The following is a 144,179-nucleotide window of genomic DNA, read 5'->3' on the forward strand; positions in this document are numbered from 1 at the left end:
TTCTCCCGGGCTGTGTGGCCTGTGCAGGGCCATTTTATAAAGAAAGCTTTTTGCTCTGCGAACTCCGACTCCCTCTACAGTAACATAGTTTTTGAGAAAGAGGTAATTTCTCACTCAAATATGATTTAAATCTGAGAAAGACTTCAGGCTTGAAGCCTTGCTCAATTCTCAGCCATCCGAGTGTTTTTTTTCTTTTTTTTCTTCCTTATTTTCTTGCCACTTCAATGACCAATTGAGTCTCAATTTTCACAGATTTCTTATTTTATGCATGTTGGAATGTTGACCTTCTTATTAGAAGTATTTCTTACCTGCGAAATCGATGTCCAAACCACTGAACTCCAGTTCGACACCCTGGAGAGCTTCTCCCAATGTCTCGTGATAATGACTGATCTCTACCTTGGGTCCTCGGCAGAATGGAAGCGAGAAGAACCCGTAGGTCTCTTGGCGATTGTGATATGGACCAACTGTGTTCATCCATAGTACCACCTCTTCCTTCAAGGAGTACTGTGAGAAGGTCAAAAGAGAAAGTAAGTTTTACAGGCCTTATATCTAAACTGCAATTTTGTTTGTGTTATTTTATGAAGGAAAGCCAAAAACAATCACATCTTTTGAACAAAGAACTGCCAACATTTGTATCACATCCAGTGAGATAAGTATTGTTTGAAGTTGTGCATGGTTAGGAAAAATAGGAAAAAAATATAAATAAATACTAAACTCGCGGGTACAACCATGTGCAAGAGCGGTGTGTAAAAGTATTCAACATCATGGAAGAAAACGTTAGTCGTCGGCGGTGATTTCTTATTTTAGCTTCGTTTTTCTTGCGGGAAAATTGATTAAATATGAGTGGTTTTAAATAAAAAATCAATATTTTTGTATCAAGCATAAATAATGCAATATATGCATCGCAAATTGGATCGCAAAATTTGCGATGCACTTTTTGAAATCGCATAGCAAATCATCCAAATTGCATCGCAAATTGCGATGCGATACAGGCGAAATCATTCCCTGTATAGATGATAACCCAAAGCTGGAATTTGTTGTGTAAAATATCCCACACACTTTTTGGAAAATCAAATGCTTTTGGTTCGGATAACTTTCCGTATGGCGCCACCACTTTTTCACTCATTTTTACAAAAAGGGATATCTCATTGTCTTTTGAGGTAAAATTAAGATACTTTATTATTTCATGTCGAATGAAAAAGTGGTGGCGCCATAGGGAAACTTTTCCTTAGCTTTTCCCAACTTCATTATATTATAGCAAGGACGGTAGACTGGTAGTGCTACATTTTGAATGGAGACCAGATTGTTTTACTGTGCGAGCCAAGCGCAACCAAGATTTTGTGAAACTATTTACATGTATATACATTTATTAAACAATACAGCAGTGCGCAGGTGAGGCAGCACATCTCACACCCCTCTTCGCTAAGTCAGTTGGTTGTTGTCATGGTTAACAAGCTTTGCCAGCTTTTTTTATTTATTTTGACTCTTGAGTGTGAACCTTGTCACTTGTGAGAGGTTTTACACTACAGCAAATTGCTCCATGAGCAAACACAACCTAGCAACAGACACCAATTAATTAGCAATAGACATGATAGATGATTGTTGTTATACAGACTGAGCAAAAGCCACTGAAAAACTAGTTGCGATAATCGTAACCCTCCATCCTCCCGACGGTCGGAGACCGGAGGGTTACGACACAAGACTGATATTATCGGTGTAACTAGCAGTTTTGACCAGTTTTTGCCAGACTCGTGATCAGATTCGTCCTTTTTTTCCACTTTCCAAAATCATGACAGACATTCTAAACACATGGAGTTGATCTTTATTGTATGACAACGTCATCTGGAACCCTTAAAACAACATCATGAAAATATTTGGCAGAAAAAACGACAAAAACTTACCAAAAGACTGACCGAATATATCCATAATCCATAGCGGGACCAACTAGTGATTTTGAACGTCGCACTTGCTTGGCAACAACCAATCAGCGTGACCCAACCATCGATGTCGTATGCGTATCGGCCATTCCAGCTTGCAAACTCACCGCCTGTGTGTGTAAGCACCGATCCCCCCCACCGAGTGCGCAGCATGCAGGCATGTACATGTACATGTACATGTACTGTATGAACATCGTGCGTGCACAAACTATACAGCTCGTAAGTACCGTGTGCTGCTCCATACCCCCACATGGCCAAACACACCCTGACGTTGTGTGTGTGTGTGCAAGTGTACACAATACATGTACATGTACATGCCTGCATGCTGCGCACTCGGTGCGGGGGATCGGTGCTTACACACACAGTGCGGTGAGTTTGCAAGCTGGAATGGCCGATACGCATACGACATCGATGGTTGGGTCACGCTGATTGGTTGTTGCCAAGCAAGCGCGACATCAAAATCACTAGTTGGTCCCGCTATGGATTATGGATATATTCGGTCAGTCTTTTGGTAAGTTTTTGTCGTTTTTTCTGCCAAATATTTTCATGATCTAGTTTTAAGGGTTCCAGATGACGTTGTCATACAATAAAGATCAACTCCATGTGTTTAGAATGTCTGTCATGATTTTGGAAAGTGGAAAAAAAGGACGAATCTGATCACGAGTCTGGCAAAAACTGGTCAAAACTGCTAGTTACACCGATAATATCAGTCTTGTGTCGTAACCCTCCGGTCTCCGACCGTCGGGAGGATGGAGGGTTACGATTATCGCAACTACTGAAAAACAACACTGAATTTAAAATATTGTTAAGTTATTTTGAGCATGCCCGACCACCACACTGGTTACACATTTTTTAAACAAAAATAATCAGAAATTTTTGAGAAAGATAGGCCCTAATCATATTCATAAAAAACGATGATCATCATGTTCAATAAAATCTTCTTTCTTCCTTCCTTTTCCCGACATGTTTAATTTGTTTGTTGGACTGCAGTTTTCGTTGATAAAGCTAAACTCTTAGTTCAACTATAAGAACGTACTTCCACAAAGGAACAAATGGCTATCATTTAAAATAAGCAGTTGTAAAATGAAAATATAAAACATCAAAATACCATTATCATCATCACAGACCTAAAAACAAAATGTCAGGACGTAGAAAATACAAAATTAATCACTTACTGTGTGGGTGTGTTCATCAGCTTTCACCGTCAAAAACACAGCAGAAAGTACACATGATAATCTTAAAATTCCCCTCCACATTCTGCATGTATTTGGCTCTCAAATACCACAGGACATAGACGATGGTGAATGATTTAATAAACCTAATTTCAACCTTCCTACGTGAAGAAGAACGTTAAGAATGAACACACAGAAAAATGGCTGCGCCACGTCATAAACGACCGGTTGGCATAAATAACATATTGGTGGCGCTCCATAACAAATTCATTCACACGCGTCAATATTTATTAATAAGTGGGCGTTTCCAAGGTGCCATCTGCTGTTGATTTAAGCACCCTCCCTCTTTGCATTATTTTCGCTCTATTTGTTCTGTTTGGACAAAACACATAATTACTGGAGCAATCTTATAAGGAAATTATACCTTTTAAAACAGTTCAACTGATGTATAGGCCCTTAATGTTATACACGCTCTATGAAAAAAACGAGCCCATGGAAAAAAAATCCTTTCCAGAAGTGTTTTTGAGAATTGGAATACACAATCTTAGATAGTTTCTGACAGAAACGCTTCTCAAATTTATTTACTCCTAACTGAAATGATTTCTTAATTATCGAAAGCTACCGTGGTACGATCTATCAAACTTGGATTCCAACTAATAATATGCTACTGATGCATGTAAATAATTTAAACATTGGGAAAACAAAAACAAAATCATAAAAACTAATTTAACAATTCTTTTTTACAAGAAAAAACGAAAAAAAACCCATTTTTTAATGCAGACGACCAGATAATTCAGTAATGACCATTAGAAAAATAAATTATACGTTACGTTCAAGGAACATTTGTAAAATAATAGCTTTTATTCTGTAAAATGGGTAACATCTGTGGCTGCCAACCATTTTAATTTACAGCATAATAAGTACTGATACGTAATGGGCCACACTCTAAAGTCCTTATATAGGTTCACTATTTTTTTACACCTGCAGCAGTATAAACAATAATAATAATTGTAAGGTTTTTTTTGCTTATTATTTTGTTTTTTAATTAATAAATAGTTGGGTTCAATCATGTTTAGGTAGAAAATCTACCTCCATGATTCAATTGTCTTTAATTATTTGCATTTGTATTTTCGGAGGATTGTGTTATTTTTTCCCCCATCTAGAGAGCTGGACAAAACTCCACTTGCTACCAACTTCTTATCTCTCTCATAAAACCGTTGTTCTAGAGGGCTAATGTCTCAAATTGTTAGCTGAATTGTTAAAATCAAGAATTTAACACTGTGTTCCATTAAAGTAGTATGTCAGATTTTTGGCCGATTTGACCAAAAAATTTTGATTTAAAATTCAGTAGGTATTTTGATAGGGGTCGAGAAAATTACAAGCTTTCATTTGAGCCATTGCTCGAAAAAAATCCGCCAATTATTAGTAGCAGTGAAATAAAGTGCTCAAAATTAGTTTTTGTCGGAATCCCGACAAATTCTTATGTATTTTATAAGAAACGTTTTAAATTTTTGTCATGGTTCCTGACCATTAAAAGTAAAGGTTAAACTGTTTTTTCGTCAGAGCGAGTGATACTCTTTGAAATACCATTCACACAAAAAAAATCATTTTTTTTTTATGTTTGGGACCAAAAATCTGACATAGCATCTTTAATGGCAATGGGCACTATTGGTAATTACTCAAAATAATTGTTAGCATAAAACCTTACTTGGTAACGAGTAATGGGGAGCTGTTGATAGTATAAAACATTGTGCGAAACGGCTCCCTCTGAAGTGGAGTAGTTACAAACGGTTCCAAACGCTTTTTATAGACCAACTCGTCCGATCCAAGGCAACGTGTTCCTTTAACTAGACGACAATACTTGTTCTAGACATTGTGATTTCAGCAGTTAGCATGGCTGGGTTCAAACCAATCACGTTTAATGACATGTACCTCGTAGGGGAAATGTAGATTGGGTAAAAATACATGTAGTTGTACAGTGTTTCACGGTTTTATGGCAACAGAACCAAACAAAATAGAGCTGACCCAGCAAGAAAAAAAATCAAAAACAAAATCAAAAGTTCCAATATTTTTCAGCAACTTTATTCCCCCACACCCCCATAAGAACATCATGACACAAAGAATACTATTTTAACGCGATACAATTGATATTATTTGTAAACCTTTGGGAAATTCAATGCTTGATTGACGAAGGACAACCATCGCAGGAATTGTTAATGTTTCTAAATTCTAAAAGTTTGCTTGCAGTTGTCACAGTGTGTTTCATTGGTAAATACTCTGAACGAGAAATTATTTGACCGTAAGAGCTTACTTGGTAAGTAGCACGGCAGCTAGTGATCTTATAACATTTTGAGAAACAATTCCCTTGAAAGGAATGTGGTTTTAGAGAGATGGAGTAAAAAACAATTCAATCTGAGAAACTTTTCTGCATGAAACGTTTCTCAGATTGCGTATTCTTATTCTTTCTGCAGGGACATAACCACCTCAGATTTCGGCAATATCTAAAAGAAAAAAAACGATACCACCATTTGAAAATAAATTTCACAGGTTAGTTTCATGGTTTTATTCTATACATCTACATTTGCATTATAGGATTTGAGGCATTGCATGGTGAGGTATCAATGTATATTTGGTTTGCGGTAACACCATGTGTGTATCTACTTGCCAGGTAGAGTTTGTTCTTAGAGAACTGTCTTGCTTTATTCTACTGCCGCGGGGTAGATAATCGGAGGTTCGGGAGACTTCTCAGTTCTGAAAAGAACTGTCCTGCTTTTTACCAGGGCGGATGGTATAGAAAATAGACTGGACTACTACTTTAGCTTATAGGATCGTAATAGAAAATAGACTGGACTACTACTTTAGCTTATAGGATCGTAATTGACTGTACTGCCGCGGAGTCAGTTCTGAATTGGTCTCAACGTTTCGACTAGCTTGCTTTAGTCAATGACAGGAGACTGAAGAGGTAAGAGAAGAGTGGGCTTATCTATAGGGGTTCAGTGGATCCACTGCAGGTCAATCAATGCTCTGATTGGTTGTGTGGTTACATTTGCATTGTATAGGATTAAAACTGATTCCCAAAACCAAATGTAACTTTGTACAAACTAATGAAGGAAAGATAATTGCACATGAAGCTCAACTAAAATTAATTTAAAACTCTAAAGACATGTTTTTGCTGTCATATTCTTCAAAAACAAATTTTCTTCGAGCACATTTTTGTTACAGATAGATAATATCAGGAAACGGCTCACTACAAAAATACATTTCTTTTCACACAACGATTTTTACTGTCAATATTTCTCTGAATGCCCCCTTCCCACCAAAAACAACTTATCAATTTTGGTTGTAGTGTTCCTAAAGCACAGTACGTGACCTTTCAGATGTAGTAGACTTATTATACCAGAATTTTGTCACAAGTTCGGGGCACATTATCTTACACATTTGACATGTTCTTAAAAATTGAAATTGGATCTTTCCTTGCGGTTCATACAGCATTCCTTAAAGGCAGTGGACACTATTGGTAATTACTCAAAATAATTATTAGCATAAAACCTTTCTTGATAACGAGTAATGGGGAGAGGTTGATAGTATAAAACGTTGTGAGAAACGGCTCCCTCTGAAGTGACGTAATTTTTGACAAAGAAGTAATTTTCCACGAATTTGATTTCGAGACCTCAGAATTAGATTTTGATGTCTCGAAATCAAGCATCTGAAAGCACACAACTTCGTGTGACAAGGGTGTTTTTTCTTTCATTACTATCTCGCAACTTCGACGACCGATTTAGCTCAAATGTCCACAGGTTTGTTACTACTATGCATGTTGAGATACACCAACTGTGAAGGCTAGTCTTTGACAATTACCAAGAGTGTCCGATGTCTTAAAAGATTTCCTCAAAAAATGTTTAGTTTTTTTTGTCCTCATAGACTTGCTCTAGGAAAGATAAAGTTTGAGGCCTTCTGAGAGATAATGGTGGTAAAGTGCCTTTTGGTGAGCGATAGACAAACAAAAGTAACACGAACCTTGAAGATAATTGATTACTTAGCAGCATTAGATGATCCTGTCAAATAATTTCAAAATCTTTCCAAGTTTCTGAAGCTGACTACCCCAATATAAGCCCCACCGCTAAAACTACTTCAATCACTCCATGAGTTACAAGAAATACAAAGAAGTAAAGGGCTAAATCCGCCATTGCATCATTGAGGACAGACATGATAAGTTGAAGCTTGGTGATGGATGCTACGGGAATGTTGCTAAACATGGCGGCCATTCTCAGGAGGTTGGGTAACATCCCGCCGGAAGGTTGCTAAAAAAAAAATCAAAAAGACGAAGTTACCTCCTACATGTACAATTCAGAAAATGGATCCAGATGTAGCAAGCTGCTTACCAATGACCGACATATTGTATAAAAAATGCAAAAAACATTCTTAAATGCCTGACGTTTCGACACTAACAGAGTCTTTCTCAAAGGCTACATGACAATTAAATGCTCATTATTCTGAGCCATTGTTCATGAAGAAAACTCACCTTTGACCCTTTATTCAAGGAGAAGAACAGAGCCTGCATCGCTACAAATGGAATGAGGATCGACTGGCAAGAGGAGAAGGAAAAAACAGATATGATAATATTATTTAAAACATAAACAAATTCAGATAAAGACAACAAAGACACTGAAAAAAACCTTTGGTAAATGTCAAAGACCAGTAATCTCACTGCATCAAATAACAAATCTGGGAAAATATGTATCAATTTGAGTCAGAAATTATAACCTCCTTCTAAAAAAAAGAACGTTACTTCAGAGGGAGCCCTTTCACTGATGTGTTAAACTATCAACAGCTCTCCATAACTCGTTACCGAGGAAGTTTTTATGCTAATAATTATTTTGAGTAATTACCAATAGTGTCCAGTGCCTTAAAAGAGACGGTACAAGTTTGGCAATCCCTCTTGAAATTAATAAACATGTAATTACATGTCCTTGGCTAAAAGTATAAACCCTTTTATAGAATCGTTTAACTTTGAAGTTATGTGGTTATGGAAAAACATAATTATTTACCACAAAAAAATTTGAATATGAGAAGTGTTACCGACAGTATTACTGCTCTCAGATTGTGTATTAATAATAACAATATTATCAAAGTCTTATATAGCGCACGTCAATCTACCAAACAAGGTACTCAAGGCGCTGAGTATGTACAAACTTTCAGAAAGATAGGTTATTGAAGTGACGAATTCTGAGACCCAATTATTTAGCACCTTGTAAGGGTTTAAATACAGCAGCCACAGCCAGGAACACCGGGGCGGACCCCTTCTCTTTTTCGATAAGTGCACTGGGTTCTTTTACATACATTACGCAACACATCATATGGGGCCAACAGTTTTACGTCCCATCCGAAGGACGAAACAATGGTAAAGTGTCTTGCTTAAGGACACAAGTGTCACGGCTGGGGATTCGAACCCACACTCTGCTGATCAGAAATCGATTATTCTTCGTGCGTGGACATAATTGCTCTGGATATTTGGCAATAATCAAAAAAACATAATCACCTTTGAAATAAAATTTTCACAGTTTAGTTCATTGTTTGTATCCATATTTGTATAGGATTAGAACAACCAATTAGTGCCCCAAAACAAAGGTGCACTTTCCCTTTAAAGGCACCGGACACTATTTGTAATTAATCAAAATAATTATGAACATAAAACCTCACTTGGTAACGAGTAATGGGGAGAGTTTAATTGTATAAAACATTGTGAGAAACGGCTCCCTCTGAAGTAACATAGTTTTTAAGAAAGAAGTAATTTTCCACGAATTTGATTTGAGACTTCAGGTTTAGAACTTGAGGTATCGAAACCAAGCATCTGAAAGCACACAACTTCCTGTGACAAGGGTGTTTTTCTGTTTGAATGATTAAAAAATATCAAAGTATGCTCTAATTCAACACATTTGACAATCTCACCTGCGTGCCGAAGTGGGTCAACCAATCAGTAGCTAGCATTACACGCATCAGAAGTGCCACAAAAGCAACAAACACCTCCCTCGTTGTCAAGATTCTGTCAGTTGGGGCAGGTAGGGCGACTCTGCTAGTGTCTTGGACAGTGTTTGTCTGTGGTAGTGTTGTCGATGATGATGTTGCCGAGGGCAGTAAAGAAGATGGAACATTTTGAGATGGTGGTGGTCTAGATGGAATGTGGTAAAGAGGTTTGGTCGGAAGATGACTATGCGGAGTCTGGTTGCTAGGAAACGGGGAATGTAGGGACGGACTACAGCTGCTCAGGATGGGATTGTCTTGTTCGCTACTGGTTACCGTTTCTCGTTGTTCATCAGAATTTCTGTCTTGAGTCGGACAGGATGTTTCCCTGATGTCTGTTACTGATGATGAGGGAGACTCAGATTTTGACTCAAGATTTGGATTTCGTTCTTCAGTGGCTTCTTCACAATGATCCGTTTCCGCCGTCTCATTTCTCTGAGATGATATCTTCGTCTGGATGTTCTCTATTGGAGCAGACCTTGAGATCTCCTCCTTCGTTGTCTCCGTTGATAAGAAGGACTGCCTCTCCCCTTCTTCAGCATTCTCAGACTGTACGGGTGGAGCTGACGCTGTTACAGCTACTGCTACTGGCTGTGTCTTAGTTTCAACCACACCCTTTTCTTCCTCTGTGTCTCCTGACAAAAAATAAGTACAGTGTAAGTCTTTTTACATCCTACAACACTATTACAAATATATATTTGGTTTGCGGGAACACCATGTGTGTATCTACTTGCCAGGTAGAGTTGTCCTAGAGAACTGTCTTGCTTTTTAAACTATTACCCGGGCGGATGGTCTAGAAAATAGGCTGGGACTACTACTTTAGCTTAAAGGATCGTGATTAACTGTACTACCGCGGAGTCAGTTCTTAAATTGGTCTATTGCAAATCTTTGTGAACCAACCGACTCAGAGAGGCTTTGAACCCACAAGCCATCACACAACATTAAAGGAGCATTACAGAATTGTTTTTCGCTAACCAAACAGTTGCTGGTAGTGTAAGTACTTTATGTAATCCACCATATACATAAACTGACAAACCTGTTGAAGTTTGAGATCGATCGGCCATCTAGGTCAAGAGAAAATAGTGAAAAACCGACAACAATTTTTTGCACGGCATCGATGCAAAAAGAAAAATTAACAAAGCACTCACTGAGCGATAAACTTCACACACGAAACAATATCATTTTTTGCTCAACAAATATGACATTTCAGACAATAATATGTTAATGGGATGTTTTCTTCTATCATCATCATTAGACCGTGTAAGTTTTATGTTAATCTCTGATCTTCACGATTTTGGTTTCTTACCAATTCTGTAACGTTCCTTTAAGCTATCAGGTACGTGTAGAGGGGGTCCTACCTGCTATTGTTGTATTCCCTTTTCTAAACAATTGGAGACTTTCTGGGACGATAGAGGGCAGCAGACTTACCGGGTAAATCCATTGTTCTCAGAATTATGCGCATGTTCAGAACTACGTAAACAATGGAAATTTACCCGGTATGTCTGCTGCCGCCTAGCGTTGGAAAGTCTCCTATTGCCTCGTGGGGTTCAAGTTGAATGAAGAAATACCTTGTGGGATGGGGTCCATAGCTTCAACCATTTGTCATAAACAATGGTTGATGTGTGGTGGGAAGCCTTCTTTAAGCTTTTATTTTTGCAAGTGTATGTAGTTTTTAAGGCTCAGAATTAATTCCTTGTAGAGAGCAAGAACATTCTGAAGTCCTTAATTTCAACCCTGCTACGAGTAAAATCGCTAGAGACAAACTCCGGACTCTTAATCAAAACACAATCAAACATTGATTCAACTGCATAGTTTTTTAGTAGTTTGGCGACAACCACCCCTGGTTTTTAATTGTTGGCGAGGGAGCTGTTTTCAGCCATCATTATGTACATTGTAAATAATAATAATAAAAATAGATAAATCTTATATAAAGCACGAAACAAAACAGTAAGAAATATCAATGTTCTTTACAAAAACTTAAAATTACAGAGAAGTAGAGAATGCTAGTTGAAATAGTTGTGTTTTTCTGGTTGTATTTCAAATTGTCCAGGGTAGCAGCTTTTCTAAGAGAAGATGGTCGGGCATTTCACAACTTGGGTGAGGTGTATAAAAATGCCTTGGAGCCCTAAGATTTAGTCCTTGGTGTGGTGGTGGTCAGGAAGTTTTAGGAAGAGGGGCTGAGAGATCTAGGAGGAGGATATCGGCAGAGCCGCTCAATCATGTAACTTAGAGCTGTCTGGATCTGGGTACTTTTTGTTGGACACACACAAAACACAATGTCCACAGGTTTAGATTAAACTTACACAGTTTGAAGATAATGATAGTAGAAAGCTTCCCCTAAAATATTACTTGCTGAGGTGCTGTAGTTTTTGAGAAATGAGTAAAACAAGTCACAGAAATTATTTTAGCAAATACAGCACCCAACCTTTCTGCTACCATTATCTTCGATATAGTGAAAGTCTAGTGTAAATCTGTGGACAGTGTGTTTTGTGCTACAAAAAGTACCCAAAAGTACCCAAATCCTTTAAATGCGAACGGAAGGATTTTGTAATCAATGCGCTGCTGGGAGCAAGTTCGGGTGAGCTACTAGACTTGTCTACACCGACTAGACTAACCAGAAACCATAGAGTAAGCTTGGGCGATATCACGATATTATCGAATATCGCGATACTAATTTGGAAACGATTTCGATATCGGATCGATTTGGTTTTAATCGAAATATCGCGATATCGATTAAGTATCGCAATATCGCGATGTATTTCTTAGCTGAGACATCTTGCACCCCATAGGTTTGGAGTAAAACCAGGTCATTAGAACACCTCTCTTATGCTATGACTGTCTCTTCTACAACTTTCACTGGGAGTTTGAAGACTGATGATGTCAAATTTAATTAATCACGATTATATCGAATATCGCGATATATTGTCGGCGATATATTGTGAATAAAATAAATCGATATCGCCCAAGCTTACCATAGAGCACAGGGAGATTGACTATATCGAACCATGCACTGGTGCATGGTCGATATGGTCAACTCGAGGGGTACATGTATGTCACAGTCAGTCTAGACACTCACCCAAGCTTGCTCATTGTTGACATCCAGTTAACATTTATTAATTTGAAAGGAATTTTCTCCTTTTAATTTCTTCAAGTAATTTTAAAATAGGAAACTACTTTCTCTACACAAATTATTTACAATTATAATCACACACAGTCTGCGGTTCTTTCCTCTGAAGACGTTCTTATAAAGAAGGGCCCACACTAAGTTAAAAAAAAACTGATTTGTAAGAAAAACAGTTTTGGATCAAATTCAGATGTCTGTGGGTTCTTGTTTTATGGGAAGAACTTTCTTTAATTGGTAGCGAGCTCGCTTACAACATTCGTTCATTGCCTCAACTGTCTTGCAATTTGTATCGGTGTACCAATCCGTGAAATCGGGAAATTGCGTTTGTGCTTGTATGAAAATGCTTTGAATAATGTTTCTGTCGAGTTGTGGGATTTTACATCTTTTGTTGTTATCGTCTCTAGAATTTCCAGTCAAGTTCTTTAGGGCAAGTTCATGTCTGGGAAACTCACACTTTAGCAGGTGTATGCACAGAAATCTTGCTTTTTGCTTGTTCGTTGCCAAGCGACGTTGTGTCTGTACTTTATACAGAGCTGTATTGTAGTCTGCTACAGAACGGACGAGAGTTTCTGAACCACCGAGAAGAAAAGTTCCAGACTCGGGCCCAGCGACGAACCTCGCTGGTAGAGGGAGGGATGTGGAATAGCTCGATACCACAGATTGAGTGCCTGCGGTTGCTGGAAATAACGTGGTGGTTGAAGTTGATGGGGATGATTGGGCGGTTGAGGTTGAAGGCTGGGATGGAACTGGTGTTTCTGCGATAGATGCCTCGGAGTGCAGATCTGGAGCAGCCTTCAAACCCACGATCATTTCATGGAGCTGATCTTGTTTGTGGTCCATGACTCCTTGCATGGTTTCCATCGCACTCTGCTTTTGGTCGATTCTGTCAACTTTGTCTTGGATGGTCACCAGCCTTGACTGGATGTCACTGAGGAGATTAATGATGAGCGTGGAAGACTGCACCTGATGACTCGTCTGCTCCTCGCAGTGAATCATGCGCTTGACGCTGTCTGTACAAATCTGCTTTCTTGGACCATCAACAGATACGTCACTGTCAGAGCCAACAACTGCAACAGAAGTAAAACAGAAAAAAATTGTACATTTATTTATACAGCCTCAAAACATTTGTAATATCTTTACTGATGATAGTCAGATGTTTTCATGGCCCCCATACATGTAATAAAACATAATGATAGATTTTATGTCTGAATTGTTGGGAAGTGAATTTGCATCAATGAATTTTGCAATTTTGGGAATACGATTTTGGCAACAGAAACAAAGTCAGAAAATTAATTTGTGAACTTACATTTGCGTTTATTGAAGGCTGGGTCACTGCTACCACAATCCATATTGGTCACTCCGACGACTGTAGACAAATCCAGACCTAGTAAATGTAAAATATCTCTGAAGTATATCTATCTTGACAAGTTCCTCTGAGCTCTGCGAATGATTTCTTGCAATAATTTAGGCTGGTTTTCCTAGAGTAAACCATCCACACTTGGTCAGTTTTCAATGGTATTTTTTTTTATAGGTTACCTTTTGTAATTGTATAGACCTTGAGATGTTGATACGCCTTGATGCACAACATCTATTGGGTATCACTGATACTGAGATGTGGTAGCATCCTTTCCCCCCCCCCCCCTTTTGTCTCCCTATTCATTGTTTACCCTCTTGCTTTTTTTCAGTGTGCTTTGACTCTCTCTCTTTATTTATGTACATTGTATATCCACTCGCACTACACTCTACTTACCTGGGCCCAATTTCATAAAGCATGTAAGCACACAAATTTGCTAAGCATGAAGTCTCTCCCTTGATAAAAACAAGATTACCGACCAAATTTTAATTTGTTGTATATTGCTTATTACTGGCATTCAGCTATTGTTTGCTTATCCTGAAAATCAAGTGGAAATTTGGTTGATAATCCTGTTTTTATTAAGGAAGAAATTTCATGCTAAGCAAACGTTTGTGCCTACTACATGCTTTATTTATGAAATTGGGCCCTGTTCATGTTTATAGTTAGCCTTCGTCTTTGAGAAAGACGTCTATTATAACTATGCTAGGTCGAAACGTCAGACCATTAACTGTTTTGTTTGCACAACAATATTGATTGAGTCTTGAGTTGAGATTTATTTTAATAATGTAAATAAGGGATAAGCAACCCAACCAAACTGAAACTGAATTTCATGACAGTTGACACCAACGCGGAAACAACTTTATATAAAATGAAAACTGTACAAAAGATGTGTGATGCCAACATGTGGCCAAGCATGCCAAGATGGGTCCCGAATCCAGGATGGAAAAGTTTCCGTTATGGCGCCACCACTGTTGCATTCGATATGAAAAATATCATAATCATTCAAATTCAATCAACTGATCAATGAATAAGAACGCTTTTTGAAAAAATGAGGGAATGAAAAGTGGTAACGCCATACGGAAAGTTATCCATATCCAAATGAAATAGACTTAGTTAGGTAGAGACAGAGAGTTTGACACAACATCGTGGCTACGTCCGTCAGTACGTCAGACGTTGTAGCGTGCGTGTGAACTTGTTCATCTGCGTGTCATATGAACACTAGTACAAAGTAGGCCGAGTCTAAATCCAAGTCCAACAAGATGTATCCTGGTGTCATGTGTTTTCAGTAGGATAACAGGAAAATTGTTCACAATCACAAATTAAATGTTTTTTTTTTCAAATCATCTATCCATTTTTTTTAACAATAACCATTTCACTTCATGGTGTGTTGAAATTTTTAAAGTTTTGGTTTTACATTGCTATAGACAGTCCGCCATTAACAGTGCTTATGCATGCACGACATTGGAGCAACGTCATATGTTTTCACACCTTTCATTGGTTGGTATTTTATTGAGTCTTCAGAAGCTAGTATGGCGTGCAAAATAAATCAAAAATATTATTCAATTACTACTTAACAAATTTAATTACATTTTTGTCCTAAGGCATTATGGCTACTGTATTAAAATCTAGAGATATCATAAGGCATGAAAGTAAAACACCCCACCCTTCCTTGATGCACTCACACTTCATTAACAATCCCTTTTCCCCCATTTCAGACCAGTAATGTCTGGTTTCAGGAGATAAGAAACCAATCTATGATGATTTCTCTTTAATGTAGACTTAATATTTATTACGCTGATCAGAATTTATTACAGTATGCAGTAAATCAACAACAAAAAATTGTTGTCATTTTCACTTAAAATATTTTAATATTTTCCCCACATTTGCATACCATAGAATCCCAAATAGTAACCACCTCACGTGATCCATCTAGTGACTAAAGCAGAATGAAACTCAATCTAGCAGATAGTAATTTTGTTTTGAACTTTCGAGGTTGGATGATGTTTCTTTGACTCATTTGAATGTTGGCATAATAATGCACTAGTGATTAGTACCAAAAATCAATCATTTTTTAAATGTTTGAGATAACCAACGACAGGAAACTTTATTCTCAGCATGATTAAGCCTGATGAAAATACAGACCGTGAGTAAACTGCATACACACTGTAGCTTCTGTCACCGGTGCAGCTTGCACAATTTTGCGGTAAACGGGAATCAAAGTTGGGGACCGAAAACATCTGAGGGTCGATAATGTATGACGCTACGATATTTCATTTAGAATTCACAGAGAATTGCTCACTTTTCATCACCTAAAACCTAGGACGGATGCTTATAAATTTTCTACCCTTGTTCGCTTTCCTAAAATGTTCTCAGAGCTCACATTGGATACTAGGAATGTTTTGATTTTGGAGGGGTACAAGTCATTTCGTATGAAGCTGAGGGGGGAATTTTTAGTATGTTAATAATAATAGTGCTAGTGGTTTTAATTGTTGTTTTCTTTAATAATTGTCTAAGGGGTCTTTGTGCTTTTTTGGGTGGTGTTTGGGGAGGCTCTCTGCTATCATTGTCCTCAGGCCCAGTGGGTTGGCATGAATCTGTGAGGGTGCACTCTGTGCCAATTTTATTTTTTATTTTATTTTTCTGAGGGTTTTTAGTCCATTCTTTTTTTTTTTTTTTTCAATTGTTGTCCCTTCCTCTTATCGCTGCAGTGTTTTGTTGTGGGTGTAGTTTTTTGTTTTCAATAGTCTGGTTTTGCTTGTGTTTTAATGATTTCTATTGTGTGATTCTAAAAATATGTATCACTCAGTGTAATCTCCTTTTATATGGTATATAATTATATTTTTATCGTTGGCAGGGGTCTGGTTTTACACATCTTTTGATGACAGTTTTATACTTTTGTTTTAACCTTGACAGCCCCTGTACAACTTGTAACTATTATGTATGTCTAAAGATTTAAAATTAAAAAAAATTAAATTAAATTAAATTAGATTTGCCCGCGCGGTGGCTCGATGTCATAAAAAAACATTCGCAAAACATTAACTTATATCATTACATAAATTTCTCTGAGTACGACAAAATAAAAGAAATCCAGAGCTGCCCATGATTCTTACCTTTTGCGTTTTCATTCAGCTGAATGATTTTCTTTAACCTTTCCTCCGAACTCAGTAAAAGTCTTCGCTTTCTCGCCTCTCTTCTTGCGGAAGCCGAATCGGCCATTTTGATTAGTTTTATCCTTTCGCTTGAGGGCGCTGTTTAAGATTACGCGTTTCACAAACCGAAAGACCCCGCCCACCCAGTTGATACTCGTACGTAAAACCATGAATGAAGAAGATTAGAAACACATGTCTTCTTAAAAAGAATGACAATTATTAAAGGTTGTATGGAGAGGAAGTTTTCCCTGCTTTGTTTGAGCGGGAAAAAAAGGGGAAAAAACGCCAAGTCGCCCTCTTTGTGTATGAGGGGAAGCGAAGAGAACTCTGTGATTTGAATATCAGTTTCTATGCTGATGAGCGAATGTTTTTTTATAATAATTTTCAAACAATAATCTTCACGCACGCGGTGCGTTGTAACCAATAAATTACGAGGCTGACATTGTTGCAACTGGGCCACGCTTTTTACTCAAAATAGTTATTAGCATAAAACCTTACTGGTAACGATGGGGAGAGACATTGTGAGAAACGGCTCCCTCTGAAGTGACTTCGAGAAAGAAGTAATTTTCCACGAATTTGATTTCGAGACATCGTAGATTTAGAATTTGAGGTCTCGAAATCTGAAAGCAAACAACTTTATGTGACAGGGGTGTTTTTGTCTTTCATCATTATCTCGCAAAAAACGATGACCGATTTAGCTCAAATTTTCACAGGTTTGTTAATTATGCAAAATGTTGAGATACAGCAAAGGAGAATACTGGTCTTTGACAATATTAACAATAGTGTCCAGTGTCTTTAACATAAAATAACAGCCGCACTGAATACCTGGGCACAGGTAGGTCAGTTCGAAAACAGGGCCGGTTTAAGCGCCGGGACATACCCTGAACGTCATTATGACGTCACCTTTCGAGGCCCGTGAATTACGCCAGAGGTCTGTACGTCCATAATCACCTTCGACCTCGCATCATTTCACATGGCCTTCATATGGTTCGGGATTTGCAGTTAAATTCGACGTGCATGCGTACACATTATATTCTTATCCCCCAAAGACGTCTTGGGATGCGCCATCTTTTGTTCCTGAAAGTGGGGATTAATACCAAACTTACCCCCACTGGCCAGCTGAAGAACATGAGTCCCACCAGGGCCCAATTTCATAGAGCTGCTAAGCACAACAATTCGCTTAGCATGACATGTCTTCCTTGACAATAACAGAATCCACCAACAAAATACAGCTGAATACAAGTAACAAGCGATATGCAACAAATGGAAATTTGGTCGGTAAGCCTGTTTTTATCAAGGAAGAAATTTCATGCTAAGTAAATGTTTGTGCTTAGCAGCTCTATGAAATAATATTGGGTCCTGCTCTTGGCTCCAAGTCAAATTGATAGACAAAAATGGGGCACGATAAACAATGGTTACGTGGACGGGTTTTGAAAAGGTCAGATGAACTTACACCACACCCAGGACAAACTTAGAAAGCAATTAATTTTGTGGGCTGTGGTGAATTGAATCAACAGAACTATCGTTAAAGACAATGGACACTATTGGTAATTTTCAAAGACCAGTCTTCTCACTCGATTTATCTCAACATATGCATAAAATGACAAAGCTGTGAAAATTTGAGCTCGATTGGTCGTTGGAGTTGCGAGATAACTATGAAAGAAAAAACACCCTTGTCACACGAAGTTTTGGCTTTCAGATGCTTGATTTCGAGACCTCAAAATTCTAAACTTGGGGTCTCGAAATCAAATTCGTGGAAAATTTTCTTTCTCAAAAATTACGTCACTTCAGAGGGAGCCGTTTCTCACAACGTTTTATACTATCAACCTCTCCCCATTACTCGTTATCAAGAAAGGTTTTATGCTAATAATTATTTTGAGTAATTACCAATAGTGTCCACTGCCTTTAAATCACCGCAAGGTAAACTTACGATTCAACACTATAACTGACAAACTGTAGCAGCCGCCAAACCTAACACGGCCCTATTTACTGTAGTTAAAATGCAAATTAAATTGGGACAAATAATTATTTCCAACTCGCCTCAATCGTTCGGTCCACAACACGGATATTGGATTAATGGAACTTTGCAACCCAATGCATTGGGTTTGCAATGTTTGTTTTTGATATAGACAACCTTTATAATACAATCTTATTCCAAGAACTCCCATAGCAATTAAAGTGTTAATGTCCAAACATCACATCGAACGAAATGTATTCCAAAACAGTACAGTTATTCCACATAAAAAGCAATCTTCAAGTTTCCATTTTGGCTGCTTTGAGATTTCCCGCTCTTTAATGCAAATCTTTGTTGACTGAATCTCAGCATCTTAGCATCCAGAACACTATTATTGAACTTATGAATTATTCATCTAATGAATTATTTATCGGATCCTGGCAAAACAGTGGCACAGCTCCTCAAAACAACAGCAACACCCTAAAACCCGATGAACTGCACACGACAAATTAAATCTTTTCCTGAATATTTATTAACTTTATTTTGTCGGTTTTCAACCTTGAATCTCGCTTTAATTTAATATACAATATAATTTGCCCTGCACGACGACAGGACAATTGCACTGTCTCTCTCCCTCTCCCAAATCGGCCCTCAAGCGATCGGCACGTCCGTCCCCTTGACAAGATAAAAAACTTGTTAACGTTGTAAGACTAACAAGTTAAGGGGCCGTGACTCCTGGTCGTCATGGGTTTGATTGGATTTTAGCATCGAGCAAGTAGAACGTAGCCCCTTAGGCGGGAAAAGATTAGTACGTGTGTGTCAGGATGCTCCATACCGTGTGCTTGTGAAACTGCATGCTAAACAAAATGGAGCATTTTGATCAAAATCACATCGAGCCAAGCGTGTACCAATGGACAGAAGGTCACAATGGAATAGACCTTTATTACGGTGCAGCCATCTTGGATTTGTCCCGCTGATATCAATGTTACCAAACCGAGGCTGGAAGAACAGAATAGTCTGGTTCCTATTTTATAAGCATTCATTATTGTTATTCGATACGAGGAACACGACCAAGATGAAGGCAGCATGATAAATTTCTATACAGTGTTGTCTTCATAGTAACTTGATTTGAAATGTGCAAAATTCGTGAAAATTAGTTTGAAAATGGCACGTGTAGTTACAGGCATCCAGGGATCAGATCGCATAATATTTGGAATAAAAGTTAATGCCAAATATACATCCCACATCTCTGGCAAACATTGTTTTGATGTGCATTATTCCTGTTGTTAATATATTGTTGTATTATTTCACAAGTTTAAAAAGAAATGTGCAAAAACAAAGAACACTGTTAATTTTAAAGCAACATGTTGCTTTGAAACTGTTATTATAAATCGGTGTACATTTCCAGGCACAGTTTTTTTTTTATAACAAAATTACGTAAATGTTATTTTAACACCCAAATAGTTTGTTTAAACCAACACAAAAGTGACCGCTTGTAAAATAGTGTAGCTTCATAAACTGGGTCTTTTGAGGTCACATTTAAAGTAGAGCAACAAATCGTCGGTTCGTTTCAGCAGGAAAGCTATATCAGAATTGCTTGCACAATGTTAAAACAAATTTTCATGATTAAATGTTTGAGTACAATCGTTGCAAAATGTTGGATTTAAGAACATAAAAAAAGGGCAGGTCAAAAATAAACTGTGTGGTTTAAAGGTTCTGTATATTATTATGTATGGTAAAATTAAATTCAATAAAAAACTTAAAGACAGTGGACACTATCGGTAATTGCAAAGACCAGTCTTCTCACTTGGTGTATCTCAACATATACATAAGTTTATAACATAACAAACCTGTGAAAATTTGAGCTCAATCGGTGGTCGAAGTTGCGAGATAATAAAGACAGAAAAAACACCCTTGTCACACGAAGTTTTTAGATGGTTGATTTCGAGACCTCAAATTCTAAACTTGAGGTCTCGAAATCAAATTCGTGGAAAAATACTTCTTTCTCGAAAACTATGTAACTTCAGAGGGAGTCGTTTCTCACAATGTTTTATACCATCAACCTCTCCCCATTACTCATTACCAAGTAAAGTTTTATGCTAATAATTATTTTGAGTAATTACCAATAGTGTCCACTGCCTTTAAAGAACCTTTGGTTTCAACTCGACGTTTTAATCACTGTTTGCTCTGATCGTCTTCTGGAGAAACATAATTTGTATCATGGCCGCACTATGAACATGGCTTTTGATTTCACTGGCTTTTGAATGGCTGTGACATCGTTAGCCGTTGGCTATCGTCACTGGTATTCTAGCATGGGCCATGTTATAAGCAAAAGACACAGTCATAGCCAGTCATGGTCTCCGTAAAGGCATGTTGCAACGTCACCACAGCCAGAGTTTTGTCAACCAAGGTCCGTCACGTTGAAAACTACCGGAGGTCATAAATGCAAAGTAAAAACAGAATATATCCAGAGTTTGGTTTGTAACAATATTTCACAATAATGCTCGAAAAACTTAGTGGAAAAATTGTTGGAAACAAAGCAACGAACCATGGGATCAATTGTTTGATTGAAAGTTTGCAGAAAATGTTGAATTTGGTCACAACATCTGCTTTCACGATTTAGTGCATTGCCAACATTCGGCGGTACACGCCAACCGGCGCGGTTTGTTTAACAAACAATTTCATGTGTTTTATATACTTGACGAATAAACCATTCAATTCAATAGAAAGGTATAATACGCGACCAAATCACAGTGAAATTATCTGGCGACTACCATGTGTTTGAGAAGCTACTAATTACTGTGCTATTGGAGACAGGAGCCCCGACGAAAAAAGGCAAAACATTCTCTAAATGTTGAGTTAAAATTCCCCGGAAATATATACAAACAGTGTGAAATACCCTATATACATACAACTTATAAACACCAGTGAAAAAAATCACATGTTACCAATAAATAATAAATAATTTACATATTAATTTGCGTTATATTATATACATGTACATAAAACAAAATTACAATAATGCTGTAGACTACACGGTGCAAAAATTGATTGAAGTCAAAGACACCGGTGAAAATAGTAATCACTTTAAGTTAATAATTTTGTCTTTCAAAGACTTTGCAACAAACAATGCTTGTTGGCCGGAGGGCGTAGTACTCAAAGACACCTTGAAGACACAAACTAGGCTTATAATTTTGAGGTTTTGAAGTGGTGAAAGTGAAAGATCAACTTTACCACAAAAAAGGAACTCTTCCCTGATGACGGGTAAAGTCTCTGATGGTTTGAGTTTAGAGGGACTGTATTCGTTTGGTAACGACTCTGACAATAGACGATGTGACTGTCACACGTAAACCATAACATGATTCGCGCGCATACCGCCGGGCAAAACCTTTGTATTTTGGCAGCCAGCTAGAAAGTGTATGCAATCTTACCATGACTACGTGTCTTTTTGCCCGGCGAAACATGACGTATACAGTGTTTTTTTAAAGTGTATGCAATCTTACCATGACTACGTGTCTTTTTGCCCGGCGAAACATGACGTATACAGTGTTTTTTTCAACAGAGGGCGGTTTGAATGTAAACATAGGTCACATCGTCTATTGGTGGCAATTAAAACCTACTTGGTAAGAAGTCCAGCAACTTTGGATAGATTGCATTTTGAGTTACTTTTCACTTCGAAATACTGCGGTTATGAACAAAATAATATCACTTTTATATCCCCATAAATAATTTTGAATCTGAGAAGCGTTACTAACTGTTAGTCAGTAACGTTTCCCAGTCTCAGATTGTGTACATGTATTCCAAAAGCAGGTTATTCTACCTGTGGACATAATCGCTCTGGATTTTTGGCAATATCTCAAAAAACGCTACCACATTTTGAAATGACATTTTCACAGGATAGTTTATGGTGTATCTACACCTATGATCGAAACAAACAGTGGGTTCCAATTGCCAAGAACGTATACAATCCCTTTAAACAATGATTGCACAATTCCCTGTTTATAAACAACCCGTATCTATACTCTCAAGAATCAAAACCGGGGTGCAGTATAATTTTTAATAATACACTTTGTTGTCATGGTGATAATTTAGAAATATCCACAAGTGAAGAAAAGGCTACCCTTTGAAAAAAAAGGTCAAAAACGTTGTCAAATAACTGAAGCACGTGGCCCACCAACTGCCGCTCTGGCCACCGCCTCACTGTACTCTCTAGCACGCATACGTAGCGCTGCCAGACTAAGGGATCTCTTTTCTTGATTTTCCAGTACAGCGAATGATGAGAGAGGCGGGGACTTGAGGCTGTTTGCCAGACTGTAACTGCCGTACATGAAGGGATTGTACGAACCTGTGGAAACAACACAATTAATTAGTAGACTTAATAATATACTCGACATGTGTTCAGTTATCTATATAGTTTCGAATGCAAACACGCTTGAGCTAGATGACGAAACCAATATATTTTTTTTCTTTCAAGTAAGGCTATCTTTTTGTAGGTAAGAACAAAACAATGTTGTTTTTAACACAATATTATATTATTAACATTTATTTTATACAATAGTATAATTCGTACAAAATTCAAGGTGTTTTGTTCATGTCTAGACAATATCCCCAATAATTAGGGCACTCCCAAGCTGTCCCTGTTTTAGTCATCACGCAAAACAAACGACGAGAAGGTGAAGATAACCAAGAACTATTTTGAATAACTTCCGAAGGTGGCCCATCTTTTCGTTTTAAAGGCACTGGACACTTTTGGCAATTACCCAAAAAGAAATTGTTAGCATAAAAACGTACTTGATAACATGAACTCCGCCTCTCACGTAGTAATGTAGTTTTTGAGAAAGAGGTAATTCCTCTCAAAATTATTACCAAACATCAGGCCTGAAGCTTTTTTATTATCATTTCATTATTCTCTTGCAACTTCGATGACCAACTTGAGTCAAATTTCACAGATTTGTTGCCTACTCTCTTAATGTAAAAGAGTGAAAAAGCACTCTTTGAAGAGCCATATGAAGGACAACCCACTCTTTTAGATTGAACTTTGCATCTTTTCGAGTGATTTTTCACTCTGTCCTGGAGTGAAACCCCTCGGAAAGAGTGAAATAACCACCACTCTTTTTGAAGACCCATAATAAGGGACAGCTCGAAAAGTAAAGAGTGGTGTTTTTCACTATTTTACATTTAGAAAGTATGTTTCGATACATCAAGTGAGAATACTACGGTAGTCTTCGACAATTACCAAGAGTGTTTTCTATTGCAATGTCGTACCAATACCTTTTCTTGCTGCGTAAGACATCAGCTGAGATGCATAAGGCGTTGTTAGCGAGGCAGGAAATGAACACAAGGCTGGGTTGTATCTTCAAGAAAAAGAACAAACATACATTATTTACACTTTTTGAAATTACATGTACTACCAAGGCTTAATTTTACAAGACGTTGAGATTTAATATTATATTGCTCCTTGACTTCACATTGAAGACAATTGGACTGAACCATGATTCTTCTGCTCATGAATCATTCTTTCAAATTTACTCGGATTTGTTTTCTTTAAAACCAAGAATTGCATGCAGAGGATGCTCGATCGCCATTTTGTTGCTGTTGTGATGACGTCATAACCAGCATCCCCAAGGTTGCGTTTCCGCAGTAGTGTAACCAATAACTGTTTCGGTATGGTCACTGATAAACCAAAGGCAAGTTCAAACCAAAATTTTTTTTAGTTATACGACCATCAAACTGCACCCCATAATATTTTGTGATGCCTACCTGTCTAACCCCGAAGCAGGCCCCGCCCACAACAAAGGGACGTGTCCCTGATGAAACGAGCCAGGCGATATGGGCGCGGTCACCATACCAGATCTGGGCGTGGCCGTGGGCGAGACAGGCACACTTCTAGGACTTGACGACGTCTTTTTGACGGCGAGGAACTCTTCTCCGCCCTCAACGCCCGTAGTCGACTCTGGCGATGCTTCGTTGTCGATCTTTGCCGATTCGTCGGTCGAGTTGGAATCGCTCGTATGACCGCCACCACTCTTGTGGTCACTCTTCATGCGTTCAGCTTTCCGCCATTTGGCTCGTCGATTCTGAAACCAAACCTGCATAAGGGAAGACAAAATCGATTACTTCCCTTATTAAGGCTAGCATGAATTCAACAATGAAATTACAAAAATGTATACTGAGGTGAACGCAATGCGCTCTAAAAGATTTCGAGTCAGAATTGACCCGGAATTCGTGTCTCGAAGAGCTTGACCCACTTCTGGGTCAGTGTGGCCCAGAATATGTTTTAAGACACTGGATACTATCGGTAATTTCTCAAAGTAGTTGTTACAATAAAAGCCTAGATGGTAACGAGCAATGGAGAGCTGTTGATATAGTATAAAACACTGTGAGAAACGGCTCCCTCTGAAGTAACGTATAGTTTTTGAGGAAGAAGTAATTTCTCGCAAAAATATTTGAATTGATTTCGAGACCTCAGCTGTGGTTTCGAATTCAAGGCATCTGAAGGCACACAACCTGTGCCATAAGGGTGTTTTTTCTTCCATTATTTTCTCGCAACTTCGACGACCATTAGAGTAAAAATTTTCACAGGTTTGTTATTTTATGCATATGTTGAGATACACCAGATGAGAAGACTGGTCTTTGGCAATTACCAATAGTGTCAAGTTTCTTTAAAAGAGTGACCTAGAAATGGGCCAACCTGACACAGAATCCGATTTGAAATTTCATTTTCAAAACCGGTTTCTGGATCAACTTGATCCAGAAATGGGTCGTGCCCCAGAGTCAAGGTCAATTCTAATTCGGGATTTTTAGGGAGTGTCGATTGTTTAATGCATACCAGTAACGCGTCTATGGGATATTGACAGCAAGATGTGGTGGATAGTTTGGTATCACTAAAAACAATGTTCTAATTGGTTAGTATTTTTTGGGAGTTGTTTGAGTGTTTTCCCCACCCATTTCGAGTGAGTTCGTTTTAAACAATCCTTTGCAACACGTGGATCCCAAATTTGTTACAAAATACAACGAAGCTTCCTTTTCTATCGCACGATGTACCTAGGTTTGGAATATAGACTGGCCCCTTTTGTGTATTTGGCTATACACACTACCGGGTGAACCCTAGGATTCAAACAAAGATGGCTTCCTTGTGATATAGGTCACGCGAGCTGAACATCTGATCCGGAAATTGAAACGGCGGGACAGCTTTTGTTGTTCTTCTATAAAAAACGAGACTTCGTGGTTGATTTAACATTCATATTTTCTTGTCATACGACGCTTGCATGTGCCGTTATGGCTCTCTGCGTGCACCCCAAGGCATTTCGTCAAAGCTTAGAGCCTTCAAAATTGATTTTGATCCTCAATTTTTTTTATATTTAGAATCTGTCTCATTAAGGCAGAAGGACAATGTTGCGTGGGGGAGCCTAATGGCATTTTGTACACCAGATGAGGATGCTATTTGTTTATATATTTTTTGACCGAAACGGTTACAGTTGCACCAGATGTCACGCCACGTGCCACGCCATTTTGGTGGACTCTGAAAATAAAACCCAATAAATTCTGACCCGTGACGTAGCGAAGTACAGGCGGCCTGTCATCATGAAGGAGAGGGGGGGGGGGGGTCGGCTTGGAAGGAGCTTTTAATGGCTTCGTATCCAATTATATGATATCTGGTGCGTATTCATAGCAAGCTACCTCGGTTGGGTTCCTTACCAGTTTGGACATTAATTACCCGGGTGTGACGCTAGGGGTTACGACGAGTTAGAAAACGTTGGGGAGGCCGGCGTATCGATGCACGGTTGAAAGAGAGTGAAAAAGAAAAGAGCGGGAAAAAAGGACAAACTGTGAGACGTGAAGCGTTGCAAATAGAGAGCAGAGAAGAAAAAAACATGTCTGCCGGACCGTGAAATGATGAAGTCTGCTCTATTAAACTTGCAATGCCAAGATCGTTAAGGGTTGGTATATAATGAGGAGGGTGGTATGCTAAACAAACACAGTGGCTAATTTTATTGGAGTTTGGTTTCGTAAATTTGGTTAAAAAAATAATTATGTTGTGGTGTTGTGTTTTTCTTTTGACGGCGTTAGTGCTTTGGTAAGGGTTTTGTTGGGAATTCCGTGTTTTTTCTTCTTCACCAAAGCGAGCTCATTTCTGTCATTGAGAAGGAAGATATTTCTTACTGTCTTGTCCATCGACATTCATTCGGTATCAATCATTTTGTGTTGGTTTATAACTTATTATTTTAAAAAATTTATTATGCCAATACAAGAAGATCTGCAACAATACTGTTCGTGTGCTTGATGCACTGCTATAGTTTAGTACCGGGGCTGCATTCTTCAAATGAGATGGTTTTAAGGAAACTTGAGCCATTGGAACTTTTTTTTCTATGGTTGATGGTTTATTTTAAAAACATTTTTTAAATTCGATCCAACGACCAAATTGCATTTTGAATTTACAATTCTAAAAGAGATTTAAAGCACACGAAAACGGAACTCTTGCCAGATTGCCACGATTAAAAAGTCCCTAAAAATGACGTATAGGTTTTCAGGAATATTTATTGTGTTTCAGTTACCTCAATAAATCTACACCCCAAACTAGAGAACGCTGTTGTTTATACGTGGATTGTTTGTTTATTAATCTAATTGAACTCTCACACAAAGGAGACATGATAACTTATCGATCCGAGCAAGGGAAATATGACACAGAGGTGATAGTACATGAAGTTGGGGATCCAATATAAATAAAACATGTCTTCCCCCTCTTCCAATTATTATAACCCGCGCGAACCGCACCTCACGTTATATTATATATTGAACGGTTAAAAAACTGGCAGGGCTTTTGCTCAGCACACCCCGGCCAAGGCAACAAAGCGCTTCGGAGACCAATAATCTAATTGACTCAATTCCTTATCATGTTAGAGAAGAAAAACTCAATTATATGATTACAGTCCCCGCACCTGTGTCGAGATTCGAGGAGACGGAGTCCACCGGGGGAAGGGCAGGCATGGCAGGGAGCTGAGCAAGAACTGTGATACTGTTACTCGGGGGTCTGTGGGGAGGGTTATGATTAGTGAAGCAAGGTGGTCCTACGAGGGGGTTGGTAGGGTTACCTTACACCTCAACACCAGGTGCACCCGCACTTTCTCCCCGCGCCATTCTCTAGCCTCTGTAATGGTTTTCAACGGAACATAATGGTTACATAAGTGAGTTATGTTTTTTTTTCTATAGTCGTCGTAGCACCGTCTGTTCTTCAGTGACCTACAAACTGATTGAGTTTTCTATAAGATAACCGAAGAAACTGGGTGATGCACTTTAAGGAAGCTCGGGGAGACAAAGGTACCGCATTTCTTCCCTTTTCAATAAGGAAGGGTTTTCAGGGGAGCGTATAAAATGTTGCCATGTTAATATTAGGTTAGAATTTGTTTTTCTGTGCGTGCGCGACATGGATACTTAATGAACACGGTAGGCCTAAGTGCAATTTTTGTGAAAGATTTCGGACTTCGATAGATTTTGTTTCTTGGAAATTATTATGAAACTTTAAGAAAATACACTAACAAAAGCATTGCTTAAACAGAAACATGTACCAGCCAACTTACATTGAGTTTACATTGTTTTGACTGGTGCCCTTCTCAATACTTTTGCTAAGCAAACGACATTTTGTCTAGGATTTTCTGCTTTATGAAATTGGCGCCCAGCCAAGTCTGAAAAAAGTTTATAAACATTGTGGATACTCGCCCCAAAAATATTATTCATTACGATTGTCGAGTTCATACCTGTAAACAAATAAGACCAACATTTTAAATCAACACTGCTGGGGCGGATTAATCAGCGATACAAAAAAAATCATATCTAAATACAGCTGCTTAATTATTGACTGGCTACGAGCCATCCAAGCGGGCAATCACCATGCACCGCGTCCCGACTAGCAACCACGCCGGGCTCTGGGGACTACGGCCCCGCCACCTCCCTCGCCCAATCACGGCAGATGGTGTAACACCTCGGTAACAAACCCGTGCAATTTCTTCACCGTGAAAAAAAGGGCGAGTGACGGGGAATGAGAAGGGGGGAAAACTGTGGGCATGCAGTGTGAGGAAGGTTGGGAGAGGTTTACGGTCGTGATTCACGGATAATGACACCTCACCCAATAAAGCCTTTAATATTCATAACATCACGTACACTACAGTACTTCCTACACTTTGTTTTAGTTTAATCGGTAACTATGAGTGCGCCTCGAGATATTATCCAATTATTGGACAAATTTAGTAGACAATAAATAAAGTTGTCGTGAATTATGATGACGGGCACGGTAGGCCACTGCGCGTGCAATCCAAATATTATTTCAAACCCATGAAAAGTAAATTTGCCTTCAAGAGGTTTCCTTTGAAGGGGATGAAACACTGTTGTTTAGCTGTAATAAAGTTAGGCCCTTTCGAAACTATCGAGTTGAGCTTGGACTCCGGCACAGGCTCAGCCAGACTGACCGAAACCATATCTCAAACACACTTTTACAGAACTGAAGAAGCCTAAGCCATTGCACAAGCTCAATTACGTAGTTTCGGAAAGGCCATTGTTATCTATTTTATGTAAAACCCAACGTTGAATGACGTTGGTTTTTATCTCTGGCATTTCTACGGAGGTTTAAAAGTGCCAACTATCTCCGAATCTGTACAAGTTGGATATTACTTCCAGAGCTCCGTGCATTTTTTCAGCGGAATTCCAGCCAATCGAACGTTTTCAAACCGGAAGTGACCTTACCTGAACTCTAGCCTCGGTTAAGTTTATCCTCATGGCCAGGTCTTCTCGCGTGAATACATCAGGGTAGTGAGTTTTCGCGAAGGCTGTCTCCAATTCTTCTAGCTATAGGTTTAGAGGGTAAAGAAATTCCATTGAGTTTAGACTGTGTCCGAATTACGAATTGGCGGCTTCAGCTACGGCTATGGCTAGATCGCCGCGTCATCGTGCGTTGGGTATACTACGGCCCTTAACAACGCGCTTAGCAACAGTCGTAGCCGTAGCTCTAGCCGCCAATTCGCAGTTCGGATATGGCCTTCGGATACGCATAAAAACATCAGCCAACCTAACAAGACTAAATCTATCTTGGCTTTCACCTCTTTAGATCCAAGTTTGAATCCCACCTTAGTCTGGAGTTGGACGAATCGGTTGGTTTGTCAATCTCTTTGTACCTGGAACAACTGTTGCTTATCAAAGCAGGTTACCAGCGACCATTCCTTAAAGTTTACATTGTTGAAACTGACGCCCAACTTAATTGTTTGTTTGCTTAGCAAAGAAATTTGCCAAGCAGTATTTTCTGCTAAATAGCTTTGGATTTGGCCCTGTTGATGTCTTTCTCGAAAGCGGACACTCATCATTACTCGAAACTTGGAGGGAAACCAGTCGCACTTAGTATGTACCAACACTGTTTTTGGCTGGTAACCCGTTTCAGCTAAGCAAGAGAAGTGTAACTGCTTAACACCAAACGTTTACGTTTACGTTGGTCCTTAAAGACAGTGGACACTATTGTCAAAGACCAGTCTTCTCACTTGGTGTATCTCAACATAAGCATAAAATAACAAACCTGTGAAAATTTGAACTCAATTGGTCGTCGAAGTTACAAGATAATAATGAAAGAAAACACACCCTTGTCACGCGAAGTTGTTTGCTTTCAGATGCTTGATTTCGAGACCTCAAAATCTAATTCTGAGGTCTCGAAATCAAATTCGTGGAAAATTACTTCTTTCTCGAAAAGTGCATTACTTCACTGGGGGCCGTTTCTCAAAATGTTTTATACTATCAACAGCTCTCCGTTACTCGTCACCAAGAAAGGTTTTATGCTAATAATTGTTTTGAGTAATTACCAATATTGCCACTGCATTTAAGTGAGGACGTTAAGCCAAGGGTGCTTGATTGCCGGTTGGATACAAAAGCGATACCAAACCTTGGAGAATTAAAAGTGCTGAATACAAGACAACTGGAATTAACTTAGTGCGTGCTCGGCTTGATTAAATTGGTCCCTGTAATTTCTACGGTATTGTGATCTTCAGTATCTAATGACGGATCGAGTGGAAAGTGTAAAATGAGCTAACCTGTTGTAAGCTGAACGTAGTTCTGTTGCGTCGTTGTTTCCGCCTGGCAAAACCATCGTCCACGTCACTTGCGTAGGATATATCCCCATCTGCAACAACGAAGAGAAATAAACAGTTAGAGACACTGGACACTATTGGTAATTACTCAAAATAATTGCTGTTGATAGTGTAAAACATTGTGAGAAACGGCTCCCTCTGAAGAAAGAGGTAGTTTCTCACTCAAATATGAAATGACTTAGGCTTGAAGCCTTATGTTTTTAGGCATCTGAAAGCACACGATTTTGTACAAAAAGGGTGTAATCATCCTTCAAAATGAAGCCAGATTAATAGTTAATACCTTTCAGCAATGTGATGGGTTTGTGGAGACGAAGCCACCCACCCCAACAAACAAACCAACAAGACAAGCATCGAGTCTCACCTCTTGAAAATTCTAAATTGGCCCACATTCTGAATCAGGCTACCATCATCTCAATTCGGCAGTAAATCCAGAGTCGCCACACGCCACCTCCTGCAAATTATAAACTTGCCCACAATCTGGATCGGGCAACCATCAATGATTCAGCAGTCAATATTCACAGTCGGCACACGTCAAGTCTTCCACTGAAAGCCGCGATCAACCGCTTAATCAAGTTCCCATGTTATAAATTAACCAACACTCTGGCTACCATTCAGTTCACAAAACCCATAAACTTGCAGGTGATAGGGCATTTTCAATTGCTGCTCCCCGACTATGGAATTCTCTACCTACCCTTACCAGAAGCTCAAACAGTGTCCCAGCCTTCAAACGTACTCTCAAAACCCACCTTTTTGCCTCTTCTTAGCTGGTCATCTTTATCTTTGTTCTGTCTTTTTCCTTCTTCTTTCCTTCTCAGCGCCTTGTATCCTTTGGCAATTTGGCGCTTTATAAATACTGTTATTATTATTATTATTATTATTATTATTATTATTATTATTATTATTATTATTATTATTATTATTATTATTATTATTATTATTATTATTATTATTATTATTATTATTATTATTATTATTATTATTATTATTATCTTAATTCGGCAGTCAATCCAGAGTCGGCAGTCAATCCAGAGTCGGGACACGTCAATACCGTATCAACCACAGCCGCGATCAACCACTCATTCAAGTTCCCATGTTTGAGATTTGCCCACATTCTGAATTAGGCTATTATCAATAATTAGCAGTCAATCCAGAGTCGGGACACGTCAATACCGTATCAACCACAGCCGCGATCAACAACTCATTCAAGTTCCCATGTTTGAGATTTGCCAACATTCTGAATTAGGCTATTATCAATAATTCGGCAGTCAATCCAGAGTCGGCGCACGTCCAATACAGCCTTCCACTTTAAAGCCGCGACCATCCACTCATTCAAGTTCCCAATAATATTATCCGCTGTAATTGCTTAAAAAACATCCCCAAATAATTCGTCTTGAAAAATCCTCTCACGATCAAACTTCGTCCAGACTCGAACAAATATTGTCGTAGATAACTCAATTATAAAGCACCCATCACCGGAGAACGTCTTTTAAGCCATTAAAAGTGGCTTCGTGACTTGGTCATTTCATAATACCGTTCCCCGCGGCCTGTGATGACCGCCCCCCCCCCCCCCCTCAGACTTCACCTATTGTTTTGTTTGCACACCGATCACTTCAATATTTTAAAGGTCTGCTCAAGTGTATACGTGTGTACACTCTTTACCATATACCGTGCAATTTATTGTTGAGTAAAATGTTAAGGGTTTTCTCTAGTCCGTACTGATGTTGTTTGTTCAGCGGAAAGCTAACGTTTTAAATCTAATTACGTATCTATATCCCATTAGAGTCAACCTAATTTTGTTGACACGCTGCAAAGATGTCGCGCTCACGATTTCTTCTTCCCGTAATTGGGGCAAGCGAATTAGACATTTTTTTAAATTTTTTTTTTTGATAGGAGCATTATTTGGTGCTTAATTGCAACGGTGCCGGAGGAAATAGTTCGGTTTCATAGGGTTTCAGTTTGTATTGTTCAGTTGGACAAACGAATAATTGGGGGAAAAGCTTAAACAGCTACCTGAGCGGAATGTTTTCAACAGAAATGGTATTTTTACTTGTTTATAATGCACTTGTTCACAATTTTAATGTAATTTTGATATGTGTACACTTCAGAACTTTTCGTAATTATCGACTAAAAAATCAGGCCCCTACCTAAAGGTTTTTTGAAAAACTAAAAACACTTCTGCCGTTGAGAGCGGGCGTCAAAGGACAATGCCGCTGACGTCATTTGTGGGAGTTTGCTTTGTTATACATCCACGCTGCAACAAAGCGGCTTTATCTACTTATGACGTTTTGAGAGTGATTACGTAACAGGGCTTTTCGCAAATCTCGCAGAAAAGCTGTGGATAAGGGCATACAAAATGATTGTTTTTTTACACAATTGAAATTTATTTATAATCATATGACTCGATTTCCTTATTCATCGAAAACATTTTAAGTGGAATTCAGCAAAGTTAACGACTTGACATTTTCGTTCAAGCAGGTCTTAATAATATCAACCTTGGAAAACCACCAGTAGAAAATTATGTATTACAAAATTTGTGAACATTTTAAACGTTCGATTGTGATCTGTGTCATTTTCATTATTTGTTTTTATGCGATTGTTGTCTCGATTTATGTTTATGAATAACACATACTAATTATTAAAATTGTGAGCACAGTCAGCAAGAGTCATAAAAACCGCAGCACGAACTTTCTGTCTGATCAGAAAGACGTAATTGTCAAATACCAGTCTTCTCACTTGGTGTATCTCAACATAGTCACACAATAACAAAGCTGTAAAATTTTGAACTCAATTGGTCGTCGAAGTTGCGAGATAATAATGGAAGAAAAAACACCCTTGTCACACGAAGTTGTGTGCTTTCAGATGCTTGATTTCGGGACCTCAAAACCTACTTCTGAGGTCTCCAAATCAAATTCGTTGAAAATTACTTCTTTTGTCGAAAACTACGTTACTTCAGAGGAAGCAATGTTTTATACTATCAACAGCCCCCCTCCCCCCTTTACTCGTTACCAAGTAAGTTTTTATGCCTAGAATTATTTTGAGTTATTACCAACAGTGTCCTGTGCCTTTAAAGCCATTATACACTTTCGGAACAGAAAAAAAAATCACAGATTTACAAATAACTTACAGGGTTTACAGAAGGTAATGGTAAAAGACTTCTCTTGAAATATTATTCCATGAAATGCTTTACTTTTTGAGAAAACATTAAAACAATTATCATTTCTCGACAACGAGAATAATTACGGATTATAGTAAACACATGTCATGGCACGGCGAAACGTGCGGAAACAAGGGTGGGTTTTGTGTTATTTTCTCCCGACTCCGATGACCGATTGAGCCTAAGATTTCACAGGTTTGTTATTTTATATATATAAGTTGTGATACACGAAGTGTGGGCCTTTGGACAATACTGTTTACCGAAAGTGTCCAATGGCTTTAAGGTTTGGCTCCGAATAGCAGTCGAAGGTTTGTAATTATTTTTATTTCTAGGGTTGCAAACCTAGCATGTAACGTCCACTTCACTCTTCTGCCTGTCTCTGTGGCTGGTTATGTTTCGGCCGAATGACCTTGACATGTTTACGGGCAAAAGTGGCCTTCTTCTAATAGTGCAAAGCATAATAATGATGCCAAATTTGAGCTGTCGTCGCAGCATACGCTTCAAGGATTGGGGTACTTTTTTGTAAAACAAAACACGATGTTCAAAAGATTTTGCATTAAACTTACACAGTAATATTTTAAGGGAAGCATTCTACCATCATTATCTTCGAACCGTGTCAGTTTAAAGGCAGGATGGACACTATTGGTAAATTACTGAATACTCAAAAAAATTATTATCATAAAACCTTACTTGGTAATGAGAGGTTGATAGTATAAAACATTGTGAGCAACGGCTCCCTCTGAAGTGACTTCGTTTTCGAGAAAGAAGTAATTTTCCACGAATTTGATTTCGAGACCTCAAGTTTAGAATTTGAGGTCTCGAAATCAAGCATGTAAAAGCACACAACTTTTTGTGACAAGGGTGTTTTTGCTTTCATTATTATCTCGCAACTTCGACGACCAATTGAGCTCAAATTTTCACAGGTTTGTTATTTTATGCATACAAATATGTTGAGATACACCAAGTGAGAAGAATTGTCTTTGACAGTTACCAATAGTGTCCAAGGTCTGTAAATCTGTGGATATTGTGTTGTGTGTCCTACAAAAAGTACCCAGACCATTAAAATGTGCAAATTATGCAAAACCGGGGTGGGGGACTGCAGATTTATAACCATCCTATGCTGAACCATATATAGAGCAAGTTCAAGCGAGGGACTATTTTATAGTTGACTTTTGTCGACAATTGATCGATTTTGCCTGATAACTATACATCGAGAAGTGGTTGACCAACGGTCGCTGCTCGAAGTTGCCCAGTGCTTTTGCAGCTCTAATTATTCAAATAAAAATAATCAGTTTTTGCTGAATATGCACATTGCTCAATATGCACAATTATTTGGAGCTGTCGTCAAATCACACGTCCAATATGCAAATTATGTCAAACCGGGGAGGAGTGGGGGGTGCAGATTTCTAACAGTCCTATGCCAATCATAAGCTGTGCTTTTGCAGCTCTAATTATTCAAATAAAGATAATTAGTTCTGTTGAATATGCAAACTTGGAGCTGTCGTCACAGCACGCGTTCTATAATATGCAAATAATGCGAAACCGGGGAGGGGCTGTGGATTTCTAACCATCCTGTGCCAATCATAAGCTGTGCGTTTGCAGCTCTAAATCGTCGTTCTGTTGAATATGCAAACTTGGAGCTGTCGTCACAGCAGAAGTTCAATATGCAAATTATGCCGAACTGGGTGAGTGTGGGTGTCTTACCACTATGTGCCAACTATATAGCTGTTTCTTTTTACATCCAGAATTATTCACGACTATGCAAACATTGGAGCTGTCGTCACAGCACGCGTTCATTGTGCAAATTATATCCTTCGCAAGTTATAGCTCTGCTTTTTACAGCTAGAATTGTTAATGAGAAAGATAATCGTGAGTTTCGCTTGAAATAAAATAAAACAACTGATTAAAAACGGTGATGAAACAAGAACGCCTTGATCATATTTGCGGTCTTGTTATTAGTTACTTTAGACTCTCTGTCTCTCTCTCTCTCTTGGAGCAGTTCTGGTGAAGAAAAGAACAACATGCTGTGACATTGCTCGAAGTAATTTAATAATAAAAACAAAACAAAATCTTCGTAGTGTTCGGTTACCATGGCAACGCATCAATGTTCGTTGCCTCTCATTGTATAGTAAGCATCATTATTCGAGGTTGCGTCCATTGTGTCTTAGTTACCGGGCCCCATAGTTTCTTTCTCCTCTCCTGCGGCTAAATCGAATAATTATATTCAATTATTGTGTTCGTCAACCATAACAGTGCAATACCGTCCTCGTGAATTTTACAATTTCACCCAATTAGACTAAGGCCCCCCTTCAACTCTTCTCTTTGTTATTATGAAGGCGCTGAGATAATGAACTTTAAATTTGCATTTTCACCAGTCAAGGCGTCATAATTTATGCGAGACGTATACAAATGGCTGATGTGTCTAGTGACAAAATACAAACCTTCAAACAAAGAAATTCAACAAAAGAACGCTCTTCAAAGTATTGGGAACGAACCAAAATCAATAGCAGAAGTAATACAATAAATATAATATCATTTTTGAAATGGACTATAATAATATTATTTATTTTAGTTTCACGAGAAATTTGTGCTTTGAAGTTCATCCTTTGACCTCTATTGGTAATCGAATCAATAACATCAGCAACGACAACGACAACGCCGACGCCGACGCCGACGCCGACGACGACGACGACGACGCCGACGACGACGACGACGACAACAACAACAACATTAGTGTTTTGTCTAATAGTTTGAAACGAAAAGTTGGCCCACTTTTAGTTCTTACAACTGTCAGTTATTTTTTTATAAAAATGGGTAGAGCACCATGAAGTAGTTTATAACATTGCCTGTTTTAAAAATAAAGGTTTTCCCGGTCATTATTTTGGGAAAATATATGCGGCCATTTTAAACGTCTGATCTTTTTTTTTTGCGATAAATTGAAAGCTCCTCTAAACAGTTTATCAAATTGCTCTTTTCGTCATAGGAATAAACAATAGATGACTAATAGATTGAACATCATTCAAATTTGTAACAACTTTTGCGGAAATCTCACGTCTTTGCTAATTCATCACTGCAATTACCTATCTTTCTGAAAGTTTGTATATACTCAGCGCCTTGAGTACCTTGTTTGGTAGATACGTGCGCTATATAAGACTTCGATATTATTATTATTAAACTGAGCGCCGAATTTGCATAGCTCAAAGGAACAACTTATAAGTTTAATTGAACATAATGCTTTATAATTTCACGTGCCCTCAAAGTGAAATTAAATGACGGTTTCAACTTTAGAAGCAAATCTCTTTAAAAACGAATGCATGAATACAAAATGAAACAGGCCGTGTTTTGTTTCCGATAGTGACTGGAAAGAGCTATTTTTAGGCCCATTTGGAACATCTGCAATACTAGTAGTCTTTAAGGGCGATTCGATTTGCATGCCAGCATGTGTATTATTTTTTACCATTGTCAGTGCATCAAAAGCATGCGCCATAATTCCACCAGCATCACATTGACATTCTGACACGAGTCCTTTGTGCACCATGTTTTATTCATGATAATACAATCCAATTGTTACATTGTAGCTTGATGGATGTCCCAGTCGCAGTCAAGCAAAAATGTACACCGTGTCAATCATATATCACTCCCAATGACTTGAATTACGTCTAGCCGATGACGATCCAGCATTCATCACACGTTAGACGTGTTGGTCATTATTTTCACTCGCTCGTCATTTCACGGCTGGGGCAGACGCGTTCCGTATTCAGCGTCCAAGCCGCCCCTCACCGCACTAACTCCAAACTTGTTAATGTAATTATAGGTTTCTTGTATATAAATAACCTATTTTTCACTTTTGGATGTGTTTGGTAAATTAGATCAGAAGGTTGCAGCGTAATTCGATTGTGGCTTGGAATTAGTACGGCTCTTCCGTTACCGGTGATTGAAACTAAAGAAGCATTTGGATGTTTATTTACCAGTGGGGTGACGCATACAGGCCGATGGTGTTTCCAACGGGATGGGGGCTATACACGCAATGCGATGCCCATGGCTAAACAATTACAACTAAATATTTGATATCATGACATAATGGTGAGGCTTTTCTATAATAGGATGTCTTTGTCAGCCTGTTCTTTTGGAAAACACAGAGTGACACAAAAGACCGTGTTCATGCTGCCTCTCTCTTGGTCATGTACCTCGTATCGAATAACAATAACGAATACTAATAATCATTTTGCAAATAGGAACCAGACTAATTTGTACTTCCAGCCTCGGTTTGGTAACATTGATATCATTGGGAGAAATCCAAGATGGCTGCACAATGATAAAGGTCAGTGTTCTTACTCAACATCGGGAAAGAAAATTAAATTGGCGCCAAATTTGGGTGTACAAAAACCAAACCCCAAACCCAGATATCATGTTGCCTTAGTAACAGATGTGAGAAGCAGTACATGGTTTATAACTAACTGCACTTTATGTACTTAACGAGAGACTGTGTTACATGTACACGATGAGAGAAAAAAATGCGTGTATATGACAATCAGCTGAACTGATATCAACATGGATGTAGGTCGGTTTGGTTCTATCAAGCATTTTAGAAACCACGTTTCTGACTTCACAGGTCACTTAGTTAAATTCCATCGAAAGTACAGTATTATTCAGGGTCCGGGGCCTGGGTGGAAACCGTAGTTTCGAAAAGGCCACACCCACGGCGAAGCATAATGGGGGAAATAGAGATGACGTCATGGTATTTGCGACACGCCCTCCTCCTTCCTGTAGATTTCCCTTCATCCAATAATATTTTAGATCAACGCATTATATTACGGAATAACAGCACAATCTCCTTTCTCCTGAAGACCAGCAGAGTATACTGTTCGAAACGTCGAGACCATATCGGCTCTTTTCAGAGCCAACACTCCCTAACACAGAGGAGATTTACACATAGTTGTACCCGCAAGTTTGTTTTTTTTTGTTTATCCACACCATGCAAAGCTTCAACCAATACTAAGCACGTATGAAATTTTGACATACAAATTATTTCGGGCATTACCAGCTAGGATCTCTACCCCGTGATGTTATGAGCAGATGTGACAGAAATCGAGGTTTAAAGGGAAGGTATACATTTTGTTAATCGCTCTTAAAACTAATGGCAATAAAAACTGATATTGGTTTTATCTCGCCAATATGTAACTGGTCTATTTGTCTTATTTTCCTTGCTGTGTGTGGTTCCCCCTCCTGTGCGCCTTGAGCACCTCATTTTGGTGGATTTTGGCGCCCTAGAAATATTCTTTATTATTATTATTATTATTATTATTATTATTATTATTATTGGTTAGAATTACAGCAGCTTTTGATAGTACATACATTCTGAGAATCATTTCACTATTAAAGGCAGTGGACACTACCTGGTAACTACTCAAAATGATTATCAGCAGAAAACCTTACTTGGTGACGAGTAATGGGGAGAGGTTGATAGTATAACACATTGTAAGAAATTAGTTTTCGAGAAAGAATGATTTTTCTTTGATTTCGAGACCTCAAGTTTAGAACTTGAGATCCCGAAATCAAGCATCTGAAAGCACACAACTTCGTGTGACAAGGGTGTTTTTTTCTTTCATAGTTATCTCGCAACTTCGACGACCAATCAAGCCCAACTTTCCACAGGTTTGTTATTTTATGCATACACCAAGTGAGAAGACTGGTCTTTGACAATAGTATCCACTGTCTTTAAATATGGTTATGGAAAGGGATATCAGTTGTTATCCCCACAATTTTGAATCGGAGAAACGTTACTGACGGAAACGTTTCTCACATTGTGCATTCCCATTGCAGTTTATTCCTCATGGGACACTATTAACCGCTTTGGACTTTTGGCGATGTATCAAAAACGCTGCTTTGTTTTGAGATGAATTTGGATGTGCGACTTCAGATTGTGTTTACACTAGATGACACTAAGTTGGGTCGGTGTATGTTGTTAGTGGAAGTTTGCCTAAAGTTTGGCCTATATGTCTTCGCCACATACCATATTTAAGATATATAAAACAGTCATTGTATCGGCATTGATTATAATTTGGTATTTAAAGTGGTTTGTGTGAACGAAAAAAAAAGACAATTTACCTGGGGGAAATTAAGCACATTAAACGACGCGACACTAAAAAATTACAATATGATCAGAGTACCATACGGGAATACAACAATGAGGGCAGTCTCGTGATTCTTTTTACATGGTGCCAACGCACTTTAATCATTAAGCCATCAGGGTTATGGGATGTACCACTTAGTGGGCGGATCAAAAGGGTTTGAGGGGGGGGGGGCTGACAAAAAAAGGAAATTGTCATTTTGAGTTGCACCTCAGTGGGGTGCCTTGATCATCCATGAACGTGATGGACGTTGTCCAACGTGAAAAAGAGAAGTTCGATTTGAGTTACCCCACTAAGGAACTTAACTTTAAGCCCGTGTAATCCTACTTCCCATCCAAAACTAAAGCCAGATTCTATCCCTTTACGGACGGCAGAGACTACAAACTTCAGCTTTCCTCCGTTCCCGAGACCTATGTCTGTTCCAACACCCATCGTGATTTACGGATTTAGCGACATTCGACGAAGTGCCGTCAAATTTAGTCTTCTAATTGAAGAAGATTACGGGGCGTCGGAGAGTGCGCCACGGCAAAATCAGAGCCCGTGCAGCTAAGATGCTGAAGCCCGCACTCAGGCGTGAAGAGAGAATTACACTTTCATCCGCCCCTCCATTTCGAATCTTTCCGCTAGAGCTGAGCAGGCCAGCCTTCATCAATGTATGGCCCCCGTATCCACACGGGCGATTTGCAGCACAGGGCGAAATATAATAGAGTTTACTGCTTTAACACAAAGGGATCTCGATTGTGAAATTAAATTTAGCAGGAAAACTGTAATAGCGTTACATTATACAGACGATTTTGACTCATTATAATTGTATTGACAGTGGGCTAAATATTTCAAAAGCCTCCGTTAAGCACATCCCCTATAATTGCATTAGGGGGAAAATTACTGCCGACGTAATTTAGTAATTGTATTATTCATAACCTGTGAGTTGGACGATGGCTGATGCATAAGAACGACGTACGGGGAAGGCTAACTTGATTATGGGGTTTGCCTGACTGTAAAGCCCTCGGTCCCCCGGGGCCGTATCAGAGAGGCCACGGTTCTCCCTACAGCTTTTACACGCAACAAAAACCCCGCTAGCTTGGATTTGGAGGAAAGGAACGAGCTAGAAAACACAACATGCCGGTAAACAACCACGGGAAAAAGAAGGTACACGAAACTATAACCCTAAATTGAGATACAATCAAAACCCCGACAGACAGACAGGCAATGAAAATGTACAGGAAAGACAAACAGATACTGGAGTGAACACACACAGATTTGTACCAAACATGCAAACCGACCCAACAAATAAGATGACAAACGGGCATACTTGAAGTCTCTGAAGGGAGTGTGCAACATGGCTCTGTCTGTCACTTGGACATATGGATGAATGGGAAAGATATTTTAAAAACTCAAAACAATTTTGTGTTTTAAAGGCACTGGACACGTTTGGTGATTTTCAAAGACCAGTATTCTCACTTGGTGTATTCCAACGTAATGTGCATACGATCGAAACCTTTACAGTTTGGGCTCAATTTGGTCATCGTGTAGTTGCAAGAAATTACAAAAGAATTACCCTTGTTGCACACATTTTTGTACTTTTAGATGACAATAAACGGCTTCAGGCCTGAGGATGAGTGGAAAACCACCTCTTTGTCTAAAACTATACGTATACTATCAACATCTCCCCATTGCTCGTTACCAAGTAAGTGTTTATGTTAACAATTATGAGTTGTTCCCAATAGTGTTCATTAGAGGTATAGCATCTAAGAGTATACCTCTTCTACTCGAAACATGCATGCGGCTATTGTGTTAACGCAGACGGGAATTGTTCAATTTAAAGCCATTGGACACTTTCGGTAAACAGTATTGTCCAAAGGCCCACACTTCGTGTTTCTCACAACTGATATGAAAAATAACAAAATTTAGGCTAATCGGAGTCGGGAGAAAATAACGGGGAAAACCCACCCTTGTTTCCGCACGTTTCGCCGTGTCATGACATATTGTGTTTAAAATAAATCCGTAATTCTCGACAACGAGAATTGGTAATCTTTTTAAATGTTTTATCGAAAAGTAAAGCATTTAATGGAATAATATTTCAAGAGAAGTCTTTCACCATTACCTTCTGTAAACCCTGTAAATTATTTGTAAATCTGTGACCTTTTTTTATTTTTTCTGTGCCGACAGTGTATAATGGCTTTAAGCATGCGGTCTCCCTTAGAAAGCGTCACCACGCTGACGCGGTTTGAGAAAAAAAAATATCAACGGAACTTCTCACTGTAAGTCAGGGTATCAGACTATTTTCCCTCCAGCCTCGTTATGGTAAAGTTGCTTCTCATTGGAGGAAAACAAACAAGCAAACGAATAATCTAAATCAGGATAATTAGGTGTAATCAAGCTGATTAACTGTTGAGTGCTGCAGGAAATTCTGCATCGATTTAGTAAATAGATTTTAACAAGTCGATCATTTCCTTTTCGTTAAGTGATTAGCGAGTATAATTGCTTCGTTTAAAGGAACACGTTGCCTTGGATCGGTCGAGTTAGTCTTTGAAAAGCGTTTGTAACCGTTTGTTATAGAATGCATAATGATTAGAAAGATTTTTTAAAAGTAGAATATAATGATCCACACAAGCATCACTCGAAATTGCGTGGTTTTTCCTTTTACCTCGTCGACAAACATTTATGGGAGTCAGATTTTTGACTCCCATAAATGGCCGACCGTATTAGTTCGCAAAGTAAAAGGAAAACCACGTAAATTTCGAGGCAAATGTGTGTGGATCATTGTATTCTACTTTTTAAACATCTTTCTAACCATATGCATTTTATAACAAACGGTTACAAACGCTTTTCAAAGACCAACTCGACCGATCCAAGGCAACGTGTTCCTTGCATGTTAAAGGGATGCCACAACTCTAACTTTCTTCGATCTATGGTTCGCTCATTGTCGCCATGGGTGGAATGAAACCTGTTGTTGGTTTTGCTTGCTTTTATTTTCTTGTGAAGTAAGGGGAATTATATTATATAATTATATTTTCATCGTTGGCAGGGGTTTTGTTTTATACATGTCTTGATGACAGTTTTTATGCTTTTGTTTTAACCCTTGACAGCCCCGGTCCAACTTGTAATCATTGTGTATGTCTAAAGATTTAAAATAACTAACTAAATAAAGTTTGGCCGCAGTTTCCACGATTTAAATTTGAATGTTGTTGGCAACGACTTGAATAATATTCTTAAACCCACAAGTACGATTTTGTTGAAGAGATATCTTCAACAGGGACTGTTTACGAGTTTATGAAGCCTAACCGTCAAACTAATAACAATACACCAATCAAAGGCAAAGTGTACGTTTGGTTTGTTGAACCGTTGAACCGTTTGTTGAACCGTTGAACCGTTTGTTGAACCGTTCAATTTTTAAAAATCCCAAATATAAAATGTAGATGTAGGCCTATACAACATAATTTCATTAAAAGGGAAGGTACACGTTTGGTAATTACTCAAAACAAATTTTAACTCAAAAACTGACTTGGTATCGAGCATTGGAGAGCTGTTGATAGTATAACATATTGTGGAAAACGACTCCCTCTGAAGTAACGTAGTTTTTTTGAGATAATTTTGAGGTAATTTCTCACTAAAATAATAAAAGACTTCTAGCTAGAAGTCTTTTATTCCTATCTGAAAGCACACAAATTCGTCCAACAAGGGTGTTTTTTCTTTCATCATTTTCAACAGCTCCCCAATGCTCGTTTCCAAGTCAGTTTTTAAGTTAATATTTGTTTTCATTAGTAATTACCAAACGTGTACCTTCCCTTTAAGTTATCTTTGATTAAAATTTATGATAGTGTTTTGTGGCAACCAATGTACTGGAATTAACTCAATTGAAGAACTATAATGACAATTATTCCGACTCAATAAAACCATACAAAAACGTAATGTTGCTTCATGAATAATGCTCGGTTGGTGAATGGGACACCAGGGTGATGCTTCATTGTTAATTACGTTAATTAGCGAGCTCGACTTAAGCTCTTGGTTGAAAGAGTCCTCCTCTCTTACTATGTAACGTAGCCTTTTCTCTCCTTCACTACTTATCTATTGTTGTCACCGACACTTAGCCTGGTACTTTTATTATTTGTATTTTGTCTTTGTGTAAGGTCACTGTCGTTAACCGAATTTATAACGCGCCTTTTCCCTGAGCGCCAAGTATTTACTGCAAGGTGAGTGGGCCAAAGTTTTTTAATTATGATACCTAAACCTTATAGCACCATATAATGGTTTACAAGGTGCTGTGTGGCGCAATATGCTGCCAATTTTGTCTGTCTTGTCCTTGTGTCGTGCTTCGCTGTTTGTTTGTTTGTTTGTTTGTTTGTCTGTCTGTCTGTCTGTCTGGAGGCTGTTTTCTACAAGCCTCGCCTTACTCTAACAGCCTCATGTTCTCGCTCCTATGTACATAGTTAATTTCTTCATAGTTAATATTAAATGTTTATTAGTTGCTTTATCAATAATTATATTTATTTTGTTACCTTTCTATGAACGGATCAATTCTCGAATTGTATTTTTTCCCCCAAAAGAGTATGGAATAAACGTAATATTGAATTGTGGAGTGTCACCGGTGAGGGGGGTATTTCTTACCAGGTCAGTGTTTGGTCATGCATTAATAAGATCCGGGATATCCGATCAATGACGTCACAAAACCAATTATTGTCCCAGCGATTGATTCTCACATTGAGGCGATTGTGTTGCAGAAAGTTTTACATCACAACAAAATGGCTTAATTGATTGCTTTTAATACAATTAGCAATGGGAAGAATGAGCTGTGAGATAATGAGTTTATTGACGCGGTCAGGTTATTGTTCATTTTAAAGGCATTGGACACTATTGGTAATTACCCCAAATAATATTAGCATCAAAACTTACTTGGTAAAAAGCCATTGAGAGTTGTTGATCATAAAACATTGTGAGAAACGGCTTCCTATGAAGTAACATAAATTTCCACTAAAATATTTGAATTTGATTTCGATATCTCAGAATTAGATTTTGGGGTCCCAAAATTAAGCATCTGAAAGCACACAACTCCGTGTGACAATGGTGTTTTTTCTTCCATTATTATCTCCCAGCTTATGGTAACGAATGTTTTGTTAGTTTGTGTAAACTAAAGCTTAAAAGGTACTCTTGTATGATCTGTTACAGTTCTCGAATAAACAGAGACATAAACTTTAATTTAACTGAAACGAAAGTGGATTATGGGGTTAGTTTGAGTTTATTCCTATACAAACTGGTATTTTTGTATATTGCTGGAGCATTTAAATGGCTGCAAGGCAATGGCCAGGGGGCATAGAGGCCTAAAAACTCTCTCAACAACTTCCTAAAACTGGGTTGGTAACCAATACACAATGTGGCTGTCAGTGAAAGGCCATGGTTTCTTCACGAGCGCCCTACCAAGGCCTTTAGATCGTCCTCTTGCTTTCTAATTCAATCACGTTTGATCACGTTTTGCCGCTTCATTTTAAAAGCACCTTAATTGGCGCAGACATGATCACGTCACTACAGAAAGCATTTGGTTTTTTTGTTTGGTTATTGGTTTGTTGTCTTGACGTTAAGTACACGCATCGCCTGCGGTGATATACACACGTAGCCTTATTACATGTCAACCTATATTCTTTCTGACATGCAGTTTAAATTTTTTCCTTTTCCATTAAAAGCAGGATAATATACTTTTGGTTAAAAAAAAAAGGGGGAAAAAAAAGAAGAAGAAAGTAAACACCAAAAATTGTAGCATAGAATTGTGCGCTCTGAGATAGAAAGCCACCATGTTTTCAAGCATTTCTCAAATTGAAACTATATTTTCTCTGACAAAATTTTCGATTTTTCCATTGAAGGCAGAATATACTTTTGATCTGGCAAGGATTGTGCGCTCTCGGATACCTATATAAGAAAGCCACAATGTTTTGAAACATTTCTCAGATTAAACTTATATATTCTCTGACATGCGGGTCGCAAATTTTAGATTTTTCCATATCCAAAGGCAGGATATATATCTTTGGTAATCAGTCAAAGACCAGCATCCTTACTCACGGTGAATCCCAACTTTCGTGTTAAATAACAAACTGTGAATATTTGGGCTCAATATTGGTCGTCGAAATTGCGAGAGAAAAAAACACACTCTTTGCATAGAATTGTGTGCTCTCAAATGCCTAAGAAAGCCACCATGTTTTGAAGCATTTCTCATATTCAAAGTATATGTTCTCTGAGATGCGGTTCGTGAATTTTCGATTTTTTTCCCATTAAAGGCAGGGTACACTTAATCTTACTCGGTGTATATCCGAACATGCTTATACCAAACCAGTGAACGTTTGGGTTCAATTGGTCATCGAAATTGCATGAGAATAATGATAGAAAAGTACCCTTGTTGCGTAGAATTGTGTTTTAAATTTCAGATGCCTGAGTAAACCTTTTTGTGTGAAAAATTGTCTCTTTCTCTAAAGGGAAGGATACACAAAATTTGGTAATTACTCAAAACAAATATGACTTGTAACGAACAATGGGGAGCCGTTGATGGTATAAAACATTGTGAAAAACGGCTACGTCTGAAGCAGCATAGATTTTGAGAAAGAGGTAATTTCTCACTAAAATAATAAAAGACTTCTAGCTAGATGTGTTTTTTATTCATATTTTTGAATGCACATGAATTCGTCCAACAAAGGTGTAAGTTTTTTCTTTCATAATTTTTTTCGCAACTTCGATGACCAATTGAGCTTAAATTTACACATGCTTGTTATTTATGCTTATGTTGAGATACACCAAGTGAGAAGACCGGTCTTTGACAATTACCAAACGTGCCTTTAAAACTGCATTACTTCAAAGGGGGTCGTTTCCAGCAATGTGTTTTATTTTTAATAATATCAACAGCTATCCAATGCTTGTTACCAACTAAGTCTGCTATGCTCGTTAATTTGGAGAAATCATCAAAAGTGAAACCTTCTTCACGATCACAACTTAATGGATATTTTGTGGGTGGCGATAGTGACTGTTGCTTTCTGGCTCTGATCTATATTTCCAGTCTCAAATTATCACATCTTTGAGGAGGTGTAACATTTTCATTGATCCGCCAAGTTCAAGGCCGTAAGGTTAGAGGAAAATGTGGCTACGTCATCATTCATGCAAAATTTATCAATAAAATATGGACACGTCTACAGGCTGTTGTCGCATAAATTCCAAGCACTCATGCTTCAATTTGTTAAAAATTATTCTGTAAAGTCATGGATGATAAAAATTAATTTAATGTCTCGTAACTATCTATTACGATGGTATAAAAAGGTTAATACTTCCCATTTTCTCATCAAGTTATTTACTAAACACCTTGTTAAAAATTGTATTTAAAAATCTTTTTACATAACCATATCACTTCGAAGTGGAATGTATCTCATAATGCTTTATACAAAATATCGAAAGCTGTTGTAGGCCTATAGGCTTCTATACCCGAATGTTTTAATTGCCATTCATTTTTAAAGGCAGTGGACACGTAATTACTCAAAATAATTATTAGCATAAAAACTTACTTGGTAACGAGTAATGGGGAGAGGTTGATGGTATAAAACATCGTGAGAAACGGCTCCCTCTGAAGTAACGTAGTTTTCGACGAATTTGATTTCGAGACCTCAGATTTAGAATTTGAAGTTGCGAACTCAAGCATCTGAAAGCACACGACTTCGTGTAACAAGGGTGTTTTTTGAGCTCAATTGAGCTCAAATTTTCAAGGGTTTGTTATTTTATGCTTATGGTGAGATCCATCAAGTGAGCAGACCGGTCTTTGACAATTACCAACAGTGCCCAGTGTCTTTAAATGTGATCTTATAGCGTCTCATTCCCTTTACGTAATGATTCATTGTAAAAAAATTATACAATTAGTTTTCCAGAATAATCATGACATGTTGTCCAACACCTTTTGGGGGTTAACCATGGGGATGTTGAGATCGCAACTGACATAGAGCAGCAAGAAATACACAAGCTCCCCAAAAAACTGTTCTAAAATTTGTCACGAGTTTGACCGCGTAAGACGCAAGGCAGGCTAACGGTTGATAGAGCACTAACACAGCGGTAGTAATATCCGGAGAGACGCTGCTGGCCAGCCCACCTGACCCGGCCACATTGTTTGTTTATAGTTCAATTACCCGCTCTTAATTACTCACTCCTTTGTCCCCCTCATCTATCTGTTTACAATTGGACTGCCCTAATTTTCCTCTAGTGTACATTGCAACCTTATACAAGAAACCGGGCCCACATGTCAGAAACGTAAAAGTAAAATTAGAAATACAATCTTCACGGTATGGACGAATGCTCTGCAAAAGAACGATATATTATAGTAATTTGAGAAAACTAAAAAAAAAAAGCATCCGATGACTTCATAACAGTACATTTGAAATTTTAAATTATTTAGTCGACTGTTGGTCGGTGCATTTCTTCATGTGTTAGTTGAATTCTTGTGAACAAAAAAAGTCGAACATAAAGAGGTATACTCACATGAACAATTTGACCCTTCGCATGTTCCAGGCGATACATCGAGGTGAGATGGCGGGGCATGAACAGACGAACACTGGTAACAATACATGGTTGTCAAGCACCTTCGCGCCTTTGTTAACCCTTGCTACGTGGATGGGTCGCGGAGAAGTTGAGTCAGCTGAGGCAGCCGGTAAAAGTGAAGCAGATGAAACGGGTGCGTTTCAAAACAGCTGATGCATTGTTTATTGAGATTCATGCGGTATCAAAAGTACATGTGGGTTAAGACAACGACTTGATTCAATATTGAGTAAGACTCCACTCTCGAAAAATTGACGCAGGTTTTTCCCTCCAAACAGGATGTCCAAACTTTATTAAGAGTAATTAAAACAGCCACGATGCCAGAAGATCCATACAAGTGTTTTTAAAACCCGAGATGGTAAGCAGCTTTTAGAGTACTTGTCTCCTTTAGATTGCACTCTGGTCGGTAGGCTTTCCTTTCGAAGTGAGGAGGGTTACGGTTGAGGTGCTCAACATCTCCAGTTTCAGGATGCCGTGTGATGCTGGTTGTGACAGTACGAGTTAACCAATGCTGATCTGGTAAAGATACGATAATATACACAGAGAAGGATGATGTTTCATAAGCTGGGTATGAGCATAGCTACATCCTTACCACTCGGTAGCGCCTGTATAAGTGTGTGTCATCTTACCGGACACTACTTCTATACTATCTACTACGCGTCGGTGATGCGCGCTGGTGCAGTCCGGCGTGTGACGTCGGCTCGCAGTTCTATGCGCCGTTGTTATTTTACCCAAGTAAATGGCAAAATGAAAATGCTGTATTGCACAATTAGATTAGATGAGCCGAACAGCATGGCGTAATTACTCGCAGTGTGCAATATGACAAAGGACACCCCAGCGCAGAAAAGTACCGCCACAGTGCAGTAATTGAGGAATAGAAAAGGGTGGGGAGAGAGATATGACGAGAGACCTAGATGAATTGTAATAACATTAATTCATTTTGGATGTCTGGGGCAACGGCAACAATAGAAAGTGATGGCTAAATTTAATTTCTTCCCTCAATATTTGACAATTTTCAAGCTTCAGTAATTTGATTTTCGTTTTTTTTTTTCATCAGTTAGTCGAAGCAAACAAGGTAAGATGATAGAAAACCAATGTCTGCATATCATTAATTCTCAGTTATGAATATTTTTCCCTTCTCCTTTTGACCCTTTATGATTTGATTTTTTTTTTCTCAAGATGTCAAAAATTTTCTTCGGTGATCTTCAATTAAGACGCCGCATAGTACAGCACGCAGGTGACTCAACTAATAATGTTTCTTACCTTTAGTGGCAACTAAACAATGGGTATTCTGCCGTGCGCTGATGGTCTGTGCTCTCAAAGATCTCCCCACACAAAAGAGTCACTCATGCAAAACAATATTACAAAGTGGACCTCGAGAATTCGATTGTACAAATTAACGTGAAACACAATGCCACCGATAATTGATTTGCCATGAAGGGAAAACACACTATATAATACAAGTTGTTTACCCCCCAAAAAAAAATAATATATTTACAAATAGAAGACAAAAGCGTAGGAAAACAAAGAGTTTAACCTTTTTAATGTCTGCAAGGAAGTTTAATTAACAACAGAATGACGGGAAAAGGTGGTGTCGCCCTAAATGAAACGTGGGTTGGAAGGGGGGTGGGGTTACCGGCAGGCAGAACTGTTTATTGAGATAAATGCGATTTGGACAAGTTTTCTTTGGTCACGTGGTTGCGGGACGCTATTTGTCTGTCCAAATGCAGCACAACCCAAATGGGCAGACTAGTCTGGCACCCTGTATTTGCCCATGCAACTTATTTGACTCAAAATGACTTCTTATTGCAACTTGTGGTAATTCTCTCAAATTATACGGCCCTAACGAGTGGATGTTCTGCCGTAAGAGTCTTTTAATAATTTAGTGAGAAATTATCTCTTTCTCAAAAATTACATTCCTTCAGAGGGAGCCGTTTCTCACATTTTGTTATGCTACAAACAGCTCTCCATTGCTCGTTACCAAGTGGGTTTTTATGCTAAACATAATATAACCAATAGTGTCAGTACCTTTAAATTCAGCAAGACCAACTCAGATGGGGACACATGTAAAGCAAGGTTCACCGAGTGACAAAAATGACTACTCCATCGTGCTCAAATCAATGTGACTTCACTCCCCCCAAAACTGAGCGTAAATTTTGAGGTAGTCACTAAACTCATTACCACCCCCTCTTTCTTCAACCTCACCACGTAATCGAATACACGTGACCGTCCGTATATATAAAAAGCCAGCCCCCTCTAGGCCAATCCCTCACGCCCCTTCTTATTAACTTCAGATGAAGACACCTCGGGCGCTTGCTAATTTCATTGCATGTGTTCCTTGCTCCTTGTGGGGATGTGCAAGGAGGATCTGACAGTGTCTTATCTTATTTGCGTCTTCTTATTTCATCATCAACATCGTCTTCAGCATCTTACGCCTGTGTCTTTATTTTTAGTCGTGTAAGGTTATATTTGAAAGAGTCTCACACTGTGTGGATTCCGTCCCCTCAGAGAGAAAAATCATTAAGGTGTCAGATTTAAAGTAGTTGCTCTTAATTATGCCCCTTGCAAAGACAGTGAGCAATTAGGCTCAAGGCGTGAACATGATCTTAGATCTTTGTTTTATTTTATCATTAAACTTATTATGGTTTAATCATGACATATTTGTTGTGTATTCCTCTATAGAGCATGTGCGTATTACCTGGGTACAATTGGATAATGTTCACAGATTAACACATGACTTAAAGGCAGTGGACACTATTGGCAATAACTCAAAATAGTTATCATCATAAAACCTTTCTTGATTACGAGTAATGGGGAGAGCTTGATAGTATAAAACATTGTGAGAAACAGCTCCCTCCAAAGTGACGAAGGCATCGAGAAAGAATCAATTTTCCACGAATTTGATTTCGAGACCTCAAGTTTACAATTTGAGGTCTCGAAATCAAGCATCTGCAGCACACAACTTCGTGTGACAATTACCAATAGTGTCCATCAAGTGTCTTAAAGAGATCTGGTCAAGGTGGGTAAATTTCCGTTTAAATATTTTCTAAGGCATCTGAAAGGATACAATTTTATGCAACAAGGAAGCTTTTCTGTCTGCCTTTTGTTGTTTATATGTTGGGATACACCAAGTGAGAATACTGATGTTTGCCAATGACTAAACATAACATGTCTTTAAAGGCAGTGGACACTATTTGTAATTACTCAAAATAATTATTGGTATAAAACCTTTCTTCGTGACAACTAAGGGGGAGAGGTTGATGATATAAAACATTGTGAGAAACGGCTCCCTCTGAAGTGCCATAGTTTTCGAGAAAGAAGTAATTTTCCACGAATTTGATTTCGAGCCCTCAGATTTAGAACTTGAGGTTTCTTATTTTATGCATATGTTGAGATACACCAACTGTGAAGGCTAGACTTTGACAATTACCAATAGTGTCCACGGCCTTTACAGGTACTGGCCACATTTGGTAATTGTCAAAGACGAGTCTTCTCACTTGAGTATCTCAACAAAACGCATAAACGACAAACCTGTGAAAAATGTGGCCTCAGTTGGTGGCCAAATTTTCATGAGAAATGGAAGAAAAAAATGTTTGCTTTTAGAGACCTCAGCTGAGAACAAGAATTCAATTCAAATTTAGGGAGAAATTACTTCTTTCTCAAAAACTACGTTACTTCAGAGAGAGCCGTTTCTCACAATGTTTATACCATCAATAGCTGCTGCTCTCCATTGCTCGTTACAAAGTAAGTTGTTATGCTAACAATTGTTTTTTAGGAATTACCAATAGTGTCCATTGCCTTTAACTTTGAATAACTGTTCAGGTTCTATTTCATGGTCATTCTTATTTATTCAGAATTCATCTTAATTCATCCAATTGTTTTCATTTTTATCTCATGGTTAAATACCACTAATTGTACCGTCTGTTTGCCTAGCTTGTTGACGTTTAATTTTCTTCATTTTCGACGTCGCTAAACAACTCAAGGTTTTAAAGGATTTGGATACCTTTTCAAAATGTCCATAAATTTACATTAAACTTACAGGGTTTGAAGATAATGATAGTGGAAAGCTTCCCTTCAAATATTACTTACTGAGGTGCTGTAGTTTTTGAGAAATGAGTAAAACAATGTCATGAAAATACGTTTGTAAATGATTAAAATAATTTTCGTCTCATGAGACGAAAATAATTTTCATGACATTGTTTTACTCATTTCCCCAAAACTACAGCACCACAGCAAGTAATATTTTCGGGGAAGCTTTCTACTATCATTATCTTCAAACTGTGTAAGTTTAGTATAAATCTGTGGACATTGTGTTTTTTGTTCTACAAAAGTTACATAGACCCTTTAATGCAAGGGCCAAGAATCAAAAGGTTCAAACCACTAAGACAATTGATGTTGATTAAAGGCAGTGGACACTATTGGTAATTACTCAAAATTATTATTAGAATAAAAACTGACCTAGTAGCGAGCAATGGGGAGCTGTTTATAGTATAAAATATTGTGAGAAACGGCTCCCACTGAAGTTACGTAGTTTTGGGAAATGAAAGTATAATTATTTTCACGAATTTGATTTCGGGACCTCAGATTTAGATTTTTGAGCTCGCTAAAAGCATCTGAAAGCACACCACTTTGTGACAAAGGTTTTCTCTTTCATTATTGTCTCGCAACTTCGACGACCAACATGAGCTAAAATGTCCACAGGTTTGGCATTTTATGCGTACGTTGAGATACACCAAGTGGGAAACTGGGGCTTTGACAACTACCAATGAGTCCAGTGTCTTTAAAAACACATGCATCCCGTCCGCCGTGGCTAAGACGTCGTCGCTTTTCCTTCGTTATTTTCTAATCTTCTTCTTCTTCAAAATTACCGCAGCTTGTTCGTTGATATTCAAGCAGTTCAATATTTTCTCATTCCTCAGGAAATTGTCGTTGAAGACATGTAATTAAATACAACAGTGGCAATCATTAAGGTTCACTTTGTCATTAATCGCGACAATCAAAACGTATTGTTTAATTTCTGGCCACACGCCGCACACAGCCGCAATAATAATACACAACCCCACCATACAACCTCAACACTTTTTTTCTCCCCCTTTTTAGAAATACCATTTTGGCCTTTTGAATTTTGTTGTTGATGTTTAGCCCCTCTCTATTTTTTCTTCAAGTTGAATCAACGGCTAGACAGCAAGTAAAATTATACACAACACACACACACACAAGATTGCGATTGGTGGCAGTTTGGGTTGCCATGACATTTATTTAATTGCTGGAACTAATTTGATAAGTTTATGTTAAAAATATTTTAATTTAAAAAAAAAAAAAAAAAAAACAATTGAGTTTGGGAGCACACAACTTCGGGTTTTCTCAAAAGCCAAATAATAATGAAAAGATTTAATCAAATTGAAAACTAACGTAAATTTCTGGTCTTTAAACAAAATTGTATTAATAATAATTCAATTTGCTTACGTCTACATCGTTTGTTATTAATTTTTATTTTGGCATATGAAAAAGAACATCTTTGTAAAAAAAGAAATTTGTTTTTCCTCAACTGACTCCTAAAAAATAAAATGTTGTTCTCTGTAACAACAACTCTTCCACATATTTGACACGATGTTGGCCTTTGTAATCACATTATTTTACGAATGCGTTTAACTTTCCCCTTATAATGCCATCTTGAATACAGGTTTTCCCACAAATTATTATTCACCGTTCCATTTTCAGTGGCGTAACCAGATGGGATAATGGGCGCCCCAACCTTTGCCTTTCCACCCCCCTGAATGAGATGATTCGATATTAATAGGCTGCCTCCTCCTCAGAAGAAGAAAGAAAGAAAATAAACGAGAAAAAAAAAACACGCTCGTCTTCTCCATTTAAACCCACGCGACCAAAAGACTTAGCAGGATTATATTTTTCCATTCGAAAGTTTTATTAGCCTTTCGGTACACAAGTAGCAATTCGATAGTATAAGCCTGCCCGTGTAGCCATTATGTATATTTATAGTATTTCCGTTTTTAGCCATTTTGTGGTGTATTTAGCCTTTCCGTTTGCAGCCATTACGTAAGTATATTTAGCCATTCGCTTTAGGCTAGTGACTTCAACGAGTAGCCAGATCCACTCTATCGTACCACGCCAAAAAGGTGATACACAAAAGTCTGGTCCTTTATGATTAGATCTCACTATTTTCATTACTGGGTTCTGGGAGCACGACAGTAGCCAAGTGTCGAAAAGGTCTTTCGTAGCCCGAAGACGGAGTTAAAGGCACTGGACACTATTGGTAAGTACTCAAAACTTACTTTTGTATAAACGAGCAATGGAGAGCTGTTGATAGTATAAAACATTGTGAGAAACTGCTCCCTCTGAAGTAGCGTAGTTTTTGTGAAAGAAGTAAAGTTCTCACTTAGCTGAGGTCTCGAATTCAAGGCAGCTGAAAGCACTCAACTTGTGCGACAAGGATGTTTTTGTTTCTTCAATTATTCTTTCGCAACTGCTACGACCAATTGGCTGGTCAATGTTCACAGACTTGTTATTTTATGCATATGTTGAGATACACCAAGATGAGAAGACTGGTCTTTGACAATGACCCAAGGTGTCCAGTGCCTTTAAGACTCGTTTGTTGTCCCTTAAGGGTCCCTATACCTATACACTGCATAAGGTTGGAATGGAAAGACAGTTCTGAACGAAATTACATCACACACGGTTTCCTCTATCGTTACAAGGCAAGCGGATACGGGTAAATCTATTACAATTACTTCACACTCGAAATAGTCTCTATAACAAAATTATGATATCAAGGAAGGGAAGTGCCTGCCCACTCTTGTTTTAATACACTTTGTGACGAATTTAAATCCCTTTTCTAAATATGAAAAAAAGTTCGGGCCAATTCCGAGTCGCGTTTATATCGGATTCGGTGGCTATATTTGTCTCCGGCCCTCCGAGCCGTTTACTCTCTTAGTGCGGAAAGCATGTATAGGCCTATAGCGTATAATATCGCTTTATTACGACGGTGATTATTCGGTTATAGCGGGCGTGACCCTATGTCGCTGCTCTCAACGATACATCCCTTGTATAACGCCGGTATTCATTCATGACAAAAAAAATAATACATATATACACGCGTTTTGAGTTGATGGAGAATGTTCACATGCTGTGCACACATATGATGAACAAAAAGTGCACTCACACGATTTGATAAAAAAAGTGACAATGAGCAATCGAGTAATGCTTGCTCTCCGTTGTTATCTAAGATGTTTGGGATGATTTCCTTTTCCCACCACCACCTTAGAGACATTTTCTTTTTATAAGCGAGGTCTTCTGATAATCTGTGATGTTTGTCTTGGGGAGTTAAGATATCTATAGTCGGGTGAGAGGAGATCTTACTCAGCCCCGAACCTAGACGTCTTGGGCTTTGGGGAATTCAGTAGAAGAAGCACAACGCGTCTTGGGGTCGGGTCGGACATTGTGTGATGATATGAGTCGATTACTGCCGTCGTCCAACAGAGAATGATGAAGCTGTCGTAGAGGGTAAACTTCGCTACGAGACAGTCTACACGAGCTGGGATCGCTTCTTCTGAGAGTGTCAGAATCCTTGTTACGTTGCCTTGGGTCTGATGGGGGAAGGGGTGACGTCTTGTGGACGTAACCCACTTCTTTACAGCAATATATCCAAGATTTATATTTTGAGAAATATGTGAATGCGAACGCCATTTTGTTTAAAGCAGCCATGCGAGCACCGTATCAATCTTCTTATTTGTTGCTGCCTTTACTTGGGATAAAGGTTTAAGACAATTTAAAAAATTTAAAGAGGGAATATAGGCCTAGATTAGAACGAAGACAACTAAGACTCAGTTCATCAGTTTGAAATAAGAAGAAGAAGAAGAAACACGATTACCTGCTATTTCGAGCGACCGTCATGACGCGTAATTGAAGTTTGCGTCGCGACTGATTTCTTTTTCGAAATTGTCGAAAATTTTGAAACCATTATTTTGAATAAAGGCCTAAACCAGTTTGTCTTTTCATTCATGATATTTGTTGTTTTGGTGATATTTTAGTACTGCACTCATCGGCTGCAGCTCCGGTAATATCAGCATCAACTATTTCAAACGTTGTTGAACTTTGTCAAACGTTGTTGAACAGTCGTTGTTATTAGTGTTATAATTATTCAAAGACATTTTGTTGTTTTATGCATATGTTGAGATACATCGAGTGAGAATACTGGTCTTTGACAATTACCAATAGTGTCCAGTGCCTTTAAAGCAATCGCACAACATCGTTAAACAGTATTGACCAAAGGCCCACAGTTCGTGTATCACAACTTATATATAAAATAACAAACCTGTGAAAATTTAGGCTCAATCGGTCATCGGAGTCGGGAGAAAATTACGGGGAAACTCATCCCTTTGTTTCCGCACGTTTCGCCGTGTCATGACATGTGTTTAACATAAATCCGTTATTCTCGATATCGAGAATTGATAATTGTTTTAATGTTTTCTCAAAAATTAAAGCCTTTCATGGAATAATTATCCAAGGGAAGTCTTTCACCATTACCTTCTGTAAATCCTGTACGTTATTTGTAAAACTGTGAACTTTTAATTTTTGCTCTGTTCAGAAAGTGTCCAATGACTTTAACAAAAAAGTTAAATAAAGTGAAAGTGTTGTGTTTTATGTTTGGACTCAATACATGAATACGCGAAATTGTTATATTCCCCAAGACGATATCCATTAAAAAATATATTTCAAAAATCGACAGTCCGACCCTATCTTTTAGGACCCTCTTTGGACCAGCAGGCAATTTAGTTTGTTTTGCCTTATGTTTTACGATGAATATCTTGGTATACCCTCCGACTGTGTTCCAGCCGTCGATTTCACCAAACTCTTCCTAACTTAGGATTAATCTTAGGACTTAGGACGGGTTCAGTTCCGTATCCAAATACGTAGCACGCATTGAACTCATCCTAAGTTAGGACGGGTTTCTCGTCCTAACTTGAGATAGGATTAATCCTAGAGTTTCGTGAAATCGGCTGCAATCACCTACCTCGGTGCATTGAAGACACTGGGACACTATTGGTAATTATCAAAGACCAGTCTTCTCACTTGGTGTATCTCAACATATGCACAAATCTGTAACAAACCTGTGAAAATTTGAGCTCAATTGGTCGTCGGAAGTTGCGAGATAATAATGAAAGGAAAAAAAACACCCTTGTCAAACGAAGTTGTGTGCTTTCAGATGCTTGATTTCGAGACCTCAAAATCTAATTCTGAGGTCTCGAAATCAATGTCGTGGAAAATTACTTCATTCTCGAAAACTACGTCACTTCAGAGGGAGCCGTTTCTCACAATTGTGTATACTATCAACCTCTCCCCATTACTCGTTACCAAGTAAGGTGTTATGCTAATACTTGTTTTGAGAAAGTACCTAATAGTGTCCTCTGACTTTGATATGGACGTTTTATTTAACACAAAGGTTCACCCTGTTTCAATAGTACACCTGACATGATGGACACACATCACAGTGTTTATCAAGTCAAATTTAAATCCCAAAATTATGCCCAGCGGACTTTGCCGCTAAACTATCGCCACAACCATCTCGCTCAAAAAAAAAAAAAAAAAAAAAAACAGATTAATTCCCATCAGAAAAGAAACAGCTAAAATAAGAAAAGGAGGTGATTTTCCTGGAGTAAATCCGCTGGTGGCGGAGTTGAGATCAAATCAGAGGATTACACCAAAACAACTTGAACTGCGATAATCGGTTTAACGAAGCTGTCAGTGTACACGACGGCTGTTTGCTGAAGGAAACATCATCGCGGTTTAATTAGTTAATTTAAAATAGGTGTTAAGACACAAAAATGGTCATGCACAGAATGACGCATTAATATGCGCGCACTGTTTTGTACAAGTCTATTTCCAGTCTGATTAGGTCCGGAGATTTGTTATTTAGATTTGTTTTTACCCGAATTGGGGAGGAAAGAAATCAAATGTGGAGAAAAGCCAGTTGGGGAATTCGTCGAGAAATCAAACACGGTGCAATACATATTAATATGGTGTGGGGCTATCTGAGTTATAATGCGATTGCCAGTTTTTTTTCTCTCCTTCTCCATCTCCTGTATGATCACGGAGCATCCCAAAATTCAAATCAAAAAATCGTTTGACTCTGCTGCCCTAGTTGGCCATGATGCCATGGATAAAAATCTGTTCGATATACATTCAAATAAGCAATCCTCACGCATTATAAAACCCCGCATCATGCCAGTTGACAGGATCCCCTCGTTCTAGTAATAGTAGGCTAATGTATTTTCTGCCGCACCAAACACCGGCCATCCATCACGTCAGCCTGAGCAGATTGGATAGTAACGTGCCGTTAATTTGTATAAATTCACGGGCAAGTAAAGCGGGCGCGGGACCCGGCCAAATAACGCCGAAACACGGTGTGTTATCGCCCTGGGACTTCCCGCTTCGTGTTTGCGCAAAGATCAGCTAAATTTCACCGGCCAAGAAAAAACATATTTTATTCAAGGATTTTTTCTTTTTATTATTCGGGTTGATTGAGAGTAGCTAAAATTCACAGGGAAATGAAATTGAAATGAAAAAGAAGAAAGAAAAAACCTGGAAAACAAAGTTTGGAAAAACAGTGTGATCGGGTTACAAATTAAATGTAACTACTTCCTTGTGGAGGGAATGGAATAATCTGTATATCCGCAAAACAATTACTTTTTAGCATTTGGATTTGATCTTTGTGCATGGGTAAATGCACTGGGAACAAATTAAAGTCTGGCTTCGTTTCCCGAACGAGCCACAAGATATATATATATATTTTAATAAAACTGACTTTTGTGAAGGAGACCGGAAGACGCAGTGGGTCAGCCAACAGATATTGATTAAAATCAGTGAAGTCAACTGATCATTTTCTGAGGAGACCTTCGACTAACATTTACATTAAAATTTGATATTTTTACAGTTAAGTTGATACATAGCTCTATTTCTAATGGACTTGAGATTATTATTTTTATTACTTTTTTCAATTTAAAAAAAAATGTATTCATATTGCTGTGCATTGGATATTGACTTTAAAACAATTATGACTGAGAGAGAACAACAAATCATATAGAAATAGCAACATTTTAATGACAATTTTTATTGTTCTGATATGTTTAGCAGCAGCTGGAAACCAGGCGCTTCATGGCAATCTGATTTTGTGTTCAGGAATTCCTTCCGAGTTTCAACTCAATCAAAATGCCACACCAACACAAACAATGTACAGATTATGCAGACAAGAAGTGTGTGGGTCATTGTTACATGTGCTTACCTTCTCCTGACAAACAGTCGTTGACTGACTTCATTTATAGGACTCATCCGACGGCCATTACACGCTGATAGAAGTTAACGTGGAGATATAGGCGTTCTACCACTGGGGTCCTTTATCTATGGTTGAAGCATGGAGGAAGAAGGCGAGTTCTGGCGAGTAAACGGTGCTTCTGCACTATCAGCAGACTGGTATCCGTCGACTGGTGTATAAGGGGTAGAGACACTAAGTTTTAAGACCGAAACGAAGGGCAAGAATGAGCAAAAACCTCTCGCCGTGCACAGAAAGCCATGTGAGAATGGTGCACCTTTGAGCCTCATGCTGCGTGGTAGCGACTGATAATAATAATGCCCAACTCGCTTATGAAGGGCGCCACAACCGGTAGAAGTGTCATGCGCAAGCACAGTTGATTGTGTCTAATTTGGGGTTTTTCAGCAACCAGTCGTGATTAAGCTTATGAGTTTACTCAATGGTAACCACTTTCAATGTTAAATAATGTGGAGCACGGTGTCACAGTAAGGATCATAATTATTTCAACAATAGTATCTTGACAGTTAAAAGACGGGTGCAGGGGGGGGGGGGGGCACACACGAACCCCCCCCCCCCCCCCCCCCGTCGTCCATGCATTGAGTCAGCAATGCGACAGACTGTCTTGACTAAATAAAACAAATCTAATTTTGAACATAAACAATTGACACCCTTCCAGAATCTCCTGAAGTCCTGAAGTATATGACTCGAAAATGTAAAACAGCAAGAAAAGAAGACCAACAAAAATAGAGAAGCTGAAAAATTCCCGCATCAGGTCTTAATATTATTACGAGTCGTGCATCCCCTCAATGAGAGTCGGAGTTGAGCTGAGATGCTTTGCCTGTCCTCGTCATGTCGCCGAGAGCTAACGGTTTAACATCATCCTAAATGACTTGAGTAACACGTTGACATGTAATAAACCACTGGCGCATCCTAACGCATTAAGCTTGGGCCGTCCACACGTCACTAGGCCCGGGCATGAGGCTTCGGGGCCGACACGCTGCTGTGCGGAAGATACTTTGCTCGCTCTCCTCGCTACACGTTGCAAGCGCGCATGAATATTTCACCAAGTCAGATTGGTTTCGCTCGACTGGTCCATCGCTGAAGAAAAAAGAAAAAAAGGGAAAAATGAGGACAAAAAAATCCCCAAAATGGGAGACAAAAACCACCACCAAAAATTAGTGGGACAAGTTGCGGATCACAGTACGCCTTCTTGGCAATTACTGCTGCAGTCTGTTGCAGGATTTGTTGTCGTCATCGAGCAGACAACTGTTGGAACATCCTGGTTTGCACCAAAATATTCAATAATTTGATTAAAAGTTGAATCGCATCACATCACATCTTGCCTCGCGAGTTTAGAACGAGATTCCCTTGTTTCGTTGCTCCAACGCATTCCGTTTTAAAACAAACACACTTGAAATGGGCTGATCACAAAAACACTACAAATGGGGGGGGGGAGTTTAATTTTCACGACATAAAACAGCCGTTAACATCAAGGCATCTATACCATTGGTTGGTTTGTAGATGGGTACGAACCCCCCCCCCCCCCCTCACTGAAAACCCCAAGAGAGTATGGTGCGGCATCAGTGGTACATCTTGTTGGCTGCCAGGCCAATATAACGCCACCGGCTGGTCGAGACTACATCATCTAAATCCCATCGAACGCTAATCTAATTGGCCCTGAGCCACTTACACGCCATAATTTAATATTTTGGCTGGGGCTTTTCTCTCTCTCTGTGTAGTGTTGATCAATTCCTCATTTTGTCCGTGGATTACGACACACAGGATGCTTTGGGTATCAGCTGCACCCGATGCCCCTGCCGTTGAAAACGGCGAGGGCACCCGTCATCGTGGAGCGTCAGATGGCGTTCAAGGTGCGTCGTCGTGAAAAAAAAACCCCAAAAAACAACTCTCGTTTGACATCTGTTGGAGTCGGAGAATCTTGTTTTATAGACAAATTTATGTCAATATGGATCACAGGAGTTACATGATGTTAAAAGATGTATCTGTCGTGACAGGTACTCCTTTGTAACTACAATTTCCATAATTTTTTTGCGAACGTCATCAAAAATAAGCAACAACCAAATAAACAAACTCACCAAATAATATAAGTACATTGTCAATCACGCCAAAAATTACAGGTGGGTCTCTTGTTTAAAACTTCACATTAAATAATGGCTGGAGGGACAACAAAATAATTTGTTTGTGCCTCCAATCTCCATTTACTTGATAAAAATATTATTTGAAATTTGCCTTCGGTGGACTGCAATTCGGTGGACTACAATTTCTAGAGAAAATCGTCACCACACTTTGCTTTAATGTGTTACTGAGCCAAATCAAACAAACGACGTACAGGGAATTCTTGACAAAATATTTATCATGGGGGAAGATGCATTAATCATAATTTCACAATTCTCTCGGAAACTTTGCCATCTAATTTGATAAAATATCCACTTTTTTTATTTTAAATCTTTGCTGAAAACAAGAGCAACTGTCAGAATGGGGTTTCTTCTTTATATAAAAACACAACTGAAATGAAATGTCACAAACCTTTGCCTATTTCAGATCAACAATCTACCTTCCTTTGTTCTTTTGTTATTGAACGGTAAACGAGTGTGTATAATGACTGCATCCATCCCAAATGCCTCAGGGCAATCTATACCAACTATCACCATAACATGTTCTTTTACAAATTAAACTTGCACATAAAATTCTGTCAACTGAAACAAAAGGAGTGATAGATTACTTTGTAGTGCCAGAAGGCTGTCAATTGCCCGGCTTAGATAAAAACCTGGCACGGTGTCTAGACCACTAGTCATTTGGTTAATTACAAACTAAAGAAATCTCATTTACATACTATGTAGGCGTTAAACCTGAACCGCTTCACGTGTACTGGCGTCCCATAGCACCCCCCCCCCCCTCTCCAACCAAAACGGTACGCTTCATTTAACCTCGTTCCCACATCAACAAATCACAGGCAATACAACTTTATTGCCGGGGATATAGTCTGTACTTTTTTGACAAATTTGACTCCAAGGTCGGGGATCGAGCTTGAGAGATGCAAATCGATGTCGGAAGGAGCAGTTGGAGGACATTATTTATCAAAATGCCAGCCCCGGCTGTTGCGCGCCGAAACACTGCAATTTTTTCTTCACCTCTCTTGCTTGTGCTTTCTGCGTAAGTTTTTATCAAGGCATTGGACACGATTGGTAATTACCACTGGTAATTACTCATAATAATAATATTTATATTGTTGTCATACAAATTTACTCGGTATCGAGCAATGGAGAGCTTCAACAAGAATAATGGACTGGCAACCAAGGACAGGGAGAAGGAAAAGAGGTACACAGAGACGAAGATGGAGAGTTGACATCCGTTTTTTTTTTATATGTTGGAGCAGCATGGACAAGAACTGCAATAAATAGAAACGATTGGCGTCGACATGAGGAGGGCTACATCCTACACTCAATGAACACAGCGTAAATGACGATGGTGATGAATGAAGAGCTGTTGGTGGAAACACATTGTGAGAAACGGCTCCCTCTGAAGTAATGTAGTTTTGGGGAAACGGGTAATTTCTCAATCAAATATTAAAAGACTTCAGGTCTGAAGTCATTTTAATATTCGGCATCTGAAAGCACACAAATTGTGCAACAAGGGTGTTTTTTTCTTTCATTATTCTCTTGCAACTTCGATGACCAACTTGAGTCAAATTTCACAGATTTGTTGCCTACTCTCTTTAATGTAAAAGAGTGAAAAAGCACTCTTTGAAGAGCCATATGAAGGACAACCCACTCTTTTAGATTGAATTTTGCATAATATTGTTCTCTTGTAAACATCGATGACCAATTGAGTAAAAACAATACACAGAATTTCTATTTTATGCATTTTCAGCAACACCAAATGAGAAGACTGGTCTTTAACAAAATACTAATGGGGTGAAGTGCCTGTAAACAGCAATTTTTTTCTAAAACCAGTCAAATCAATTAAGATTGGATGGTATTCTTGGCTGGTATCACATCTCTGCTATTGATGATTTTCAAAGATGGTAAATTTCAGCATATGTTGTTTTGAGTTGGCATTTTAGTCATAGGGGAAAGCTCAATGCTGCCATGATTTTTAGACTTGATAAAAAGTAATTAACAACGAGTAATTATTGGTTTTGGTTTTTACCCATACCCCTATGTGTGTTAGCACTGCTGTGAAAACAATATCACTACTCGGTTGGGATTCGAACTCACGACCCTTGAAATTCCAGAGCAGTGTCTTACCAACCAGACTACCGAGATTGCCTGGTAGCTAGAGGCAGTTCGAATCCTTTGTTTTGGTAATTAACAACAATGACAAACATGTTCGTTTACATTGCATATACAGCTTTATTACAAAGCATTTTGTTAAAGACATAAACACGACAAAATACAAACAAGTTTTAATTTCCATCCACGAAATAACCTTGTACGTCATAATGACGTCAAGACAATAAATTAACATACTTCATTTGTTTTTAAACCAAAGGAAACATTACAGCATCGTCCTCGTTATCTATATGTTCTTAAAGATTTAGCTCAATGGAATTACATGGCAAAGACATTTCTAATTAATATTGAAAAACAGCTATTTAAAAAATAATTACATCCGGGTATCTTCTAACCATAGACTTCACCTAGGCGATCGAGCAATATCGTACACCAAAGCGTTCCAGCCAAAACAACGTTTAGTATTGAAAATGTCATCTAATTTATTTTCCTATATATACGCATACAAAATAATCAAGAGCTGCAGCAAAATATTTGCTTCGAAAAATTGTCATAAATACACAGCATGACAATAATTGAGCCTTCGCTTTAATGGTTCTCCGTAATTCAGTTAGGTAATGCTGTATAAATAACCTATACTTTATATCTCGGCTATTAATTAAATATACATTGAGAGAGGATCATTAGGTACCCGTTTACTTATCCAATTACGCATGCGCAGTTTGACGACTTCCTATACGCAGGCTTTAAATAATAATTGAGGAAGAAAGAAGAAGGTGACACAAAAAATACAACAAAATGTGGACAACTGACTAAAGTGGATAGTACGTTTCCATGGCAATGAAAGTCTAATAGAGGGGAAAGTCACTTTTCAAGATTTAGTAAAAAAATTATGATCTTATTTAAGTCAATAAAAAGGCATTGATAACGAGATTGCAATAATTACACACAATGTTCAGGTTTTGGGTTGAATTGACTGGCAATTCATTTTCATAAAGTGACAGTTAATTTGCATAAGTTAACTTGTTTTGTGGAAGGGTTGTACGCCTGTACGAGGGTGACGCCTGCTTGATCATATTTATGCAAATTGGCATATTATATTAAATTTCCACAGGTTAGTTTGATTGTTTATATATATCTACATGTAAATAGGATTCAAACAACCGAATGGTTTCACTAACCTATTGCATACGTTCCCTTAAAGACACTGGACACTATTGGTAATTGACAAAGACCAGTCTTCTCACTTGGTGTACCTCAACATATGCATAAAATAACACACCTGTGAAAGTTTGAGCTCAATTGGTCGTCGAAGTTGCGAGATAATAATGAAAGAAAAACACCCTTGTCACACAAAGTTGTGTGCTTTCAGATGCTTGATTTCGAGACCTCAAATTCTAAATCTGAGGTCTCGAAATCAAATACGTGGAAAATTAATTCTTTCTCGAAAACTACGTTACTTCAGATGGAGCCGTTTCTCACAATGTTTTATACTATTAACAGCTCCCCATTACTCGTTACCAAGGATGGTTTTGTGCTAATAATTATTTTGAGTAATTACCAATAGTGTCCACTGCCTTTAAAACAAAAGGAACTTCGTGTCAGCCATATCTTGCGACACAAAATGAGACATTTACTGTAACACTTTGCCATATTATGCATTTTACTACAAAGGGTCATACTTGTTAACGTATGTCTTATTGACAGTCATTTTTAAAGAGACAAGTTTGCGTGGCTGTAATTTTCCCAACACAAGGTCGCAGTAAAAACAATACTTCCCCAATTAATAATTTTATGTTTGGAAGTCGGGTATGTTTGTTCATGGCCACCACGCAAAACGAGTAAACATGCATTTATACGCAGCACATTAATTTGCCTCAGAATACACAGCCATTCGATTTTTCATATTTTTTTATCTTTCTTTCTTTCTCTCTCAATCAGACGACTGATTGTTGCTAATTGACAATATTGATCTAATCACACTGACTCATTAACATGGCCATTTTAGCAGACGGCTGTTTGTATTCAGCCAAGTAAGAAACAAAAATATGCATTAAAACATAAAATGCATGCAACGCATGTATCAACTTACTGGTTTCAGAGTTGTTGTGTTTTCATAATTCAGTCTAAAATTGTTTTAAACCACAGAGATGTTTTCATTAAATTGATCAGCATTTTATGTTGCAATATTCCCCCACACTGCTTAAAATGTTGAATAATAGTTCAGTTTCTGATATTCTATTATTTTTTATATATTTAATTCCAGTTTTCATAAAAGAAAATCCAAAATATTGCGAAATGTGAGCCTTGGGGTCTTAACTGGTTACACTTAACTAGTTTAAGCTAAACGGGATTATCTAGTTATCTTTAACTGGATTGTGCTGACCTGAATAAGATTAGTTAGACTAACACTAACTCAATAACCCAGTTAGAAGTAAGAAACTCTCCAATTCAGATCCGAAAATAAGAATAACAAAAACTTATAACAATATTAACAAAAAGTTTATTTTTTTAAAACTGTTATTAAAGGTTTTAATAAATCTCTCAAAGAGAAGGCTTCTTCTTTAACTGACACTCAACAAAATTGACCCCGCCCTCCCTAAAATATACAAAAAAAAACTATAAAAATTACCGGGTTTTTTTAAAGCGACTTTCCTCTAATACAGGTTTTGGAAACTTTCTGTGACTATATGTGGAAACGTAATGAGAGGAACTAGTCGTGGACAAAGATTTGTGAATAGTAAATATAAAAACAATTTCCATTATGATCTAGTTCAAGGCCAAACAACAGTACAGTTTCTAACAATATTAATTTACACCCAGCAATTTAGACCAGAAATTTCTTTTATATAATTAAATTTTAACATTTGAAATATTTTTTTGGTGCCACAATATGTCTTCAAGGAATTTTCATATATTTCATTTTCTTTGTTATTCTTAAAACTTAATAATGAGTATGACACAGATGAAAAAACAAGAAACACTTGGTGAGTTAAGATGTACACTTTTCATATTATTGGATGCGTTCGTTTAGCTTCCCTGGGTCGACCCCGCAGTGCTCACTCGGGTGAGCCCCTGACAAGAGCTAATCGAACGATCACACTCGCCCTCTCGAGGTGACGACATGCACCTCAGGTCACCCCCAAGTGACCCGCTCCACAAGGGCACTGGGGGTTAACCGGGGTCGACCCAGGGAAGCTAAACGAACGCACCCATTATAAACACAACTTTTGTGTGTGTTTGGTTAACATTGTCCGCACAAAAGTGGTGTGTATAAGAGATGACAGTGACGTCATACAACGCCCAGCTTTGGTATCGATACTGTATTCGAATTCAAGAATCGATTACTTAATGTTCCAGCGTTTGGAGTAATAACAGTGGGAAAACGATTAACAGTATTCGAATATTAACATGTTAGTAACGAAGGCTAGTCGGTATGTAACATAACGACTTTCCTTAAAAGGAAGGTGTTCCTTGAAAATTCTTTGAACATTAAGATAATATAAACATTTTTTAAACAACACTTTGTGAATTTTTACATAAAGCATTCTACATGTTATTTCATTTAACAGCTAGGCGTTTAAGTACTCTCATAGTATTAACAGGCAATTCTATAAGTTAAAATAATAATCTTTAAATTTATTTGTTTTGTTAATAATTATACAATTGACGTAAAAAATATTTCTGGAATTATTACACTCTCGAAGCACAAAAAACACCCAAAGAGGAAGCAACGGTAAGAAATATGAACTTATGAGACTTGGTGGGTGTGACTAGTCTAGGTTAGCTAGCAATTTTCTAGCAATCACGTGACAATATAGTTGCAACGTGTCTTTTATTTGTAAAGGGTTCAATTTCATAGAGCTTGTTTAGCGTTAGCAGGTTACCAGCCAAGCTATCATATAATGAATTTACCTGTAACTGGTAACCCGCAAGTTAAGCTGAGCGGGGCCTCGGCACTGCTTACCGTAACCTGAGACTGGTACCCCGCAAGTTAGGTTGAGCAGGGCCTCTGCTTACCACAAGCAAAGGATCAGCGTTTATGTCAAGCGTAGTTCACGGGTTCGCAGAGAATTGTTGCTTGTGGGCTTGGGGCGTAACTAGGCATTCTACGCGTACACAGCTTGCGCAGACATTTGGTGCTTGCTCTGTAAGTGAAGATGAGTGATTGTAAGCGCAGAAGGCGGCGGTAAGCAAAACTATGAAATTGGGCTAAGACCAGTTGGCGGAGCTTTACCCTCAGAAATAAAGCCATGTGAAAGCGGATCTACTAACACTATTGTAAAACACAGCAGCAATGGCTCAAAATAAATAAATAAAAGTAAATCCAAATGCAGATAAAAACAAAACAACAAGCAAACAAACAAAACAATAGTAAACAACAACATCAACAACGTCATGATAATTTACAAATCTATAAATTCAGTTCAATTTTCCAACCACGTATATAAAGATAACCAAGCTATAAAACAACACAAATGAAGAGGGAAAAACACGAATGATTTTGGCCTCAAAACATTAAAACAAAATTTTTTAAATAATTTGTTTTTTACAAGAGAGTTGATGAAGGTACTCATAATGGGAGACTTTCTGGGACGATAGAGGGCAGCAGACTTACCGGGTAAATCCATTGTTCTCAGAATTATGCGCATGTTCAGAACTACGTAAACAATGGAAATTTACCCGGTATGTCTGCTGCCACCTAGCGTTGGAAAGTCTGCTATTGTTAAGCTACTGAAATTCAGATCTGAATACTCAATGAGATGATTTATCCCAGAATAATTTGTTTTCTACTTTTTGGTACTTGAGGCTGCGTCTCGCTTTTAAAAAGTCTTCGAGGCTTTCTTTTCTTAAAACATGCGTCTTCTTTTTAAAGGCACTGAACACTATTGGTAATTACTCAAAATAATTATTAGCATAAAACCTTAATTGGTGACGAGTAATGGAGAGCTGTCGGTAGTATAAAACATTATGAGAAAGGGCTCCCTCTGAAGCAACGTAGGTTTTAATAATTTTGCACTGAAATATTTGAATTGAATTCGAGACCTCCTCGAATTCAAGGCATCTGAAAGTACACAACTTGTGCGACAATGATGTTTTTTCTTCCATTATTCTCTCGCATTTTTGGCGACCAATTGAGGCAAAGTTTTCAAAGGTTTGTTATTTTTATGCATATGCAGAGAAACACGAAGTGAGAATACTGGTCTTTGACAGTTACCAATAGTGTCCAGTGTCTTTAACTGAAATCTTACCCCTATTAATAGTCACTTGAAATTTACAAATTGTTTACTCCATACATTTGAATTGAAGGTCAACCACAATGCTTTCAGGTGAATCGTTTGAACACCAACCTTACAGTTAAAACAAAACAATTAAACCCCCTTTTTGGTCCAAAAAGACACAACAAACATCCAATGTTTCTCTCTATTTTAAACACTTCCAGACGAAATAGTACCGTAATAGTTGCTTAAATTAATCAGTTTTGTCTCGGCATTTTTCCTGAAAAAAAAAACCCAATAACGGAGAGCGTTTTTAAATATTATAATTATTATTTTTTATCATTTCCACCTGCACTATTTTCTTTTCCGCGCCAAAAATCTTATCAATTGCAAAATCAAAACAATAACTGATATTAAATACAAATCACTTTGGAAAGAGACAGTGTTTACTACGACCTGGAAAAAACCCACCCCCTTTTAAAACTCCAGCTCAGAAATTTCATCTCGCCGCTAAAATCTAGAAGAAAAAAAAAAAAAATTGTTTATTATCCAGGTTTGGGTAGTAAAGAATAGGCTCTATACACTTATAAAATATAAATATAAAGGATTCATATACAGACAGTAAAAGGGGAAGGAGTTTCAAACTGCTGAAGGGGGACTACTTTCTACAACATCCTTTAACCGATCCGCGTAGTGATCTGCCTTCGGACTCGTCGTCGTGACGTTGTTCATTGCGTCGGTCTTGTACCCAGGACTCTCTAATGGGTTCTCGTGGATGTTGACGTGGTCTGGCGATCTGCCGGTCGTGACGCCATTGAGGCGCCCTCTACCTCTGGGCTGGTGCGAGGGTGACATATCGTGGGTGTACGGTGAAGTGGAGACCCTTAGGCCAGGGGAACTGTGTTCGTCCCATGTATAGTCTCCGCTATCATGATCGCTACCGCCAAGGTGCTCATTTATAGCTTGGATCTGCGGATTGGGGACGTCAATGATGTCCCCACCGCTATCGGAACCTTCGCTCTCGCTTCCTAAATCACTAGAAGCACCTTGATGGTCAATGGGCAATGTGTCAGGATCGCCTCTCCCTTCAAACGAAGCATCAGAGTTATTTTGGGGTTGTTCCTGCGTCACAAACTCCTCTGTGGGCACCGCTGCGTAGCCGTTCTTACTTCCTTTCGTGATGGGTGGGCTGCCCTGGGTCGGACTACGGCGTGAGTGGATGCTAGTTGACGGTGACTGGCGTGGCGCACCGCTCACACTGCCGTTGCTACCCCGTGACAGGGACCCCCGACCAACCGAAGTGTTACTGGCCTTACGGGCTCCGAGAGTGGGCTCCATGTTGACAGCAGACTGCTGAGTGTGGAACTACAAAAACACCAAGAAACAAAAAGAAAAGTGAAAATCAAACAAGTTGTGAAAGACAATGAGATAATGTAAGTGATGACGCGTAAGATGAGTAGAAGAGAAGCAAGATAGGAAAGGGACCGATTTGGCAGGGGTTTCTGTCCCCTTGCAAGCCTTGGGATTCTGTTTCTTCCATACGGCGAATTGTGTAGCAATTATGTCTGACAGCGTCCTCTTTTGAATCAACTCCCAGGAAACAGCAGCAAAGTTTCCCGATTGACGAAAGTTTACATCTTAAAAGACACTTACACTTCTCAGCTCGATGTCATTAGTGGGATACGCCCCTCCTCCTCCACCCCCTGCGCCAGACTGTATAGATGCACGAAGACGCTTTGCATTGGTCTGCTCACGAAGCATATCTTCCAACTTCTCCCTCCTCTCGGTCTCACGAACATTCCTTTAAGACGACGAGGAAAACACCAAGAAGTGTCAATTTTTGATATAAAATAATTTATAAACAACAAGGGAACAAAGAACCGAACAAAGATATAAACCATGTGAACTTTGTTTTTAATACAATAGGTGTGCACTGGTCCTATGGAAAAGTTGACATTTTTCCACATAAGTTTGGAGACGTGTCCCCTTTCATCATGATAAGAATTAGACAGTGCAATCTCCATAAATATAAGATTTTATGTTTTCTTCCATTTGGCTGTGTACAAATCGTGCCTGCAGGAAGTCCAGGCTCATTGGCTCTTTTGTAAACATGAGATGCCACAGGTCACATTGTCTATATATAGTGACAAAATAGGGAGACCACCAACATATGGCTAGATAGCTCAGTTGGTAGAGCGCTCGCGTGTCTCCGGAGTTCGTTGGTTCGAGTCCCATCCTAGTCAGTTTTCTTTGTTCAACCCAAAATTATTATGTTTTTTATGAGAGACCGCCTACAATATCACCTGGCCTGATGGCGATTTCAAGGTGAGGGCTACACTTCAAATCAACTACCACCACCTGGGCCCAATTTCATAGAGCACAATAAATTGCTTAGCATGAAATTTTGGCCTTCATAAAAACAGGATTTCTAACAAAATTTCCGGTTGATTTTCCGGATAAGCGAACAGCAGTTGAATATCAGTAACGGGCAATATGCATCAAATGGAAATTTTGTTGGTAATCATGTTTTTATCAAGAAGAAATTTCACGCTAAGCAAACTTTTGTGCTAAGCAGCTCTATGAAATTGGGTCCTGGGCTGAACCAGGGTTACCGCCCCGTCACATGTATATCATTCACAAGGAGCCTGGCTGTACCTTCCAAACTTTTTTTTTACAAAGCAATTATGGTTAAAAGTGCCTTGCTCAAGGGCACAAGTGTCTTGACCGGGATTCGAACCCACACTCTGCTAACAACACCAGAGCTGGCACAGACCCGTGGATAAATTCAGATACTTTGAAATTTCGAATATTTTGTTTCACAAGACTAAAAGTATCCGATATTTTATGCATAAATTACTTATTCGTTATCCATATAATTTAAATGAGATGACCAACCTGTTTTTGACGTAGACGATGATGACGATTCCAATGACGATCAGCATTGACACAAAGATAACACACATCGTTATGACCATCTTGCGAGAGTTCTCTTGTTGATCTGCTAATCAAACATTCAAATAATATCCATTAATGATTATTCATAATCATGAATATTCATTTGGAAATTCTTCGGTTAGAACACTGTATAAGATTTTTGCGTAAAGGCAGTTAAACAAAAAATACAAGGGTGTGGAAAGGTTAAGATTAAAGTTTAATAGAGGCTGAAATTATTGTTTGGTAAATATTCTTATGAATTTTGATAACCATACACATTTTTAATTTTCCAGTTACAAGTGATTGTCACTTGATAAACACTCGCTAGGGTTTGAGATGAGCTATCAAGAAATTGAGTATACAAAAGTATAAAATTATTAACTGGGGCTGCTTGATGAATATTCATTCACTGTAAACCATTGATTGGTCAACAAGGATCTTTAAATGACTATTCATCAGATTATTAATATTCTTCTATAAATATTCATAACATTCAAATACCACTGCCTCAAATTCTATTGTGTAACAAAAATATTCAAATTTACATGCCAAAGAGGTTCGATAATGGGGGACTTTCTGGACCGTAGGTGGCAGCAGACTTACCAGGTAAATTAAATTGTTCTCGGTAATATGCGCATGCCCAGAACTAAAACGGAAAATAACCTGGAAATTTTGTTGTCACCTATCAGTCCAAAGTCTTACATTCATTCTAAATAATTATAACCAAGAATTAATTGTTGAGTTTGATTTTGATTTGTAAACGCTCAAAAAAATTGTTTTCGTGTATGGAAGCTGCATTTCCATGGCATTGTTCGTGTATGGAAGCTGCATTTGAATGGCATGAATATTCATGAATGAAATTATGAATAACTACAACTATAAAGATACAGGGAGCAAATAAATAATACTGGCAAGCTAATGCAGAGAGGTCATTGACCCCGCCGTTGTTATGCAATAACATGCTACTAAAATACATATCAACAAATATAACAGTTTACAACGCCACTTGTTTTTCCGGAGTTCATCATCAAAATTGAAAGCGCGAAAAGTAGGTCTTTAAACGTTCATATCGATGTATTATCAAACCAATACTGAGAGGGAAACAGGGTGGCCTTTTTCATGATCGCGAAAGTGGCAATAAAAAACTGCCGATGGCATTTGCAACTGTCTGGATTGACACGAAATAAAAATCTACGTCATAGTAGTCTGGTCTCCCTGTGATTACCACTGCATGCTGTAACAATACAGGAGGCCCGACTTTGGTAGAGTATAAAGGTGAATAGGCTGGTCTCCCTGGGATAATCAATGACGTTATACAGGAGACCCGACCTTCGTAGCGTAATGGTGATCAGTATGGTCTTCATGTGATTATCAATGCTGTATAGGAGACCCGACCTTGGTGGCGTACAGAAAAGTCTGGTCTTTCTGTGATTATCAATGCTGTAATATTAGACACCTGACCCTAGTGGCGTAATTGACGCTATCCACTTTTTTTTAAAAGGGTATCAAAAAATATAAAAAACAGTATTGATCCCAAGCAACTCTTTCAGGAGATCTATATAATTTTAGGACTGTGTTTCGTGGGTGTCGAGTGCTTTGTTATCAACATCATGAGCTTGTGATTCAGTCCCTGTGGTTCGCATGCAGCCTCAAGAAATCAAGACAAGTGCTGTGTATTAAGATGCCCCGCTTTGGGTTGACAAAGATATCAAAACGATGATGCAACATACTATTCAGTTTGTAAAAAGGAAAGAATCCAAGCGCGCCCTCATTGTTCAAGTGTGTAATCAAATTTTGTGATTAACATACTTTACTATAAACAAAAAGAGGACTGGCCATTTTGGGTTGACAAGGTTACTGGTCAAAGAAATCAAATAGATGCAACATACTCCTTCGCTCGCAGTTTAGAAAACCAAGTGCGCCCTCAGTGTTCAAGTGTCGTATCCAACTTTGTGACTAGCACAATATTAAAAGAGGACCGGCTTGCATCCTGTGTCTCTACAATAATCTGTGTAGCTTTGGTGTTCATCTCGCATTTGACATAATTCATCCTCTCTGTCCGCCATCTTAGAATTGATTTATCTTCTTGAGTCATCTCATTTTGACAGACTTGCTCATTTTGTGCGCGACATTTTTGCCCGTTGTCTCCAACAATAATACTGTTCACATGACATCCTTTCGCATAGACTGTTCCCACACTAAGTTTGCCTTTTTTTCAAAGATAACAAAATTGTATAATTTCCAATTATGCAGTCAGTATTAATAGTATCATATTCTACTTGTTTTTTTTGCAAAGCATAGAGGAAAAGTATTATTATTATTTTTTTAATTGAAGAATTTCTACTAGAACCGACCAAAAGAAAATGACTATTCTATGGCTACCTGTTAAACCACACTTGTTAAACCACACCCATAGTAAGAGTAACAACACATTGAATGCATGTCACGTTGAACCCTTAATTTATGCTGTGGCTACGGTGGGCGTGGTCTAAGGTAGGCGTGGCATTACTAATTATTATAGACCGGTGTAGAAAAATAGCGCAGTTCATGCAAATAACTAATGGCGGACATCCAGTCATTGATGCTCATGCATATTCATTAGCACATGATCGGAGCATTCAACGTACCGGATAACATATAACGTTTGACTCGATGGGAGCGATGGAGAATTGGAGTACCTAGTAGCAACAACAACAACATGACATGGGTTGGGAATAATGGTAAGCTGGTAACCCTACTGTAAGAGCATACCTTACACACTGTTACATGTGAAGACACGCTAAAACAAAGCAGGATACCGGGGATACTTTGCATGCCGGTGTGCAACACACAGCGCCCTCTAACGACACTGTTACACTATTCTTTAAATCATGCATCCGTCCCAATTAGGTGCAGAGATCTAAACAAGTCTATTATTTCATACTACGCAGGCATGGCAGGTTCCATTATTATCTGGAGGGAAGATGGAACATGCAGTATACTACCTGTGGGTAAAATGGAATGGTCGGCACTTGCATGACATCGGGTACAGTGACAATCAACAAATCAACATTCACATGTAAACATGCAAACATTGTAAACAAACTTTTAACATCACCTTCTCAAGTAAAATAAATAAATCGTCCAAACATGTTTTGAAAAAAACACACTCGCACATTAAAACTGTATAATACGGTTATATAAAACCGCCATTTTTGGTTAAAAAAAAACCAACACTCACAGATTATGACGTAAATTACTCACAGGGACCCTTTTTTAGAAAGTATACCGAAAAGGTTTTTGTGAAACTTTGTGGTTCGGTTTTACTTGATGACTTTCTACTTGAAAGTAATCATGATGCTCCATGCAGAACGTGCCCATACCAAAATGCCTTTGATTTGCATGAGTTGTTAGCTTAAGATATGATTCCGAAACGGAAAACCACCACCCTTCAAGATGGGAAAGCGTTTGCTATCAGAGATATTTGGAAATGCGAAAGTTTGAATAAGTAAATTCTCCTGAAATTGGTAAAGTTTGTGAAAGCATACGGGAAAAAAATGAAAGTCAAAAAAAAAAAAAAAAAAAACACTGCAATCATGACAAGATTTTATAGAGGAGTAAAGATTTAAATTGTTCGATTAAAAAAAAAAAAAAAAAAAAAAAATCGTGCTTACACACAAAAATAGGTGACATTAAACATTTGTTTTCCTCCAATTTTTCTTCAAAAAATCTCGTAAGTGTTTACACACACGAAAACAGGTGACAGTCACTTCAACAAAAAACCAACACCGGGATTTCGGTGGGATTACAACGAGAGGTCAGGATAGGTGGGAAAATAATATATTTAAAAAAAACACCTTCAAAAGAAAGGCAAAATTAACAGCGCCCTCTAGTGGCGGGATTCGGGAGAAAGGAGGACCGGTGAAGAATGGCATGTCCCAAGACTGGAATGATGATTGCGGGACAAACGACGAAATTAAATTAACGGATTTGTGTCAAATTTTACACAAAATGTGTTTCTCTCCTTAACTGTACAAAGCATTGTGAAAGGGATGATAAAATTAAAAAACGATAACATTCTGAATGATGAACAAAAATTACAACATTGAAATCTTGAGAAGAGTGCCGTGCTTTCCCCAACAAGACTCAAAGAAAGAAAGAAAAAAAAAAAGGGATTTGGCGAATTTTAATTTTGGTATGTAAATATTTTTTACCACAATTAAATATTCACCATGTAAATTTTAAATAAAAGAAAATAAACTAAAAAAAACCAAAACAGGTAGTTTCAGATAAAATGCGGATCAAGTAAAAACCACCAACAGCCATTTTGGGACATCCACCAGGAAGAGGGAAAAACAAACAGATTCAGGAATTGAAGCATGATGAAACAGCTCCCTCTAGTGGCAGCAAGGTGACAAGATGCGAGGAAGTGCGTGATTTTTATTTTTGTTTGTTTTTGATACTGGGCACGTCATTGGCATCTACTTACTTCCCGAATAGCCTGGTTTCACATACTGACATCTCGAACCTCCAAAGTTTTGGGGACAGCTAGAAATAAAACGGCAACGTAAAAAAAAAGAGGGGGGTTCGGGGGAAAAAGGAGGAGAAAACATGTTAATTTGCATAAAGAATGGATAAGACGGGACACGGCTTTGGTATCCTCCACGTAGGTACTTACTTGCGTTGGGGTGGGGCGGTGGGAGCCTTTTGTACTGACAGCGTTCACCCGTAAATTTATCAAGGCAACTGTGAAAATTTACAATCAATGAATAACAGAAGGAACAATGATATATTTGGTATAAATTGTATTAACTGTTACGAAGGAAGGTGTGATGCATCTCATTGTGCACTTGACCAATGTTATCAATGTTTTGACCAACTTTATAAAAGAGGAGTTTTTTTTACCCTTCACCGATGTTAAAAACATGGTTCAAGGGAGAACATACATCAACAAAGTCACAGCTATTGGCAAAATTGGATACAGCCAATGGATTGAAAGCACTTACGAAACCATGGCTAGGGCATGGGCTTGTGGCTAAGGCTCCGTTAGTTTATGTAGAAACCGTAGGCTTTCCCTCGGGACTTCAAGTCTAAGCCTGAGCCAAAGCCCAAAGGCGTGGTTTCGAAAAGGGCCGACGACCCTTCAACAATTTGAGATTTCGAGATGCGAGGTGGCAGCATTGGGTTTAAACCAGTGTTTTTATTTCCACAACTTGTGATTATAAGCCATTTTCATTTAACAAATACCGCATGTGCGAACATAGGGCGCCAGACTAGTCTGCCCATTGGGTTGTGCTGCATTTGGACCGCAAATGGCGTCCAGTAACCACGTACGCGACCCCAAAGAAAACTGGTCCTTCCAAGTAGCAACTCTCTCTTAGCTCTGGGTAAAACCCACTGTTCAAGAAAATAATTTCAAAGTGACGTAAAGTTTTAACGTGTGTCCACTCTGTCTGCTGCCACCTACGGTCTCAAGGTGTCGTTTTGAATTTTGTTGACACCTATGACGGTTGGCCTGTGCTGTTTCTGTTAAAATAAAAACCCTGACTTTTGAGATTTCTGATTAAATCGATCAAAACAAGTGAAATATTGACCAAGTTTGAATGAAACACACAAACAAATCCGAAACAAGAAAAACACACAAACATCACTTCATGGCTATGTTATGTTCAAACCCTGTTTAACAGATTAGTGGATTATTAAAATACAAATTCAACTTGAATTAAAGACAATATTGCTATTGTACAGATGCACTTTCATCTGAGCTGAGAGAATAGTTATCAGTGATTAATTGTTTTTGTTCATGCTCTCTAGTCAAAATAGCTGCTCATAGTTTTTCCTGTTGCAATTCAAGAGCCAAATCATGCTGTTATATTTTATTCTGCAAAGTCAACATGTGCAACGTTATAGGTTAATTAATTGAGTTAGTTAAAAAAATGTTTTAACATAAAAACTTGAAGGAAAAGGTAAACTCTTCCTCCCGCTTTAGAGATTTGTCTCCTCTGGCGAGTGGTTTGTACACTTGCGTCGTGGATAAGGTTGATTGCACAGAGTTTACGAAAAGATCAGTTGAATTAATTAAATAAAATATTTATAAAATTGCCCCTATTTGATGTCTGTATTCATGATGTGAATGGAACACGTTAGACAGTACGTAAGGACAAGTGTTACATTTATTATGACATTAATAATTGATGATAACGTATAACCATGTCAAAATGACGTAATGTATAAAACAATTTTAGAATGTATTTTAGTGTTTGATAAACCCGAAGAGCAAAATTATTGGGAAAAAAAATACTATTAGTTTAGAATTTTTGCAGTTTGCTTAATTTATTATGTTATTTGTTTTTGTGTAAACAATATTCTCTCCCAAACTGTACTTTATTTTAGAAATTAATTTTCAGATTTTCTTTTTTTAATTGTGTTTTGCCCCAAAGTAAAAGTTTACCTTTGTTTATAAAAGGACTTATTATTTTTTTTGAGAGATGATTTTCACTTGTTAAATAAGTTTAGTTTCCCCAGTTTTCCCCTGTAATTTTAGTTTTTGGGGAAAAGTTTTATCTTTGGCTATAAAAAAAGATAAATTCTTTTTTTGAGAGAGAGAGGATTCCCTCTTGTTTTTTAAGTTCAGTTTCCCCAGTTTTCCCGTAATTTGTTTATTTTTGGTTGATTCTTCTCTTGTTGTATTGACAGGTCTACTCACTTGCATACATATTCCTGCTTAGTTTCGTTATAATTACATTCTCCACCGTTCAAGCAACCACAGTCCAGGTCTGGTTCCAGACGCTCGCAACGTTTCCCATGATATAGAATGGGACACCTGCCAATCAGAGTTACAGTTACTAAAAACATCCAATCTCCTTCGTTACCAAGGCAACCATTGTGCATCACCTATGATACCAGTCAGTGCCCTTCTACCACTTTATAGACCAATGAGAAGCAGCCATTTAATGAAAAAGCATCACGAACACTTTTTACAACACATACACTTTTTTTGTGTACAGCAGCAAAGCAAAACATTACCAAACACGTTTACACACATAACTCCCAGGGTATTAAATATTCCACTCAAGATTGACTTGACCGCGGTCAAAGGTCAATCGAGGAAGGTCAGTTCAATAATCAATATTGGTTTCCATCTCAGTATAATGGTAATAGAGGTCATTCGAATTCGATTAAATTGTTTCTTTGCCCCATCCCTCCCCCACACCCCAGATGAATAGTGTTTCGAGTTTGTAATGATTCAAGATGGGTCAATTTCAAGCAATGGATTTAGGCACAAAAGGGAACAAAAATTAACCACATACTTAGTATTATATTCTAGACTTCACAACACTCAATGTGACCACAACACCAAAACACCAACTTAAGACAACTTCCACTACCACTATAAAAGCAACCACATAATATTGGAAAACAGAGATACAGAAACAGTTGTTTTAAAAGCAGGAGAGGAAAAGTTTGTGTTCAGCTTTGAAAGAATGGATGTCAACTCAATAAATATGTTGAATAGAAAGATGATTTGATAACATGTTTGATGTAAATTATTTTGATCTGAGTTTTGACAAAATGTTTTCAATGTCGATGGAAATGGCAGTTTTGGAAACTGAAGAAGTGGAAATTGAAGTTGTATTTAGTTAGAGAAACAAAATAACTTAGAATAAATGAGATGTATTCGAGTTAATGTAATAATCAAGGAAAGAGATAAAGTGTTTTGTTTTTGAAAAGTTCACTTGGTTTTATCTACGTTGAAATCGAGTTAGTCAAAGAGAGAAAACTCTAAATAGGCGTGTTCTACGTCTAAAGGTGTGATGTCAAACAAATGGTTGCTATGGAAACAACTAGCAGTTTTTCCAAACTATATGATGAGCTAGGACCACCGAATTTGTTTTCCCGCATACACTTTCCAATGAATAATATTTGTTTTCGGAATGTTAATGTAAGGTCGAAGATTGGGGTGTAACAAAGTCTTTGATAAAAAAAAAAAGTTTATTCAATGGTGTTTTTTATAATTAGTCATAATTCATTGTGTGCTAGTCAAACCTAATTAATGAATAGTGTGTTATTTGAGTAGGTATGTTGTTTTAATCAAGTCTTGTTTAGCATTTTCAAATTCAATCACGATTAGTGCAAAAGGAAGCCAAAATCCACTCCAGTGACGTCACTCAGCCACACTTAAAACAAATGTTTAGCATGCACATTTATAAATATTCAGCAACGTTGTACATTAGTTGTTTTGCAGCAACATGCAAATTTTGATCATGCAGTGGATGGTGCTATTGGTCAATCCAGATATTAAAATTAGCATATTCATGACAAGCGGTGAGGCTCCTGACCAAGCACATAAATAATGTTATTATAATAGGTTCAATGATAATAATAATAGCCAAATATTTAAGCAAAACTGGGTTCAATACAACATTTATTTTTAATAAATACAAAAACAAACCTGAAGCTTATATTACTTAATAAGTAAAAACCAAATCGACCTTCAACTATTGTTTTGCACTGGATGTTAAAAGGATTGTTTAAAAGTTTTGTAGTCACAGCAAGTAATTCAAAAAATAATTGAAATGTCTGTTAAATAGTTCATCAAAAAGGTTCTCTCTTTTAAAACTACGATTTTTTTGACTTCCAGTAATCAATTTCACAATTAATTGAACGGTGGTTTGAATAGTTCATAAAAAATATTGTCTCTTTTAAAATCACTATTTCTTTGTCTTCCAGTAATTAAATTTCACAGTAATAATTGAATGGTTGTTTGAAAAGTTCAGGTTGTTTTTGTATTAAGGGCCTTGTCACACGAGGCAACTTTTGCAGGTAATTTGGAGGCAACCACTTGCAGTGCATGTTACGGTACAACTTTGGTAGCACATGAGTAATATGTTCAAACACTGTCTTACGATTCCCAAGAAAACATGAGAACATTCAAATGTGAATGGATTCTCTTCTAGGAACTGGTTGCCTGTATACTGTTTTGTGTGACACGGACCTTAGGTCCTTGTCACACGTGACACGGCCCTTAGGTCCTTGTCACACGTGACACGACCCTTAGGTCCTTGTCACACGGGGCAACTTTTGAGGGCAAGTTGGAGGCAACCAACTGAAGTGTATGCCACAGGACCACTTTGGTAGAGCATGAGTCATTCTTCAAAAAAAAACGTGTTCCAGTCCCCAAGAAAAATATGTGCACATTGAAATGTGAATGGATTTTCTTCTTGGAGATTGTTTTGCACTGGCTGCCTTGTTTGACATGGCCCTTAGATTGAATTAAAAGATTAAAGTAGTCTCATGCAAGAACATACACATTTCAACAAAATGAACAATAATAATATGGATTACGAAGAAACACAAAATGAGAATGGTGACACTGATTTTTATGGCTGGGGTGGAGAGAGATGATGGGGTGGGGGTGGGGGTGGGGATGGATTGTAAATGTAGATGCTAGAAGATGGTTTTACAGAAGAGAGACTGGGTTGGGTAAGAAGGAACGAAGACGTGTGGGTGATTAGAGAAAGGGGAGGGGGTCACAGAAGGGGTAAGAAAGGCATTTGCGGGAAAAGTGTCTTAAAGGCAGTGGACACTATTGGTCATAACTCAAAATAATTAATAGTATAAAACCTTTCTTGGCGATGAGTTATAGGGAGAGGTTGATGGTATAAAACATTGTGAGAAACGGCACCCTCTGAAGTGCCATACTTTTCGAGAAAGAAGTAATATTTTCCACGAATTTGATTTCAAGACCTCAAGTTTAGAACTTGAGGTCTCGAAATCAACCATCTAAACGCAAACAACTGTGTGAAAAGGGTTATTTTTTTTCCATTATTATCTCGCAACTTCGATGACTGATTGAGCTCAAATTTTCACAGATTAGTTATTTTATGCATATGTTGAGATACACCAACTGTGAAGACTAGTCTTTGACAATTACCAACAGTGTCCACTGCCTTTAAAGGCACTGGAGACTATTGGCAAATACTCAAAATAGTCATTAGCATAAAAACTTACTTGGTAACGAGCACTAGAGAATTGTTCATAGTATAACACATTGTGAGGAACATCTACCTTTGAAGTAACGCACTTTTTGAGAAAGAGGTAATTTCTCACTCAAATATTAAAAGACTGAAGCCCTTTTTGTTAGGCATCCGAAAGCACATAAGTTTGTGCAACAAGGGTGTGCAACAAGGGTGTTTTTTTCTTTCATTATTCTCTTGCAACTTCGATGACCAATTGAGACAAAATTTTCACAGATTTGTTGTTTTATGCATATGTTTGGATACACCAAGTGAGAAGACAGGTCTTTGACAATCACCAAAGGTGCCCATGCCTTTAATTGTCTTATTCATAAACAGTTCAAGAGGTATGTCTTGGAGATTGGGTAAGAGAAAGAAACAATGCACTGACTTGAGTGATTGGTATAAGAGACAGAGGTGATGGGGGAGGAAAGGATGGTTGAAAAAGAAGATGATTTGTTCAAGATGCTCTTCAAGGCATCTCAAGGATGTCTCAAGCTGTTCGTAGTCTTACCTACAAGACGGTTTCATGATCCCCTTCAGCAGTTGACACTCACCGCCGTTCATGCAGTAATGTTCGTATTTTGGCCCACACGGCTCGGTGTGGTCGTCCATTAAAGCTGAGTAGAAACATAATCGGAAATTAAAATGAGGTCTCAATTTGCAAATTTAAAAAATACAAATAATATATATTTTTTCAACAGTCAGTCACCACATAATGTCCCTCAGAAACATAAACATGGGATTTCATTTTTGCAAAATAATTTGTAAACTCCACTCCCTTGAAAGCAGTTGTTTACGGTTGTTTCCCAAGAGAGGTGAAAGGTCAACAGTAAAATGTCACTGCTCTTACATTCACAGTTTGCTCCCCTGTGACCCTCATCGCATACACAGCGGCATTCTGAGCTATCCACGGCACCATTCTCTCCGCAATCGATGGCACAGTCTCTCCTTTCGCACCGCTCACCGCTGAATCCGTTCGGACAACTGAACAATTGAACAAAAGGGAGAACAAAAACATACTTTGATATTTTTTTATACAAATAATGATGTCGAAAAATAGTTAGGCCCAACGTTTTGACCTTAGCAGAGTCTTTCTCGAAGGCTAAAAGAAATAGCCTGGATTGTGATTGAATCTCACAAACTTCTCAAATTGAATATACACGAAGCAAATTATACCGTTCGAAAATGGCGAACGGGTAAAATGCAGAAAAAAAGAAAGAAAAAACTGAAATAAATAATTCCATTTTTTTAATAGGTCCTACGGAACTCGCTCCATTTCCATCGATGTATTACTACCGACAAAATCATAACCGATTCTAAATAAATCCATCAGCGTATTTCTATTTTCGGACTAACATCTTACAATCCACCTCGAATGTTCTGAAAGAGCCCCCCCCCCCCAAATCCCCGTCTAGGACTGACGGCTACCGATCCTTCCCGTAGACGGCGCCCACCTCCAGCCCCCCCCCCCCCCCTCACTCATGACATCATGGTTGAATATTTCAACTGATAAAAGCCTAAAGGCAAAGGAGCTTTTAAGAAGCGGACGCTAAATTAAAAATTGTGAATCCAAATTGAATTTCCTGTCGATTTCATATTTCTGAGTAGCATCTACTCCTTCATTTTTTACAATCCAAAATATCACTAATGGAATTATTGTGTCGGGGTTATGACGATTAGTAAAAAAAAAAAAAAAGGTTGGAACTTAATGTGAATCCCTAATCAAACATAGCTTTAACTCTAGTGAAACTGCTGAGAGAAATAACCAATTCCTAAACATTTGTTGATATTATAAAGAAAATGGTCGATTACAAGAGGTTGGTTTAAACGAAGTACAAAAAATGTGCAGACAAAAACTTCAATATTGTGAAACGTCAATAGTACAAACCTACCATCACCAGGCATACTAAAAACACAATAATTATTTTCCTAATTGCTATTTTTGATTGATACAGAGAAATAATCTCTGATATGGCGATCTTTTTGTGCAGTCATTCACTTCCATGTACGCAAAGCAATTGTATCAAACCGAGGCTGAAAGGTAAACATAGTCTGGTCTCATTATGGGTTAGTATCAATATCACCAATAGGTGAGCAAGGAATACGACTGGTTATTAGAAACTGGCTTTCATACCCGCATAGTAGAATCAGCTCTCTTGTCTTGGGTTCATCAACCTCATAGCATGTTCCCCCGTTACTGCAATAAGTACCTTCATTACACATCTCATCGGCGGTGCCTTAAGGGGTTACGAGAAATGAAGTCAGGGATTAATACATATACATCTTCAAATAAAAGCCGCGTGCAAATTGAGTGGCTAGTGATGTTATCCTGTTGCGTTTAGAGTCGACTGCAATGTTGACGTACGTCTAAATGAATGACTACACTGGATGAAGGCTGCTACCGCAAAATTATAGTCTGAGTGCACAAAATGAAGGAGTTCTGGCAAAGGACGTGGATTTCCAATGTAGCCAGAAGCATTAGGCTAGCCATAGCCGCAGCCTAATAAAGCATCACATCTTTAAAAAGGCACGGCATTTGCAACGAGGCTGTTTGATAGCATGCATCGCCCTCAATAGCTACATCATGGCAGCCCTAACCCCGTTCAAAGAGTTCAGAAGGCTTCAAGGGAAGCTTTGAATGGGTGACTTTAAGGAGAGTTTCCAGGTTTCCAATGTTTTACGGGAATAAGAGAAGGAAATGACAGGGATGATTGGAAATGAAGACAGGGCGAGCGGGATGGGTGAGATATTCACAAAAAGACACGAATCAGACTTCAATAGTGTGAGATGGTGAGAAGAGTAATAAAAACAAACTAGGAAATAACGGTTTAGACATAAACTGTTGTTGAATTGCTATACTTAAGGATGCACTTTGTCGCTATATACCGTGGCCATGCAGACTACTCTAAATGGGCTGGTATTCTCTTAAAGGCAGTACTCAAAATAAGTATTAGCACCAAACCTTTCTTGGTAACGAGTAATGGGGGGGAGGTCGACAGTATAAAACATTGTGAGAAACGACTCCCTCTGAAGTAATGTAGTTTTCGAGAAAGAAGCAATTTTCCACGAATTTGATTTCGATACCTCATATTTATAATTGGAGGTCCCGAAATCGAGCATCTGAAAGCGCAAAACTTCGTGTGACAAGAGTGTTTTTTTATTTCATTATTATCTCTCAACTGCGACGACCGATTGAGCTCAAATTTTCACAGGTTTGTTATTTTATGCATATGTTGAGATGCACCAAGTGGAAAGACTAGTCTTTGACAACTACCAAGTGTCCAGTGTCTTTAAAAGAAAAAACTAAATGTGGAATATTGGAGGTATAAAGTATTTATTTAGGCAAATCAATATGGATGGTTGGACTTGGCAAAATGGAAGTTTTCAAATAGGACAATATTTGAATTATTATTTCTCTTGAGGTAAAAAAAAACTAACAAGAGGTAAATGCGAAGACATTTCACAATCATTTCAAGATGATGCATCATTGTTCCCAAACCGAACCACAAATCACGACCAACTATACGAATTATTGTTGTTCCCAATGGAACCACCGTTTCACGACCAGTTACGATTTATTATTATCCACAAACCGAACCAGATTCACGACCAATTACGAATTGTTATCATTCCCAACCGTAACCACAGATTCACGACCAATTACGAATTATTATTATTCCCAACCGAACCTCAGATTCACGACCAATTACGAATCCCCCCTCTGTCATGGGGTTTTGATTATTGCCAAACAGACTGATATATGATAGCTCAGCTTTTGATAGCTCTTCCTCAATGATTGCTTTCCTCTGAATGACGTCGTCAGGGTCTAACCGACGGAAACATTTGCTTCTTTCCTTGATGTTAAAAACACACGACGTGATGAATGTCTGATTGCTGTTGTCATTCGTCTTTGATTACCTCCAAAGAGTAAATGGGGATGGGGGGGATGCGTTTTAAGGTCAGAGGAAACTTCTTATTTATTCAGCAAGGAGGAATTTTGTATCCAGGATTTCTTATGCTTAATATGTTAAGCCAACTATGGGATCTTGTCTATCAATACATTGGCATGTCTTTGGTTTCCTGTGAGTTAAAATTGTGAACATGCAGCCGAACGATCGAAAGGGAATATTATATTGAGAGGCATATAAAAAGTGTTATTTTCGAAATTATCTGGTAGAAATTTCTGCACATTCCTGCGAGTGAAAATTGGGAACATGCAGCAGAACGATCGAAATGAAAAAATTGTCAGAGGCATAAAAAGTGTCGAATGATGGGAACTATGTCTACATCATGGTTTGCTTGTTTCATTTGCTACAAGAAATTGTAGAAGGGATGTGAGATGCTCAAGACAAAATTATGTCCACGTAAGAGCAGTAGTAGTTGAGCGAAAGGAAGGATGTCTTTAGCCGACACCTTCTCGGGAAACTCTGATCTAAGAGCAGTTTGTTTTTATAACACCATTTTTTTCAAAAGTCTAACAATATAGTTAATGGCAGAATCTTTCTCGGAGGCTAAATGCTTGAAGGACTCTGAATGCAAGAAAGGCGAAATACTCTTCTAGTGTAGAAACGTCAGGCCATTAACTATTGTTTGCATTTCTAGCCATCTTTTGGTTGGTAAGCAGTTTCCAACAGTTAATTCTTTTTTCTTAGAAAAAAAACTGTGCCGAGACAGAATGTCAAGCAACAAACCACAAGGAGAACAGTTCGTGGCAGAAATGTCGAGAACCATTTTTGTTGCTGTAATATATTAACATCGCCTTGAAATGTTAATTACTATGGCGTTTAACGAGGACACAAGATGTGCGTCAATTCAATGAGGCAGAACTATAGTCAACCAGTCATTTTTTTTTTACTGAGAGGAAAATATAAATGTTGATGAGGATTTAGTAGAGATGCAGGAAAGAAAAGAGGATGGATACGTGAAGAATGTATAAGAGATGAATATATAAAGATGGAATGGTAGCAAATGCAGCGCCTTGTGAACGAAGCCAGGGGGTGTAAAGAGCCAACATGTCCCCCGTTGTTTTTACCGTTTAGCCCCTATAGCTGATGATCAAACAACCGGCCCTATAAAGACGCAAAGCTCACTCAGCGACACTACAAATTATACCTACACTTCGCTGAAACAAAATAAAGTTATTGGGCAAAAGAAATGTGAATGGTTCAAAGGGCAATTTTCTCGTTACAAGAAGCCATTTTAGTTTTTTTTCTGATTCATATCGCCAAAACGAGGCTAGAGGGTAAAATTTGCCGCTACATAAATATTTTGGTGAAAACTTTCTCGTCTGACCATTCACAAATCTTCAAAAAGAAGAAAACATCCCAAAGTGAAACAAATGGCACAAAAAGTCGACTTTTAAACAATGTATCGGAACATAAATATTAATTTACAAGTGTTTACTTGTGAATATTGTATACATTTGTTTCTAACAAAAACGGAATATTTGATGTTTACGCTTGGGATGTTTTCTTTCAAAGTTAATAAACAGCAGTTACGTCCAATCTACTTCAATCAACCATGGCCCAATGTCATGGCTCTGCTTACCGTAAACAAGAATCCTTGCTTTGTAATTCTGCGCTTACGTCAAGCACATTTCAAGGATTAGCAGGGAATTTGTGCTTGTGCGCGTGCTAACTTCACTTTTAAAATAGGATTTTTTTTCTGCGTACATAGCTTGCGCAGAAATTCGGCGCTCGCACAGTAAGCGGAAAAGGGAAAAGGTGCTCGTAAGTGCAGAATTCGGCGGTAAGCAGAGCCATTAAATTGGGCCAAGTTCTACAATCTACAGCAGTGTATGTAAGCAGGTGCACACTCTATCTGTCTAAAAACTCAAAAAGCAAATTCCTTCAAGAAATAGGGACTGTTAATATTATCTTAGTATACCGCCTTTTTAGTGTCTGTGTTTCCATCGACATAAAACCTAAAGAATGATTTCTGCTTTTGTTTGGTTGCTGAAATAGGTCCTCCGCCCCCATTCAAATATTGTTTACGTGTAAAGGGATAATTTTGAAAGTGTGGTTGAGCCTTTCGCTCGATGTAAACATTAGATGAGTCCCAGCACAATGCAAAACCATGAAGTAGAGAGAGACAATTGCATACCGTTTCCAAGTCAATATACAATCTTGCAAGATGTTTTTTTGTCTTGACATAAAGCGAAGGAGTTGTTAGTTTAAATTAAACCAGCTTTTCTGTTAAGTCTGGAAGCTTTTATCTATAAAAGAAAAACAGCTACGTCTTGCCACTCAAAAATAATAAAAAGTTAATGTGGTATTTTAATTCTACGAGAAAAGAAATTCTTTTACTGAAATATTGTGGTCATCTTTCACCACTGCAAATTTGATGATCGATGAAATGATTTCAAAACAGATGAGGGAAGTGAAAAAATGAAACCTGTTTTAAGAGGTTGATATAAACAATTAAAAAAATTGTAAGCCGGGATGTGGAAAATAGTAAACAATTGTTTTTACACTTTGTGAAAAATTCATGTTAATAATCAACATGCTAATTTGGTTGAACTGTAACTTTAATTTGAGTATTAATTTTTTTTTTTTTTTTTTTTTAATTTGAGTGTTTGTAAGTACTAACTAACTGACATAATTGATTTAGTGTTTTCCATGCATTGTTTTTCTAAAGTTTAAAGACTAAATTATTAGTCATTCAGATGCAATTCTAGTTGGAATGCATTTCGTATGAGTAGTTCTGACAGAATAAAAACGGACTCTGACATTACGTGGGTAAGAAATTGACACTTGGAGGGTCATCTACACAAAATCGTTCAAAAACGACTGGGGAGGAGTCTACGAGAAAAAAGGGGAGCGATTTGATTGGTCGAGAGACATTAAGGGAGTGATTTGATTGGTCGATTGGTGTGCACCTGCTGTGATACCGCCGCCATCTCCTGATGACAAGGCTAACTCACTGGAACAAGTTTCCCCATAATACCCAGGCTCGCACTGACAGGTACACATGACCGGGTCCAGGGTGCCGTGGTCCGGGTCGCACGTCTTGTCGCACAGAGTCTCGCACGTGTCTCCGGTGTAGTTCTCATCGCACACACAACTGCACCTGTGAGGGAGAGAGGGGTGAGGTGGGGCGGGTGGAAAGACAGACACACAATATACAAAAATATGATTAGATAGAAGTCAGCGAATTCCAAAATAAACCATGCCCGGTAAGGGCCACATGGTATCCCCAAATCTTCCCATATGCATGTATGTAAAATGCATTATTTGTAAATTGAGCTTAACCGATGATTTTGATTGGAAGATCAACTCAACTGTCATCTTAGTGACCTGTACTGAACCTTCATAATTTCGATCGGTAGTCAACGAACCACCACATCTAGACAGCTTTATGAACTGGAATTAATACGACGGTCATTTCGCGTCATTGCACGTCAATGCTCCAGCACTGTGTACACGGCAAATGCCCCCTCAACCCGAGGGGCAGCATATCACGATGGTGTTCCAATAACTGACTGACGTCACCAATATCCCGGCAGCCATTTTGTTTTTTTGACACCGAAATGGGTGTCCAAATCAAATAGACTGGTGCTTTTCAAATCAGTTTGATGTGTATAATTTGGGTAATTGGTAACAGGGTAACCAGACCAATGTTCTTCATTAAAAGAATGAATGTTTCCATAGCCAAATATTATCTGGAAGGGAATGTTGTGAACGAGCAACTCCAAATTATACTGGTGCCACTCAAAGCCAAAACCGTGTCCAACTAAGCTGCTACGGCTATGGCTTGCTCGTCCCATGAACAAGCGTTGAAACACATGAAACCATGGCACCATCCTTAGCAACAGCCGCAGCCAAACCGCCATTTTGATCACAGTCCAATACTCCACACACATAGACCCTTTTCGAAACCACGGCTTTGGCTTTGGATTCGGCTTCAGGTTTGTTTTCTCACCTGGAGCCCTCAGCGTGTACACAAAGCTAGCGTGAGCCAAATCCGGAGCCGAAGCCGTGGTTTCGAAAAGGGCCATATAAATATTTGCAATCTATATGACTTACTCGTCCTGATCCATCCTGCCATGCTCCCCGCAGTCTTTGCTACATGGTTGGCCTGGTGTTATGACGAGTAGAGGGATGTTGCACGATAAACCATCCCAGCCCGTCTCACAACTACACTCACACCGTTTCACGTTCAATTCACCATTGTCGCAAGTCAGTGCGCAGATTTCTACAGGAAGACAAAAACCCCAAAAAGTCAATATTCAAGACTAAAAGAGAATGTGCTGCATTTCGTAAAATTCACTTATTCTTTAACCTAAACATGTAAGGTTGGATAAGTAGATTAATGTTTTTGTTTAAAACTAAGCATCACAATTCTAGAAATTGAAGGTTTGTGGCGTATATGAATATACTTATCTTAGGTGGTTATTAAACAAGCAAATAAACAAACAAACAAACAAACAAACAAACAAACAAACAAACAACCAACCAACCAACCAACCAACCAACCAACCAACCAACAAACCAACAAACAAACAAACAAACAAACACCTCAAAGAAACACCCCAAACAACAAAACAACACCAACAGCAACTAACGTTCCGAACAGTATGGTGTGATCATCACCATAATTATAAACCTCACATGTTAATAGTAGATAAAACTGGAAACAAACCAATTTAAGATTTGACAAATCCTCCTCCTAAAACCTGGCAAAGATTGCATAACACAAATTACACGATCTCCCTCACCTTAAAAAAAAAAATACGTGAGTCATCCACCAGTCGCATTATCCATCTGAGTGAAGATCAACAACATTATTTTCTGAGATCGGAACCCGTTCAGATTGGATGATTACACCTTGTTGAGGCGTCAGATTTAATTTAATCCACACTGCGTCAAGCGAGGTAGTCGGGGAAATCATGCTCGTTAATATTTGGCGGGAAAAACCAGCCCAAATATTCACACATCGAGAATAAAGTGGCGCGAAGTGTGGTGGTGTGCAAGCTCTGCATGCATGCTCTCAAAATAGCACCTAAATTTAAGCGGTTTATATTTCGCAGTGGAGTGTGGTTTATTTATTTTTTTAGATTTGGAATTATTTGGGGGAAGATTTTCGTCAAGTTGGGGTGTACTTATCGGCAACATCTTCGGTGGAATTTTTACATTATTAAAATTCATTTGATGCGCCTCGTTTGTATTCACAAACTGAAATTTATTTTGGTTATTATCCACCACAGTGGGTATGGATTTGTAGTGGGAGGGGAGGGGGCTATTGGGGGGAGGAGGGAGGATGGGGAGAAGTAAAATGTTTTTCTTTGCAAGTGTCTTGTGACGGTAGCCTTGAAATGGCATGAGTCATCCAGTTATCGGTATAATCCTTAGTTTGTATCTTCAATAAATATCCTGAATACATACGTTGACTCGATTGCAATATACAGACAACCATCCAACACCGGAAGAAAGTGAATACTTAATCAGGGAAACACATTGAACCTCGCACATGTTTTTTTTTTTTTTAAATAAAACCTGTAAGTGTCCAAATCAAATTAGACTGGTGCTTTTCAAAACAGTATAGATGTGCATCATTTTTCAGACGCAACACGGGAACCAAACAAATATTCTCAAGAACGACATCGAAGAAGTTTATCTCGGTAGCCATTTTGTTTTCTCACTGACTTCTTTTATCAGATTGATGAATCAAACCGGGATGGGTGTCCATATCAAATTAGACTGTTGCTTTATAAAACAGTAAGACGAGTAGGATTTCTTCGATGACAACACGGGAACCAAACAGAATACTCTTTAAGAAAGACATCTGAAGAAGTGTCACTCCTCTCAAAATCACCAAAGACGGTGAACTTTCAAAACTGTCACATCATCCAGATGACTTTTTAAAACTGAAGGTAATCACCTCTTCTTTAAGTTTTCGCTAGAATCCAATAAAAAGACTGCTCCGCTAAACAATCTCAAACCCCAGATAGACTTCAATCGATGCTCATTAAGGGACTGAGGTATAGAAGATGATCTGTAATTTCATCATCAAGTGTCTTTGAGCAAGATCTACACAGTATAAGACGGCCAGCGTCCTCAACCTCCTCAATGCAGCCTGGAGGAACATCAGCGAAGCCTCAGACAACATCCAAACATGTCTTGAACTGTGAGATCATCTTATAGGAGACCGGGGGAGGATGGGTGCCGGAGCATGCGCCACGCCTTAAGGGCTTCTTCCTTCTTCTTCTTCTTCTTTTTAAGATGAATTGTCCTACAAAATGTTCAATGAGGTTGTTATAACACTTGCCTCAGGAGGGTGGAGGGGGGGATGGGGAATGTCGGGAGATATGCTTATCGAAACCATGAAAACAAATTGCTAAACTGGCACAAAATAAAATGGTCAACGTTTTACTAAAACATTCTCCTGCGTGTAGTGTTACATAATTCTGTAATTATTTTGTAACAATTTATTAATACCTTGCAGTAATTTCTTACTATATTTTTCTGAGTGAATATCGAAACATCAAAATGAACATGTCATAATAATTGTTTGAATAAATAAATGCAATTTCCAATTAAACATTTAAACAGTTTGAATGTAGGTACATTTTGGGTGAGACTATGGGGAAAACACAAGTTCTGGATATTTGTGTTTCTTAAATCTAAAATTAATAGAAATTATTAGCCTACTTCATAACACTTTTCGAAAATAGTTTATAGAATATAATATGGATTATTTCACCTCAAGGGAAACTTAGAGTAACTTGGGGATTGTGGTGGAACAAATACCAGTTGACTAGAAGATATATATATGTTTTACAAAAGTCTATTAACACGCAGATTAATTTTCATATTTTTACCTAAATGTTCACATTCCAAGTCATATTACACAACAAAGAGGGTTTTCATTAAATTCATTTTGTAATAATTTCTCAGGATTTCCGCTTCAACTGATCACAAAAGGCCGAGACTCGTTCCCGAGCATCAGATCAGAACAGAACTACCGTCTTAAAGAAAAAAAGGAAGCAACCCCGGGGTGTGTATAAGAAGTGGAGCGAAATAATTGACAGATTTCGCTCCCAGGGGTTCCCCGAATTAATCTATTTCGTGCCTCTAATTGCGTTTGCCGCCAACAACAATAATTTCAACATTATGTTTTTTAAAAGAGGAAAACGAAAGAAAGGCAGTTTTTTAACCCAAGGTTTCGACAGACAATGACAAAAAGCGACTACTTTTCAATTACAAGATTTGTGGACAAATACTAATGGATCTCTGATGGGGATTTAGTGGACATTTCTTTAGTGTGTATTCATTCCGCGTGGTTGATTTGATTTGATGGTTTGGTTCAGTGCAAGTAAACAGTAAGCCAAGACGCTTAGTGATGTGACATCATTTCATTTCAAGAGGAATTCCAGACACTTCACGTGAAGGACTGTCCTTGACAATGATATCAATTGTACAATATTCAGACATAAATTTAAAGAACACTGACTATGAAGAGTCATTCTTGCTTGTAAAGAGTGCACAATTTTATGTATTATAATGAATTGTTTGGGATGTCAAGACTACGAATTATTTAGCGACTTTTTTTTTTTTTACAAGTTTATTTATCTATTCAAATGTCAAATTTGAAAGGTGTACTGTATTTAAGTTCTCATATAACAACAATTCATGCTTACTTAAATCCACAATTTTGATTTTGATTAAAGGGGGGTTAGGGTATGCACCACTTTGGTAAGATTGCAAATGACAATTTGTGTTCACATACATTGTACTTAACTTGCATGGTATAAAGATAGTAATAATAGAAAACCTTCCTTGAAATAGTGACTGTTATTTTAAATGTATACTTTTTAGGAAATGAATAAAACAATAATTAGTCTTTTTCGGGCGTCAAAACCCGATGTGTTAAACCAGTAAATGGGGTTTTCACTGTATTATCATGTCGCTGAAGACCTGCTTGAACGAAAATGTCAAGTCGTGAACTTTGCTGAATTCCACTTAAAATGTTTTCGATGAATAAGGAAATCGAGTCATATGATTATGAATAGGTTTCAATTGTGTAAAAAGAAACAATTTTTTTGTATGCCCTTGTCCAGAGCTTTTCTGCGAGATTTGCGAAAAGCCCCGTTACGTAATCACTCTCAAAACGTCATAAGTAGATAAAGCCGCTTTGTTGCAGCGTGGATGTATAACAAAGCAAACTCCCACAAATGACGTCAGCGGCATTGTCCTTTGACGCCCGCTCTCAACGGCAGAAGTGTTTTTAGTTTTTTCAAAAAACCTTTAGGTAGGGGCCTGATTTTTTAGTCGATAATTACGAAAAGTTCAGAAGTGTACACATATCAAAATTACATTAAAATGGTAAACAAGTGCATTATAAACAAGTAAAAATACAATTTCTGTTGAAAACATTCCGCTCAGGTAGCTGTTTAACATTTCATAGGTTTGTTAGTATGTCATGTATATGTTGGGGATGGGTCACACATAGTGCGAATACCGGTCTTTGAAAGTTACCAATGTTAAACACGTGCTTTAAGTGAATACTTTCAATTTCATGAAGAAGTTTACACGACTTTTATATAAAACATAATACTTCAGAACATCAATTTCATCATCACCAGAAACACTCTTCTGAATCCAAGACATGTGCTGAGACGATGGTCCTCCTCCTCCAAAATATTAATTTAGTCTTAAAAATGAGCCGTAAGCACAACAATGCCCGAGGTGATATCACGTAATCGATATAGGCGAGCGCGAGGTGTGACGGGGAAGCGACCGGTATGGAGACAAGTTCGTGACTTGGTGCGTCTATACTCCCAACGACTCCTCTTAAGTCAACATTTCCTATCGACCTAAATCGATAAGATGCGCAAGCTGCGATAATTCATCTCTTACGATCCGCATCATCTTTGCGTTAGTCATCTCTCTGAGATGCTTTTAAAGTGTAACTCGGTTTAAAGCAGTGTTATAATTACTTAAATGTTATAATTTATTTAGTTAAATCCCGTGTTTCAGTTACATTCTGCAACACCCGGTTATGTTTCCTGTGTGGATTAACAACGATGCATGGTCTGATTATAGGTGCCAGACTACCTTTTCCCTGAAAGTCTTTGTCATAATTTTTATATTACGTGTATAAGCACAGATACTGCTAAGAATAGCAAAGGTCGTGGGTTCAAATCCCAGCCGAGTAATATGCATGTGAATTGTGTTCACTGAACTCGGCATTATCTGTTAAAAATAGCAAAGGTCGTGGGTTCGAATCCCAGCCGAGTAATATGCATGTGAATTATGTTCACAGAACTTGGCAATTATGCTATTCACACATCGGTGTAAAGGGTACTACCAAATAATATTCTTTATCGCCCATGCAAATTTAAAGGCAGTGGACACTATTGGTAATTACTCACAATAATTATAAGCATAAAACCTTACTTGGTAAAAAGTAATGGGGAGAGGTTGATACTATAAAACATGGTGAGAAACGGCTGCCTTTGAAGTAACGTAGTTTTCGAGAAAGAAGTAATTTTCCACGAATTTTGTTTCGAAATCAAGCATCTGAAAGCACACAACTTCGTGTGACATGAGTATTGTTTTCTTTTATTATTATCTCGCAACTTCGACGACCAATATTGAGCTCAATTTTTCACATTTTTTTTTAATTTATGCATATGTTGAGATATAGCAAGTGAGAAGATTGGTCTTTGACAATTACTAATAGTGTCCAGTGTCTTTAACATGTATTCACTTTAAAGTTTCACAAAATGTTTCAGGAAACATATTAGCATAACGGTCGATTGGCTTTTTTCAGATAAAACAAATTGCCGATAGGAGAGATGACGTTTCCCCTCGGGGTCAATGAGGCCAACTTCTGATCAGACTTGGGAGATTTATGGCTGAGTAAGAGAGACGAAAGGCAATACAAAATTAAAGACACAGGACACTATTGGTAATTGTCAAAGACCAGTTTTCTCACTCTGAACATATGCATAAAATAACAAACCTGTGAAAATTTGAGCTCAGTTGGTCGTTGAAGTTGCGAGATAATAATGAATGAAAAAACACCAATGTCACACGACAATGTGTGCTTTCAGATTCTTGATTTCGAGACCTCAAATTCGAATTCTGAGGTCTCGACATCAAATTCGTTGAAAATTACTTCTTACTCGAAAACTACACCACTTCAGAGGGAGTCGTTTCTTACAATGTTTTATACCATCAACCTCTCCCCATTAATACTCGTTACCAAGGAAGGTTTGATGCTAATAATGATAGTGCCACTGCCTTTAAATATCCACACAGATTGTATGTTAAAATTTCCTTCCTCCATGGTTAAATCAATTAACTCGGAAACTCTGCAGTGTTCTTCGTATTATGAACTTCAATTATTGTTTTGCACCGAATCAATCATTAAGAAACTCTAGTAGATAAGTGTGTGAGGGTCAAGAAAACAATAAAGGAGTATAATTACAACATGATCGATTAATCATATACTATAATCTGTCTGCCGGTATTAGACATCCACAACGTATGCCTCTTGAAGACTATCAAATTACGGTTTGTCCCCCACGAGTCCAATCAGACGGCTACATTCACAATCCGAGACATTTGACACCACTTTGGTCAAAAACATCACCACTTAAAGGCAGTGGACACTATCGGTTATTACCCAAAATAATTATCATCCTTTCTTGATTACGAGTAATGGGGAGAGGTTGATAGTATAAAAAATTGTGAGAAACAGCTCCCTTTGAAGTTCCATAGTTTTCGAGAAAGAAGTTATTTTCCACGAATTTGATTTCGAGACCTCAAGTTTAGAATTTGAGGTCTCGGAATCAAGCATCAGAAAGCACACAACTTCGTGTGACAAGGGTATTTTTTCTTTCATTACTATCTCGCAAATTCGACGACCGATATTTTCACAGGTTTGTTATTTTATGCATATGTTGAGATACATCAACTGTGAAGACTAGTCTTTGACAATTACCAATAGTGCAAATATACAGTCTGGAAGGTTTCACCACTTAGGACGGGTCAAAAAACATCGACAATCTGGAAAGGTACAATTTCTTTGACTGGTCAAATGAGTTCAAACAAATTGTTTTATGAACAAAATAAACACGTTTTTTCCCTGTATATTTACGGCAACTTAAGGACGATGGTTTGACGGTCCGATACCTTGGGACGAAACTCATGCAAAAATCACTTGTGCAGTTAAAAGTCCATTCACGTTTCCTTTTATACTTGGTTTTCGGTATACACGATGTGTGTAAATATCTTTTGCCGAGCAGATGATGTTCTTTTGAGAGCTTGCCTTGCTTCATATTCTACCATACCGCAGAGTACATTTTTTTGTTTACCCATTTCCTGTTATTTTTTATAAAGAGAGAAACTGTTTTTTTTTTACAAAACTACCCATGGACTAATTGGGTAAATTTACCCTGCCCATAACGACTTTTCCTTTATAAGGGGGGACAATATGCGACTAACTTTCAACAATCATTACTGACCGATTTGGCGTAATCTGAGCACGCCGTATTCTAATGAATGGCGAAGTCTACACACAATGATTAGTGCGGGAGATCGTGTTACCTCAGAGCAATCCAAGCTTGGGCGAGAAAAAAATGAAGAGAATAATAGACCGGGAAAGGTCAGGGAGAGGGAACGGCGACTCTAGCTTCGTTAGCAACGGGGTTGTTGAATACCAGCCTCATTGATAACGACAGGTCTTTGGGATCAGATAAAATGCCAAGAAAAGGGCTGTAGAGTGTTAAAGAAACACATAAAGGAAGGTCATCATGTGTTTATTATAGACCCGACGGAAGTTAAAACTGTTGCAACAACATTCATATTTTGAGATCGGGATTCGAAATCTCTAAAAGGTCACAATAAGTCAGAGACACATTCCGGCAAAATAGATTCACAGAATAAGAAAAATAGGTTATTTGAAACCCCTTCGCTGAAACAATGAGCTGCTTTTTCTTCAACTTAACTTGAATAACAACCTCGTTTCCGTTCATGTATTCCATTGGTCATTCCCGGTCAAGAGACTGTATGCTTTGGCCCTGCAGTTCAACTCTCCTTAAAGTTCGCGGTAATTTCCTTAAGGTTACAGCGCTCAGAGAAGAAAAAGAGGTCATTTGAAACTCTTCGCTGAAACAATGAACTGTTTTTTCTTCACCTTTACTCAAATAACAACCTCGTTTCCTGTACTGCTTGCTTTGGTCAATCTCGGTCACGCTGCTGTGTGTTTTGGCCAAGTTTGACTATCATTAAAGCTCGCGGTAATTTCCTTATAAGGTTAAGCGTTCACAGATGAAGAAGAGGTTGTATTAAACCCTCCGCTGAAACAATGAACTGCTTTTTTCTTCATCTTAACTTGAATCACAACCTCGTTTCCTTAATTGCTTTGGTCATTCCCGGTCACGCCATCTATAGGGGCCTATTATGCTTTGGCCCAGTTCAACCCTCCTTAAAGTTCTCGGTCATTTCCTTAAGGTTATAGCTGGGAGTCTAATAACAGTCTTGGAGCCGGCTCTGTCTTACTCTAAGTACCCATGATATTCCAGAAGTAATAAAAAACCTTGTATTGACCTACGAAACGAAATTTAAGATGACAAAACGAGCGGATGCAAGCCGAGCGCCCGGGGAGCAAATTCCATAGAAACTGAACGAATCAGGTTTATATCAAGTTAATTTTGAATAGAATGTCACCTTTATATTGCTTCGGCAAACTTATTGGTAGGCGTGGTCATGAATAATAAAGTAACAAAGTTTGGAGAGAAAAAAAAATGTGAACTTCACCCTCAGCCCTGAGGTGTTTTTCCCCTAAAGTATTGCGCAATAGTTTACAGTTTATGAACCTTGATGCTCTATTCAATTCAGATAAAAAAACAAAAAAACATGCAAATCCTCTTTGCTTTGTTTTGTCACTGAAATCATAAAACCAATTTATTTTTCATGGACTCATTCTTCCACATAAACCATTTTTTTTTTTATCTGATAAAAATCGTATAAAGACCACGTTTGCTTGCTCATGCCACTACCATAAAAAAAACAGTTATTCTTTCAAGTCATGAACTTTGGAATACTTCAAAAGTTGTCCTTCGGTAAATATCCAAAACAGAAATACCCCCAAAGTCCATTAAATGCCAACGAGATATACGAAAGAATTGAGCATACAAATTCTACATCAACCCAACCCAACCAACACATTCTCAACCAACACAATTCGTAATTACAACCTCCAGACTTCCTCATAAAAACTCTTGCACGTTAAGACTGAACTTGACTTCAAAACATTCTTGGAAACCATCTCAATCTGTTCGCTATAAATAATAATTCTCAGAGCATATTCTCACAGAGAGCAGAGAGGCGACCTCGCCCAGACTTGCTTCAGTAGCCCCCCCCCCCTTCTCGTCTCCAATTCTCAGTTAGTCCATCCTGAATTCAGGCTAGGGTAGTATTATTTTCATCGGTGGCCCTGGCTTTTTCCTTGAGCTCAAACGGATATCTTAGAATATCTTAGATCGTTGAGCTTAATCGCAACAAACCCCAGTGGAGACATTTAAAGGCACTTGGGTGGATTCCACAAAGAGTTGAGACTAGTCTACTCGTCCTAACTTATGGCTCGAGCTAGGACTAGCCTTAAGTTATTAATATCTCTAAGACTAGTCTTAAGTTAGGACTAGTCCTAACTCTTTTTGAAATCTACCCCTGGACACGTTTCAAGTATCAGTATTCTCACTTGGAGTATCCCAACATACATACAATAACAAGACTGTGGAAATTTTGACTCAATTGATGTACGAAGTTGCGAGAAAATAATGAAAGAGAACCCACCCGTGTTGCCGAAATTGTGTGCTCTCAGCTGCTGCCTGCATAAGAACAGCTTTATGAAGCCTTTCTCTGATTCAATTTGTGTGTATGCGTGGAAAATTACCTCTTTAAAAACTGAAACTCCATATCTTCGTTTCTAAGAATGTTTTATAATATCAACAGCTCTCCGGTGATCTTTACGAAGTAATTTTTTAAGGTCATTAATTGTTTGAGTAATTACCAAAGGTATTACCCTTCATTTTAATATCCATTGACGTTTGCAAAAACAAAATAATAAAAAAGATAACCCCAACATGTACCCAAAATTACCCCTCTTCTCCCTTCTCATGGGTTGGGAGCCAATCCATAAAGAACCTACTTCAAATGTCCCTCTTCCTTCATGTTTTTTCACATTCTTAATCATTATTTTCTCAGGATTTGTTGGTAAAATAGTCAGGTTGTATTTTATTTGCCCCCGTTTTGTGAATCAGTATTCATAGTTTTAAGTGAATACAGGGTACACGACAAAGATGGCGGCCGGCCGCATGATATAGCCCCCTGTTGCATTCACGGTTTTTGGACTGCTCCTTTAAGAAGCCACTCTCAACTGAACTTCATCTGTGAGTAGACGGAGCTTGAGTTACCGAAAGGGCTGTGACACTATCCTCCATGTATACACACGGTGGAGCAATTTGACTCAAATTGAACGTCTTAAACAACTTGCATCTCGGTTTACAAAAGGCATGATGAGCGTCGGGCAACAATCTCGAAGACACAAAACACAAGTCATTTTGATTAAAACAGCCTGCAGATGGGCAAACCATTTTGAACATTAAGGATGATGAATAAAATGCCGCATGGATAACAATCATGAACCATGGACCCCTCAAGACACATTAAACTGTACACAAAACACATCATGTCTTCTGCATGTGATCATCACATCTTAGACGCAGGATGCGATCCTATAAATGATCTTCAAAATGTCTTAACATGTTACTCTCTCTCTCTCTCTCTCTCTCTCTCTCTCTCTCTAAATTACATCTTCAAGATGAACGCAGTTTATTAGAGTTTAATGACTTCCAAATTATTCCCTTCTATTAAAAAAAAAGACGAAACCATAAAACAAAGATCGTATAATGTTCCCTTTCTTGTATTCACAAAGTAAAACTCTCGAAGGATATACCATGGCGGTAGCTACCTCCATGGTTTATCATTTGAGGTATTAACTTGGAGGTAGCTATTCAGCCTACATGGATATACTCAAGCTGAACAGTTTTTCTTCAAAATGTTCAATCAAACAAAAAAAACATGAAAGCTTCAACAGGCATATAAAATCAGACATATATATCGTTTTCTTGACCAACATGCATTATTGAGATGATACAATAAAAATGTCATTCTTAACTCTCAATCTGTCAGGTCAGATCATGTAAACTCAATCCATCAAGTTTTACTTCTCCCACTAAAAAACGAATCCCGTATTTCAAATAAAGCTAATCGTGGAAATCTAGAGCGGAGGTTGATGGACCGTGGAACGCTGAGATCCGTCCTCTGATCACATGCCTCCAAGCTACAATTCCTATTGGTTGTCACCAAGTTCATTACGAAGTACCCCCCCCCCTCCCCCTCACACCCCCCCCCCCCCCCCCCCCCCGATGTCTGCTATAGATGGGGGGGGGGTCCTGCATAGAAAGTGCAGCGTGACGCTTTGCTAGCAGCATGGGAGATGCTTTGACCAGGAAGGTGGTTTGCAGTCAGCACGGTAAATATTCAATATTTTAACACACCGTGTCTAGTCAAATATCCATGAGGGTTGTTCAATAGGTCTCATGGGTTAATATATTTTTTTTTCTAAGTTGTTAAAGATCGAAAGTTCATCAAACCTAGCTGGTGAGATTCTAAAGTGTTTTTTTTTTGACCTAGAGTTAGCAGTAACATTCTGAATTCAACTTCTAGACGATCGACAGAGTTTGATGGACATGAACTTTATTTTTCAAATAAACGATGTTTTTTTTAGTGCAGATGTGATTTCTTAACTAGCGACCAAAACAAAACAAAAAATAAAAAAGGGAAACAAATCTGATGATGTTTTCACCATGTTTTTTATTTTAATTTTATTTTAAATAACGTAACGACGTCGTGGGATACCCGAGTAATGTGCCTACACAAAAGTATATTGCTTACACAAATCGGTGTATATGATTAAAACCAAAATTAATATTCTTTATCCCCAGCAACAAATTTAGATCAAGTTAAAATTTCATACAATTTAGAAGTTCCGTCAAGACAACTATAAAACGGGACATGAATGTAACGTACACAGCAATAACCCCTCTCCCCTTTCCCAACATAAACCAATCCCAAAATGCTTCTTCTTTTTTTTTTTGCTGCACCGCAAAAAAATTATTAATTTCCGAAATCTATCTGCCATCCTTCCAATGCACACACACCCAGACGTGATTATGACAAAAGAGTACATCAGCACTCAATAATTCCACAACTACCCGTGTTCAATTTTGACAGGTGCCCGACGGAATTGCTGTTTAATAAAAAATAAAAAAAATAATAAAAAAATGGAGGACGTTGAGGGGTTTCCATGTAAAGTCTAGTCCCCTGTAAGGACTCTCTCAGGGGAAAATTTAGGAAGACTTCGATCCCACGGAGGTTTCACGCACAAAGACCTCACATGAATAGAACCGTTTCCTCTCTTCGGGAAGGAGGGGGAATGAGTGACAGCTTATAAGATGGGTCGACTTTATGGAATATAATGTTCTAGCGTTTCATTGATTTGCAAGTCTAATATAATTCCTTTAACTATTCTGTTCCCGAAAATAAACTCGAAATATAACCCAAGACACACACACAGCAATTGACGTGGTGACCGGTGCTTTTGCTGTGGTGCTTTTTGCAAGGTTCAAATTCTACAATACAAATTTCTTCATACAATTACAAGTGTCCCTTACCAGAGGAACAAATCATGTGCTCGTTCAAGTGCGAAGTTCATTTTTTGCCAAACAAATACTTCGAAGACCAATGTTAATCATTAAATTCCATTTACCAGGAGCTCCAAAATATGGAAAAGCCACTTTATAAAATCAATACGAAGCTTCACTATGAACCTGTAACATGCTGCCGCCATCTTGGTCATGTTCCTTGTATCGGATAACAATAATGCATGCCAATAATCATTTTGAAAATAGGAACCAGACTATTTTTTTCTTCCGGCCTCGGTTTGGTAACATTGATATCAGTGGGAGAAAGTAAAGATGGCTGCACCGTGATAAAGGTCAATATAATGACCTCATAGTTCCGAGCAGACGACATTTTATGTTATTTTTTAAGGCGGGAACATGACGTTTTGAACACTTTTTGTCTACCTGTCTGCCATGTTTGAATAACATCAGTAGACCCCCACTGTGCATGAATGTATTATATACAGCAAGCATGGATGGAGATCATAAATTTGTTTATAATATTAACATAGTATAAGCTCTTGGTTAAAAATCTGAGAGCTGTATGGTCTATTGATATACAGAAAAACATAATTGTGGGAACCCAACGTGTGAGAAAGCTCTTTTGTTAATAACTCACACTGAACGCCATGCTAATACAAGTATAATCATACATAGCAGACTAAAGCCCCTTTCACACGAAAGCACTTTAGCAAAGGTCCCTTGCTTAACTATAGCATGGTTGTAAATTTTACAAAATGTTCAAAAAAAGGACAAGAATTGTTTCTACTGTCAAAGTTCTCTTGCAAAATATTTTCAAAATTTCTACATTTTACAAATAAAGCAAGGGACCCCAGTTAAACTTTTATCGTGTAAAAAGCACTTTAACATTACCAAAGAAACAGTGTCTGGGAAATTTTAAAAAGAAAAACGCCGCCCCCACCCTCCTCAAACAAAAATATTGCCACCGCTTGAATAATAATAAAAAAAAGTCGAATACAGCTTGTTTAGTTGTAGACTATACGATACATAGCAGACAAACATTGCCATAGAAACAGTGTATGTGAAATTTTAAAAGGAATAATGCCCCCCTAAATAAAGTCTAAACATTACAGCTTTTTTAGTTGTAGACTACGACATGTTGAAACTTGTGGCATGCTGGGGCTGGTGTTCAAAAGAAAGTGAGTGGCATGCGAGGTGTGTTTGTACTAACTATGCTCTCAGGGAGAACGAAAACACTTTTAAGATCACGTTTCGTGAGTAACTGGTTCCCTGCTCCCAGGGCATGTTGTTTCGTCATACCACATTCCTTTACAAACCGTTCTTTCTCAACATAAAAGTAGAGTCACACAAAAATTAACCCTTCGAGTCTTAATCCAAACTGTCAAAGAGCACTCCATGCTTCGTACGTAAACATAAAAAAGATCTTTTGTTCCATTCATAAACCTGGACATGAAAAGCTTGAAAGGTAGACATTTATTTTCCCACCATGGTCGGTACATTATTATCACAGCACTTTCTTTGTTGGTGTAGCATTGCATGTTTAGGGTAGGGCATGTTTTGCGACATGTTTCCTAAGCTCGTGGTACACTCGCAGAAGGTGTGAATCCAGAACATTAGAGTCTCTGACCCCAAAATCCAGTATTTGATGTAGGTCTAATAATTGATGAAAGTTCCGTCACACCCCGTCTGTTCTATAATTGTAACTTCGTTTTACTCCTCTCATAATAATAACAACATACATTTACAGAGCCCTGTTACAACTGTCAGCGCTTTACAAGCAATAAGCGAATAAATAAATAAAAGGCACTTACTGAAAGGCAGTTGGTCCTTGGCGATCAATCATTGACCAGGAAAGTAATTCGTATATGTTACTTGAAAACTCATCACACATTCTGGTTGCATATTTAACATCACAGATTGAAATCAAATTTATTTTTGGTGGCCATCCATCTCCCGAACATCCCCTCTAAGATTCACAAATCCTAGGCCATTAACAATTTTGGTAACAGCTACTTCCATTTTTTCATTTAACTATCTCTTAAAGTGCCTCATGCTCCAACCCCCCCCCCCACTTCCTCCCAACACTCCACTTCCTCAAAATGCCCCCCCCCCCTTTCCAACCGATGACCCTACCTTGGTTTCCTCCCACCACGTTGACCGTCCAGTCAGTAGACACAGTCACAATCAGGAAGATAAGACCAGCGATGATGAAGACAACGATGATGGTCTTAGCGAGGAAGGCGATGAACAAGTCCATCTTGGTATTTTTCGGGGCGGCCATCAAGGCTATCGCGTCCTCAGTCTCGACATTCTCATACTTCCCCATCCTGACGGTACGTCCTCCACAAACGACAGTTAACAACAATCAAGCAAGCTTCCAAAACTCACAATTTGGAAATCAGAGCGGCGACTTACAAGTGCATAAGCATGAACTCAACTTCAAGCCCTGTTGCATGCAATCTTGTCCTCAGCACACGACAGTTAACAAAAACCAAGCAAGCTTTCACAACTCACAATTTTGAAATCAGGGCGACTACTCAAAAGTGCACAAGCATGAACTCCTCTTCAAGTCCTGTTGCATGCACTCTCCTCGATGTGCTGATCGCGTAGTTCTTCACAATCAACTTATGAAAAAAGACATCGAGCTGCCAAATTAAAAAAGAGAGACAAATCTTCCACAGGAGATTGAAGTGTCGTCCCTTGGCTCTTTACAGTCTCGCTCTAGGTGGACACAGCCGCAAAATAATATCACCCCAACAATGTCTGTCTCGAGTGCTTGAGCTTAATATTACGTCCAAACATTGGTTAACTGTAGAGGTGATTAGACGTTGGACCCGCGTGCGTGTTTGGGCGTTCAGTAGAGCACTATCACCAGGCGGTTGTGGAACACAAGTGAATTTATAATACAACGTTACCTGTTTCGAAGATTTGGAGTTCGAAGTCCAGTTTATTCAACGATAAGATTATGAGTTGATATGGAGTGTTTCAAGTGTAACAATCCGGTACCAGACTCTCCACACTGTTTCACTTAATACTCCCAAAACACGGGGAATAAATCGCAGTCTATAATGCTGTTATAATAAATGCCGTTTGTGCCGTGCTAACTATACACTTGTTGAGTACCACACAAACATACATCAATGTAGTTTCTCCGGGTCACTGCATCATCAAACTCCAGCAATGTCACTTTCTCTTCTCTGACAAGAGAGCTTTACAAATATTTCTCAAACTGAAAGATGAAGGGGAAAAAATGACGACCTCCCAGTTTGGAATATTACCGTGATTAAAGTGTGTGGACAGATCCTCTCTCACATGACAGATTACAGAATTGTCCTCCAGAAGATGGTTTTTAATCTTGGGGTCTGTGGTTTAATCAAGACGAGCCAAATTAAACTTGCGTTTTTTTCTCTGAAAAAGAGAAACTGGATCGTCGTCTCGAACCCTCTGCTCACCAAAGAAACTATGATTGGTTGAAGAGTTGACTAAGCTTTGTGTAGCCTTGCTTTGGCGACTTGTAGAAGATGGAGAAGACATCTGCTGAGCACCGGTTCCCTATGTTTGATGTTCAGTATTTACCTTCTGTTTTCTTATATAGACCGTCGACATACAGCGATTGAGTAATACTGCCTCTTTTAATATCACCGGTCCACAATAGTCACGTTGTAAGGGTTGCACACAGTCCACATAGCCTGGTGACCATACTCTAGCTTTGGAAATCCATCTGATATTTTGTCATCCCAAGCTACTTTATTGACTATAAGGGGACGAGATTCGGACGGGATGATGAGGTTTGGGTATTGTGAAATCACGTTTTGATAATACACACGGGGTTAATTTTTGCAGTGTGTTGCTGCATGCATAGACGTCCGTCCTAATCATACATGCCGATTGCAGATTGTTATCAACTCAGGACTATTTCTACATAATGACATTATTAAAATGGAATTTCACCGGGCCGTGGACGACCCCCCCCCCCCCCCCCCACCCCGCATGGGTGGATTCCCTTACATCACAAACTCAACATTGTGCAATGTTCAAGGCCTCGAAAGATTATCTTCAAGCACCTGAAGCCAACGAGAAGATCAAATATACTGTTGCAACATACTCTACTTTTTATCAAGAACAAAATATTTAGGCCTACACAATTTTTAAACATGACTCTTTTCTTTTTATGAAACTTGCTCCTGCAATATTTTATTCGGGTAAAGATGCTGAGGTGCATTGGCATATTAAAGAAATAAGGAACCATTGAGCAATATTTCTTAATATTTATGTTACAAGAGCTTATTTTAATTTGGTAACATCTTATTTCAAGAAGCCTTCCGATCACGCTGAGATTCAACCAGTCGCTCAGAACACCCGTAAAGAGGTTTTTTGTTTCTCGTTTTAGTGTGTCTCTCATTTGTGTTGTTGTTGTCTTTTGTTGCTGCTGTTGTTGTTGTTGTTGTTGTTGTTGTTGTTTTTTGTTGTTTTTTGTGTGTGTTTATTTGGTTGGTTTTTTTTGGGTGGGGCTGTAATGGGGGGGGGGGGGGAGGATGTGGACTGTCTCGCAGAAAAAGAAAGGACAAGCCCCGGAAACGCAAAATCTTCAACATTAAAGAAGGCATTTTCCAATTCTCCTAATTTCTATTTGGAAATTGACATGATGTAATTCTCATTTTCAATATTTTTCTCAGGTATTGAAGAATCCTGAGTTATAAACCAAGGAATGATCACAATGTGACCTATTGCTGACATATGTTTACCATCTCCTCCCCAATATATACAGCTGTTATATCAACCAACCAAGCAAAACCTTAAGGTTAAGATCGAAAGGGGAGGGGGTACGCCCTGGACTAAAAATAGCTCAGAAATGTCAAGAAACCCATCCGTATGTCATTCGAGATAAATTGATGAAACTTTAACAGCTGGTGGTACGTCTAATCGACCAAAGGTAAATCAACTTTAGATGGCAATAATGATTACTGCATCTTACCATAGAGATACGTTATTACCAAAATTAAATGACCCCCCCCCCCCCCCACCCAACATGGAACACTCCATCTATACGTGAGGGGTGTACAAAACGGTAGTATGTAGAATCTTCTATATAATACAAACAACAATACAAAAAATATCATCGCAATAAGAAATAAACAACAAAGCCAGCTGGGTGTTTTTAGTTACAAAAATAGGTTTTAACAACAAAGATGATCCTTGGAATGTTCCATTTTGTAAGGGGGGGTTGTCATAAGCAGAGATTATGAATTCATCTGGGCTATACAAATAAACACAATCAATATGAAATACAAATGACTGAATAACACTGCTTTATCAACCACAACAATATTATTACAAAACAGGATGACCAGTGGAATGTACCATTCGAACAAAAGGGGTGGCTGATGGAAGCTCGTCCGAAGGATGGCCAACGCAATAACAGTTATCAATTTAATAGTCATTAAGCGCCACACGACAATAATAATAATAACACAAAACACCTCGGGGCAAATAACTAGTACCTCTCAAATGAATTAATGTAAACAGCACAAAAAACAAACTGTCAAAACAACAATTAACGTACACGACGTTGCCTAGAAACACGTATTTGTTTAGAACGACCGTACACTTGTCACTGACCAGTATGACGTCATTTCATTATTATTTCTGAATGCGAAGTTTTGCATAATTATCTAACTTTTGAATGATCATAGTGCAGTAACCTGGTTCAACTCTAATTAAAGAATTCTCAAAAACATGGGAAAATGTTATAAGAAATAACTAAGAAACATACTTCATATTTTTTTTCCTTCTCTCTACCCCTTTTTATTGGGGGGGAACAAAATTATATTAAAAAAATGTACAGGAATCCATCGAACCCATCAGTATTTTTTGGTTGTAAAATTAAAGCAGTCTTTATTTTACAAAATACTGAGGAATGTCCCCGTAGTTTTTATCCTAGGGCCATCTTTGATTGAACAAAAATTACTTTATTTATCTTGTTCTTGTTAACTGGCATCTTCGGAATGGAAAACTCCCCCATGGGCAAACAAATTCACCGGGAAATCCGATACAAGTATCAACTCGTGGCGATACTCTACATTTTATAAATGTTTAAGGAATATCAAAGGTGTTCATTTGCTTTCAGTGCTATCCAAGAGAAGAAAAAAAGAGAATAAAAAGAGACAGAAATGGCATTTTGTGTGGACGTTATTCTTGTGATATTGATGTATAATAGTTGTTTTGTTTTTATTGGTGACTAAATGAAGCTGTATAGCTTCAAAGAGAAAATAAAAGAAGACAGATTTCGTCCTGACTGTTTCCCATCAGTTGATGTGACAATGTTTACTCTGATAAAGACACTGGCTGAAAAGTAAACAGTGGGTGCGTTCGTTTAGCTTCCCCAGGTCGACCCCGGTGTGTGGCGTTTTTTTCACAGGACGAACGTGTGCAGATAATTACCCACGTTCGTCCTGGGAAAAAAAAACGCACCCAAAGATTGCCAGTTGGGTTTCTCAATGGTATTTACACAGGACTTTCTCAATGAAAACAGGATTAAAAGAGTCTGGGACGAGACTGCACACTTAAGAGCACGTCATTTTAGATCAACCAGTAACAACTCACAAAATGGATCAAAGCACCAATGGGAGACGTTTGGTGACGCTAGGGGGCAGCAGACTTACTACTGGGACAATCCAATACTCTCGGTAATGTGCGCATGCTCAGAACTACGTTAACAAATGCACGACCTTTGCGGAAACGGACCAATCTGAACGCTCTACTGTGTCCCCATAGCTTGCGTGTGGTATAATGGAGAAGAAAAATCGCAACTCGGTAAGTCTGCTGCCACCTAGCGTTCTTAAAAAAAAAAACATCGCTACTCGGTAAGTCTGCTGCCACCTAGCGTTCTTAAAAAAAAACATCGCTACTCGGTAAGTCTGCTGCCACCTAGCGTTCTTAAGTCTCCTATTGGAAGAAGGTGCAATGCTTGGGAAAGCGTGGGTCAATGATTATAGAGGATGGGGAACAAGACTTCGGGGATGTTTTACCGTGCCCACTGTGAAAACTGCAAGTGGATACCAATGATCATGATACCAAAACGAGGTCAGACTATTTTCACCATTCAAGCCTCAAAAACAAGATGGCCGCACTACAATCAAGTTCTATCAATCAAATTTAATAAAGAAGATACTACAACACTGAAGGTGTGCTTTCAATTAATTAACACTACCCGCATGCGGTTAGTGGTACGAGTGCGGATGACTTGTGTGCACAGTAGTTGTACGATGTGACAGTGTGTATATACGGGTGGGTCATGCGGTGTGATCGCACGCACCACGCACAGGGTATACGGGTGGGTTTACAGCGGCGTCTTTTCGGAGCGAATAATGCGACTGCCTTGAGCAAGGCTAACAGTGATTAAGCTCGCTTTTTTGAGAGTCTTTGGCTTCACAATTAGAATTATAACAAGTGAAATTAAATGAAAGGCAAACGATCGCAGACAGTATCCACACTTGACAATTCCTCATATTAAATTGCCTGGATATTAGCTTGCTAAACATACAACACCACTAAAGGTAATCAGCATGGGTATACCACAATCCATGCAAGATTAACTCCCCATGAACCACACACCGTCTCGTCGGCCGGATTCAACGGGGAGAAAATTAGCAGATCCACCGGCGGGAAATCTGGGGCAGCCGGCGGTCAAGATGGGGTTTCTCCGGGGAGCGATAAGACAATATTGATCTTGAGGTCTTAGGTACACACCTTCGTCTTACTGGAGCGTGGGGAGACTGCCGTGCAATCTAGTTTATTAAAGGCACTTGACACTATTGGTAATTGCTCAAAGTAATTGTTAGCATAAACTTACTTGTTAAAAAGCAATGGAGAGCTGTTGATGGTATAAAATATTGTTAGAAACGGCTCCCTCTGAAGTAACGTAGTTTTTGAGAAAGAAGTAAATTCTCACTTTTATTTGAATTGAATTCGAGACCTCAGCTGAGGTCTCGAATTCAAGGCATCTGAAAGCACAAAACTTGTGCGACAATGGGTGTTTTTGTCTTCAATTATTCTCTCGTAACTATTTTATGCATATGTTGAGATACACCAAGAGTTATACCAAGTGAGATTACTGGTCTTTGACAATAACCAAATGTGTCCAGTGCCTTTAAGAAGCGGCGTGGAATTGACTTATTAGTGTATATGAGACCGTTTCATGGGCTGTGTGTATAGACAAATATTTGCTTCTTCTCTGCGAAACGAGGGCTAGAAGTCTGAGACGATGAAAGGAGATTTTCTACTAGTTTAAAATGTACTCTTATCGAGTGCAAATAAATCTAACACAAGCTGGACACAACGTATAGACACAGACGACAAAACTAAACTTCAACACATAGAATGAACAGGAATGAGAAACAAGAATAATGCATTAATAAGGGATATGGCAATATATGGTTTTTGTCAACGTAATGATGACTTAAAGACAATACCATTATAAATGAAGATCAATAAAAGTCAAAAATGTGAAAGTTTTATTCACAAGAACGTCGCATCTTTCCACGTTTAGCGAGGAGACAGCGGGTACCAACCACGTCTCTGGCCGCAGGATTTGCGAACGGACACCGACCCTCAAAAATCTGCATGGATCTTTTTTTCTCAAATCCAAATGTTTCGGGGTGAATATTATCGAAACCTTACTTCGAAGACAATACTTTCTGAAACAGTCTATTACTATCAGCAGCTGCAGTAAGTAAATGTTATGCCATTATAACGAGCAATGGAGAGTTGTTGATAGTATAAAACATTGTGGGAAACGGCTCCCTCTGAAGTAAAGTAGTTTTCGAGAAAGAAGTAGTTTTCCACGAATTTGATTTCGAGACCTCAGAATTAGATTTTGAGGTCCCGAAATCAAGCTTCTGAAGGCACACAACTTCGTGTGACAAGGGTGTTATTTCTTCCATATATTTTCTCGCAACTTCGACGACCAACTGAGCTCAAATTTTCACAGGTTTGTTATTTTATGCATATGTGAGAAGACTGGTTCTTTGACATTTACCAGAAGGTGTCTTTAAGGAATGGTTTTTCAAGCTTTACTTACCTATTCTTGCACTCATTATAAGAGCTGGGTGGACGCCATCATCGGCGATGCAGCCATAAACTCCCTCGTGAAGACTCTTCTGAACCCTCTTGAACTTTAACCTTATACCCCTGTCATCAACCAAAGAAGAATGTACAAAACTTTAGCATCAATAAATATGGTAGTGTAAATATTAGGCATAGCGGGAATTTCATATTTTGAGGGCACGGCTATTTTCAATTTTATAACCGTATTTATAACGCGCCTTTTGCCAAAAGGCACTTCCATTGGGAAAGCTTATTGGTCTATGTGAGAATTCTGAAGGCTGGGGCCGGGCACAAAGGCTAAGACCAGGGGCAACAGAGCCAATGGCCTCCAGATGTATACAAAGGCCAAATCTGAATTGGCGGCTACGGCTACGGCTACGGCTGGATGGCCGCGTCATCATGCATTGAAGTATAGAACGCCCTTAGCAACACCCCTGGCAATGGTCATAGCCGCAGCCGTAGCCACCAATTCGGATACGGCCTAACAGAAGAAACCCACGCACCACCGCTAGCTGGGAAGCATTTTTTTGTCGTACCACGCGCTGGCCATCGCATACACGCATAAAGGTATGGGCGCTTTCCCGGATCCCTTCACTGTTGACCTCGTGGCCAGCGTGTGGTACGAGAAAAAAGAGAATTGCAGCCGGGAAGGTATTGTACTTTGACGAAAATGTTTAAAGGGGCACCAAAGCCAAGACCAGAGGAAACATAAGCCTCACAGGGCTTACGTATAATTCCATGCCTGAAAGTCAAAGCGTTTCGTCTTCCATCAGTATTTGACAATCAATGCAAAGAACCTTTAAAGCCATTATACACTTTCGGTACAGGAAAAAAAAAAAAAGTTCACAGATTTACAAATAATTTACAGGGTTTACAGAAGGTAATGGTGAAAGACTTCTCTTGAAATATTATTCCATGAAATGCTTTACTTTTTGAGAAAACATTAAAACAATATCAATTCTCGACAGCGAGAATTACGGATTTATTTTAGACACAATCATGTCGTGACACGGCGAAACGTGCGGAAACAAGAGTGTTTTTTCCCGTTATTTTCTCCCGACTCCGATGACCGATTCAGCCTACATTTTCACAGGTTTGTTATTTTATATATAAGTTGTGATACACGAAGTGTGGGACCTGTACAAGACTGTTTACCGAAAGTTTATAATGACTTTAAAGGCAGTGGACACTATTGGTAATCACTCAAAATAAGCTAGCATAAAACCTTCCTTGGTGACGAGTAATGGGGAGAGGTTGATGGTATAAAACGTGAGAAACGGCTCCCTCTGAAGTGACATAGTTTTCATGGAAGAAGTATTTTCCACGAATTTGATTTCGAGACCTGAGATTTATAATTTGAGGTCTCAAAATCAAGCATCTGAAAGCACACAACTTCGTGTGACCATGGTGCGACAAGGGTGTTTTTTTCTTTCATTAATATCTCGGAACTTTGACTACCGATTGAGCTCAATTTTTCACAGGTTTGTTATATTATGCATATGTTGAGATACACCAACTGTGAAGACTAGTCTTTGACAATTACCAATAGTGTCCAGTGTCTTTAAACTTCTCAAAAACTGACACAGATTTTAATATTCTTGCAAAACTATGACACGCTAACAATTTGCCATTCTATTTTAAAAACTTACCCTTTCCCACTTTTATAGTTGATCCCCTTGATTAAGCCTTTGGAGATGATGACGTCATCTTTAGTCATGGTCAGTCTCGGTGTGGGGTACCCTGACGCCCCGCACGATAACGTAACCCGACCTCCTTCCGCAACCCTCTTGTCTTTCAGTTCTTTGGCAAAGCTTGGGGCAGCACCTGTAACGGTCAAAAAGAACAGAGGACTTAAGGTAAGTTCACCTTTTTTGTAATAACAAGTACAATCAGTCCAAAGAATAACTTCCTGGAGCAAACGTGGAGGAAAGTGCTAATTCGGGTTATGAAAACGAAACAATGAAAACAAAGGTTATCACTGTCAAAATAGAAACCTGATGAACTTCCCTAAATACTTTCCCCAAAACCCAGACAAATGCCCTCATTCTATATAACTCTATTTTTTGTGCACCAACAAAGATCTCTTAAACAAAATTCTAGTGAGTGACCTCATTCCAGAGCTCAAACCCTATAGGTCATTTTACTTCTGACACTAAACTGCCAAAAATTAATGAAATGTATAAATTAACGGCTTCCGTAGTGCGGCTACGGCTAGTGCATTGCATAAACACATAACATTGTTGGTGCAACCAGCAGCCACATCCATAGCCACTCTATCTGGTCACAGCCAATGTTACTTTGAATAACGACAAACGCCACCTTGTGTTTGTTCAGTCCACTTGCTACATCAAATTTCCAACTCCGACAAAATGATGTAGCCCCCTCTTGTGATGAACAGTCTCACCCGAGACGGCGCGCCACAAACGTGTACGAAAACATTGTACCAGGTAGCAACCTTGCAATGATGGACGACATACGTCACTACACCTTTCATTAAGCTATCCTTCAACACTCTACCTAAACCGCACATGATTTACAAAATCACCTCCACGCATTATTTTGCACCTCAGCACCATTTTGCTAGTTTAAGTCCATAATCCAATTTCATGACAAAATAAAACCGAAACAATGTTATGAATTTTATGAGCGAGGCGCCGCCTAAATCCGCCTGGTTTATCACAGACGCGGTTTAATCCTCGGATGATAAACGGGTTCACTACTTTCATAAGATTTGATATTTTTCTCTAGGGGTTCTTCTTTCAACAGCTACTACCCGAATGCCACATTCTTTTCCCTCTCAACAAAAAAGAAGAAAAAAGAAAAAAAAGTGTCTCGCGAATAACACTGACTTGTCAACGCTGTTTGGCACATGGATTTAATTCTCTGGAGGAAATCAAGGCATGTTTTGTTGTGTGAACTTAAGATACACATGTTAATAAATCAAAACATTTAGCTGGAATTCTTTCAGAACCTTTCTTTAGAAATTTAACATTACACCTCTATCATTTTCCCTGGACTGTTTTCGTAAAAAAAAAAAGGTTTTAATCAAAACAAAATGCAGGATTTCTTCGCACCAACAGCGGCTTAAGAACTGCAAACTATTGTCATTTATTTGATAGTGTGTTGTTTTTCTGTCCTTTTAATCTGTGTATTGTTGCAATAGATGTTTTTTGACTTATAATCGTTTTTATGTGTCAGTGGAAACTAAATTTCTGTATATTTATGAGGCGGACAATCACAATTCTAATCTAATTCTAAATGTATGTAGTCATATCTGTTCACAAGGATTATATTCGTTTGTAACTTGCAGCTTTGAGATTGAAGATTGTTATTGCTATAATTTCATCCTAAATTAACCCTTTCCTCTCGTTTTGCTCTTTTCCTTCCGTCAGTGACTGTCGAGCGATGTTAGAGATGATAGCGATTACAAGAACATATCGATGATTTCAGATTCCCTCCCCCCACCCACCCAGTAACTCAATATCATGACAGTGACGACACATTGTACACATTTCCTGTAACAAGTACGATAATCGATACGTCATCATTATGAGTGCACTGCTTTTTTCGTGAGCCGGCAGCAGACGACCATTTCCCGCTTCGGATAGGTTGCTAGGGGGGAACGTCCTATGCGTTCCTACCTGATTTAGGCGGGAACGAAAAGCTTAAAATGGATTGTGCAGATTCATATATGTATTGGAGGAAGTAATAGAAATGTTACAGCTGTAGAAATCTTGCTCAGTTTGCACATAACAGGATGGTATAGGAGCGGCATGGCCCTCGGCGTCAAATCAGGCTGTGTTTTATCTATACAGGGAGTATGAAGACCACACTGTGGGGGTCGGTAAGGTGACATCTCAACAATCTAATGCCAGAATAGCAAGTCATCTTTTGCAAGTCCAAGAAAAGGCACAATAATTATTTTGGAAGTCCAAATCTGAGCCACTAGTCAATGCTGAACTTAGTACATGTCAGAGTCAAGAGTCAAAACAACAGCACACTCGAGTCCGAAGACCCTTTCACACGAGTTATTTAGCAAGGGTCCCTAGCTAAATTGTAGCGTGGTTGTACATTTTTACAAAATGTACCTCGTGTGAAAGGACACGAATTTGTTCTACTGACCAAGTTCTCGTGCACAATCTTGTCAAACATTACTGCATTTTGCAACCATACTAACATTAAGCAAGGGAATCCAGTTAAATTGCTGTCGTGTGAATAGCACTTCGCATGACTCGAGTCAATAACTCTGTCAACAACTCTGTTTATATGTACCTTGTATTCGAAGTGTAGCAATTGACAAAAGAATTACCAACTTTTAACTCATAAAAGTGTTTAAACAACTCTTGAAAACATTTGTAGCTTTTTGGTCATCGAATTGTGTGTAATTATTGTGTTATATAGTATCCTATACAGTTGCACCTATCCCCCAAGACAACCACTTCAACCGGTTTTTCAAAACTAACAAAATATCTTCACGACCAAAAAAGTAAACAATGAAAATAGTTCATTAAAATATTCTGAATTGTTGAAGCAGATTTCACCTCTGACCTCAGTCAGTATAGGACCCTGACCGACCGCAGGAACCGTGACCCGGTGAACCTGACCTCTAAAAGAAGCCAGTAAATTGATTGATGTCTTCATTGGGGTTTCATCATCTGTGGTGAAACGGAACATGTCTGCCTCAAAGAGCTGTCAAATGAACTATGTAGGTAGCCTCCTTGACTGATCTTTAACCCAAAAGGAAAACTGTTCCCGATTAGGAAACTTGGTCCCAATCGGGACCTCCATTGGTAGCCTCCTTGACTGATGAACAGAACCAAAAGGAAAACTGTACCCGATTGGAAACTTGGTCCCATTTGGGAACTCTATTATTGGTAGCCTTAATAGTTGCCCAATTCAAAATTCATTCATGCTCTTTCCAAAAACCTCATTATTTTTAATAATTAGCCTTTTTGAGGTATGGCGAGCACTATTTGGTTAGGGTTTACACATATTAATTTACCCAAACCCAATAGTGTTATATGAATGTGTTCACAATCTCAAAATGGCCTACAAAGCTCTACTACTAATATAGATCTACCGCTGAACCAACACAACCCTGTTAACCTCCCACTAAAGGCCCCCTTCCTCCTCCCCGCCCAGTCGACCCCCCATTAGGTGTTAACGTGTTAAAGTGACAGGCATTAAGTAGCATCAAATCGCAATATGGCCATTAAATTAAGACCCCACACTCCGGGGCTCCTTGGTGATCCTTCCTCCGTGGTGATAATGGGACATGGGGATTGAGGTTGTAATCCGGGGGGGATCCGGGAGACTCTGTGGTCCGGCCGCAACTATTGTAAATCATTATTACCGTGGTAGTTGTTATTGTTTGAGGGGTGAATCAACTTGGGAAAATAACGGTACACTAATGAAGGGATGTTTGGAAGGGGATACACAGAGGATGTACGGAGTAGGTTTGCGCATGGTTTGCGGAAGAGGTGTGTGGAAGGGGTGCAAGGAAGGGGTGCAGGAAGGGGTATAAGGAAGGGGTGCAAGGAGGGGGTGCAAGGAAGGGGTGCAGGAAGGGGTATAAGGAAGGGGTGCAAGGAAGGGGTGCAGGAAGGGGTATACGGAAGGGGTGCAAAAAGAGGGGTGGTAAGGAAGGGGTAAAGGTACGGGGTGCAATAAAGGGTGCAAGGAAGGGCACAGGGAAGGGGTGAACGTAAGAGGTGCAATGAAGGGGTGCAAGGAATGAGGTGCAAGGAATGGGTGCAAGGAAGGGGTGCAAGGAATGGGGTGCAAGAAGGGGATGCAATGAATAAGTACAAGGAATGGAACAGTGAAGAGAACAGGGGAAGGGTGAAGAACGGATACAAAGAAGGGGCGCACTGAAGGGGTGCAAGGAAGGTGTGCGAGGAAGAGGTGCAAAAGGAAGGGTGCAAGGAGGGGCTGCAAAGAACAGATGCTATGAATGGGTACAAGGAAGGGAACATGGAAGGGAAGGGAGGGGTGCAAGGAAGGGGTGTAATAAGGGGTTTTGTACGGGAGGGGTGAACGGAAGGGGTGTACGGGGCCAACTTCATTGAAACCCATAAAATGCTTACATTTCAGCTGGTGAATAACTTGACGTTTGTGATCCCCCTACCCAAAACAAACTTCCCAATGACAAAGTTCATCTATTAGGTTACAATTAAAGTTGGGGAGAGATTCCATCTAGAAAATCTCTCGGGTTCCAAAAGAATTTCATCCAAAAGTATACATGATCGACCTTTATTTTTAACCACTTACAGGCACAAAACCGAACACAAAGCAAGTTTGAAAAAATGTTTTTAAATGGGATTGGAAAACAAAACCAACCAAAACCTCAATATAATTTGGAGTATTTTTCATGCCAAGAATGTTGGTCAAAAAACTTCGCAGACGACGAGACCTCCAAGAGTTCCTCCCCGGGTTTTCTGGGTACGGAAAGGAATTCTGGAGCGTGTTGTATTTAAAGGACCCACGCAGGTCCCGTCATTTCTGCAACAATAGACGTCTCGGTTTACCCATGAAAGTGAAATCTACCATTGCAGGGGTAAACCACAAAGTGGCACTCCGAGTCTAGAGTGTGTGGTCAGTTTGGGTAATGATAAGAAGCATACTTTTATCCTTCTACTAAACTTTGTGTTTTTGTGATGAATCCTTTTTCTGTTGACGTAGTGCGCATTTAGCCGGCAAATGAAATAATTGCTTCCGTTTCTGTTCAGAAGTGCCGCTATTTTGTGGTTTTTACCTCGTGTAAAGTCTCTTAGCAAGAGCTCCACACTGTGGTGGGGGGGGGGGGGGGGGGGGGTGTCGTGAATAAGAACAGGTGTATGTTGTACAGCATTGCATGTGTCTTGAGTGGTCGAATAAATAATAATTGATAAACAGGGCTTCTATTTTGGGGTGTTTAAGCGTTACATTCCGAAGCGTGGATCTGAGAACAAAAGATTGTTTATACTCGGTACCTTATATGGACACCAAATTCAATAAAATATGTGAAGAATAAAAGGTTTTCTGGGGGGGGGGTCTTAGAGAATATTGCTCCAAAACAAATTTTGAGGGCAGAGTTTATGAGAAGTATACAGGGACAGCGGAATGAACAAAAAGATGTCTGTCTCCACAGAGCATGCATATTTTTGACAACGTGTGCTTTTCGCAGTGTATGTACACACACCCACACACACAAGTGTGTTGAAGAAATTGAAGAAAAACAATTTACAAAGTGTAAAGAACAAAGGAGTTTCCAGAGAGTCTATCATGCAACACAGAGCTGGGTGCGGTGGTGAGTGTATTGAGGTTTGCATGTATGGAGACTTTTTCATTTGAGGTTTAAATGAAGATTTTACGAGGCTCAGCTCAACTCGTTTTTCCACCTTCAACTTCAAAGCTTCTTGAGTTATAACGAAATACACTGCAAACGTAACCTATTGTTGATGTTATCAAATATATCTTCATTGTTCTTTGTGGGTGGAGGAGGAGGGGGGGTGGGCAGGGGGCAGGGGGGCTGTTATCTTTTAATCACAACAACTCATAATTGTCAAGATAAAAACGTAACCTTTACAAATTTATCAACACTATGGTTGAGTACCCGCGCTGACAGCTTCGGTCCCAAAGTGATTTCCGCCCTCAGTCCCACATCCACCAATTACTAATTTTATCCAGAGAGGAGACATCAACATCGAGAACAAGGAATACAAGAAGGAATCCTAAACCACAAACCGGGGTCCCTATTTCCTCTTGTGCGGTTACCACAAGCCCCAAGATACAAGTACAGTCAGACGCTTGGGTTAAAGACACTGGACACCTTTGGTAATTGAAAAAAAAGACAAGTCTTCTTAATTGGTGTATCTCAACATATGCATAAAATAACAAACCTGTGAAAATTTGAACTCAATTGGTCGTCGAAGTAGCGAGAGAATAATGAAAGAAAAAAACACCCCTTGTCGCACAAGTTGGGTGCTTTCAGATGCCTTGAATTTCGAGACATCAGCTGAGGTCTCGAATTCAACTCGAATGTTTGAGTGAGAAATTACTTCTTTCTCAAAAACTACGTTACTTCAGAGGGAGCCGTTTCTCCCAATGTGTTATTCTATCAACAGCTCTCCGTTGATCGTTTAATAAGTAAGTTTTTATTCTAACAAATTTTTTTTGAGAAATTACCAATTGTGTCCGATGGCTTTAAATTGAACATGATTGAATACATGTGCATAGTGGTGTTCATGTAATCTGGATTGTGATCGTTAAGTGTACATTTTTACTATGAATCAGTCAAACCTAGGGCTAAGTTTACACATTGTTGACTGATTGGAATGTCAAGGATGGACCTGGGAATGAAATCAAAGACAAATGTATCACCTGTCGTGTTGGAGGGAAACAATAGGGATCAGGTTGGACGGATGTGAGGATCGGGTCCGGGTCCCCTTTGTTTCTTAACCCGGAACCTCATGGTTGTTTTAACCCGGGAGGACGGATCACCAGAAATACAAAACAAAAATATTTTACACAATGTGGTCTATTTCTTTTTGACCCGGAACACCGCATCCTAGATGTTACAACTCAGGAGGTTTACAGATCACCAGAAATATTAAACTACAAGATTTTACACAATGTGGACCATTTCTTTTTGACCCGGAACCCCGCATCCTAGATGTTACAACTCGGGAGGTTTACAGATCACTAGAAATATTAAACTACAAGATTTTACACAATGTGGACCATTTCTTTTTGACCCGGAACCCCGCATCCTAGATGTTACAACTCGGGAGGTTTACAGATCACTAGAAATATAAAACTATACAAGTTTTTACAAAATGAGGACTACTAGGTTTACAGATTCTGTGCATCACCACAAATGCAGATCTACAGGTCTGGACACAGTGTGGACTATTTCTTTAACCCGGAACCTCCCAGATAATTTTACAATTCAGGTGGTTTACAGACTCTGTGTATCACCATAAACAAATAACTACAGGTTTGGATGCATTGCGGAATATTTTTGCGGAGGTTTTTTGAAAATCCCGAAACAAGAAAACATCATCAACTTTAGTTTTTTACATAATATTATGACATATTTTTAAAGATGATTCTCAGTTGTTAATACACTTTTGGCACATCGATTTGTGTACATCATCTCATTGATCTGTGCAGTTAGTAATAATTATAGCTGCACGTTTTGAGCAAAGAGGAAAGAAACGGGTTTTTATGATCACGAGATGGCGACAGATAGCTTGCTCTGTAAAAGCGATAAGTGTGCATGTAGCAGACCGTGTACGCTATGAGTCGAGTTGTCTTATAGTTGAGATGAACTCATGACCTGAGAAGGAACTGCCCTTAAGGAAGGGGAAAATGCAAAGGGGAAGGGAATGGCGGCCATTTTCTGCTAGGTCACCCTCATGGAGGTATGTAGATTGCAAAGGGCAGACAATACCCCAGCTTCAGGAAGAGGGGCATGGTACCACTGCACATGAGATTATTAGCGCTCAATCCTATAATTCACAGAAACCTGGATGCAAGTTTAAACTTACTTTGTGTGAAAACAAACTAGGACGAGTTAGGACGAGTAGGACGAGTAACTCGTCCTAACTTAGGATTGGTTCAATGCGTCCAAACTTCTATTACAGAAATTAACTTGTCCTCAGTCCTAAGATTAATCCTAAGATAGGAAGAGTTTGGTGAAGTCGAGGGCTGGACTGACAAGCCCACTTTACTCACTGTAAGCAATAGTCTCGGGGCAACGGGTTTCTCTGTAATCTTATTTGGAACGAACACAGTTCGTAGTCACGTGGGCATTACGTACACCAGCAACTAATCCCCACACAGACCTACAGGAAATCCTCATCCTTTCCCGCAATTATTGTAATCTCACGAGACTCCTTTCTTCATTACGTTCTCACACTAATTCACAACTCTCGCACTTTCTTTCGAAATTTACACACCCCCTCCTCCGATGTAGAATGACGGTAGGAATTAAGCGGGAAACGACAACCTCACAACAATCGTGTTGACAGGGGAAATTAACTTTGTTGGTAAAAAAGTGAAGGCATTAACACAAACCATGGACAACTTGTAAAAATAGCATGTTTAATACATGACCAAGACGTCTTGTACGTGAGTCTGGTTAGATTGTCAGTCTTTTTTTTAAGCTGACATTGAATATGAACAAACCATCTATTAAAGGCACTGGATTACGTTTTGTAATTGTCAAAGACCAGTATTCTCACTAGGTGTATCCCAACACGAGCAAAACGAGACAAATCTGTGTAAACATTTTGACTCAATTGGTCATCGAAGTTGCAAGAGATTTATGAAAGGAAAAAACACCCTTGTTGCATGCACACAAGACGTGTGCTTTCAGATGGCTCTAGTTAAAAGGCTTCAGCCCTGACATTTTTTATTATTTGAGTAAGAAACTTCCTCTTTCTCAACAAAAAGAGTCATTTCTCACAACGTTTTGACTATCAACAGCTCTCCATTGCTTGTTACCAAGAAAGTGTTCATGCTAAAAATTGAATTACCAATAGTGTCCAGTGCCTTTAAATAAAAAACCTGGTTGTTTTCAGTCAACCTTTCATGGTTGGGTCATTTTGAGAAACAAAAAAAATGGAAGGCAGCTGCTCTGTAAGTGACTTAACAGTTATTTCTAAATCGCTTAATGAACAACATTATTTAAAAACTGGCTGTTTTCCTGCTGACAAATTACTAGAAGTAGGTGTCAGTGGAAGATACGTAGAGCTTAGTGGCTTGTGAGTGCCAACGGTATTATCAGCAGAGAGGATGTATGGGGGTACAACTGCCTCATTCTGGGGATTAACTTTTTTCTTAGAGACCTTTCGATTTTGACGTCAAGGAAACAATAATAATAATAATGGTAAAATAATGGTACAAATTAAACAAAACAATGAATTTGTATTGTGTTATTACACTAAAAGTAAATATGAAATATGCTTGTTCATGGCTTATTTGGATATTCAGATCAAGATTAACTTTGAATTCTTTCTGTGTAAAATCTTTACATACAATACAGGATAAGGTATGGTTTTTTTGTAGTTTGCATAGTTAAAATATTCATGATATTTAAATCTAATACTTTGCGTAAGTTTAGAAGTTTTGTATTCATTCGCATACAGTTGTATCTTTACAGGAAGACAACTTGCCTTTTAAGAATTGAACAATTTGGAATATTCATGAAGGAGTAACGTTCTTTTTAATACTTTAAATGATTTGCATATTCGGGGCTTTGAGACTAAGATGTTTCTAAGAGAACTTGTTGCTTCCCTGTCAGGCCTCCCTTCTTATTTCTTCCTTAGGCAACTTGCTTTCTAAGGATTTAACAATTTGAATATTCATGAAAGAGTAACGTTGTTTTAAATACTTTGAATGATTTGCATAATTCAGACCTAAGAAGACCTAGCTGTTTCTATGACAACTTTCCGTTTTTCCCTGTCAGGCCTCCCTGCTAATTTCCTCCCGAGTAAAGTCTAGGTTGAAAACACGTGCAGTTCGGATGTTGTTACCATTAGTCTCCGTTCGAGACGCAGGGAATGGTGCTGGGGAGGAAGTTCAGGTTTTGCAGTATCATGAACATCAGAGAGGTCAGGGTGAGGAAAATGGGAGTGTGTGCTTTTAATCGACTCATGTGGGTCCCATGCCAAGGGGAGGGTCATTGCTAACCTGTTCTCTAAGGCTATAGGGAGGAGTTGGACAGGGAAAGTTTTGTTTTCGATTTTGTTTAAAAGATGAAGTTGTTCAGCAAGGAATTTTGATCCACAGTTCTTAAACACACAACAATCGAATCTGGTCCTTATTTTTCATTTAAATTATTATTTTACATATTTTTGTACATCCATAACAACAACAACACTGTTTATTTGTACATAGAAAATATGAAAAGGCCCGATGTTTTTGTGTTTACTAAACTGTAACAATTAATTGCATGGTCCCTTTAATGTCAAGAAGAGTTACACTGGAGATCATTTTTTCCCCCCAAATAATTTCCCCCTCTTTACAACAAAGTTCGTCCAAGCAGACATCCATAAATCAGATTTTCTTTTTGTAAAAAAGAAGTTCTTCGACAAAACAACGGGAACTTCTGGGGGTGTGTTTACATCCATAGTGGTCGTGATTCACGATCGATCATTTCAGTTTATTATTAGATCCTCCTCTGGGCTCAGTACGAAAACTTCTCCCTTTTTGAAGAAAAATACTTTACTGAAAAACACTTCTATAGGGGGACTCCCTTCAAAAATACCCCTTAAGTATATAAAAAAAAAAAAAAAAAAAAAAAAAAAAAAAAAAAAAAACCAGAAAACTGACAAAATGAATGTTGTGAGTTTTAAGCTTCAAAGGAAGAGTTTGTTCACTTCTTCACTAAAAAAACACTTCTAGGGGGACCCCCTTCAAAACTTCTCCTCAGGTAAAAAACACAAAGCCAAGAAGACTGAAGAAATGAACGCTGTGAGTTTCAAAGATTCTTAATGAAGAGTTTTTTTCATCAGAATTTCTGGCACCTGTGTTTGCTTTTATCGGCAAACATCGATAGACTGCATAAAGGCACCTATGGATTTTAAACTGAACTATACAGCTGCCAAAATGCCAGCAATTCCTCCTGGATTGAATGATAATAGGAAAATATGATGAATTTCACTGCTTTATTGAAAAGGTTTTAATGTTTAGCCGCGAAAGAGGGGATTTTTTTTTCTTTTTCTTCTTCTCAAAATTAAACTACCTGCAGCTGACGGCAAGTAAACATAACTTGGAGTTGAAAAAAACTAGAGCGGGATTAGAACCACCGACCTCCTGGTTAACCTGCTGGCGCTATACCTACTGAGCTATCTAGCCATAATGTTGGCGATCTCCCTATTAGTCAATATCGTTTTTTAGGGGTGCCAAAGTAAAACAAAAACAAAAAACATATACAACCATTAACTGCCGTGCAACCTATAGTACATTTTTCTTTGATCAAACCCAAATCATTTAAAATGTAACCCAGTCTGTTTCGCGCGTGGTTTATTCTCAAATAACAGTAAAAATAAACTGTGAGGTGGATTACCAAGAAATGTTTTTAAAATGTGTAGTGAGCTGAAGGGAATTTACTGTTAACAAAAAAGTAAGGTAAAAACCTTGACGATCTCGAGGCTAAATTATTAGAGCTTTGCGTCTATTTGCAGTCTATCCTATTAAAAAAAAAACCCACAACATCAATCAGACGTTAAAATGGTGTGAATAGTTTGAGAAATACAATTTGGGGGAACCGTGTTTAAAACGCCTCCATCACCATCAATTTCTTACAGAATTACGGGTTATCACGGACAGTTTCCATGACAACGCGTCAGCTTATGTTCTCCCCCAGAATCTGGTTATTATCGAGTGTTCGGTTTTAAATTAATTGACTGTTCAAAATCCTCCATACCCCCCCCCCCTTTCCTCCCTCCTCCCCGGAGGACGATGAATACCCTCGATTGCAAGGACGATGAGGTTGGGTAACCATAGCAACACTCATAATTTACTTTCAAGAGATGCTTTAATGTCTGATAATCATAAACACGCTTAATAGATGTATATTGATGGGGAGCCTTTTGTTTAAACAAGATGAAGATACGGATCGGAGCTGATGCATGAATTCCATCTAATTAATCAAATTATCTGAAGTAGAGGCCATGTTGTTGGTTTATTCCATAATTCTAAATTATTCCATATAATTAATATCTAAATATAGCGATTTCTTTGTTAATATCAAGATAAACTGTGAATACCTGGACATGCAATGTCTATGCTCAGCATCGTTTGAGAGATTTGTGGGAGTTTATCAAACATTTGAAGTAAAAACGAGGAAAATCAACAAGTATAATCATATAATTATATCTCTCAACGGATCTACAAGAAACTCAAATGAAATTTGGTGCATATTTTGTTAAGGTTTGCACAGACTGGAAAGGGGGGGGGGTTGTCGTCTTGATTACGACGAAAACATACGAGTTTAGAAGTTCTCTCAACTTTGTGTGTCGTCGAGTAAACATAACATACGTAGACTACTTTTATTATATAGGGCACTGTATTGTGAGTGATTTGGGGGAATCTTCATAATAAATACGCTGTGCTTTCAAAGCAAAGAGCCACTGCACTTTGATCCAACTGCAATGAAAAGAATTCTTCGCTCGAACTCAATCCCCCTGGAACGTGGAGTAACCGACCGAGTAGAAAGTGCATCTTGCAGACTGTATGACTAGACTTGATTTCAAGTCTCAGATAACTGTGGCTACACCCGCACACTGTAGTCTCACCGCAGATAGAACAGTAACGATGCTTGAGGCCACGTCTAGTCAGCTATTCTTTCAGGTGGGAGTGGAATTTTCCTAAAATGTTCCAAACGACATGAAACTCCGAAACTATTTTAATGAGTTGGGTGTAATCATTTTTGAGTCTATTTTTTGACATTCCTCGGCGTTATTTTAGTATACTTATAAACATTCCTTGGTGTTGTTTTGGTCTATTTATAGCTTTTTGTAGATAAAAAAGGGGCGTCGTGGTATTTTGCAGGCTGAAATCTTGTCAATCAGAGCTAAGGCATCGAATTAAATGCATCTAAAAAGCACACTGCTGAAGCGACAATGGCGTTTTCTTCTTCAACTATTGCCTCGCAACTTCGAGTCCAAATATTCACAGGTTTGTTATTTTGTGCATGTTGAGCTACACCAAGTGAGAATACTGGTCTTTGACATCAAACGTGTCCAGTGCCTTACCCCCACCCCCTCCCATCACGAGATGTGTCATCAACTTAATAAAAACAAGAATGCATGTTATATAATAACAACGTACATGTATAGAGAGTCATTGTCCTAATGGCAGAAGAACACAACAATTCCTGTTACTCAATTATAAACAGTCTGCATCGGAAATTCATTCATTCATCATTTTTGTTTTCTTTCCGTGAAGCCCTCGACAGGAAATATAAATTTAATTGGGAAGATGTTCATGGTTTCTTAATAAACCATTTATTAAGTGACCAACTAATAACTAAGACGGCCCTGAAACTGACCACAGCATCACCAAGGCCACACTATAACAAAAACTAATTATATCCATTTTAATCAATTATTATTCAATGATTCACGGTTTGGGTTAGGGGGATGAAGTTAGTGACACACGGGGGCTGGACAACTGCACAACTTCACATCTAGACAGATGCAGAACTGCCAACATTTTGCAACTTGCAATCAAGGAGATATTTAGAATTACATTTAAAACAAAACATAAGAAGGAAAAAGTTTCCAGAATCAGGGAGATTTTCAAACTCGCTCATAAGAACATGGACAGATTGTTTGTCATGGAACTTTCTGCAGAATCAGGGAGAGTTGGTAGCTCTGTTATGCAAGCTCAAACACAAAATAATGTTGAACGATATTTTCTGCTAAGCAGAAATGAGCAAGATACCAGTCATAAATTGCGCGTGTTGCATGGTAGTTTGGCTGGTAACCTTATTGTGGTAAGCAAACAACTAATATTAGGCTCAGCTACTTTTTGTGCTTCAGCAGCTCTATGATATTGGGCCAAGAAGGCACCAGACAGATGGAAAGATTCTTGACTTCTCTCCGCAAAAAAACATCTCTACACCTCCGACACTCCAAACGGATCTCTCACCAGAGACAGACCGTATAACTTTATTGACAAATGATTCAACGACTGACCGCTATCATCTCTGCTCTATTACCCCCGAAGCAAACTGTTGGTTGAGTGACCGGTAATTCAGTCCCAGACTATAGCCCTAAACCCAGAGTGTGGGATTAACCTTTCCCTATGGATAAACGTGCAGGAGGACTGGGAATTGTTCATCATCTTAAACAAGGAAATGATCCCATAGACTGGGTTGATATCGTCTGACACTCATCTTCAAATGCCTACAGCTTCAAATGGTGTCATTGTTATGTGTGGAAACAACCAGAAGAGGGCGCTGTTTGGGGGGGGGTATGGTATTAGGAGGACTGGGAATTGTTCATCATCTTCAAAACGGAAATACTCCCATAGAATAGGTTGATATCGTCTGACACTGATCTTCGAATGCCTCCAGCCTCAGAGGGTGTCATTGCTATCACTGCGTGATGTATGCATACAACCAAAAGAGGGCGCTGTTTGAGGGGGGGGGTTGACTGAGATAAGACCCTTTTAAGAAAACAAAAATGCTCAACAGTTTTAAAAGACCCACTGCAATGAAAAGTTCCTCATCAAACATGAATGCTCCACCAACAAAAGTGACTACCGATATACGAAATGTGTGGGCGCAATTTCCTTTTTGATTTTCTCATGACAACATTCCTATCCCTGGTGCACTTCAGTACAGCAGTTTTTTCTTCAACACCAAGTAACATGATCACTTCTTGGACCATTTTTAGGTACGATTTAATCAAACATGGCCCTCGGAACAAACCACAAATCTCCGGGGACGGGGGAGGGGGTGCGAACAGGACGTCCAATCATGAAGGGGGAAAATGTGCACCTACGCGGTATACATTTCCACCTTGGAGCTAGGGAGGGTGCAGAAGTGCGTGCTTCCAGTTTTTTGGAAATCTCCAATAATCGGTTTCTTCGGAGGTGCTAAGTGGGTTGTCTCCTCGGGGGACACTTCGCACTTCCAAGTTCAAGAAGTTGAGGTCTAAAATAAATCTCTCAGCTTTTGATATTTAAAGACCATAAATAAAACTCCTGAGGTTGAGGGTGTAGCCGGGAACTATTATAGCTGCAGAAGCAAAACAAAAAAGCCACACCACAAACGGAAAATAAAGAAAAAATTAAGACCACAAAGGTTACTATTGCACAGCAAGTCATCCGAAAAAGCTACACCCATAATTTCATGGAGGCTTTTGACTCAGTTAATTTCCTGACAAAATTGGTAATGATTGAGAAAATTCAAAACAAAGAAATTAAACTTGTTTTCCCGCCACAGAAGTTACACACGGCCTGGGCCCGACAGTGGTTGTACAATTCGGCGGAGAATGTCTCGCAATGTACAGAATTGAGGCCAACTCCATAAAGCATGTAATAACACAACATTGCTAAGCACAGAGTTGCTCAACAGAAACAGGTTACCGCACACAAAACAAATTCAGTTTACATTGCTGAGACTGGTACCACATGATTTTTTTTGCTTAGCAAAGAAAATTGTCAAACAGTGTTGTTCATGAAATTGGCCCATGCGTTCGCCCGCGAAATGAGTGGTTTACTTCCTCCATGGTTTAAGCACCGCTCTGTGCATGTTATAACAACGCAGCGTCAATTCAAGCGCGCAGCGCCGACAGTCAAACAAAATGTCAGTTCTTGATAAGGATGACAGTGAATTCAAAATGTTAAAAAACTGTATGTGCAAACCGTCAATATTCCCCTTATTGGCCACCTGTGAATCCCTCACATTCCTTCGTCAATTGCCATCAATTTGTATCGCTAGCCTCCCCCAAGCACGTCCTGTCGCGGCATGCCGGGTCCTAATGCTGCATTTCGGTTTGGATTTCCCATCGCCTTGGCAATTCCTCACAGGAGCCTGATCTTTTTAAGACATTTCTGTCTAAATATAACAAAAAAAGTCTGCAACTCGGTATGTGATGTCATCAATGAGACTTATTAAATTGACCTTCGGGGAGTTGAGTTTATAATGTGATTGATATTTAGACAAAAATGCCTGAAATTTTGAAACAAATTTTTATTGACTCAGTGCTGTTGTCCACATATTTCTCAGCACTACAGCATAAAGAGGGGATGTATGATTCCTTTATTAGCAAAAGGTGGACCCATAACATAACAAGCATTGACCTGACCCCATACACCATGTTAAGGCCATGTCACACACAGGCAGTTTAACAGCCAACCAGTTTCAGGTAAACTCCAAGAAGAACAAATAAACACACGTCCATTTCAGAATAATTTCTTTCCTGAGACTGTTCTGTACAGCCAAGTGTTCCTGTTTACAATGCAATGCAGAGTGGTTGCCTCCGAGTTGTCTGTAAAACTTGCCCTGTGTTTTGGGCCTGTAGACTCCGATTCAAACCTTGGGTCACAGACTGGTAAACGACAATGAAAGTCACTACGAGATCTGGGGTCGATTTCAGAAAGAGTTAGGTTAGGACTAGATAAGGAGATATTAAAGATGTACGGCTATAGTCCTTAGTTAGAGTAACTCGTCCTATAAGACTAGTGTTAACTCTTTATGAAATCCACCACTGAGACTCCAAACATCCCAGATATACACCTAGATGTAGAGAAGCAATTCATGGTGTAATGTCGTGCCATAGCGCAAGCGCCACGTACTCAAGACACGAACCACAATGTTGATGACTCAACAACCGGTGAACACACCGCTTGGCCATGAGCACATTTTGCTTGTACCTTGCGACTTTTTGTTTTGTTTGTATTATTCATAAAATCTAGTCAAGGTCATTGGTTTGGACTTACGTTATCGGTTATCTCTTAATCAGGAAATGTGGTCAACTGAACGGAAAACTTTCCCCTGTTACATACCACGGGAAGAATAAGCATCCTGGGTTCCATGGAAGTCCAGCTGACTGAGCTGTATAAATGCTGGTCTCAGCACTCTCCACACAAAGGCCAGGTATATTTATTATTAGCTTGACAAAACACCTCAAATAAATCTTCGGTGAATATACACCACTGATGCAATTTTACTGATTTGCTAATAACAGGAATGTTTCCAACTGCGTTGTGACAACTGATAATTTGTTGTTTCTGCCTGCCGTGATTGTTAGCGTGATGGTTTATTGTTTTGCTGGGGTACGGTGGCGGGTAGGGGGGGGGGGGGGTCCCCGCAGTGGCCACCGTGGGGATGGCATTCCAATGGGTACAGGGTATACTAATGGGTAAACTGGGAAACAAAGGCCCTCTGGAGGCTGGTGATTGAAAAGAAACCATTGACGTAATCAATCTTCGCCCTTTGCGGGGTTACCTTCTATTTTTAATCATCGGCCTTGACTTTGCAGCTCCGAAGAAAACCTTGAGACGAGGATTTTGTGGAATGTGCCTCTCGCGTGAGCGAATCCGCCAACAAAAACACCCCTCAATGCAACAACTAGGGCTTTACTAAACACCATTCTCATCGCATTGACATTGTCAAAACAGCCAGAAAGTCATACAATGGAGTTTTAGTGTAGGATGTTTGGGTGTCAACAGGAACAAACGTCTGTCGTTCCTCAAGGTGATTCCGAACCAGGACTCTATAGATATCATGTCACCCACAAACGGTCTTGAATTTTGAGGATACCTCCGATGGGTTGGGACTGAGGATGTTCACGGGGTTTCGGAAGCCGTGGCGTCGATCGGTGTAGACAACGGGAAGGCTCATGCGAATCAACGCTTGGATAGTGTTTCCCCTTGGAGAAAAATCAGGACATGGCCTCTTAAAATCAGGTCACGCACACCAAATAAACATTCAACAAACCCTTTTTTTTTTCTTTTTCTTTTTTTTACTTTTTGAGACACGATTTGCTTGTGAGGTAGAGTGGTATGAAACAAAAATCAAGTTTAATGGCCAGACGGTCAAAATGTGGATCAATCAAGTTTACAATCGTGTACAAGTACTTCAAGGGGCGCTTGCGTTCGTGCACGAACACCAAGTTCAAAGTCAGGACGAAACTACGTATATGAAAAAAACGGCTCTTCAGTCCACCCAACCCACCCAGTTGGTGGGTAAAAGCTAAAACCAAAATGAATATTCTTTATCCCCGATGTAAAATTTAACACCTACCAAGTCCAAGATGAAGTTATAGAACACACTGCAAAACATATGATTTGAGGTATTGCATGGTGATGTATCAATAGTTGTTTGGTTTTCGGTAGTGTGTATACCTACTTGCCAGGTAGAGTTTGTTCTTTAGAGAATGGTCTTGCTTTATATTCTACTATACAGCGTAGCAGGTTTGTCAAATTGTTCGGGAGACTTCTCAGTTCGGATACTACCTTTTACTTTACAACTGTCTTTATGAACCACCCAAACCCCACCTGTTCTTCATTGCAATTAACTTCAGTTCCACCCCTCGTTCATCAAGCCAGCCCCCCTCATTCATCTCGAAGAGCCACCCCTCCCCCAGACACCCATCATTACACCATACCCCAACCTTACAAAATATAAAACCTCTGCCACCTAAATGCCAGTCCACATTCGTAAAACAATTCCTCACATAATAAACTCAGACATAGGCGATTCTCCCATCAAAAGAAAACAGTTATCTTCAGGAAATCGTTCAGCCATACCCCCCGAAGAGGTTTTTTTCTTTTTCTCCAGTTTAGAGAATAAATAAAGGTGTGCCACCATATGTCTGTCACTGTTGATTGCTTTAGACTGATGACAAATTACTGCCTTGTTTACTACTTTCGGAACCCTTTCATTATACTGTGTACTGCCACTCCAGCAACGAAGTCAAGGTTGTCTCCTAAAACTGGGAAGTTCAAAGACACAACATGTATTCTCAAAAACACATAACTTCTAGCATGTTTCAATTCTCTAGTCTTGGAGAAACAACTAAGGGACCTTGGACACATATAACAAATGTTGTCTTTTCACACGAGGTGTATTTTGTAATTAATGTTACAACCTTGCTACAATGTCGCAGGGAACCATTGCTAAATTGCCCTCGTGTGAAGTTCAAAGACACAACATGTATTCTAATAAAGAACTTTCCAGCATGCTTTAATTCTCTAGTATTGAAGATGGGACCTTGGACACTATACAAAAATTGCTGTCGTTTCACACGAGGTGCATTTTGTAAAATTAGTCCAACCTTCCTACAATTTTGTAAAGGGACCCTTGCTAAATTGCTCTCGTGTGAAATGACCTATAAATAACACTACGATGGTGATTTCTATTTGAAAATAATGCGATTCTAAACGAGCTGATTATCTATTTCCCCGACGTTTCGACAAGCGCCATCTAAATGTCGTCAAAAGGCATTTTCCTTCTATACAAACCAAACAATCATGAACCTTTTAATAAGTGACCTACTTTTCGCAACATGCAACGCTGCTATTAAAATTGGTTACAGTTCAAACTCCTTGGGGCTTAAACAAGTAACAACTCAAATGGTAAGATCCACCACAATGTATATTACAGTTGAAATAAAACAGCACTCCACTTCAAAATTGAATTGGCTATTGATGTGGTGAAATTTTAATTGTGTAAACTTTTCGCAGAATTCAAATCATGTCATGTCAGACATGCTGGTGGTCGAGTTGTGAATTCTGCCTTTGGTGTTCTTGACCCGTGTGCTCTAGTGTTTCATATCAAGCATTTCCTTTGGGGAAAATTCTTGATTCCAAAATGTCCTATATAGTTTGATTGACTGGAGATGGTACATGAACCGTCTGTTGAATATCATAGAGTCGTTAAAGCACAACAAAAGTTTTCAGTATGGGTGAGTCTCCTTCCGCAGACTTATTTCAGACAGGAACACATCTCAAAGAAACCATATAACATTATATTTAGTTGGTAACCCGTATTTACTAGTTTAATAATAACCGTATTTATAACGCGCCTTTTGCCAAAGGATACAAAGCGCCAGGTATTATTACTGCAAGGAGTGGGGGCGATTTTTGAGATAATATAAGACCTAATCCTTAAGCACAATGTAATGGTTTACAAGGTGCTGTGGCGCAATATGCTGCCAATCCAGCCAGGAACACCGGGGCGAACCCCTTCTCTTTTCGACAAGTGCACTGGGTTCTTTTACATGCGTTTAAACAACACATGGGACCAACGGCTTTACGTCCCATCCGAAGGACGAAGCAATGGTTATGTGTCTTGCTTAAGGACACAGGTGTCTCGGCTGGGGATTCGAACCCACACTCTGCTGATCAGAAACACCAGAGTTTGAATTCGGTGCTCTTAACCGCTCGGCCACGACACTTCCACGCTTATGAGGTTTAAATGTGGAACAACACGAAATGAGAAGTCTCTCGAAAATCTAATCCAAAGTAATGTTATTGAACAAGAAGTATTCGTTTCACCGCATTTGATTTTGAGACCTCAGAATTAGATTTTGAGGTCTCGAAATCAAGCATCTGAAAGCACACGCAAATTCGTGTGACAAGGGCGTTTTTTCTTTCATTATTATCTCGCAACTTCGACGACCAATTGAGCTCAAGTTTTCACAGGTTTGTTATTTTATGCATATGTTGAGATACACCAAGTGAGAAGACTGGTCTTTGACAATTACCAATAGTGTCCGGTGTCTTTAAACTCTACGGACACAGTATTTCAATATGTAAGAGAAGGCCACAGTACATGGTCAGTTTCTCCAAGAAGATATTCGTCAAGATGCAGTGACCTTTGTGAAAGTTCAGCCTCTTCAACTTCTGATCTTAAGACGAGTTCTATATAACTCATAAGCAAAGATGAAGACGAACGACAGGTGAACGCTTGTGAGATGATGTTCGTGAAAGTTCAAGTATATAATATAACTCTATCGGACAGGTGTTCCTGACAAATCCAAATAACCACGAGGCCATTAAACAAATTTAATTACATTGTACTATCATGACTTTCCAATCGTGCTTTAAGCTTTCAACTATAAAACTAATTGCAATTGAAAAGCGATGTTTAAAGCTTGGCATGGTTTGTGGTGTGGCAAATAAAGAAGTAATAATCTTGCGGGTACGATTGTATTGTGTAAATCTCTAATTTTGTTGAGGGGGTGGGGGAGTGTTGGCTCTGACAAAATCGTGGTCTCGACGTTTCGAACAGTACACTCTGCGCGTCTTCAAGATATTATAATTGTGCTGAAAATGACATGGTCAGTGAGGGTACTTATCAACAATAGTAATAAATATATAACTTGTAAAAGACTTACGGAGATATTTTAAAGACAGTGAACACTATTGGTAATTGTCAAAGAACAGCCTTGGTGTATCTCAACATATGTATATAAAATAACAAACCTGTGCAAATTTGAGCTCAATTGGTCGTCGAAGTTGAGAGATAATAGTGAAAGAAAAAACAGCCTTGTCACACGAAGTAGTGTGCGTTTAGATGGTTGATTACGAGACCTCAAATTCTAAATCTGAGGTCTCGAAATCAAATTCGTGGAAAATTACTTCTCAAAAACTGTCACTTCAGAGTGAGCCGTTTCTCACAATGTTTTATACCATCAACCTCTCCCCATTACTCGTCACAAAGTAAGGTTTTATGGTAATAATTATTTTGAGTAATTACCAATAGTGTCCACTGCCTTTAAACATGGAGGTAGAACACAATGCCAAGACGCAGGGACAACAGAGGCCACAGCCTCAATACATTCCTGCTAATTGCTATACGGATTGTAGAGTTTTAATTTGATGGTATACTACAATACTTTCTCAGAGCACCACTCTAGATTCGATTGAACATTAATGGTTCAACCTTCCCTCAAAATGACCTTACTCTGAAAGTGCACTTAGACATAAAAAAACAAACTTTGAGTGTCAGGAAAATCATAGATCGAAGCTTTCATCGCTACATCAATAAAACATTGAAAGGGGTTACATGTTTGGTAATTTGTACCCACTGTGTCAGTCCCGTACAGTTTTAGATATGTGAAGATTTTCATTTCAAAAGGTGTGTGTAGCGGTTTTGAGATATTGCCAAAAAGACTTACTGCGATTGGAAAGCGCAACATGAGAAGCGTTAACTGCCAGTAACGCTTCTCAGATTAATTTTGTGGGTGAACAGAAGTGGAGGTTTATCAAAATGCAACACAAAGCTGCTGTATGTTTCATTTCATTTACATTGTATTTCATGTCAACATCAATCAATACAAAGTGTGACAACAATGATCAGATCAACATTTATTATAAAAACTTGCTCCGGTTATTGAACAATAATGTGACATTTACATTTAGGACAAAATGAGAAGCAAAATGCTTTTTGTTCCCGCTTCCCTATGAAGACAAAGACAAAAGAAACGTTATAACCAAGTAAGATTGTATGTTCAGGGTCATTTACCAATCGTAAGCAGACCCTTTAAACGAGGTTGCTTAAACCCACAAGCTCTACTGTAAAGTGAGCGGATTTGTAGCAACACAAAACTGACAATGTTGTTTATTCACCTTGCGTCAACAAACTGAGTCATGACCCATCCCGCTGCGCAACACACCACCCGAGGAATACAAAGTGTTTCACCGTTCACTGCATATTGTTATTATTTTTATTATTATTATTATTATTATTATTATTATTTTGAAGGAATTGAGTTGGCAAATACGGAACAGCTGGGTGTGATTTAACAAGAAATTAATTATAGCAGTTGGGGGGTTTGAAGGAGTTTCGCTGTAGGGCTTTTAATACCATCACTTCATATCTGTCACTTCCTGTTTTTATACTTCAACCACCGAGATGATAATAGTTATTATTCCAGATTGTGGTTTTTGGTTTCTTTAAAGGCACTGGACAACTTTGATAATTGTCAAAGACCAGTCTTCCCACTTGGTGTATCTCAACATATGCATAATAATAACAAACCTGTGAAAATTTGAACTCAATTGGTCGTCGAAGTTGCGAGAGAATTATGGAAGACAAAAACACCCTCGTTGAACAAGTTGTGTGCTTTTAGATACTTGAATTCGAGACCTCAGCTGAGGTCTCGAATTCAATTCAAATATTGTAGTGAGAAATTACTTCTTTCTCAAAAACTACACTACTTCAGAGGGAGCCGTTTCTCACAATCAACAGTCCTTCATTGCTCGTTACCAAGTACGTTTTTATGCTAACAGTTATTTTGAGTAATCCAAGAATGTCCAGTGCCTTTAAATCTTCGGGCACTCGGTAAGCGGTCTTGGCTTCCAAGAAGAAGACACATTATACTATAAGTTTCCATCTTATTTATTGGCTCAACGGGATACTATGCTTTCGCTGTTTCAATCAAAATTGCATTTAAAGGATTGAATATTTCTGAGATTGGGATTTGTGGAAACAGCCATCGCTCTGTTCACGCATTGCAAAATATCTACCTGCATGTTTTATTTGTTGTGTGAAATTTAATTCATTAGACAACAACAACCTTATTCTGTTGACCTGGAAGGGCTATTCTGAAACATAATAGGACGAAAGTCTGTAGTGGCTGAAGAGTCCTTTTCTCAAAGGGGATTTTAGGTTTGGAAAGTAAAACAGAAGGCAACAACGGCCACCCCTGTTCCCTGATGGTGCGGCGGGCCCGACGAGGTGCGGATGTACGCCAATCTAAACCAAACTGCCCCCTTCCCCGGTCGTTTAACCCCCTTAAAAACAACTGTAAGGTTGCTTCGATGACGGGAGGGGGAAAACAAGACATCATACAACCGAGTAATTGAGAACAATATAAACCCCCAATAGCCCCTTCCTTAATCTCCTCTTGCACTAATTTTACTTTGTGAGGCAGACCGAACAAAACAACAGTAGACAAACACAAGTCCCTCCACCTGTTAACCCCTTGGTCACGCCATTCCGTTCCCCTCTCAATAACAACGACCTCAGAGTTTGTAATAACTCAGCCATAAGGCTATAATAGTGGGAAGGGGGAGTTTATATCAAGAGGACTGTCCAACTTATTGCTCAAACAATGAATCCACCTGTTTTTAATAACCCATGCTCACCCCTTCCACGCTTCGGGTATATACCCTCCATCACCAACCCCTACCTATACCTCATCTTGCCCTCTCCCCCTCAATAACATCAGCCCAGAGTTTTGTAAGAAAGGATTCGTAGTGTGGGGAACCAGTCCAGAGGAATCCCAAACCATGGACCCACCTGTTGTTATAAGACCATATTCACCCCCTTGCCCCCCTTCTGTACCCCTCACCAATACCCCCCCCCCCCCCCCCCCCGGCCAACATTACCTACACATCTGCCCTCTCCCCGTTCCCGCTCAACAAAACAACAGCCCAGGAATTTTGTAAAAAAGGGTCCAGTGATGTCGAGATGTCTTTCCATACAACCATGGATCCACCTGTTGTTTTACAACCACGGATCACCCCTTGTCCCCCTTCTGTACCCCCCCCCCCTTCACCACTATCTACCCCGACTGCCACTCTCCCCGTCCCCCTCGCAAAAACAATACCCCAGACTTCAGAAAGGGTCTATTGGGGGAAACAGTTGACAGGTCTCTCCATACAACCATGGATCCACCTGTTGTTATATTCAATCACCTTCGTTCTTTACCCCCTTGTGTACCCCTCACCATTATACCTACCCCCACCTGTACCTAATCTGGGGGCAACTGAACTTGTCATTCACAAAGGAAAATATTAATTCATTATTGATGCAAAGCAGACAGTGAGGGAATGCCTGTAGGAGTTACGTTTTCCTTTCAGACTAATAGCATGTATAAACAGTACAGACTTTTAATTGTCAGAAAAATTCGAACTAATTAAACACAGGTGACATACAATGACATCGGTGTTTAAAGGCACTGAACATCGTTGGTTGTCTCAAAGACCAGTATTCTCACTTGGTGTAATCTCAACAGATGCATAAAATAACAAATCTGTGACTAAATTGGTCATCGAAGTTGCAAGAGAATAATGAAAGAAAAAAACACACATGTTGCATAAATGTATGTGCTTTCAGATGCCTATAACAGAAAGGCTTCAGGCCTGAAGCCTTTTATTATTTGCGTGAACAATTACCTCTTTCTCAAACCTATACATCACTTCAGAGGGAGGCGTTTCTCCCAATGTTTTATACTATCAAAAGCTCTGCATTGCAAGTTACCAACATTTTATACTAACAGTTATTTTGAATAATTTAATACCAATCGTGTCGACACAGTGCCTTTAAAGCGTGTATTCAAAGCGTGTCTTCCAAGGGCACGTGACGTCGAATCAAAGTTACTCAAACCGCTCCGTGGGTTGCAGGAGAACTTGGGGAAATTTCGCAACAAATTTATGAGAGATGAATAATACTGGAAAGGTTCCCTTTCCTTATCTCAAAACAGGAAATTATTTCCGTCAATGTGAAAAGAACGTACCTCGTTAGCTTCATTTAACAAAAAAATTACATAAAATGGTATTTTTTGCTATTTATGCCTCATTTGAAGCCAGTTTCCTTCTTTTTTTCAAAAGTAAAAATGACGTAACACACCTGTGTGTATTACACCCCATTGTACATGAAAATAGAAATAGACATCAAAAAAACATCCACGTCTTACATGTGTCCTGACATTACGTGGTAATGACACACTATATCTTGCCATAACCCACCTCCCCTGAGTTTTCATCTCAGGCGTCCCTTGAGATATGTGTCATACTTCCACAGTGGCATGTGAACTTATCAGAGAGTGTTGATCTCCTCATAAAAAAAGCAATTCATTCGAGTTTTATATCCCGAGCATGCATTTATCGTGGGCGAATGGTTAGAGTTAAAGTAATCAAGCTCGGGTTTTGAAGTGGAAAGTTAGCTAGCTAAAGACACTGGACACTATTGGTAATTACTCAAAACAAGTGTTAGTTTATACTTGGTAACTAGCAATGGAGAGCTGTTGATAGTATAAAACATTGTGAGAAACGGCTCCCTCGAAAGAAGTAGTTTCTCACTAAAATATTTGAATTGGTTTTGAGACCTCACGCGTACAGGTCTCGAAATCAAGCATCTGAAAGCACACAACTTTGGTTGACAAGGGTGTTTTTTCTTCCATTATTATCTCGCAACTTCGACGACCAATTGAGTTCAAATTTTCACAGGTTTGACACTTTGTGCATGTTGAGATACACCAAGTGAGAACACTGGTCTTTGACAATTACCAAAGGTGCCCAGTGCCTTTAAGATGTTTGGTAACTTCGCGTCAGGTCGACTCTCTCAATGTACACAGACTCCGTATAAAACAAATTCGAATCTCTTTGCAATTTACACAACTCAGAATCAAACCCCGATTAATCATAATTTAATTGCCATGTCATACAAAGGGCATCCTTGAAATTCAAGATAAAATATTATAATTATTATTCCAAGAACTATAAATCCACTATAAATTTTCTTTATTACCTCGTTCACTAAACGTACGTTTTGCTGCTAAAAAAAAAATAGAACAAAAACAGTGTACAGTTTGCTATATAAAGGCCTACCCGCATAAAAATCAGACAATTGAAAATAAAAAACGCATTCAATATTGTTTAGAATATTCATCTGAAATACGACAGGTTTCAACGCCATAATTGTCAGCAGTGCCAGAGGGGTTGTTATTTCAAAGTCTGGTCTAGAGCATACTAAACCCGCATTGGCACGCTACATTAACCAAACAGACTTGTCACACCCAGAGTGTAGTCTCAGATCATTTTTAGAAACCCTTAAAGTTCCCTTTTTAGATATCGAATAGTAAACAAAACAGGACAGAGTAGATCAGCATTAACATCGCTTGAGTGGTCATGCTCGGTCATGCGTTAGCAAACCAGTTCCCTCCGGATCCGACCAGTTCCCACCGGATCTAACCAGACAGTAGGCACCGGTGTTTTTGTCTTTCCCGCCATTTTTGCCTTTCTTGCGCAGAATCAGTACCAACCAAACAGAGGACCCGAACATAGACTTGTTCGTTTCATTACATGAATGATAACATCGTTGATGAATACTGGGAACCCAACATGACAGGTTTAGGCCTACTTTAAATTTCGTACTTCAGAGTTGTTACCATTCTGTCCAAACTAAACTCAGAAATTATTGTTTTCTTTGTAGAACGCCACTAGTATAAATGCCCTGTATTATTTTATTTGTATTATGTATGTTCACGTTTTAATGCAAACTATTGCAATTCAGCATGTGACCGTTTATGATAATCTTTAAACATAGGCCTACTCGGTCGTAAATATGCTAAATAGAAGGAGTCAGTTAAAATTAAATACATTTGAAAATTAAGTTATTTTGTATGGGATTTAAGGCATTGCTTGGTGAGGTATCAATATCTGGTTTGCGGTAACACCATGTGTGTATATACTTGCCATTTGGTTTATGTTCTTTTGAGAACTTGTCTTGCTTTATATTTTACCAAACCGCGGGTAGATTTTCGGAAATCAGGACACACTTTCTGAAGTAATGCTGGTTACTTCAAAAACTGTATAAGCAATTATATTTCTGCTTAGCATCCTCGGGACACTGGCCTCAACCCGGGCCCACAGCAGGGAGTTTAACCCCACGAGGTAACCAGGACCAAAACAAATTGACACGGACGGGAAAAACATCTACAATTCAAAAAAGCCCACCCTGTTCGAATTTCAAACTGACATATTTTGATTTCAAAGTTCACTGACGTATTAAAGCTCCCCGCTGAAAAGCTAAACAAAATACAAAAATCAGCAGTTGGATGTTTTTTTGTTATCTTTGTAGGGGAGAATAGAAACAAATCGAGAAGTCCGAGTGAATACTTCCTATAAATTAAATCTCTAAACATTGTTTTAACCCCACAAGAAAGTAAAAACAAGTTGAACAGTCTGTTTTTATATTCAATTGAACGTTTCCGAAAAAAAGGGAAAAAATGTAACTCAATTACCATAAACCTTCAACATATCCCCTCTGTTGATTTACCATTACTCCAAATTCCATACAATAATGCAAAGAAAACAGGTCAAAATGCTTCAACAAATAAAGACATTCCCGAACAAAAAAATACTTTAAAAAAAGGAATCGCGAACTCCATTTTGTGTTTTTTTTTTCTTTATGTGGTGTGGGATTTCTTAACTCTATCCATGAGTTGTCGAACTGACACACGCAGCGTGCTTGGCATACCGTCGCCAAGTTAAGTCAGCCTGCCTGATCGGCTCGCTGCTTCACCTGGACAATAAATCATGTTTTATGCTCGGAGGGTTTCGTCAAACAGGACGGCTAAACCGCCCGTCCCTAACAAAATCGTCGCAGCCGTTTGTCCCTTACAACCGGTCGTCCCACACCCGCACAGAATGATGAACGGCTCGAGTATGTTAACCTACCACTGGGTCCTTTTAAAGGCACCGGACACTATTGGTAATTACTCAAAATAATTGTAAGAATAAAAAACTTACTTGGTTTGGTAATGAGCAATGGAGAGCTGTTGATAATATCATAGAGAATGGTAGTATACTGCACTGTGAGAAACGGCTCCCTCTGAAGTAACGTAGTTTTTGAGAAAGAAGTAATTTCTCACTGAGCTATTTTAATTGAATTCGAGACCTCAGCTGAGGTATCGAATTCAAGGCATCTGAAAGCACACGACTTGTGCGACAAAGGTGTTTTTTCTTCTTCCAGTATTCATCTCTCGCAACTGCGACGACCAATTGAGCCCAAATGTTCACAGGTTTGTTATCTTATGCATATGTTGAGATACACCAATTGAGAAGACTGGTCGTTGACAATTTTACCAAAGGTGTCCAGTACCTTTGAAAATAATATGCTACTAAAATTTTTAATAAATATATGATTCATGGGATGAGATTATGATGTGAACATATGGGAATGCGGAATGCAAGTTTACATACATAGCTTGCCACATACCGAACTTCACCTTCTAGCCGATTGTAAAAACAACTGTCATCTATTTAAGGTATTGAACTCACTGTTCAGGCATCGTGTCCCGAGGACTTTCCCGTCTATCGACGACAGGAATACCGTGGCTGTGTTGTGGAGCGAGTGCCAAAAGTTTAGACCGGCCTGTAAATATTTTGTTTCTAGAAAAATGAGGCACGTTCAGGACACTTCTTTTGCCTTTTTAAACTTATTGGACCAAAGTCTTTACCGACAAGTAAACTTTAAAGTTTTTACAATTTCAATTTGCTGTTAGTAATATAATATTATTGAGCCAAAGACACCCAAAGAGGTTTAACATAATGTAAACTTTAGTGGTTCTTAAAACACACCCAACTGGTGTAAACAACTCGACGTTTCAATCATCATGTCTTAATGGTCTTTAGGAAAAAACTGAATGCAAACTTGTACGTGAACCAACATTGTGGAAAATTGTCAAGACTCGTACGAGTCGTATACTTTAAGGCACCGGACTCATTTGTGAAAAAAAATGAAAAAAATTGTGAACATTTAAACTCAATTGGTCATCGAATTTGTCATATGCCTATAGTTAAAGGCTTCAGACCAAGTGAAGTTTTTTATTATTTGAAAGAAATTACTTCTTTCCCAAAAACTACGTTTACTTCAGAGGGAGCCAGTTCTCACAATGTTTCATACCATCAACAGCTATCCATTGCTCGTTACTAAGTAAGTGTTTACGCTAACAGTTATTATAAGGTATCACCAATAGTGTCTTTAGTGCCTTTATTGAAAGAAAATAAAGATACAAGACGGGCTCTTCAATAGTTCGGATGTCGATGTAAACAGAGAGGATAACCCCTATCAGTGCGTGCCACAGTGCTTTATCAACCCCGTTATAATAACCCGCTGGTCACCATGTCATACCATATTGATATAATTATGTATCTAACAGCTAAGGTTATAATGATTAATCGAGTAAGCTCTTATATCCGATGTGTAGACCAATATCACTCGTCTGGTTATATGATATTAAAGGGGCTTTAGCAGGCCGGGTCGATTTCACAAAGAGTTAGGTTAGGACTAGTTAGGTATAAAACACGTATGGCTTGTCCTAAAGGCGAGATAAGACTAGTCTTAAAGGCAGTGGACACTATTGGTAATTACTCAAAATAATTATTAGCATCAAACCTTCCTTGGTGAAGAGTAATGGGGAGAGGTTGATGGTATAAAACATTGTGAGAAACGGCTCCCTCTGAAGTGCCATAGTTTTCGAGAAAGAAGTAATTTTCCACGAATTTGATTTCGAGACCTCAGATTTAGAACTTGAGGTCTCGAAATCAACCATCTAAACGCACATAACTTTGTGTGACAAGGGTGTTTTCTTCTTTCATTATTATCTCGCAAAGTTTGTTCATGGTCACCTTTAACTGAAGATGTGACACTAGAGTGCTTGCGTATACAGATAAAGGACAATGTGTAGTCCGACAG

General features: G+C 38.7%; 4 protein-coding genes across 6 annotated transcripts in view; all 4 read right to left on the reverse strand.

Moving 5' to 3' along the window:
- LOC117303739 (transmembrane 9 superfamily member 3-like) overlaps positions 1 to 3,309 on the reverse strand; it is a 12,659-nt gene extending 9,350 nt beyond the window's left edge. The window contains exons 1-2 of the mRNA XM_033788050.1: positions 3,113 to 3,309; positions 309 to 504 (exon numbers count right to left, since the gene is read on the reverse strand). Of these exons, the coding sequence (XP_033643941.1) occupies positions 309 to 504; positions 3,113 to 3,193 (277 nt within the window). The 5' untranslated portion in view covers positions 3,194 to 3,309. The remainder of the gene's footprint in view (positions 1 to 308; positions 505 to 3,112) is intronic.
- A 3,598-nt stretch (positions 3,310 to 6,907) lies between these two features.
- Positions 6,908 to 16,824, reverse strand: LOC117303740. Of its 2 annotated transcripts, XM_033788052.1 has the most exons (4): positions 16,719 to 16,824; positions 9,059 to 9,765; positions 7,632 to 7,694; positions 6,908 to 7,410 (listed from the first exon to the last, which is right to left on the reverse strand). In XM_033788052.1, the coding sequence occupies exons 1-4, from the start codon at positions 16,822 to 16,824 to the stop codon at positions 7,207 to 7,209; spliced, it is 1,080 nt and encodes a 359-aa protein (XP_033643943.1). In that variant the 3' UTR covers positions 6,908 to 7,206. The 2 variants fall into 2 exon arrangements, with proteins under 2 accessions (XP_033643943.1, XP_033643944.1); XM_033788053.1 differs by lacking the exons at positions 6,908 to 7,410; positions 7,632 to 7,694; positions 9,059 to 9,765 and adding exons at positions 12,061 to 13,321; positions 13,561 to 13,638.
- A 5,466-nt stretch (positions 16,825 to 22,290) lies between these two features.
- On the reverse strand, positions 22,291 to 60,002 carry LOC117303901 (dorsal root ganglia homeobox protein-like). 2 transcript variants are annotated; one of them, XM_033788349.1, is made up of 7 exons: positions 59,971 to 60,002; positions 48,615 to 49,187; positions 30,777 to 30,865; positions 29,449 to 29,550; positions 24,472 to 24,800; positions 23,983 to 24,065; positions 22,291 to 23,056 (listed from the first exon to the last, which is right to left on the reverse strand). In XM_033788349.1, the coding sequence occupies exons 2-7, from the start codon at positions 48,700 to 48,702 to the stop codon at positions 22,860 to 22,862; spliced, it is 888 nt and encodes a 295-aa protein (XP_033644240.1). In that variant the 5' UTR covers positions 48,703 to 49,187; positions 59,971 to 60,002; the 3' UTR covers positions 22,291 to 22,859. The 2 variants fall into 2 exon arrangements, with proteins under 2 accessions (XP_033644240.1, XP_033644242.1); XM_033788351.1 differs by lacking the exon at positions 59,971 to 60,002 and having other exon boundaries at positions 48,615 to 49,242.
- A 9,416-nt stretch (positions 60,003 to 69,418) lies between these two features.
- Positions 69,419 to 116,917, reverse strand: LOC117303992 (cell death abnormality protein 1-like). Its single transcript, XM_033788464.1, has 13 exons — positions 116,785 to 116,917; positions 113,893 to 114,109; positions 112,218 to 112,327; positions 90,426 to 90,594; positions 89,279 to 89,469; positions 84,536 to 84,638; positions 83,252 to 83,385; positions 82,913 to 83,018; positions 79,089 to 79,205; positions 77,061 to 77,128; positions 72,365 to 72,470; positions 71,123 to 71,270; positions 69,419 to 70,834 (listed from the first exon to the last, which is right to left on the reverse strand). Exons 1-13 carry the CDS (start codon positions 116,915 to 116,917, stop codon positions 70,109 to 70,111), a joined length of 2,328 nt encoding a protein of 775 aa, XP_033644355.1. The 3' UTR covers positions 69,419 to 70,108.
- Between the last annotated feature and the right edge of the window lie 27,262 nt (positions 116,918 to 144,179).

The sequence above is a fragment of the Asterias rubens genome, chromosome 20, assembly GCF_902459465.1.
Source record: "Asterias rubens chromosome 20, eAstRub1.3, whole genome shotgun sequence".
NCBI lineage: Eukaryota > Metazoa > Echinodermata > Asteroidea > Forcipulatida > Asteriidae > Asterias > Asterias rubens.

What these genes read in the sequence shown, in the direction of transcription:
- LOC117303992 (XM_033788464.1), bottom strand. Translation starts at nt 116,917, where the DNA reads ATGTTCCGTTTCACCACAGATGATGAAACCCCAATGAAGACATCAATC. An exon ending in TATACTGACTGAGGTCAGAG is followed by an intron (nt 114,110 to 116,784) that starts GTGAAATCTGCT and finishes ATTACAAAAAAG; the next exon opens with GTGAACTTACCTTAAGTCCT. An exon ending in AACTATAAAAGTGGGAAAGG is followed by an intron (nt 112,328 to 113,892) that starts GTAAGTTTTTAA and finishes GGTTGATGACAG; the next exon opens with GGGTATAAGGTTAAAGTTCA.
- LOC117303901 (XM_033788349.1), bottom strand. Translation starts at nt 48,702, where the DNA reads ATGTATTGTTACCAGTGTTCGTCTGTTCATGCCCCGCCATCTCACCTC. An exon ending in TAACCGAGGCTAGAGTTCAG is followed by an intron (nt 24,801 to 29,448) that starts GTAAGGTCACTT and finishes TCCCTTATGCAG; the next exon opens with GTTTGGTTTCAGAATCGACG. An exon ending in GTCTTACGCAGCAAGAAAAG is followed by an intron (nt 23,057 to 23,982) that starts GTATTGGTACGA and finishes TTGTTTCCACAG; the next exon opens with GTTCGTACAATCCCTTCATG.
- LOC117303740 (XM_033788052.1), bottom strand. Translation starts at nt 16,824, where the DNA reads ATGGCCGATTCGGCTTCCGCAAGAAGAGAGGCGAGAAAGCGAAGACTT. An exon ending in GCTGAATGAAAACGCAAAAG is followed by an intron (nt 9,766 to 16,718) that starts GTAAGAATCATG and finishes ATTTTTTGTCAG; the next exon opens with GAGACACAGAGGAAGAAAAG. An exon ending in TGACCCACTTCGGCACGCAG is followed by an intron (nt 7,695 to 9,058) that starts GTGAGATTGTCA and finishes TCCTCTTGCCAG; the next exon opens with TCGATCCTCATTCCATTTGT.